The sequence below is a fragment of the Oncorhynchus gorbuscha genome, linkage group LG01 (assembly GCF_021184085.1).
Source record: "Oncorhynchus gorbuscha isolate QuinsamMale2020 ecotype Even-year linkage group LG01, OgorEven_v1.0, whole genome shotgun sequence".
Lineage (NCBI taxonomy): Eukaryota > Metazoa > Chordata > Actinopteri > Salmoniformes > Salmonidae > Oncorhynchus > Oncorhynchus gorbuscha.
In genome coordinates this window covers 92,900,756-93,029,755 of record NC_060173.1, presented here as the reverse complement: position 1 = coordinate 93,029,755, position 129,000 = coordinate 92,900,756, and the positions used below count along the sequence as shown (strand labels likewise).

Genomic DNA, 129,000 nt, shown 5'->3' with positions numbered 1-129,000 from the left:
GCTCTCTCCCTCCACTGAGACTGACCATCTAACCATTAGGATAGAAAACACTCTAAAGTTTCAGCCAAACGTGAAGAACTAACGGAGCTATTTCGCCTACAAAAATAATATTTTTGGAAAAAAGGAACATTGGCTATCTAACTGGGAGTCTTGTGAGTAAAAACATCCGAAGCTCATCAAAGGTACTTTAATTACTTCCGGCGCCGACTGAGATGGCCGCCTCGCTTCGCGTTCCTAGGAAACTATGTAGTTTTTTTTTTTTTTACGTGTTATTTCTTACATTAGTACCCCAGGTCATCTTAGGTTTCATTACATACAGTCGAGAAGAACTACTGAATATAAGATCAGCGTCAACTCACCATCAGTACGACCAAGAATATGTTTTCCGCGACGCGGATCCTGGGTTCTGCCTTACAAACAGGACAACGGAATGGATCGCATGCAGCGACCCAAGGAAACGACTCCGAAAAAGAGGGAAATGAGGCGGTGTTCTGGTCAGACTCCGAAAAAGGGCACATCGCGCACCGCATCAACAAGGTTGACGAAATCCGAGCAAGGGTGGCATTCCAGAGGGACATCAGAGACTGCAACGTTCTCTGCTTCACGGAAACATGGCTTACTGGGAAGACGCTATCCGATGCGGTGCAGCCAACGGGTTTCTCCACGCACCGCGCCGACAGAAACAAACATCTCTCTGGTAAGAAGAGTGGCGGGCTTATGCCTCATGACTAACGGGACATGGTGTGATGAAGGACACATACAGGAACTCAAATCCTTCTGTTCACCTGATTTAGAATTCCTCACAATCAAATGTAGACCGCATTATCTTCCAAGAGAATTCTCTTCGATTATAATCACAGCTGTATATATCCCCCCCCAAGCAGACACATCGATGGCTCTGAACGAACTTTATTTAACTCTTTACAAACTGGAAACCATTTATCCGGAGGCTGCATTCATTGTAGCTGGGGATTTTAACAAGGCTAATCTGAAAACAAGACTCCCTAAATTTTATCAGCATATCGATTGCGCAACCAGGGGTGGTAAAACCTCGGATCATTGTTACTCTAACTTCCGCGACGCATATAAGGCCCTGCCCCGCCCCCCTTTCGGAAAAGCTGACCACGACTCCATTTTGCTGATCCCTGCCTACAGGCAGAAGCTAAAACAAGAGGCTCCCACGCTGAGGTCTGTCCAACGCTGGTCAGACCAAGCTGACTCTACACTCCATGACTGCTTCCATCACGTGGACTGGGACATGTTTCGTATTGCGTCAGATGAAAATATTGACGAATACGCTGATTCGGTGTGCGAGTTCATTAGAACGTGCATTGAAGATGTCGTTCCCATAGCAACGATAAAAACATTCCCAAACCAGAAACCGTGGATTGATGGCAGCATTCGCGTGAAACTGAAAGCGCGAACCACTGCTTTTAATCAGGGCAAGGTGTCTGGTAACATGTCCGAATATAAACAATGCAGCTATTCCCTCCGCAAGGCTATTAAACAAGCTAAGCGTCAGTACAGAGACAAAGTGGAATCTCAATTCAATGGCTCAGACACAAGAGGCATGTGGCAGGGTCTTACAGTCAATCACGGACTACAAGAAGAAATCCAGCCGAGTCACAGACCAGGATGTCTTGCTCCCAGGCAGACTAAATAACTTTTTTGCCCGCTTTGAGGACAATACAGTGCCACTGACACGGCCTGCAACGAAAACATGCGGTCTCTCCTTCACTGCAGCAGAGGTGAGTAAGACATTTAAACGTGTTAACCCTCGCAAGGCTGCAGGCCCAGACGGCATCCCCAGCCGCGCCCTCAGAGCATGCGCAGACCAGCTGGCCGGTGTGTTTACGGACATATTCAATCAATCCCTATACCAGTCTGCTGTTCCCACATGCTTCAAGAGGGCCACCATTGTTCCTGTTCCCAAGAAAGCTAAGGTAACTGAGCTAAACGACTACCGCCCCGTAGCACTCGGAGTGTGGTGTCAGGAAAATAACCTCACACTCAACGTCAACAAAACTAAGGAGATGATTGTGGACTTCAGGAAACAGCAGAGGGAACACCCCCCTATGCACATCGATGGAACAGTAGTGGAGAGGGTAGCAAGTTTTAAGTTCCTCGGCATACACATCACAGACAAACTGAATTGGTCCACTCACACTGACAGCGTCGTGAAGAAGGCGCAGCAGCGCCTCTTCAACCTCAGGAGGCTGAAGAAATTTGGCTTGTCACCAAAAGCACTCACAAACTTCTACAGATGCACAATCGAGAGCATCCTGGTGGGCTGTATCACCGCCTGGTACGGCAACTGCTCCGCCCTCAACCGTAAGGCTCTCCAGAGGGTAGTGAGGTCTGCACAACGCATCACCGGGGGCAAACTACCTGCTCTCCAGGACACCTACACCACCCAATGTTACAGGAAGGCCATAAAGATCATCAAGGACATCAACCACCCGAACCACTGCCTGTTCACCCCACTATCATCCAGAAGGCGAGGTCAGTACAGGTGCATCAAAGCTGGGACCGAGAGACTGAAAAACAGCTTCTATCTCAAGGCCATCAGACTGTTAAACAGCCACCACTAACATTGAGTGGCTGCTGCCAACACACTGTCATTGACACTGACCCAACTCCAGCCACTTTAATAATGGGAATTGATGGGAAATTATGTAAATATATCACTAGCCACTTTAAACAATGCTACCTTATATAATGTTACTTACCCTACATTATTCATCTCATATGCATATGTATATACTGTACTCTACATCATCGACTGCATCCTTATGTAATACATGTATCACTAGCCACTTTAACTATGCCACTTTGTTTACTTTGTCTACATACTCATCTCATATGTATATACTGTACTCGATACCATCTACTGTATGTTGCTCTGTACCATCACTCATTCATATATCCTTATGTACATATTCCTTATCCCCTTACACTGTGTATAAGACAGTAGTTTTGGAATTGTTAGTTAGATTACTTGTTGGTTATCACTGCATTGTCGGAACTAGAAGCACAAGCATTTCGCTACACTCGCATTAACATCTGCTAACCATGTGTATGTGACAAATACAATTTGATTTGATTTGAAAACAATTTAACTTGATTGCTTTTCTGATTTTCGTGACCAAGTTACCTGCTGCTAGCTGGACATAATGCTATGCTATCGATAAACTTACACAAATGCTTGTCTTGCTTTGGCTGTAAAGCATATTTTGAAAAGCTGAGATGACAGGGTGATTAACAAAAGGCTAAGCTGTGTCTCAATATATTTCACTTGTGATTTTCATGAATAAGAATATTTTCTAGTAATATTGATGTCCGTTGCGTTATGCTAATTAGTGTCAGTCGATGATTACGCTCCCGGATCCGGGATGGGGTGTCACTAGAGGTTATTAATGTTGCACAGGCTTACATTTTTAAAAAATGCGCCACGCCAAATGCTAATCGCACTCGTTAAAACTCAAACTTTCATTAAAACACACATGCAAGGTACTCAATTAAAGCTACACTCGTTGTGAATCTAGCCAACAAGTCAGATTTTAAAAATGCATTTTGGCGAAAGCATGAGAAGCTATTATCTGATAGCATGCAACATCCCGAAATACCTGAAGGGACGTAAACAAAATAATTAGCGTAGCCGGCGCTACACAAAACGCAGAAATAAAATATAAAACATTCATTACCTTTGACGAGCTTCTTTGTTGGCACTCCTATATGTCCCATAAACATCACTATTGGGTCTTTTTTTCTCTCGATTAAATCGGTCCATATATACCCAAAATGTCCATTTATGAAGACTGTGTGATCCAGGAAAAAACACTGTTTCAAAACGCAACGTCATTTTTTTCAATTAAAAAAGTTGCCTATAAACTTTGACAAAACACTTCAAACTACTTTTGTAATCCAACTTTAGGTGTTAGTAAATATTAATAATCTATCAAATTGATCACGGGGCGATGTGTATTCAATAGCTCCACGTCTTCAAATGATGGTCGAAAATCTCTCTTCCAAAACATTCTGTCGTGTACCGGATGACATGGGGTGCCTCTTCTTCATTTGACCAAGGAACAACCTCAAGGCAATTGCCAAGACTGGCGACATCGTGTGGAAGCTGTAGGACTTGTAAACTGGGAGCTATATATTTTGCCTTGCCATAGACAATACAGGCAACTGGCGCATTGATATTTCTTTCCTTTTTTGTGATCAGTTTTCCTTGGGCTTTTTCACGAAACACACGTTCTGTTATAGTCACAGCCGTGATTTAACCAGTTTTAGAAACTTCAGAGTGTTTTCTATCCACACATATTAATCATATGCATATACTATATTCCTGGCATGAGTAGCAGGATGTTGAAATGTTGAGCGATTTTTAACAAAATGTTTGAAAAAGTAGGCCTAATGCTTAAGAGGATTTATTAACACTATCAACGTTTCCCTTTACTGTGGCAATTGTGATAGAATCAATGTAATATTAGCCACTTTCAATGCAACATACCAAAACAAAACTTTACATAGACCGATGTGGCATAGACCAACAGACCACTACCATATATGGATCTGTGCCATTTACTTTGAAATGGACTGTGTTAACAGCATGAGCAGTCATGAGTACTGTAGATGTGCTTGTTTTGAGATCAAAAGGAAGGCTGCATGTAGCCATGTGTGCACATTTTGTTCATATCCTTCGCTAGTTAGTCAGTTATTAGCCCAGTTTTAGATCATTTGTAGTCAGCAATAAGGGAGTGATTGTTTCCTACAAGAGCACAAAACATGTATATATCTAGACATCTTTGAAATGCAAGTCAGGTAAAGAGCTTTATGTCTTAAAGGGGAAATGTTGTATTTTGAGACAGGCTTGAATAAGCTAAGTGACCAATAGGCAGATGGTAGCAAAATTTGAATGATTCTCTATAATAATGGTATGGGAAAAACAATGCATTTTATTTTGTAAAGTGGTTTCTTGCAACAAACAACGTAACCACATTTTCAGTCACCGCCTTGTCTGAAGGATAAGTGGATAAAAAGGTTAATGACAAGCCCTGTATGTTTTTTTTTCAAAAGTCTCATGGAATGTAGGCCTACGTTGAACACCACACATTGTCTGCTACTGCAGGCTGAATGACAGAACAGCTATTTCCATGTTAAAATGTTATGGGATGCATTTTCTCTATTGTTTTTGATAGTAGGCAATCCTGGTAGGCCTACATTATGATCAAATAGCCACAGTAGCCTACATGGCCACTGTTAAAACTGTAATTTAAAGCCTAGCACTTCAGTGTTCACAGTAAACACGCGCTGGAAGTTGCACAGAACTTTCACAACATTTAAGTTTGTGCTCAGCAGACCTGAAATTTTCCCCAGTACCAGAAAAAATTTGAGGGAACTTTGGTTAGAATTGCTTTTAACATTAGAATTGTTTTTAAAACCTTTTAACTATTTTGATGACCATTACTATACACACATATGCTGCTAGCCACACCAACCTCTAACCCAGATGGGAGAGGATCCCCACAGAGACCTTGTGCATTAGGAGCACCGTGCCTCAGGAACTAATAATGAATATGGAATGATATTTGTGCAAATACAACCAGATGCAAAGGTGGGGAAAACCAGGAGCAGATGTTGGTTACGGGGACAAAATAAGGGGTCTGAAGTGAACTCTGAGGACTCAGAGGACCGAGCGTGCCCTCCAAACATGTGAAATCCAATCCGCCTCAGTGTATAATCATATCGCCCTCGTAATGAGGGAGGTATGGAGCAGAGTTCTGCAGCTGCTGGGGAAGGTTTAGGAGCTGGCCAGACACAACACCAACCAATTAGACATAGGTTTCAGACAGAGAGGAAACCACATGTCTGTCACACAGCTATTCATGTGTGTAAATATGGTAGAAGGATAGCGTAAACTAAAGCATAGCCTATACTGTGCCTACCCAATACACAAGAAAGACATGCAAAAGACAAAATACATTTAAAGGAATTTAAAAAATTGGGTTTTTACCAAATACACGGTTTTTGTTCATTATCAAATATATTAATTTTTACCACAGTCATAGGAATCATACAAAGAGCCTGTGTTTATTAAAACATTATCATTAAAGGGCTCAATTCTATTTTTTAACCATGAAATAACTTAATGGCTCAGAAATAATGATATTATTGCCTACAAACATTTGCTGTCTCCCCATTTCAAAGGGATAGACAAATTGACCTTTGGGTTGTACCGTGTCGGAGATCTTTGTGGGCTATACTCGGCCTTGTCTCAGGACGGTAAGTTGGTGGTTGTAGATTTCCCTCTAGTGGTGTGGGGGCTGTGCTTTGGCAAAGTGGGTGGGGTTATATCCTTCCTGTTTGGCCCTGTCCGGGGGTGTCCTCGGATGGGGCCACAGTGTCTCCTGACCCCTCCTGTCTCAGCCTCCAGTATTTATGCTGCAGTAGTTTATGTGTCGGGGGGCTAGGGTCAGTTTGTTTATCTGGAGTACTTCTCCTGTCCTATTCGGTGTCCTGTGTAAATCTAAGTGTGCGTTCTCTAATTCTCTCCTTCTCTCCTTCTTTCTCTCTCTCGGAGGACCTGAGCCCTAGAACCATGCCCCAGGACTACCTGACATGATGACTCCTTGCTGTCCCCAGTCCACCTGGCCATGCTGCTGCTCCAGTTTCAACTGGCCTGGGCCCTAGGACCATGTCCCAGGACTACCTGACATGAGGACTCCTTGCTGTCCCCAGTCCACCTGGCCATGCTCCTGCTCCAGTTTCAACTGTTCTGCCTTACTATTATTCAACCATGCTGGTCATTTATGAACATTTGAACATCTTGGCCACGTTCTGTTATAATCTCCACCCGGCACAGCCAGAAGAGGACTGGCCACCCCACATATGCTCTCTCTAATTCTCTCTTTCTTTCTCTCTCTCGGAGGACCTGAGCCCTAGGACCGTGCCCCAGGACTACCTGACATGATGGCTCCTTGCTGTCCCCAGTCCACCTGACTGTGCTGCTGCTCCAGTTTCAACTGTTCTGCCTTATTATTATTTGACCATGCTGGTCATTTATGAACATTTGAACATCTTGGTCATTTTCTGTTATAATCTCTACCCGGCACAGCCAGAAGAGGACTGGCCACCCCACATAGCCCGGTTCCTCTCTAGGTTTCTTCCTAGGTTTTGGCCTTTCTAGGGAGTTTTTCCTAGCCACCGTGCTTTTACACCTGCATTGTTTGCTGTTTGGGGTTTTAGGCTGGGTTTCTGTACAGCACTTTGAGATATCAGCTGATGTACGAAGGGCTATATAAATAAATTTGATTTGATTTGATTTGATTTGATTTGATTTGATTGAGCGTAGGTTAGCTTTTCTGAACGATGACTGCGGATTCTCTGTTTTAAGTATACTGGGATTGAGTCTTCATGCCTTTGTGATCAAGCACATGGTTTGAAAATGGAGTATAGACCAGAGATCCGGGAATGATTACACCACAGGGCGTAGAATGTCCCTCGAGGAGGCAAGAAAGAGATTTTGAATGGGAAAAGTGGAATATTTTCAGAAGGAGTCGGGTAATTGGTTAAGGGAGGTGGATTGGAGGGAAAGAGAGGTGAGGTTGAAAAGACTGAGGAAGGCAGAGGATGGGTGTGAATCTGTTGAAGCTAGCAATAACAAGGGAGAGGGTGTTTTGAGCAATATTGGTGTCAAGTTCAAACAGAGTGAGCCGGACACCAGTTCGAGTTCTGGAGGTAAAATGAGGCGGAAGGTGAGGTGAGGAGCTCGGAGCCTGAGCCTTGCATTGATGGACATGGTTATAATAGAGATAACTTTAGTCCAGTGGGAGTGAGATTTTTAAAGAGGGTGGATCCAGGCCTTTTGGCTGATCCACGGGTGGTTTTAGGTTGGGTGGAAAACCCAGCTTGGGTGGGTCCTGTTCAGTCGGTAAAGGTAACCTGAAGTGAACTTGTGATTTTTGTTTGTGTTTCTTTAGATCAGAGAGAGCAGGCACTCGGAACGACGCAAATTGGGGAAAGATCTTTGTCTTGCTTTGCGCTTAGGTGCAGGGTACCATTGAAGGGAGTCATTTCTAGGGTAACATTAGGTGTGGAGGTGGAGCAATTGAAATGTAAGATTCCTGTGAAGCAGGTCGTTTGGTGCGACACAGACCCAGTGGAGGGAGTGGTGAAACGGAGGTGACACATTGTTATTTTCAGATTTATTTTTATTTTTATGGAAAAACATTTTTTTAAAGACTTTACCTGACAAAGTAATGTTAGGATAAATGAGTTATACTGTTAGAGCTTTTGTGCCAATTCCACTGCGATGTTATAGGTGTCATGTTTATGGGCATGTCACAGCAGTGTGTACGAGGGAGATTCCAAGATGTGGGAAGTTTGCAGGACATGGGACAGAGGAAGGTGTCGTTTCGGTGAAAAAGTTGTGTGTTTCAACTGTAGGAGTATCTATGTCGCTATGGATCGGAGGTGTCCGGTGCGAGAGAGACAGGTTGAGGTGGCAAGGGTCAGAGTAGTGCAGAAGTTATCGAGGCTGAGGCAGTGAAGAAAGTAGAAGATGGTGGATCAAGGGTGAGGGATTCTGAGAGGATCCCTGTGAATAGTAGATCTGTGCCAAAACAGAGGGATTGGCCAATGTTTCAGTAAGGTTGACTTCTTAGCGTTCATAGCAATGGTTATTAACTGTACCACAGAGATGGAATGTAAGTGGTGGAAAAAGTACCCAATTGTCATTCTTGAGTAAAAGTATAGATACTTTAATAGAAAATAACTTAAGTAAAAGTCACCTAGGAAAATACTTATTGAGTAAGTCTAAAATTATTTGGTTTTAAATACACTTAAGTATCAAAGCCAATTGCTAAAATATATTATCAAAACTAAAAGTAAAAGTATAAATAATTTCAAATTCCTTATATTAAGCAAAGCAGACAGCACCATTTTCTTGTTTTTAAAATAGTCAAATAGCCAGGGGCACACTCCAACATTCAGACACTATTTACAGAAGATGCATGTGTGTTTGGTAAATCCACTAGAACATAGGCAATTGGAATGACCACGTTTTCTCTTCACAATTTTCCTGCATGGTTAGCAGATGTTAATGCGCGTGTAGCAAAATGCTTATGCTTCTAGTTCCGACATTGCAGTAATATCTAACAAGTAATCTAACAAATTCACAACAACTACCTTATACACACAAGTGTAAAGGGATTAATAAGTACATATATATATATATATACATATACATATATACATATATATGTACATATAAATATATGGATGAGCGATGGCCGAACGGCATAGGCAAGATGCAGTAGATGGTATATAATACAGTATATACGGTACATGGGGCGGCAGGGTAGCCTAGTGGTTAGAGCGTTGGACTAGTAACCGAAAGGAGAGATTATGTCAGTATGTTGGCAGCAGCCTCTATGTTAGTGATGGCTGTTTATCAGTCTGATGGCCTTGAGATAGAATAATAAGCTGTTTTCAGTCTCTCGGTCCCAGCTGTGATGCACCTGTACTGACCTCGCCTTCTGGATGATAGCGGGGTGAACAGGCAGTGGTTCGGGTGATTGTTGTCCTTGATGATCTTTTTGCTACACCTGGCTGTCAGCGAAGCCTTGTCTGGCTGCAAAACAGTTAATTCAGCCTCATTTACTGCCTTTAAAAAACATAGCTGATATGGCTGACTTGCTTAAAGAAATGTGGCCTCTGCTGACAATTGAGATGTACAAACTACGGCATAAGGGGACGACAAGCGGATAAGAGGCAATCCGTAACACAGGAGAGTCAATGAGGAAGAGGATGATTTTCTCCTCATGATCCCCCTGCATAACCATGGCCAAGGAGATGGGGGCCTCCCTGATTAGCCCGGACCCTAATGGTTGACTATCCAGAGCGTGAACCGGGGTCTAACTACAGGAAAAATGGGGATCCCTAAACGAATGGCTAACGCTCTGTCGATAAAATTCCCAGCTGCGCCTGAATCGACGGGCGCCTTAGTGGGGAAAACTCAGGGAAACGAACAGCCACAAACAGTTGATCAACAGAGGACTCTGGATGAGTGTGGTGCGAACTCACCTGGGGTGACGCCAGAGTGCCCTGCCTGTTGCCTCGACTGCCAGAGGAACCAACACGGCACCAACCAGCAGTGTGTCCTCTGAGGCCACAGATGGTGCACGTGATGGCTCCTCCTCCAGTCTCCCTTTGAGCAGCTCCCCCCTAACTCCATGGGTACCGGAGTAGGGGTGCTGGAAGATGGCTCCTCCTCCAGTCTCCCTTTGAGCAGCTCCCCCCTAACTCCATGGGTACCGGAGTAGGGGTGCTGGAAGATGGCGCCGACAGAGCCCCCTCTGGACGTCCTCGGGTGACCAGCAGGTTATCCAACCGGATGGACAAATCCACCAGTTGGTCAAAGGAGATGGTGGCATCCCTGCAGGCCAGCTCACGTCGGACGTCCTCTCATAGGCTGCATCGATAGTGGTCGATGAGGGCCCTGTTGTTCTAGCCTGCTCCAGCGGCCAAGGTCTGGAATTCCAGAGCGATTTCCTGGGCGCTCCTCGTCCCCTGTCTCAAATGGAAGAGCCTTTCCCCCGCCGCTCTACCTTCGGGTGGATGGTCGAAGACGGCCCGGAAGCAACAGGTGAACTCCTCGAAGTGGTCCAATGCAGCGTCCTCCTCTCTCCACATGGTGTTTTCCCACTCCAGCGCTCTTCCTGTGAGACAGGAAACGAGGGCAGCTACTCTCTCCCTTCCTGAGGGAGCTGGGTGCACAGTGGCAGAGACTCCCAGTCTCTCCCAGCGGTCCATGGTTTGAACATTGCGATCCATCATGGCACCAAGTTGACTTAACATTGCCGAATGTTCCTGGACTCCTCTGACCGGGGTAGCTGCTCCTGCTGATTCCATGGTTTGGGGTGTAATTCTGTCAAATGTATGTACGGGAGGCAAAGTCAGGTGCAGGAGAGCAGAGTACACAGCACATAAAAACAATAACGTGCAAAAACACGGAACATGACATAAGTAATGCACCCAACACTAACCCACAATACCAAACAAACAATTACACACAAAGACATGATGAGGAAACAGAGGGCTAAATACATGTAGAATGATTAGGGAATGAAAACCAGGTGTGTATGGGACAAGACAAAACAAATAGATATATGAAAAAGGGAGCGGCGATGGCTAGAAAGTCGGTGACATCGATCGCCGAACGACGCCCGAACAAGGAGAGGAGCCGACTTCGGCGGAAGTCGTGACAGTTGAATCATGATGAGGTCAGTGATCTTCAGGTCGTAGCTCTAGAAAGGTCTGAGTTCCCGATTTACAATTCTGAGTTGGACGAAAGTTCAAAATGTATTTTTCCAGTTGTAGCTCATTTTTCTCAAGTTCCCAGTTGTCTTGAACTCACAGTTAGCCATTGATTACTTCCAAACCACTCATTATTGAATTTGTGATTTCCAACTTTTTCAACTCTTTTTCAACTCATTGTCCAATGGCCGATGAGCACCGATATGTTTTATTTTTAAATTCTCTTAATTTTTCTCTTCATATGACAAGGATTAAAAAGGATTTGCCATTAGATTGTCGACTTGATTCATGATGATGACTGCTAGCTAAGATTTTTCAAGTATGGTGTTGACATGATCAGTCTGTATATTTAACATAATTTGGCGTCATTATACTGTGGCCAATGGCCTTGAGCGTTCTTGGATGGGCACTTCTAATGTAACTCTATGGCAGCAGACAAGGGGCTCGAATTTTAAAAGTCTACTCTTACATGCGGACCAAACCAAAGCCATCGCGCTCATGTTGATTTTGTACCCCCACACCAGACACGATCAGGACACGCAGGTTGAAATATCAAAATGCTATTAATTTGGGGACAGGTCGAAAAGCATTAAACATTTATAGCAATGTATCTAGCTAGCTTGTTGTTGCTTGCTAATTTGTCTTGGGCTATAGATATTAGGTTGTTATTTTACCTGAAATGCACAAGGTCCTCTATTCTGACAATTCATCCACGGATAAAACGGTAAACCTCGTCATATCTCTTCCTTCCTCAGGCTTCTTTTTTACTTCTTTGGACTTTATATGGCGGTTGACAACCAACTTTACAGTGTATTTCTACAACTGACTGGAGTGTTGATGTCAGTTCATCTTTCAATCACCCACGTGGGTATATGCTCCTAAACACCAATGAGGAGATGGCACATGGGTATATGATCTTAAAAACCAATAAGGAGATGGGAGAGGCCAGCACGTTGAGCATCACAAAAATGTATATTTTAGCCTGACCATGCAGATGCTCGCTGAGGCGCAGGAGCAGTGTGGGTGCAATGATTGAATAATATGTATGAGTACATTTATTTTGCAATGTGAGTGGTGTGGTCAGCATCTTTGACTTGGTGGTGATGTAGTTTACTCAACAAAACAAAAAAGAGACCATGTTTGTAAGCAGCTTTATTAACTCAATGATATACACTACAACACCTACTCATTCAAGGGTTTTTCTTTATTTTTACTATTTTCTACATTGTATAGAAAATAGTGAAGACATCAAAACCATGAAATAACACATATGGAATCATGTAGTAACCAAAGAAGTGTTAAACAAATCTAAATATAGTTCGCCCAAGCAAGTCTCTTCTTATTATTGGTGTCCTTTAGTAGTGGTTTCTTTGCAGCAATTCGGCCATGAAGGCCTGATTCACATAGTCTCCTCTGAGCAGTTGATGTTGAAACATTTATTTGGGCTGACATTTCTGAGGCTGGTAACGAATGAACTTATCCTCTGCAACTCTGGGTCTTCCATTCCTGTGGCGGTCCTCATGAGAGCCAAGTTTCATCATAGCGCTTGATGGTTTTTGCAACTGCACTTGAAGAAACTTTCAAAGTTCTTGAAATGTTCCATATTGCCTGACCTTCATGATTTAAAGTAATGGACTGTCGTTTCTCTTTGCCTATTTTGAGCTGTTCTTGCCATAATATGGACTAGGTCTTTAACCAAATAAATAAAATAAAATGTTATTAGTAACATAAGCCGAATACAACAGGTGTAGGTAGACCTTATAGTGAAATGCTTACTTACGAGCCCCTAACCAACAATGCAGTTTAAAAAAATTACAAATAAGAATAAGAAATAAAAGCAACAATTAATTAAAAAGCAGCAGTAAAATAACAATAGCGAGACTATATACAGGGAGGTACTGGTACAGAGTCAATGTGCGGGGCACTGGTTAGTTGAGGTAATATGTACATGTAGGTAGTGTTATTAAAGTGGCTATGCACAGATGATAACAACAGAGTAGAGGTCGACCGATTATGATTTTTCAACGGCGATACCGATTAATGGAGGACCAAAAAAAGCCAATACCAATTAATCGTCCGATAAAAAATGTATTGGTAATAATGACAATTACTGAATAAACACTTATTTTAACTTAACATAATACATAAATAAAATCAATTTAGCCTCAAAAAAATAATGAAACATGTTCAATTTGGTTTAAATAATGCAAAAACAAAGTGTTGGAGAAGAAAGTAAAAGTGCAATATGTGCCATGTAAAAAAGCTAACGTTTAAGTTCCTTGCTCAGAACATGAGAACATATGAAAGCTCGTGGTTCCTTTTAACATGAGTCTTCAATATTCCCAGGTAAGAAGTTTTAGGTTGTAGTTATTATAGGACTATTTCTCTTTATACCATTTGTATTTCATATACTTTTGACCATTGGATGTTCTTATAGGCACTATAGTATTGCCAGTGTAACAGTATAGCTTCCGTCCCTCTCCTCACCCCTACCTGGGCTCGAACCAGGAACACATCGACAACAGCCACCCTCGAAGGATTGTTACCCATGGGGGCGGCAGGGTAGCCTAGTGGTTAGAGCATTCGACTAGTAACCGGAAGGTTGCAAGTTCAAACCCAGGTTAGCAGGAAACATTGTACAAATCTGTCGTTCTGCCCCTGAACAGGCAGTTAACCCACTATTTCTCGGCCGTCATTGAAAATAAGAATTTGTTCTTAACTGACTTGCCTAGTTAAATAAAAAAATAGCTCCACAAAAGCCGAGCAAGGGGAACAATTTCTTCAAGCTCTCAGAGCGAGTTACGTCACTGACTGAAACGCTATTAGTGCACACCCCGCTAACTAGCTATACATTTAACAGCGGTTACACCAGCCTAATCTCAGGAGTTGATAGTCTTGAAGTCAAAAACAGCTCAATGCTTGAAGCACAGCGAAGAGCTGCTGGCAAACGCAAGAAAGTGCTGTTTGAATGAATGCTTATGAGCCTGATGCTGCCTAAGACTGCTCTATCAAATATCAAATCATAGACTTAATTATAGCATAATAACACACAGAAATATGAGCCTCAGGTCATTAATATGGTCAAATCCAGAAACCATCATTTCGAAAACAAAACGTTTATTCTTTCAGTGAAATACGGAACCGTTACGTATTTTATCTAACAGGTGGCATCCACAAGTCTAAATATTCCTGTTACATTGCACAACCTTCAATGTTATGTCATAATTACGTACAATTCTGGCAAATTCGTTCGCAACGAGCCAGGCGGCCCAAACTGTTGCATATACCCTGACTCTGCGTGCAATGAACGCAAGAGAAGTGACACAATTTCCCTAGTTTAATATTTCCTGCTAACCTGGATTCTTTTTAACTAAATATGCATGTTTAAAAATATATACTTCTGTGTATTGATTTTAAGGCATTGATTGATGTTTATGGTTAGGAACATTCGTGCAACGATTGTGCTTTTTTCACAAATGCGCTTTTGTTATGTCATCCCCCATTTGGCGAAGTTGGTCTTCACACAGTTGGCAACGAGCCAGGCGGCCCAAACTGCTGCATACAACCTGACTTTGTTCAATAGTAAATTAACAGGCAAAGCATCTAGTATATGAAACACAGGACAAGCTAGATAAACTAGTAATATCGTCAACCATGTGTAGTTAACTAGTGATTATTTTAAGATTAATTGTTTTTTATAAGATAGGTTTAATGTTAGCTAGCACCTTACCTTGGCTCCTTGCCTCACTCGCATAACAGGTAGTCAGCCTGCCACGCAGTCTCCTCGTGGAGTGCAATGTAATCGGCCATGATCGGTGTCCAAAAATGCAGATTACCGATTGTTATGAAAACTTGAAATCAGCCCTAATTAATCAGACATTCCGAATAATCGGTCAAACTCTACAACAGAGAGTAGCGGCAGTGTAAAAGAGAGGGGGCGCAATGCAAAGGCAAATGCTAGTTTTTTTAAACAGAAATTTGCATCCTGTAGCACAAATTTCCAAAAGTTTTGGGACACTGTAAAGTCCATGGAGAATAAGAGTACCTCCTCCCAGCTGCCCACTGCACTGAGGCTAGGAAACACTGTCACCACCGATAAATCCACGATAATCGAGAATTTCAATAAGCGTTTTTCTACGGCTGGTCATGCTTTCCACCTGACTACCCCCAACCCGGACAACAGCTCTGCACTCCCTGCAGCAGCGTACCCAAGCCCCCCCACCCCGCTTCTCCTTCACCCAAATCTAGTTCGCTGATGTTCTGAAAGAACTGCAAAATCTGGACCAATACAAATCAGCTGGGCTAGACAATCTGGACCCTCTCTTTCTAAAATTATCTGCCACAATTGTTGCAACTCTTATTTATAGCCTGTTCAACCTCTCTTTCGTATCATCTGAGATCCCTAAATATTGGAAAGCTGCCGCGGTCATCCCCCTCCTCAAAGGTGGAACCACTCTAAACCCAAACTGTTATAAACCTTTATCCACCCTACCCTGCCTTTCTAAAGTCTTCAAAAGCCAAGTTAACAAGCAGATCACCGACCATTTCGAATCCCACCATACCTTCTCCACTTTGCAACCTGGTTTCTGAGCTGGTCACGGGTGCACCTCAGCCACGCTCAAGGTCCTAAACGATATCTTAGCCGCCATCAATAAAAGACAGTACTGCGCAGCCATCTTCATCAACATGGCCAAGCCTTTCGACTCTGTCAATCCCCGCATTCTTATCGGCAGACTCAACAGCCTTGGTTTCTCAAATGACTGCCTCGCCTGGTTCAGCAACTACTTCTCAGATAGAGTTCAGTGTGTCAAAACTGTAAATAACAAGTCTTAAGATAAACTTTTGTTATTGACCAAATACTTATTTTCCACCATAATTTGCAAATTAATTCATTAAATAGCCTATAATGTGATTTTCTGTATTTTTTAAAATTCATTTTGTCTGTCATAGTTGAAGTGTACCTATGATGAAAATTACAGGCCTCTCATCTTTTTAAGTGGGATAACTTGCACATTCGGTGGCTGACTAAATACTTTTTTGCCCCACTGTATATTTTGAAACCTCCTGCTTTGGGATGGATGTGTCAATGTGTAGCTTAGTTCATACATGCATAATTATGAGCAGAATTATTCTCGTACCTCAAGTAGCCATGAAATCCTTAGTTTGAAACATCATGGACTTTAGGTTGAGTATATTCATTAATTGCCCTATTTATTTTAACCTGTCAGAAAAGCCCACTAATTCTCAGCAGTCCCCTCCATACAGGATAATTAGGTATGTCACAGTCCTGCTAGGCCCATGAATGCTTTGCACATTAGCCATTTGTCCAAATTTCATTTTTTGACATACCTAAACTGAATTACAGAATAAGTCTGTCTCTGTAATATGTCCATCTTAATACCAAGGGAGCCTTACACGTTTCCCAATCCCATGTCTTACACTGTGGAGATCCAGAGGTTGGACAGAAGGTCTGACACTTTTAATTAAAATTTACCAAGTATCTGGTATCGCACTTTTGGGTCAAGCTCAAGGCAACAGATGCTGCCTGTGCAGGAGGAAATTACTGGACTCTTCAGAGAAAGAGAGAGGGATGGAGAGAGACAGCTGACAGTGGTTGGCCCTGGCCTGAGTGTTACCATAATTATAGATTGAATAATTGATGAAGTGTGTGAAGGTTATTTTTGCTGTGTTGTGACTTATGTGCTTATTGTATTATTAGTTCCACTTTCGTTTTCCAGTCTGTGGAGTCAAATTAAACAACTACATCATTAAGTCATTGAGGGAGGAAATCTTTTTATAGAGAAATTCTAAACCCTCCTTATTTAATGCAAGGGCCTATTAATGTTACCAAATGCTATTGGAAAGGACCTCATTTGTCCAATGTCTTGGTTTGTACACGTTGTGCCCAACAAAACTGTAGCTGTATAAGGTTAGCTAGGCCTGTGCTGTAGCTGTATTAGGTTAGCTAGGCCTGTGCTGTAGCTGTAGAAGGTTAGCTAGGCCTGGGCTGTATCAGGTTAGCTAGGCCTGGGCTGTATATGTACCAGGTAAACTAGGCCTGGGCTGTATCAGGTTAGCTAGGGCTGTATCAGGTTAGCTAGGCCTGGGCTGTAGTTGTATAAGGTTAGCTAGGCCTGGGCTGTATCAGGTTAGCTAGACCTGGGCTGTAGCTGTATCTGGTTAGCTAGGCCTGGACTGTAGCTGTATAAGGTTAGCTAGGCCTGGGCCATAGTTGTGGCGGGTTAGCTATGCCTGGGTCGTACCTGTAGTGCGTTAGCTAGGCCTGGGCCGTAGCGATATTGAGTTTGTTAGACCAGGGCTCTAGTTCTGGCAATATTGGGTAGGCATACGGTTAAGCCTGAGCTCAGACTTTAGCTATAGCTTTGTATCGCGGTAGTCTTGGGCCTAGGCTTTAGCTGTAGCTGTAGATATATATTGTGGTAGTCCTGGGCCTAGGCTTTAGCAGTAGCTGTCTGTATATTGGGGCAGTCCTGGGCCCGGGCTTTAGCAGTTGCTGTAGATATATATTGGGGTAGTCCTGGGCCCATGCTTTAGCAGTAGCTGTCTGTATTTTGGGGCAGTCCTGGGCCGGGCTTTAGCAGTAGCTGTAGATATATATTGGGGTAGTCCTGGGCCCATGCTTTAGCCGTAGCTGTAGATATATATTGTGGCAGTGCTGGGCCTGGGCGTTAGCAGTAGCTGTCTGTATATTGGGGCAGTCCTGGGCCTGGGCGTTAGCAGTAGCTCTCAATATATATTGGGGTAGTCCTGGGCCTAGGCTTTAGCAGTAGCTGTATATATACAGTTGAAGTCGGAAGTTTACATACACCATAGCCAAATACATTTAAATTCAGTTTCACAATATGTGAAATTTAATCCTAGTAAAAATGCCCTGTCTTAGGTCAGTTAGGATCACCACTTTATTTTAAGAATGTGAAATGTCAGAATAATAGAAGAGTGATTTATTTCAGCTTTTATTTCTTTCATCACATTCACAGTGGGTCAGAAGTTTACATACACTCAATTAGTATTTGGTAGCATTGCCTATAAATTTCTGAACTTGGGTCAAATGTTTCTGGTAGCTTCCCACAATAAGTTTGGTGAATATTGGCCCATTCCTCCTGGCAGAGCTGGTATAACTGAGTCAGGTTAGTAGGCCTCCTTGCTTCAATACTTGACCTTACTTCAATACCTTGACTTTGTTGTCCTTAAGCCATTTTGCCACAACTTTGGAAGTATGCTTGGGATCATTGTCCATTTGGAAGACCCATTTGCGACCAAGCTTTAACTTCCTGACTGATGTCTTGAGATGTTGCTTCAATATATCCACATAATTTTCCATCCCCATGATGCCATCTATTTTGTGAAGTGCACCAGTCACTCCTGCAGCAAAGCACCCCCAAAACTTGATGCTGCCACCCCCGTGCTTCAAGGTTAGGATGGAGTTTTTCAGCTGGCAAGCCACCACCTTTTTCCTCCAAACATAATGATGGTCATTATGGCCAAACAGTTCTATTTTTGTTTCATCTGACCAGAGGACATTTCTCCAAAAAGTACGATCTTTGTCCCCATGTGCAGTTGCAAACCGTAGTCTGGCTTTTTTATGGTGGTTTTGGAGCAGTGGCTTCTTCCTTGCTGAGCAGCCTTTCAGGTTATGTCGATATTGGACTCGTTTTACTATGGATATAGATACTTTTGTTCCATCTTCACAAGGACCTTTGCTGTTGTTCTGGGATTGATTTGCACTTTTCGCACCAAAGTACGTTCATCTCTAGGAGACAGAACGCGTCTCCTTCCTGAGGCTGTGTGGTCCCCATAGTCTTTATACTTGCGTACTATTGTTTGTACAGATGAACGTGGTACCTTCAGCCGTTTGTAAATTGTTTCCAAGGATGAACCAGACTTGTGGAGGTTTACAATTATTGTTCTGAGGTCTTGGCTGATTCCTTTTGATTTTTCCATGATGCCAAGCAAAGAGGCACTGAGTTTGAAGCTAGGCCTTACATCCACAGGTACACCTCCAATTGAGAAATTATGTAAATTAGTCTATCAGAGTCTTCTTAAAGCCATGACATACTTTTCTGGAATTTTCCAAGCTGTTTAAAGGCACAGTCAACTTAGTGTATGTAAACTTCTGACCCACTGGAATTGTGATACAGTGAAATAATCTGTAAACAATTGTTGGAAAAATTACTTGTGTCATGCACAAAGTAGATGTCCTAACCAACTTGCCAAAACTATAGTTTGTTAACAAAAATTTGTGGAGTGGTTGAAAATGAGTTTTAATGACACAACCTAAGTGTGTGTAAACTAACGACTTCAACTGTATTTTGGGGTAGTCCTGGGCCTGGGCTTTAGTCGTAGCTATAGATATATATTGGGGTAGTCCTGGGCCTGCGCTTTAGCAGTATAGCTCTGTATTGGGTTAGCTAGGCCCGGGCTGGGCTGCCTCCTGGTTATTTTTGGAGTGCTCTCGGTCTGTCTGCAGGGAGTACTGTTTTTGAAGGGCCTCCAGTCCCATTAATCAGACAGGGGACCCCACGGCGTGAGCGGGCCCTGTTCCCTGGCTCGCCACACTGCCACGTTCTGTTCCTACCCCCCCCTCCCCATCCCCGCACAGTGTGACGCACAGAGGAACCTCATCAATCTCACCTGTCTCACACGTCAACCACAGATTTAATCAAACGCTCCGTTTGGGCCCCCCGCTCCTGCATCCATACCAGTCACACCAACTTTTCAGAGAAAAATAAACTCTCTCTCTCGCTCACCCTGACCTACTCACTCTTTCTTCCCCTCTAGTTTCTCCATTGCTCTCTTTCATTTTGCCCCTGTGTTTTCTCTGTGGTCATTCACACTTTGTTTCAAGCTGGGGTGTGATCTGAAACAGGCTACCTACACACACACACACACACACACACACACACACACACACACACACACACCTCCATCACCCTCTAAAAGGGAGGATGTACATTAAACACCATTTCCTGCTCAATAGCTCACTGAAGTGGGGTTCTGTTGATCGCCTGCCTTAACAGGTCCCGATGCGTGATAGAGAGAAAGAGGGATGGAGGGGGAGATGAGGAAGGCAGTAGTGATAGAGCAGAAGCGGCTAGACCAAGGCCTGTTCTGGGGTTGGTTCAGCATGGTGTCTGTGTTTTAATGGGGTGTGCGGGTTTGAGGGGGAACACTGGAACCTGTGTGTGTGTATGTCTCAGTTGGAGAGAAAGAGAGAGAGAGAGTGAGATAGAGAGAGAGACCCAGGCGGACAGAGACAAGAAACAGAGAGGGCCTAATCCCCTCTGCTTAGGCCCAGCTCAGTGCTCCCCATGCTGAGTCTGATCTGGATAGCTTCCCTGGGCTCACGAGAGGCTGATGGTACCCTGCAAGGGTGGCCGGTGCCCCCGGTGGCGACTCTGAGAAGTGTTGAAATTGGCATACTGGAGTGGTGGCCACTGCAGCGGCTGGTCTTCTGGAAGCCCTGTGAGGGGGATGTCAGTGAGCCACTCTGATATGATGTATGAGGAGAAAATCCCTGAGAAGAGAAACGGCCTCTTGCCCAATCCAATGTTTCAGGTGATTTATGGTGTTGGCTGGCTGGACAGCAGCCAGTCAACTCAAATGACATTGGAAGTCTAGATCTTGCAATTTAGGCCTACACAACATGCTTGGAAAACTGTTAAGAAAGCAGACATATTTTGTGGTAACTTAAGAGCACAAGATTCATCATTCAGTAGCTAGGTTTCCAACCAACTGACGACCAGAATTTAATGCGATTATTCTCAAATCTGCATAAAAACAATACGTACATTTTCCCATCAGTGAAGTGTTTCCATCAAATTGACAAAAAGGCTGTGCATAATGATGTAGTGCACATAAAAAATACCTTTTGCGGTTAAATTCCCATGTACACAATCAAAAATACAAGTTAAATGGGTTTCTATCGCATTTTTAACTCAAAAAATAAATTGCGTTATATAGCGAGTGTGTCCATTCTGGTATTGGCACATGTGCTCTAGCCAATAGTTTGCGGATACAATTCTGGTATTGTCTACATGATGAGATTATTATGGACAAAAGAGCAAGATTATTTTACTTTGTCAAACTGCAACCGTCGATGATCATGTCACCAAAATAAGACCCAAAATATTTATTGGAAAAGGAGCATCATCACCGTGCACTTTTACCACCCTGTGAATTCATCATAACTTATTTCCTCTGTAGCCTAATAAACTGCTTTCCAGACGAGTCCTGTTTGGAGGATTGCACATGTCATTCTGTCAATATGATGGTTATATCAATATTTGTACATGAAAGCGTTACCACCGACATTTCTCACATAATTAATTTTACAGACACAAAAAGATCCCACCTTGTCTAGCGTAATTTGTTTTGTCAACATTTGGTAAGTTTACCAACACATTTTCGGTTTCCATCAGGCATGTCATTACATTTCTTTTTATCCGACATGTACTTTACTCGCATAAAAAGTTGGATGGAAACCTGGTTAGTGAGAAATATTTTCACTCTCTGTCCTTGCAGATCCTCCCATTGTATAGCAATATATTTGACATCTTTACACATTCTAGTGGAAAGATGTCACATCACTTTACTTTGCACTGAAGCTTAAGATTTCTGGCATTTCTCTTCATCCATATGCTATGATCCACATGTGTTTCAAAGATCTGGGAGAGAAGAGACTTGTGCTCCTTCATGGAATTTCGGCCTGAGGACTTCTCATAATAAAAATACACTGTTGTTTTCCCAACTAACTGAATCAGTTTCAAAATGTCCAATCAACGATTGTTTGTTTTTAAGCAGCTCTGTAGAAGAGCGTCTGCTAATTGACCATTATTTTTTAAATGTATGCTTAGTAGAAGCCTTGCGTTACATTCCTGTGTAATGTCATTAGTGCTGTTTTGATGTCAGATGTGATTGGCTTTTTCCACCTGTGATGAGCACTGTCATTCCTGCTTCACTCAGGTTGATCAGACACACACACACACACACACGCAATACCCTCCTACACGTAAGGACACATACAGAGGGGCAAAAAAGTATTTAATCAGCCACCAATTGTGCAAGTTCTCCCACTTAAAAAGATGAGAGGCCTGTAATTTTAATCATAGGTACACTTCAACTATGACAGACAAAATGATTTTTTTTCCTCCAGAAAATCACAGGATTTTTAAGGAATTTATTTGCAAATTATGGTGGAAAATAAGTATTTGGTCAATAACAAAAGTTTCTCAATACTTTTTATATACCCTTTGTTGGCAATGACAGAGGTCAAACGTTTTCTGTAAGTCTTCAAAGTTTTCACACACTGTTGCTGTTATTTTGGCCCATTCCTCCATGCAGATCTCCTCTAGAGCAGTGATGTTTTGGGGTTGTTGCTGGGCAACACGGACTTTCAACTTCCTCCAAAGATTTTCTATGGGGTTGAGATCTGGATACTGGCGAGGCCACTCCAGGACCTTGAAATGCTTCTTACGAAGCCACTCCTTCGTTGCCCGGGCGGTGTGTTTGGGATCATTGTCATGCTGAAAGACCCAGCCACGTTTCATCTTCAATGCCCTTGCTGATGGAAGGAGGTTTTCACTCAAAATCTCACGATACATGGCCCCATTCATTCTTTCCTTTACACGGATCAGTCGTCCTGGTCCCCTTGCAGAAAAACAGCCCTAAAGCATGATGTTTCCACCCCCATGCTTCACAGTAGGTATGGTGTTCTTTGGATGCAACTCAGCATTCTTTGTCCTCCAAACACGACGAGTTGAGTTTTTACCAAAAAGTTATATTTTGGTTTCATCTGACCATATGACATTCTCCCAATCTTCTTCTGGATCATCCAAATGCTCTCTAGCAAACTTCAGACGGGCCTGGACAGGGGGACACGTCTGGCAGTGTGGCGTAGTGTGTTACTGATGGTAGGCTTTGTTACTTCGGTCCCAGCTCTCTGCAGGTCATTCACTAGGTCCCCCTGTGTGGTTCTGGGAATTTTGCTCACCGTTCTTGTGATCATTTTGACCCCACGGGGTGAGTTCTTGCGTGGAGCCCCAGATCGAGGGAGATTATCAGTGGTCTTGTATGTCTTCCATTTCCTAATAATTGCTCCCACAGTTGATTTCTTCAAACCAAGCTGCTTACCTATTGCAGATTCAGTCTTCCCAGCCTGGTGCAGGTCTACAATTTTGTTTCTGGTGTTCTTCGACAGCTCTTTGGTCTTGGCCATAGTGGAGTTTGGAGTGTGACTGTTTGAGGTTGTGGACAGGTGTCTTTTATACTGATAACAAGTTCAAACAGGTGCCATTAATACAGCTAATGAGTGGAGGACAGAGGAGCCTCTTAAAGAAGAAGTTACAGGTCTGTGAGAACCAGAAATCTTGCTTGTTTGTAGGTGACCAAATACTTATTTTCCACCATAATTTGCAAATAAATTCATTAAAAATCCTACAATGTGATTTTCTAGATTTCTTTTTTCATTTTGTCTGTCATAGTTGAAGTGTGCCTATGATGAAAATTACAGGCCTTTTTCATCTTTTTAAGTGGGAGAACTTGCACAATTGGTTGCTGACTAAATACTTTTTTTGCCCCACTGTATAACATGTGTGTATATACAGTGCCTTGCGAAAGTATTCGGCCCCCTTGAACTTTGCAACCTTTTGCCACATTTCAGGCTTCAAACATAAAGATATAAAACTGTATTTTTTGTGAAGAATCAACAACAAGTGGGACAAAATCATGAAGTGCAACGACATTTATTGGATATTTCAAACTTTTTTAACAAATCAAAAACTGAAAAATTGGGCGTGCAAAATTATTCAGCCCCTTTACTTTCAGTGCAGCAAACTCTCTCCAGATGTTCAGTGAGGATCTCTGAATGATCCAATGTTGACCTAAATGACTAATGATGATAAGTACAATCCACCTGTGTGTAATCAAGTCTCCGTATAAATGCACCTGCACTGTGATAGTCTCAGAGGTCCGTTAAAAGCGCAGAGAGCATCATGAAGAACAAGGAACACACCAGGCAGGTCCGAGATACTGTTGTGAAGAAGATTTAAGGCCGGATTTGGATACAAAAAGATTTCCCAAGCTTTAAACATCCCAAGGAGCACTGTGCAAGCGATAATATTGAAATGGAAGGAGTATCAGACCACTGCAAATCTACCAAGACCTGGCCGTCCCTCTAAACTTTCAGCTCATACAAGGAGAAGACTGATCAGAGATGCATCCAAGAGGCCCATGATCACTCTGGATGAACTGCAGAGATCTACAGCTGAGGTGGGAGACTCTGTCCATAGGACAACAATCAGTCGTATATTGCACAAATCTGGCCTTTATGGAAGAGTGGCAAGAAGAAAGCCATTTCTTAAAGATATCCATAAAAAGTGTTGTTTAAAGTTTGCCACAAGCCACCTGGGAGACACATCAAACATGTGGAAGAAGGTGCTCTGGTCAGATGAAACCAAAATTGAACTTTTTGGCAACAATGCAAAACGTTATGTTTGGCGTAAAAGCAACACAGCTCATCACCCTGAACCTACCATCCCCACTGTCAAAAATTGTGGTGGCAGCATCATGGTTTGGGCCTGCTTTTCTTCAGCAGGGACAGGGAAGATGGTTAAAATTGATGGGAAGATGGATGGAGCCAAATACAGGACCATTCTGGAAGAAAACCTGATGGAGTCTGCAAAAGACCTGAGACTGGGACAGAGATTTGTCTTCCAACAAGACAATGATCCAAAACATAAAGCAAAATCTACAATGGAATTGTTCAAAAATAAACATATCCAGGTGTTAGAATGGCCAAGTCAAAGTCCAGACCTGAATCCAATCGAGAATCTGTGGAAAGAACTAAAAACTGCTGTTCACAAATGCTCTCCATCCAACCTCACTGAGCTCGAGCTGTTTTGCAAGGAGGAATGGGAAAACATTTCAGTTTCTCGATGTGCAAAACTGATAGAGACATACCCCAAGCGACTTACAGCTGTAATCGCAGCAAAAGGTGGCGCTACAAAGTATTAACTTAAGGGGGCTGAATAATTTTGCACGCCCAATTTTTCAGTTTTTGATTTGTTAAAATTTTTTGAAATATCCAATAAATGTCGTTCCACTTCATGATTGTGTCCCAGTTGTTGTTGATTCTTCACAAAACAAATACAGTTTCATATCTTTATTGTTTGAAGCCTGAAATGTGGCAAAAGGTCGCAAAGTTCAAGGGGGCCGAATACTTTCGCAAGGCACTGTATATGAACACACATTCCCGGAAAGTGTCTGCAAGTGTGAAAACATGTCCTGAAAGTGTACGTAACCCTTCTAGCTGTTGGCGTTAATGTCGCACTCGCACACAGTGTGTAATGTATTCACCATATGCTAGATGTGGATGAAGAAACCTTTCGTCACCTAGGCTACACTGTGGTAGGACCGCGATGCACCTGTCAGAGTAAAATATGAGGAGAGAACACCCAAAGTTACCGCTGCTGCTACGTGTCATCAACAGGCCCACATTTGGTGGGAGAGATGGAGTAAGGGAAAATGGAGAGACACAAATGAGTAAGGAGAGAGTGCAGGAAGAGCGAGTGGGGGAGTGAGAAACAGTTGGACAGGTTGAGGGGGTTTGGTCATGAATGGAAGAGTTTCTGCATCGTCTTTATCTTTTCTTTTCAGTTAATGGCAACGGCGAACCCTCAAATAACGCCGCATTCACATTCTGTTTGCCTTAAAATTACACCAATACTGTCGTGCTGCCAACATTTATCAGATTTTCCAAATGCTCTGTCTCTATCCTCATAACTGTAGTGGCACAAGTTAAAAATACATTTATTTTCTCTGACCAAATGCAACACAGAGCAGATGTGTCAGGCAGGCGCTGTGACGTGTGATAGCCTGATTACCCAGTGGCTAGTTAAGAGTTAGCACTGACTCAGTTTGTCTGTTATTGTCTCAAATGACACCATTACCATGTCTGCATGGCTAAAAGCCTCCCCCGGGGCAAGGGGGGAACATGCTTTTGGCGTGTCAACACGAGGTGAGAACACACATGAGCCAGATTCAGGCCGTCCGCACCCAAATCACTCCTGACACCTCTTAAGGGGCCCTCAGCATCAATGGCTCTCTGCTACAATTACCCCCTCAGTAATAATGACATAAGCACCCAGTTCCTTCCTGCCATCACCTTTTACTGACCTGAAATCTGATACCAGAGGGTAGTTATCTGATCCTTTAAGCCCAAAACACTGAGACAGACAGGACTGTTCTCAGAACAGTGGTTATCTGATCCCAGAGGCCATAGAAGGCTGTTGGTTCCTCAGATAAACTGATTGTGATTCAGAGTACTATTGCTGTTTGTCAAATCTACAAGAGCGAGAGTATCCTCTGCGTGTTTTCTAATTAGTTATGAATAACCTAAAAAAGAAAATACTGTACAATTTCCTGCACAAACTTTGAGATTAAGTTTCTAAAGATTTGTAAAGATAAAGAATTTCAAAGATGGCAGCCCAAGTTACACAGCAGGGATTTCAACATGATTTTCTTGGTTGCAAGCAGGGCTCTAAATGAACACTTTTCATTGGTAGCACTGCTGCTCCCAACTTAAAAGTTACAAACACAACCTAAAATGTAGGAGCACACGAAAATATGTTTTTTGAATTGATTGTGATATAGCCTATATTGGGCCTAGCCTATATGAATTATAGCTATTTTTGAAGCACATGTTGTGCACTAGAAACCTAAACCCAAATATTTAATAGTGTAAAGACATTTGTTTATTATAAAAAGCTAAAATATTGATACAAAAACCTGTATTACAAAGTTATTTGTCGAAATATTAAGTTTCTACATTGTGTAAAAGCAGTATCTACTGAGATGCATTACATTGGAAATTGTACACGGTTTCTTTAAGAGCATCAGGTTTGTGAGTGAAGACATGCAAGAGATCGTCCCACCTTCAAGACAACTCGGAAACTTGCATATGTCCGACTTGGAAACTTGTAGAAGGGGTAGGAGTTTCCCACTTGGAAAATATCCAAATCAACCAATAGAAAATTCTATGCAAAAAAAGTATGTACATGTTACCTCTGAGTTTCTGAGTTGTCTTGTACGTGGCACCACTGGCGTAGCACACACTCTTACAACCCCTTCAAGGTGGGGGGCCCACGAGTTTTGGGAGCCCCGAACCCATTAAAAAAATATAATAATCACAATTGGTATTATTTTTTTTAAATTGGGGTTGGGCCCCCCAGATAGCATATGAACACGTCAAAAGCCATGAAAATATATTTTGAATAACAGGGAATTAGCTTTAAAACATTTTCTCTCAGCCTCATGGCAAAATGTGCAGAATAGCAGGAAATTAGCTCAGAGATTCATGAGTTGGGACAATCCTTGTCCGGCAAGGAAACTTCTATTTTGTTGCATTATTTGAGTTTACAAGTTATGTTGTTGGTAATTTAAAGGAAAATATTTGGAGACAATATTTGTTTTAGGAATTTTCTAAATGTTTTAAATATGATTCATTTAATAGGCTCTATGCCTGGACATGCCCTTGTCCGGAGCAAAGGATCGAAATTTCAAACTCTCCAAAAAATGACAATAATGGATATATGAAAAATTATATTATGTAGTTTCTTGCAATAGGCCTGCAGTCATCCCCCTCATCAAAGTGTGAGACACCCTGGACCCAAACTGTTACAGACCTATATCCATCCTGCCCTGCCTATCTAATGTCGTCGAAAGCCAAGTCAACAAACGGGTCACTAACCATCTCGAATCCCACCATACCTTCTCCGCTGTGTAATCTGGTTTCCGAGCCGGTCACGGGTGCACCTCAGCCACGCTCAAGGTACTAAACGATATCATAACCGCCATCGATAAAAGACAGTACTGTGCAGCCGTCTTCATCGACCTTGCCAAGGCTTTCGACTCTGTCAATCACCATATTCTTATCGGCAGACTCAGTAGCCTCGGTTTTTCTGATGACTGTCTTGCCTGGTTCACCAACTACTTTGCAGACAGAGTTCAGTGTGTCAAATCGGAGGGCATGCTGTCCGGTCCTCTGGCAGTCTCGATGGGGGTTCCACGCGGTTCAATTCTCGGGCCGACTCTTTCCTCTGTATATATCAATGATGTTGCTCTTGCTGCAAGCGATTCCCTGATCCACCTCTACGCAGACGACACCATTCTGTATACTTCCGGCCCATCCTTGGACACTGTGCTATCTAACCTCCAAACGAGCTTCAATGCCATACAACACTCCTTCCATGGCCTCCAACTGCTCTTAAACGCTAGTAAAATCAAATGCATGCTTTTCAATCGTTCGCTGCCTGCACCCGCACGCCCGACTAGCATCACCACCCTGTATGGTTCCGACCTAGAATATGTGGACATCTATAAGTACCTAGGTGTCTGGCTAGACTGTAAACTCTCCTTCCAGACTCATATCAAACATCTCCAATCTAAAATCAAATCTAGAGTCGGCTTTCTATTCCACAACAAAGCCTCCTTCACTCACACCGCCAAACTTACCCTAGTAAAACTGACTATCCTACCGATCCTCGACTTCGGCGATGTCATCTACAAAATTGCTTCCAACACTCTACTCAGCAAACTGGACGCAGTTTATCACAGTGCCATCCATTTTGTCACTAAAGCACCTTATACCACCCACCACTGCGACCTGTATGCTCTAGTCGGCGTGCCCTCGCTACATATTCGTCGCCAGACCCACTGGCTCCAGGTCATCTACAAGTCCATGCTAGGTAAAGCTCCGCCTTATCTCAGTTCACTGGTCACAATGGCAACACCCACCCGTAGCACGCACTCCATCTCACTGATCATCCCTAAAGCAAACACCTCATTTGGCCGCCTTTCGTTCCAGTTCTCTGCTGCCTGTGACTGGAACGAATTGCAACAATCTCTATAGTTGGATACTTTTATCTCCCTCACCAACATCAAACATCTGCTATCTGAGCAGCTAACCGATCGCTGCAGCTGTACATTGTCTATCGGTAAATAGCCCACCCAATTTTACCTACCTCTTCCCCATACTGTTTTTATTTATTTACTTTTCTGCTCTTTTGCACACCAATATCTCTACCTGTACATGACCATCTGATCATTTATCACTCCAGTGTTAATCTGCAAAATTGTAATTATTCGCCTACCTCCTCATGCCTTTTGCACACAATGTTTATAGACTCCCTTTTTTCTTCTGTGTTATTGACTTGTTAATTGTTTACTCCATGTGTAAGTCTGTGTTGTTGTCTGTTCACACTGCTATGCTTTATCTTGGCCAGGTTGCAGTTGCAAATGAGAACTTGTTCTCAACTAGCCTACCTGGTTAAATGAAGGTGAAATAAAATTATTTATTTTTTTAAATGTTGGTGCTGTTGCTTGCATTTTTCCAAAGTTACTGACGATGATTTGGTGATTGAGAGTTGACTCCAAAATAATTGATTCCTCAACTCCTTGCATGTCCACTGCCTTTTCTGAGTGTCAACAGAGATACGTATATGATGACGAGATGCTCATGTCTCCGTTCTAACAATGGGAGTCGTCCTAAAGGAGAGAAGGCAGGTGACAAGGTTAGGTCCGAAACAAGTCCAAAGAAAAGCATTGGGCTTATTTTGGTGAGAGTGAAACCTCTCGCTTCTCCCCTTCCTCTCTGATGTCAGGATTAAATTCAAATCAAATCAAAGTTTGTCACGTGCGCCGAATACAACAGGACCTTACAGTGAAGTGCTTACTTACAGACTCTAACCAATAGTGCACAAAAGGTATTCGGTGAACAATAGGTAAGTAAAGAAAGAAAAACAACAGTAAAAAGACAGTGAAAAACATTAGCGAGAATATATTCAGTAATGAGGCTACATACAAACACCGGTTAGTCAGGCTGATTGGGGTAGTATGTACATGTAGATATGGTTATGCATATATGATGAACAGAGAGTAGCAGTAGCGTAAAGAGGGGTTGGCGGGTGGTGGGTGGTGGGACACAATACAGATACCCCAGTTAGCCAATGTGCGAGAGCACTGGTTGGTCGGGCCAATTGAGGTAGTATGTACATATGTACATTCCGCTAATAATTGCCTCCTAAGAGTCAGTATTTTTTAAACAGAGGAGATTTATTTAGTTGCCGTACTTCCGAGAACACAAGCACTCGCATCTTTCATAGTGAGCTAGCAAGGGACAGAGAGAGAGCGGAGGGGCACAGTAAGGGCAGGTTCGGCCACCAGGCAGACGGAGTCAAAACCGTGCACTAGGCCTATCTATCGGCAATCAAAAGCTGTATCTTACAATGGAATGTTGTATATTGCAATTTATTGGCTTGCAATGTCTCGCAATTTCTGTAAAGCAGGGCCTGTCAGCAATGAATAGGCTAGGATATTCTACACGCAACAGACTGAAGTCTGAACACGCTCACATCATTAGCGATGAGCAAGGGCAGGTGGGTAAGTGTGAGGGAGAGAGAAGAGGGGGCAGACAGAAAAAATGTCTTGGTAATCTGTATCGCAACGTCTTGTTTTGTATGCCTCGCAAAGTAGACTAAAGTTTGCCTTTTCTCTTGGTTTAATTTACAGTGCCTTGCGAAAGTATTCGGCCCCCTTGAACTTTGCGACCTTTTGCCACATTTCAGGCTTCAAACATAAAGATATAAAACTGTATTTTTTTGTGAAGAATCAACAACAAGTGGGACACAATCATGAAGTGGAATGACATTTATTGGATATTTCAAACTGTTTTAACAAATCAAAAACTGAAAAATTGGGCGTGCAAAAAAAAAAGCCTGAAGTGTGGCAAAAGATCGCAAAGTTCAAGGGGGCGAATACTTTCGCAAAGCACTGTAAATTACACAACTTTCCCCTGGCCTTTATAGCCTACCGTCTAAGTAGGCTATAACACGGAGAATAACATTTTGTTATAACTGCACTGTGATTTTAAATTTTGTTTTAAAAAACGGTTAGGGATTTTTCTTAATGTTAAGGATCCCAATTTTAAAAAGAGCCTATTCATCAACTCCCACCAAGGCTTTAAAATAAGGTCTTCATGTAATTGTTTCTGATAGCTGTGGTTTATGATGCTCTTGAGTATAGATTCTCACTCACACACACCCCACACACTTGATTTCTGCTCTGACTATATACCTAAACCTACATTTTTTTTCAACTCTTATTGATTTATTTTTCCCACTGCCCTGCTTTCATTGGCCATTTGTAGTTGTTGCTCTGGCCTCATTGGCTGGCTGGAGAGTGTTCTATATTTTTATTGGACATCTGGGGGTTACGTTCTCCCATTGACTGTTACAGAGGTTTTATTAAGGATCTCCATAACTGCAATACAACCATGACCACTGCCTCCCAATCTGCCAGTTGGCAGCATACAGTACAAACACCTCTGCAGGTGACTTCACTTTTTCTTTCTCTCCTTAATTTCTTATTTTCTTTCTCTTGATGTTGTCTTGAAATCTGTTACTTTTATTACTCTTGTTCAAATCATGTCAAACTTTATTTGTCACATGCACCGAATTAAACAAGTGTAGACCTTACCATGAAATGCTTACTTACAAGCCCTTAACCAACAGTGCTGTTCAAGAAGAGTTAAGAAAATATTTTTCAAATTTTCTAAAGTAAAAAATAAATTAAAATAAAAAGTAACACAATAACATAACAATAACGAGGCAATATATAGGGGGTACCATACCGATACCAGTGTGTGGGGCTACAGGTTAGCTGAGGTAATTTGTACATGTAGGTAGGAGTGAAGTGACTATGCATAGATAATAAACAGCGAGTAGCAGCAGTGTATATAACAAATGGAAGGGGGGGGTCAATGTAATTGTCCGGTGGCCATTTGCTTAATTGTTCAGCAGTCTTATGGCTTTGGGGTAGAAGCTGTTAAGGAGCCTTTTGGACCTAGACTTGGCACTCCGGTAACGCTTGCTGTGCGGTAGCAGAAAAACAGTCTATGACTTGGGTGACTGGAGTCTCTGACAATTTTATGGGTTTTCCTCTGACACCGCCTATTATATAGGTCCTGGATTGCAGGAAGCTTGGCCCCAGTGATGTACTGGGCCGTACACACAACCCTCTGCAGTGCCTTACGGTCAGATGCTGAGCAGTTGCCATACCAGGCGGTGATGCAACTGGTCAGGATGCTCTCGATGGTGCAGCTGTATAACTTTTGAGGATCTGGGGACCCATGCCAAATCTTTTCAGTCTCCTGAGGGGGAAAGGTTTCGTCTTGCCCTCTTCACCACTGTCTTGGTGTGTTTGGACTAGAGGTCGACCGATTAATCGGAATGGCCGATTACTTAGGGCCGATTTCAAGTTTTCATAACAATTTTACACCTTTATTTAATCTTTATTTAACTAGGCAAGTCAGTTAAGAACACATTCTTATTTTCAATGACGGCCTAGAAACAGTGGGTTAACCTCCTTGTTCAGGGGCAGAATGACAGATTTGCACCTTGTCAGCTCGGGGGATCCAATCTTGCAACCTTACAGTTAACTAGTCCAACGCAATAATGACCTGCCTCGCTCTCGTTGTACTCCACAAGGAGACTGCCTGTTACGCAAATGCAGTAAGCCAAGGTAAGTTGCTAGCTAGCATTAAACTTATCTTATAAAAAACAATCAATCATAATCACTAGTTAAGCAGACATGGTTGATGATATTACTAAATATTATCTAGCGTGTCCTACGTTGTATATAATCTGACTACGCATACAAGTATCTGACTGAGTGGTGGTAGGCAGAAGCAGGCCCGTAAACATTCATTCAAACAGCACTCTCATGCGTTTTGCCAGCAGCTCTTCGTTGTGCATCAAGCTTTTTGACTTCAAGCCTATCAACTCCCGAGATGAGGCTGGTGTAACCAAAGTGAAATGGCTAGCTAGTTAGCGAGCGCTACTCGCTCTGGGCCTTGGGGTGGTTGTTTCCCTTGCTCTGCATGGGTAACGCTGCTTCGATGTGGTGGCTGTTGTCGTTGTGTTGCTGGTTCGAGCCCAGGGAGGAGCGAGGAGAGGAACGGAAGCTATACTGTTACACTGGCAATACTAAAGTGCCTATAAGAACATCCAATAGTCAACGGTTAATTAAATACAAATGGTATAGAGGGAAATAGTCCTATAATAACTACAACCTAAAACTTCTTACCTGGGAATATTGAAGACTCATGTTAAAAGGAACCACCAGCTTTCATATGTTCTCATGTTCTGAGCAAGGAACTGAAACATTAGCTTTCTTACATGGCACATATTTTACATGGAACATATTGCACTTTTACTTTCTTCTCCAACACTTTGTTTTTGCATTATTTAAACCAAATTGAACATGTTTCATTATTTACTTGAGGCTAAATTTATTTTATTGATGTATTATATTAAGTTAAAATAAGTGTGCATTCAGTATTGTTGTAATTGTCATTATTACAAATACATTAAAAAATTTTTTTTTTAAATATATATATATATATTTTTTATATATTTAAATCGGCCGATTAATCGGTACCGGCTCGTTTGGTCCTCCAATAATCGGTATTGGTATCGGCGGTGAAAAATCATAATCGGTCTACCTCTAGTTTGGACCATGACAGTACTTTGATGATGTGGACACCAAGGAACTTGAAACTCTCGACCCGCTCCACTACAGCCCCGTTGATGTTAATGGGGGCCTGTTCGGCCTGCCTTTTCCTGTGGTCCACGATCAGCTCCTTTTGTCTTGCTCACATTGAGGGAAAGGTTGTTGTCCTGGTACCACTCTGCCAGTTCTCTGACCTCCTCCCTATAGGCAGTCTCATCGTTGTTGGTGATCAGGCCTACCACTGCTGTGTCGTCAACAAACTTAATGATGGTGTTGGAGTCGTGCTTGGCCACACAGTCGTGGGTGAACAGGGAGTACAGGAGGGGACTAAGTACACACCCCTGAGTTGTCCCGGTGTTGAGGATCAGCGTGGCAGACGTGTTGTTGCCTACCCTTACCACCTGTGGGCGGCCCATCAGGAAGTTTCTTCTCCTCTCAAGTTCCATCTCTTTTCAAACCCTTCTCTCTCCACCGCTTCTTAACAGGAGCCTCTAGGAGGTATGTGTTCTCTTGGATCTAGCCCACGTCTGTGCCCCACCTAGGGAATTACCTTGGGGCTCTGGAGAGCTGGGTGACCCTGCAGAGCCAGTACCCCTTAGTGCTCTACAGCATAGTGGACCTGCACTCCATCACCCAGTCTCAGGACCCTGCCCTTCTGCGGGTCAACATACTGGTCATGGTTGCCAGCCTGCTGGCCATTGACATCTATCCTCTTCCAGCAGTCACAGGTTAGTCAGACACACATGCAGGCAGGTACACACTCATGCATACACACACACACACACACACAATCACTGCTCTATTAAAAGAGTTTGAGCCTATTTTCTAATGTGGTGTTGCAAACAGTTGGAAAAGCTGAGAGTGTGTTTGTGACTTGGTGGTCTGAGCAGGCTGCTTTGGATCTGTTTCCCAGCATGTCATCAAGAAAGTCAGCTGAAGTGGTGGCCATATTGGAATGTTTATTTTATCATGGCAAGCTCTGAATGGTTACCTAATGCAGGCAATTTAAAACGCTTATTTTATCACTCCAATCCTTATCTTCACTGTGTGCTCTGCAAATTCACAGGGATTATGAAAACACATACCACCATTTACTTCAGAGGAAGCCACATGAAGGGGTGAAGGGGATAATAATTTTTTGGGGTAAACTCCTGAGTTAGGAAAGGAAGTGTAATCCGAATAGACATTTTCTTCTCACTGGACAATTTAAATGTGTGTTTGTATGTGTGTGTGTGTCAGACTATCTCAGCAAGTGACGTATTTGTTTTGTTAGTGTGGTCCATCTGTGATATTTCTCTCACACACGCACCAAGGCCTATTTTTATTCCCATTTAGCTTCATGCCACATATCTTGGCAGCGAAGGGGATCTCCTATTGAACAAACAAACCAGAGTCTGTTCCACATGTACAAATACCATTACCGCCCAAAGAAAACACTTGACTTCATTGAAAAAATGGTGACCAGTTGAAATCAAGTGTCTTAAGTGAAGGGCCTTCAGCTTGAAAAGATTGCGCGAGTGTGTGTGCGTGGGCATATGTGTGTCCGCGAGAAAGACCATAGTAAAGTTACACCAATGGAAGCTCCTCAGAGGAGGAAGGGGAAAACCATCCTACTCAGTGAACTTCATAAAATATTTTAAAAACAGTGAAACGTCTGTTATCCTTTTTAGATAAAACTATACTAAATATATTCACGTCACCAAATAATGAATTAAAACACAATGTTTCGCAATGAAGGTCTACAGTAGCCTCAACAGAGTGCTACCCTACAGGACAGCTATTTTCCGTCCTCTGGGTGCATTGACTTCAATACAAAACCTAGGAGGCTCATGGTTCTCACCCACTTCCATAGACTTACACAGTAATTATGACGACTTCCAGAGGACACCCTCCGACCCATCAGATCTCTTGCAGCATGAACTGACATGTTGTTCATCCAATCAAAGGATCAGAGCATGAATATAGTACTGAACACATGAGCTGCACTGCATAACATTTGGTGAGTAGTTGACTCAGAGAGAGAAAGACAATAGTTGAAGAGTTTTGAACAAATTCATTTCTTAATAAATGACTCACTAGTCACTTTAAACAATGCCACCTTTAATGCCACTTTAAGAAGAATGTTACATATCTTACATTAATTATATCACATGTATATACTGTATTGAGACCCAATCACTGGACACTTTAATAAATGGATCACTAGCCACTTTAAACAATGCCACTTTAATCATGTTTGCATATCTTACATTACTCATATCACATGTATATACTGTATTTTATACCATCTACTGCACCTTGCCTATGCTGCTCTGCCATCGCTCATCCATATACTTATATGTACATATTCTCATTTACCCCTTTAGATTTGTGTGTATTAGGTAGTTGTTGGGGAATTGTTAGATTACTTGTTAGATTTGTGTGTATTAGGTAGTTGTTGGGGAATTGTTAGTTTACTTGTTATATATTACTGCACTTTTGGAACTAGAAGCACAAGCATTTCGCTACACTCGCATAAACATCTGCTAACCAGGTGTATGTGACCAAAATGTTTTTATTTAATTTGATTTGGTAAGCTGCCTAAATGACTACCGCCCCATTGCACTCACATCGGTAGCCATGAAGTGCTTTGAAAGACTGGTGACGGCTCACAACACCATCATCCCGGAAACCCTAGACCAACTCCAATCCACATACCGCCCTAACAGATTCACAGATAACGCAATCTCAATCGCACTCCACACTGTCCTTTCCCACCTGGACAAAAGGAACACCTATGTGAGAATGCTGTTCATTGACTACTGCTCAGCGTTCAACACCATAGCGCCCACAAAGCTCCTCACTAAGCTAAGGACCTCTGCAACTGGATCCTGGACTTCCTGACGGGCCGCCCCCAGGTGGTAAGGGTAGGCAACACAACTGCCATGCTGATCCTCAACACAGTGGCCCCTCAGGTGTGTGTGCTTAGTCCCCTCCTGTACTACCTGTTCACCCACGACTGCGTGACCATCATTAAGTTTGACGACACAACGGTGGTAGACCTGATCACTGACAACGATGAGAAAGCCTATAGGGATGAAGTCAGAGACCTGGCAGTGTAGTGCCAGGACAACAACCTTCTTCCTCAAAGTGAGCAAGACAAACGAACACACCCCCATTCACGTGACAGGTGAAGGGGATAAAGAGTTCCTTGGTGTCCACAACACCAAACTATCATGGTCCAAACACACTGATAAAGTCGTGAAGAGGGCACAACCACACCTTTTCCCCTCAAGAGACTGAAAAGATTTGGCATGGGTCCCCAGATCCTCAAAATATTCTACAGCTGCACCATCGAGAGCATCCTGACCAGTTGCATCACCGTCTGGTATGGCAACTGCCCGGCATCCGACCGTAAGGTGCTACAGAGTAGTGGGTACAGCCCAGTACAACACTGGGGCGAAGATTCCTGCCATCCAGGACCTATATACAAGGAGGTGTCAGAGGAAGGCCTAAAAAATTGTCAGAGACTCCAGTTACCCAAGTCATAGACTGTTCTCTCAGCTACCGCACGGCAAGTGGTACCGGAGTGCCAAGTTTAGGTCCAAAAGGCTCCTTAAAACTTCTTAAAGTATAGGGGGCAGCATTTTCACTTTTGGATAAATAGCGTGCCCAATTTCAACTTCCTGCTACTCATGCCAAGAATATAGGATATGCATATTATTAGTAGATTTGGATAGAAAACACTGAAGTTTCTAAAACTGTTTGAATCATGTCTGTGAGTATAACAGAACTTAGCAAGCAAAACCCAGAGGACTAACCGTTCAGAATATTTTTTAAGGTCTCTGTCTGTTCAGTGAATTCTCATTGGGAAACGATATTTCTTCGGCACTTGTTTTCAGTTCCTACCGCTTCCACTGGATGTCACCAGTCTTTGGAATTTGGTTGAGGTTATTCCTTTGTGCAATGAAGAAGTACGGCCATCTTGGAAAAGGGTAACGCTGTTGAGAGTGCGCAAGACTTGAAAAGTAGTGTTAGTTTCCTCTCGTCCTCTATTGAAAACAGATAGATCCGTCTTCAATCTGATCGATTATTAACGTTTAAAAATACCTAAAGTTATATTACAAAAGTAGTTTGAATTGTTTTGGCAAAGATTACAGGCAACTTTTGAGATATTTTGTAGTGACTTTGAACAATTTGGAAGCTGTTTTTTTCTGGATGAAACGCACCAAATAAATGGACATTTTGGATATATATGGATGGAATTAATTGAACAAAAGGACCAATTGTGATGTTTATGGGACATATTGGAGTGCCAACAAAAGAAGCTCGTCAAAGGTAAGGCATGTTTTATATTTTATTTCTGCGTTCTGTGTAGCGCCTGCAGGGTTGAAATATGCTACTCTCTTTGTTTACTGTTGTGCTATCATCAGATAATAGCTTGTTATGCTTTTGCTATAAAGCCTTTTTAAAATCTGACATGTTGGCTGGATTCACAATGAGTGTAGCTTTAATTTAGTATCTTACATGTGTGATTTAATGAAAGTTTGATTTTTATATAATTTTATTTGAATTTGCAGCACTGCATTTTCCCTGGCTTTTGGCCAAGTGGGATGCAAGCGTCCCCTATACCATACGAAGTTAATTAACAGCTTCTACCCCAAAGCCATAAGACTGCTGAACAATTAAGCAAAAGGCCAGCCAGAAGATTTCCCCCCACCACCCTTTTTACACTACTGCTACTCGCTGTTTATTGTCTATGCATAGTCACTTTACCCCTACCTACATGTACAAATGACCTTGTTTAACCTGTACCCCCACACATTGGCTCAGTACCGGTACCCCCTCTACATAGCCTTAATATTGTAACTTTGTTATTTTTGTAAATATTTTCTTAACTCTATTTCTTGAACTGCATTGTTGGTTAAGGACTTGTTAGTAAGCATTTCACAGTGAGTTCTACACCTGTTGTATTTGGCGCATGTGACAATTACAATTTGATTTGATTGAGTATAAATATATGTGAGTGAGCAAATGATGGAGTGAGTGTTTGTATGTGTGTTGGAGTGACAGTGTGTGTGAGTGTGTAAGACCATCTGAGTGTGCATAACAACAGTGCAAAGATTGAAATAAAAGGTCAATAAAGATGCAAGGTTAACACAGATAGTCTGTGTAGCTGTTTTGGTAGTTACTTGGGGATAGAAGCTGTTTAAGAGCCTGTTGGTGTCAGACTTGATGACCGGTACATCTTGCCGTGCGGCACCGGTACCTCTTGCCTGCATCTAGCTGATCTGGGGAGTAATCATTAGTCTAAAATGTGTTTATTTTGGACAAATTCAGGTAGGTCCATCCAGAATCGGTAGAATGAATACACTCCTGATCACCAGTCACACACAGTTCACTTTCATAGCAGCCACGTACAGCATAATTTTTTATCGCATCTGCGCGCTCTCCTCCTCTCTCTTTCCCTTAGCTGTTGTGTTGTGCAGTGAAGTCCACAAACAATCTGTGACAAGGCACAAAAACCTCTCCAAGCCAAACATTCAAACCATAAATGCTAACCTCTACAGAGTCTCCATCGTTGTAACCATATCAGATCATGTTATACTCTACAAACTCAAAATCAAATGAAATTGTATTTGTCACATGTCCCGAATACAACAGGTGTAGACTTACAAGCCCTTAACCAACAATGCAGTTTAAGAAAAAGAAGAAATAAGTTATTTATAGAAATATTTACTAAAATAAACTGAAGTAAAACTAACGCTTTAGTAAACCCACGTGCACAATCAGGCATAACAGTGTACAGTAAGCAGTTTGCAATTACACCGGTGGCAATACATTTATAAAACCAAAAGCTTACCTTGACTTGGAAGAGATGCAGTGTTGGATGGCCTTAGCCAGCTAGCTAACAGCAATAGCATTCCTCTCTGTTTGAGTCAGGTTGTTGAGTAGGCTAAATTAGCTGCATTGGCTAAGTAAGTGAAAGGTAAAAAAAATATATATATATATATATAGCTAGCTCTCCCCCTCTGCTGCTTCTCCATATAATTAATATGACACATTGCGCATAAGCTGTTATTGACAAATGGACACACACCCCCAACCCTCGTCTTACCAGACGTAGATGTCCTGTCGATGCACCGAAAACCCAGCCAACTGTATATTATCTGTTTCGTTATTCAGCCACGACTCTGTGAAACATAAGATATTACAGTTTTTAATGTCCAGTTAGTAGTATAGTCTCGAATAGAGCTCCTCCAGTTTTATTCTCCAGTGATTGCACGTTACCTAATAGAACGTATGGTAGAGGCAGGTTAACCACTCGCAGACTAATTCTCACAAGACACCCTGATCTACACCCCCTGTATTTCCTAATTTTCTTCATGTGAATTACAGGGATTTGGGCCTTGCCTGGGAGCAATATCATATCCTTTGCGTCAGATTCATTATATCATTTTGTTTTGGCCAGTTCGAGGTGAGTAATCGCTGTTCTGATATCCAGAAGCTATTTTAGGTCAATAGAGATGGTAGCACCAATGTTATGCACAAAATAAGTGAGAAAAAAAACACACAAAATGGCACAACTGGTTAGGAGCCCGTAAAACAGCAGCCATCCCCTCCGGCGCCATTCTTCCATCTGACTCTACACTCTATACACATGCACACCCATTCACATACAAGCTGCTACTACTCTGTTTATCTTATATCCTGTTGCCTAGTCCCCTTACCCCAATCAATATATACCTCCATCACTCCAGTATCCCTGCACATGTAAATATGGTAGATAAATATTTTCTGAAATCAGTATGCTACTTACTTTGTGTGCAAGGCCCTATTGAATGTGTCACTGGCCGTGTCTGAAATCAGTTTTGCCTACTACTTACTTAAACTGCATACTGTCTACTAATTTTACTACATACTATTTAGCACGTACTGTTTAGAAAAAGAATGCAGTATGCCACGCCCGAAACGTCTTACTTTTGGTGCATTCAAGACAACTAGGAATTCGTCAACAAAATTAGCTCAGACCGTGTAAAATCAGGATGTCTGTGATCTTCAGGTCAAAGAAGTGTCTGAGTTTCTGACTATTGGGATGACCATTCAAAACTAATTTTCCCAGTCGGAGCAGGTTTTTTTCCAAGGTCCATCAGTGTCGGCTTCACATATGAACCGGAAAGTATGGTCTGTAGCCCAACCCAGTGACCTTTCATGTTATTGTTGTGGGCTAAGTAGCTAGCATTTGGAATGACGTATTTGGAGTGAACTTGAGTGTACTGTAGGCCTACACATGTATCAATGGCAGTCACCTGGAGTTTGAGAGGAGTGGGAAAAGCAGTAGAGGAATGCAGTGGTGAGGCAAAGGGCTCGTACTGAGGACAACTGGCTACTACTCTGAACTGTGTGCTGAGGTTTCTGGTGCCCAGAGCTGGGTAGGTGCCATACATCGTGAAGGATGCTAGTGGCTACATGACTCAAGCTATTCCTATACAAGATCGTCACCCATCTCCCTGACCACCTTCCTCTGATCAAGCCATGAGCTGTGCCTCTCCATCTTTGGAGGATGTATGCACTCAAAGACTTGGCCTCTATTGGTTGACCTAACTATAGCTAGGCTACTCATGATATTGCTTGTTTGTTTTTTGCTTTTGATGCGCTTTGAGATTGTTATGAAAAGCATTATAGAAATTCAATTTATTATTATACCAAAGCAACAGCAGTGTGCAGGGTTTCTTTTTACTTTGAACTTATCTAATTGTTACCATGTACCTGCAACAAGATAGCTCAGATGTGCGAGTGCATTTTTTTATGTTGAAAGTAAAACACACGAACAGTAAATGTACCGGTATCACATAAATAAAAAACATTACAAACAAGAAACACTTTCAATGAGAACAGAAATCCACTTTGGGTTTTAAAAAACTAACTTCACCAAAAACAGTAAAAAATGAATACATTAACAGCTATAAATCAAATGTATACAAAATACATAAAACTACTTTTAGTCATGGCCTCTAAAATGGCCATACGGAGTGCCTCACGGGCGGTCACCTCCTTCTCCCACCTCCCCATCTGGACCCTTTGGGGATAAAGAGGAGCCCACATTTATTTTTGCTTAAGCCTAAGGTTCTCCCACTTATTTTTCTCCCATGCAGGTGACAGCTTCCCCTCCAGCTCACACTCCTTTATCTAGATCCTGAAAAGACATGAGATTGAGTACATTAACCAAAACATGAGTAAAGTAAAGTTGTTTGAACTTTATGTAGCTAGATGGCCACATACTTTATAAAATTGGCGTGCCAAGGTGAAACAGTAATGAGTGCAGCTTACCATTACTTTTACCTTAACAAGGGTGTATATAAACATTTGCAAAACGTTTTGCAACAAAAACTAGCGTTTCTATTGGAAAGGTTCAGCAAACGAAAGAGGGAACCTGCCTGAATCTGTCCAATAGAAACACTAGTTTTCGTTGCAAAACAGAAGATTTTGCAACAGTTTGGGGTAATGATTCCACCCATATGTGCAATGAAACTAACCAGCTAGCTAACTAGGCTAAAGTTAAATATGAAGTTGACGGTGAACAGCAAGTAACCATGTAACTAGCAAACGTTACTGATCGAACAGTTATAACTTCTAGTCCTAGCTAACTACTAAAACACATAGCTAGTTAAAGGCACAGCAGGCAGCTACAAATCAGCTACAAAGCCAAAATGAGAATAACATCCTGGCATTTACAGCATACTCTATTTTAAAAAAGTTCAAAAGTTACATACTATAAAACATTATATTTTTGTACACTGAGAATGTGTCATGTGTGATTGTGTTGTTTCCCACTTTTGGTTCATTTCGGTAGTGCATCTCCATATCTAATTGACAGCTTATTATCAGCTCTTGTCAAAGGAGAAATCATTATGACATCTGGGCATCAAAAATATACTTGATTTTCGAAATGTCACATACTATAAAACATTTTTTTTTTTTGCATATGCCAACGGCCTACTATTTAGGACGCAAGTATGGGTATTCGGACACAACCACTGTCTGTCACCTTGATTACTCCAATTTGTCTCTCGATCTGTGCATCTACGTTATAAACTTTCATTTATAGGCTAGGTTGTAGCATGATGGGTATAGGTCAAATTGGAGTATCATGTAGTAGCCTAAACCGCATCGATGTTACATTGAGCTTGGTGAATGGAATATGAATGACAGTCCTGCCAATATGCTGTAATAGAAATTAGGCCATGCACATAACAACTAGTCTTCCCTAGTATTAAAACGCCACCGACCGCCAATGAGTTGCTCCATTTCTTACTGGAATAACAGCAGCAGATCCACAAAGCTCTGAGGTTTATAGGAATATTTTGGCTTTCTCCTAAATAAATAAAAAATGAGTCCTATAATCACATAATCCATAACATTACTAGTAGTGTGTTTGTTTCAGATGCTACGAAGAAAGATCACATTCAATATGAATGGAGTTGATGTTCATTATAAAATGTATTTTATTTCACCTAGATCTATATCAGTGTCTCCTTCCTCACTCTGCTGACATCAACATCTGTCCTATTTCACGTTCATAGTCTGTCTGTAACAAATCCCCCCCTCTCTAGCTACAAGTATTCAGTGTAAAATGTTTGTTTATGTCCGTGCTGTCTTGAGTTTACGTCACACTCTTTAGAATCCGTTTTAAGCGGAGCGGGATGGCAGTCACTTCGCCAGCACCCATAAACTCTAAGTCTCTGAAGCAGAAAGATTTTGCGCCTTTTTTTTCATGTTGGCAAGGCCCAAAGGTTTTAGAGAGAACCATGATGAGAGAGAGAAAGAAGTATGGGATGGCTGTAGTGTGATGCAGAGAGGGAGTCGTTAAATCCAGCCCTGCTAATGTCCAGGAGATTGGAGTTATTTAATGGCTCTAATGCCTTGTCACTGATGTAGTATAATGGAGTATGGCTATTGGCTATGCATCTGGGCAACATAGCACCTGGTTGTTAGGAACTATACTGGATCTTCACTGTGCCCTATCTCTGCCACATGGTGGGGCTGAAGAGTCCCACCATGTGAGGATCTGGAAGGTTTTTACTTATGTTCATTTGAGGTGGTGGAGAAGATACTTGATGTTTAATTTTACACGTGGGCTTAGTTTAAAACCAATAATAATATTTAGGCTTGGACCATGTTGAGTGACTGGTTGTGGTGTCTTCCTCCCTTCCACAGGTCTCTGAACACTGAACTGTCCTGGATCCTGGGCTGCCTCGCCAGTATTCCCCCGACTCAGACACCTGCCTCAGTGAAAGGTACATAACAGCTTGGGAATACTGTAGGATTTGAAATGCAGTGATACAACCACTGAATGAGTTTACATGGGGACGAATCCTGACTTTTTGTGTAAATTATTATATTTTGTGTAAATTAATATCAATGGCTGCACAATTGAGTTGATGAACAGTTAAATTGTTAGTCAAGTTACAAATGGTTGAAAGTTCAATGGTATCCTTCCATTTTCCTCTATTTCCTTTCTCATGTTCAGCATCCTGACTATTGTTAGTCCTGTTTGTTTCTCATAGCAGCACCTCACCTGCCAGATCTGTTTAAATGTTCTCATAATGACAGTGATTTCCTTGGCCACATGCAGTTTTACTAGGAGGCCAGAGGGAAGGAAAGGACAGCCAGCAGTGTTCTGGTTCTACACTGAAAACACCTTTTGTTTACTCAACAGCTGACTTCACGTCAAACGTGGTGGAAAATGTCCTGTGATTCAGCCATGTTGAGTTTGTATGAGCGAGTGCTCTTCACTCGTAAAGAGAACAGGCCGCCTTAAAGAGAAGCTAACCTGTTTTCTTTTTCTTCTTTTTGTCTTTCATTTTCTACTTTTCTCTCCTTGCAATGTTTCTTTTTCTTTCTTCTTGCTACACCCCTCTCCCCTATTTCTCTTGCTCTCTCTCCAGATGAAAAGTAAACAGGAGAATGAGGGGAGTGTGGGGCTGTAGTCTGTCCCCGTCCTGCAAGCTGCGGATATTCTCCTTTACAAGTGAGCTCAGTCTCAATTAAGTGTGGGTGTGCAGCAGCAAATAAATTAAATTAATATTTTTTTAAAGAAATTCTATGTTGTATGTTGTTACGGGTCCACTCACATCCCAGTAGGATAAGATCAGGTCCAACATCTGGACTTGGCTCAGGACCTAGCCCGCATCTTCAAGAACACATATGGAGACTTATTCCCTGAGCCACGTGTTCTGCTCAGTAAGTTACTGTGTACCACACAGGGGTTACATCTATGGATGCAGGCAGTGTAGTACATTTTCTCTTACTCAGACACTCACTCATATGTAAACATACTCAAAATCCAACTCTCTCTTTCTCATTTTCTCTCTCTCATACACTACACATAGATCCCGTATGGATACATACATCCAGATGCACATGCACAAAGACACATGGCCAGCATGTCCTACTGATGGATACTTAACCCCACTCTGGTACACTCCGTTTATGCTCCTTCATTATCGCCATCATGAAAGCACAAGATGTAACCAGCCATGCGTGCAATGGAGCTTTGATTAAAGGACCGTTCCCTTCCTCATATATCTGAGAAATAAAGTGATAATAGATTTGGGGAGGCGGGAGGGGGTATGTCCTCAAGACGACTTCAGAGATGTGTGTGTGCGCCCGCGTGTTGAGATGGATAGATAAGTGTGTGTGTATTACAGGGGCGGGTTAGGGACAGTGGTTGGCTCAGGCTGATTGATGCTGTCTTTTTGTGCCGTCTTTGGATGTTTACCGATGGACGTTTTGTGGGAAAGAGACCAGAGCAACAGCTTCTGGCAGACCTGCCAGTCATCCCCCACCACTTTGAATCCCAATCAAAGATGTCCTCTTAAATCACCCTGAAACAAAGAGCTCATCAGGAAAGAGACCTTCCCCCATTCATCCTCCAGTGCCACCCCCCATGCACCCCTGACTTCTCTGCTGACAGCATACTGCCAGGACCTGGTTCTTTTTATCGGGATATGATTAACTGATGTAATGATATCCCATGCATACATTCACCTTAATAACAATAATAGCCATATCGCTGCCAAACACAACCCAGCCTTAACAAGGCCTATTCTCTTTTCATCCCAATCAAGCTCCACACGGAAGGTCAAATCCCTCCGCGACCCCTCCAAGATGTCCAAGTCAGACCCCCAGAAGATGACGACCATCAACCTCCTTGACTCGCCCGACGACATCGTCCTCAAAATCCGCAGTACCGTCAGACTTCACCTTCGTGGTGACCTTTGACCCTGCGGCACACCTGGGTGTGTCCAACCTGGTGCTGATGCACGCAGAAGGTTGCACGGTGGAGGAGGTGGTGGGGCTAGACACAGGGATGTACAAACAGGGCCAGGGAACTGGCTGCACCCATCCTCAAGGAGGTCAGCCACAGAGTAGACTTTTACTGAAGGAGGGGGGGACTTGTTAAACTGTTTAAAGAAGTAGAGACTTGCACTCTGTGTATGGGGAATGGACGATTCTACTGGTGCTTGACTACGTTTGCTTGAGTTACGTATATTGTCGCCATTTATTCATCTCTATGCCTTGCTTCAAATTAATGTCAATATATTTTTTACTTAAACAATAAATATATGCATAGGATATGGTATGGGTTTTCTGTGGAAAGTCCAATGAGAACTCTCAAGCTCTAATACAATAAACAGACACACACGCACGTCATCAGATACAGTCTGTGGGTAGTGAGTAATGAGTAGGCCAATGCCCTGTCAATAGTAGGCATTCTGCCTGTTCAGTTCTGGGCTCTTGTCTGCAGATGGAACATAAAGAAGAGCTCAGCCTCACTGTGATACTTGGATAGACTAACCTGGGATCCTGACTGCTTAGGATAATATTTTCACCCTCTTTGCTCCCACCATCCTGGTGATGGAGCAGATCATCTGTGGGAGCTGGACTCTGATGTAGTTTTCCAGATCCATATTTACCTGGGAACTAACTTGTCAGATCACATCCAACTGCAGTTTATTTCAACTTTAGTATTTGCAGTGGCATAAGCAGCAGACTGAAAATACAGCCTATTCATATGAGCCAATAATAGCTTACAATGACTAAGGACTAGTCATTTAATTTAATTCTAGACTCAGCGAAATGATGTTGGCACGAGCAGCACCGCAGATATTGAAATGAGCGAGATGCAACACTTTGTTCTGACGCAGTATCTGTGCAGAGATTCGCTTCACGCTGTTACAGCATGGTAGCCACAGGACTTTCATTTGCATTTCTTTTTTTGTCAACGATATACACAAAACCCTCTTAACATCTCTGGGATATGTGGGACCCTGGCCAAAAGCCAGGGGAAATGCAGAGCGCCAAATTCAAAATAAATTACTATAAAAATCTATAAATCATTAAATCACACATGCAAGATAGCAAATTAAAGCTACACTTGTTGTGAATCCAGCCAACTTGTTAGATTTCAAAAAGGCTTTTCGGCGAAAGCAAACGATGCTATTATCTGAGGATAGCACCTCCGTAAACAAAGAGAGAAAAGCATATTTCAACCCTGCAGGCGTGACACAAAACACAGAAATAAAAAGATAATTCATGCCTTACCTTTGACGAGCTTCTTTTGTTGGCACTCCAATATGTCCCATAAACATCACAAATGGTCCTTTTGTTCGATTAATTCCGTCGATATGTGTCCAAAATGTCCATTTATTTGGCGCGTTTGATCCAGAAAAACACCGGTTCCAACTTGTGCATCGTGACTACAAAATATCTCAAAAGTTACCTGTAAACTTTGCCAAAACATTTCAAACTACTTTTGTAATACAACTTTAGGTATTATTTTACATAAATAATCAATAAAATTGAAGACGGGATGATCTGTGTTCAATACAGGAGGAAAATAAACTGTAGCTAGCTTTCTGGACATGCGCCTCTAATAGTACACTACAAGTGACCCTCGTTCTGAACAGGGCTACTTCTTCACTACACAAAGGAAAAAACCTCAACCAATTTCTAAAGACTTGACATCCAGTAGAAGCGATAGGAATTGCAAGAAGGTCCCTTAGAAATCTGGATTCCCAATGAAAACCCATTGAAAAGAGAGTGACCTCAAAAACAAATCTGAATGGTTTGTCCTCGGGGTTTCGCCTGCTAAATAAGTTCTGTTATACTCACAGACATGATTCAAACAGGTTTAGAAACTTTGAGTATTTTCAATCAAAATCTAATAATATGCATATCTTATCTTCTGGGGATGAGTAGCAGGTAGTTGAATTGGACATGCATTTCATCCGGATGTGAAAATACTGCCCCCTGTCACCAAGAAGTTAATGTCAAAAATGGAAGAAAATTGTAACATTTCTTTTTTTTAAAGATGAAAAATAAAACGGGAATATCATGATTTATATAAGTTGGCCTATTCAACACCCTGGGTCAATAAATGTTGGAATCACCTTAGGCAGTGATTACAGCTGTGAGTCTTTCTGGCTGAGTGTAAGAGTTGTGGTTGTTGATCATTGCTAAACAAACATTTTACATTTACATTTAAGTCATTTAGCAGACGCTCTTATCCAGAGCGACTTACAAATTGGTGCATTCACCTTATGACATCCAGTGGAACAGCCACTTTACAATAGTGCATCTAAATATTTTAAGGGGGGTGAGAAGGATTACTTTATCCTATCCTAAGTATTCCTTAAAGAGGTGGGGTTTCAGGTGTCTCCGGAAGGTGGTGATTGACTCCGCTGTCCTGGCGTCGTGAGTGAGTTTGTTCCACCATTGGGGAGCCAGAGCAGCGAACAGTTTTGACTGGGCTGAGCGGGAACTGTACTTCCTCAGTGGTAGGGAGGCGAGCAGGCCAGAGGTGGATGAACGCAGTGCCCTTATTTGGGTGTAGGGCCTGATCAGAGCCTGGAGGTACTGAGGTGCCGTTCCCCTCACAGCTCCGTAGGCAAGCACCATGGTCTTGTAGCGGATGCGAGCTTCAACTGGAAGCCAGTGGAGAGAGCGGAGGAGCGGGGTGACGTGAGAGAACTTGGGAAGGTTGAACACTAGACGGGCTGCGGCGTTCTGGATGAGTTGTAGGGGTTTAATGGCACAGGCAGGGATCATTTTCAGATCTTGCCATAGATTTTCAAGCAGATTTAACTCCAAACTGTAACTAGGCCACTCAGGAACATTCAATGTCATCTTGGTAAGCAACTCCAGTGTATATTTGGCCTTGTGTTTTTGTCCTGCTGAAAGGTGAATTTGTCTCCCAGTGTCTGTTGGAAAGCAGACTGAACCAGGTTTTCCTGTAGGATTTGGCCTGTGCTTAGCTCTATTCCGTTTCTTTTTACCCTAAAAAAAACTCCCTAGTCCTTGCCGATGACAAGCATACCCATAACATGATACAGCCACCACCATGCTTGAAAATATGATGAGTGGTACTCAGCAATGTATTGAAATTTGCCCTAAACATAACACTTTGTATTCAGGAAAACAACTGAATTGCCGTGCCACATTCTTTGCAGTTTTACTTCAGTGCATTTCTCCTTTTCACGGTTAATTAGGTGAGTATTGTGGAGTAATGTTGTTGATCCATCGTCAGTTTTCCCCTATCACAGCCAATAAACTCTAACTGTTTTAAAGTCAACAGTGGCATGAACGGGCTCCCAAGTGGCGCAGCAGTCTAAGTCACTGCATCTCAGTGCAAGAGGCGTTTACTGCCGGACATGATTGAGTGTCCCATAGGGCGGTGCACATTTGGCCCAGCATTGGCCGGGGTAGGCCGTCATTGTAAATAAGGATTTATTTTTAACTGACTTGCCTAGTTAAATAAATTATGAAATTATAGTGAAATCCCTGAGTGATTTCCTTTCTCTCCGGCAACTGAGTTAGGAAGGACACCTGTATATTTTTAGTGACTGGGTGTACTGATACACCAGCCAAAGTGTAGTTTAACTTCACCATGATCAAAGGGATATTCGATGTCTGCTTTTTTTTTTTACCAATCTACTAAAAAGGTGATTTTCTTTGTGAGGCACTGGAAAACCTCTGGTCTTTGTGGTTGAATCTGTGTTTGAAATTCACTGCCCGACTGAGGGGCCTTACAGATAATTGTATGTGTGGCGTACAGAGATGAGTTAAACACAATTATTGCAACTTATGTGACTTGATACATTTTTACTTACTCCTGAACTTTTTTTGGCTTACCATAACAAAGGCTGTGTCTAGACTTGACAGTTCATGCAGTTTTAGTATTCTGATCATAGAGTTCTGATCATGGAATTCCGTACACGTCATGTGTCTACCCCTACATTTAAATGTGTCTACCTTGTCCACAGTGTGTCCGGATTCTCTTTTCCCGCTCTATATTCAAATGTCAGTATGCATTCTACAAACAGTGGAATAGGCTAAATATGACAACACAACAACTGATGACAGTAGCTAACTACTGTAGCTAATTAGCCAGCTTACCTCTGTAGCCTGCTAAAGGGATTGCAAATGGGTTAGCATAACTCGAGCCTAAGAAACATTGTTTTTCTTCTCAATATTTGCTAGGTGGCTAGCATTTATGAGGCCAGCAAACACGTTCCTCACAAGCTAGGAATGTATTTCCTCCAACGCTAGTGACAACAAAATCTCAAAGTAATCCATTTCAAATTCAGGCTGTAACAACAGTGGAAAAGGGGTGTGAATACTTTCTGAAGGCACTGTAATATTTTACTAAATTAATCATTTCAAACCTTGCTTACATTTGTATATGTCTCTGATGTGTGTGGGAATACTTGTGAAACGATTTTCAAAATGTAAATCAATTGGGGCTGATTTCCTTGTGTTTAGTATTTTATGTCCAACAATGAAAAAATATATAATACTGATGATAATAAAAAAAAATGCTCAGAACTTGGGGAGCCAAATAAGACCACCTGCGGGCCAAATTCAGCACGTGGGCCGCTAATTGAGGAAACCTGATCTCAATCACATGGCTGACTCTACCTACAGTATGATATGCTATTTTTATAGAATATTAACTTGCAGGATCTCTCCGTAGGCTATAAAACCTTTCATATATGTCAAGGTAATTTGAATATAAATGTAGTGCTAATGGAATCGAGCTTAGTTGAGTACACATATAAAGGTCTCGATTCGAATTTCTAACGTTTTTACGCAGGTCGACTTGATTTATTTTAAAACATATAGGCCTGTTTCGTTTTTGTTGCCTGCCTCGGCTGAATCTCTCTCCTCTCGGTCTTATATTATGACCAGACTTCATATGTAGCCGAAATGTGTCCGGTTTATAGGAATATGTATAATACACTGAATAGGAGTGTATGCCCAATTTGCCCACCTGAAAAGCTATACATGTATCTCAATGGAGGCTATATTCCATCAGAGCATAGGCCAAAACTTGGAAAAAGCCTGCACCCTCAGATCCGCTGAAGTACTCTGACTGGACTATAAGGCACTTTCATTCGCAACACATGTAGCCGGACTCAGATACTTTATGAAGTGTTAGATTCATTTCATTTAAATTGAAAACGTAACGGAGGCAAATGCATTTTTATTTCACCTTTATTTAACCAGGTAGGCTAGTTGAGAACAGGTACTCATTTACAACTGCGACCTGGACAAGATAAAGCAAAGCAGTGCGACAAAAAACAACAACAGTGTTACACATGGGATAAACAAACGTACAGTCAATGACACAATAGAAAAAGTATATGTACAGTGTGTGCAAGTGTAGTAAGATTAGGGAGGTAAGGCAATAAATAGGCCATAGAGGCGAAATAATTACAATTTAGCATGAACACTGGAGTGATAGATTTGCAAATGATGATGTGCAAGTAGAATACAACGTTTAGGAAATGTAGCCTATTTAAGTGTACATTTTCATTTGACGTTAGTCAAAAAAAACATTGAGGGTTTTATATGCATGTTTTAATTTGTGTTTGACTTTTGTACTGTAGTCCGATTGGTAATATATTTATTGATTTACTCAGAAGTTTGAAATAACATAAACCTGAAATAACCCACTGGGCAAAAACTGTTTGAATCAACGTGGTTTCCACGTCATTTCAACCCCCCCCAAAACGATGACATTGAATCAACGTGGGAAACGAACTGCATTTGCAAAAAGTCAAAGGTAAGGGCTTTTTTTTAGTTTGATTAACTTTTAACCTAAATCCAATTACATGGTGAACTTGTTAGTTGTATTTCACGTTAGTTGACGACTCAATCAAAGTAAATCAAAACCAGATATGTAACTGACATCCGTGCAATTACATTTTCTTTCCAAACGGAAATATTTGTCAGAGCAAACAATCACGTTCAGAAAATAAACGGATTATTTCCACGCTCCTTAAAATTCCCATGTATGGTCAACTCAAAATAGTATTTGTATAGGCCATTCTGCTGTGTTATCTGAAGGCATAGGTCGAAACCAGATAATAGCATTGAACTCCTCCCGATCGGGTTTTCATGTGTTATACCCTGCAGCAGCTCACTGTGTAAACACCGAATCCACTGAAGAGATCTGCGTGATTTCTAGGATTTGGCCCTTAATTCAGAATTTTGCGTTCAGTGTTTGGAAATACCTGACCTGTCAGTTGACGGAGAGGAGACCGGGTCGCCTATAGCCTGAACTGCCAGTTCATTTGGAAGTTTTATAAACAGCCGATGTGTCGTCATTTTAGATGGTTTACTGCGCCCGGACATGTTTCCTCTGTTGCATGGTTTACTTCCCCGAGGTCACGGGGTCAAACGACTTCTTGCACATATTGAATGTGAACGGTGGGTGTTGAAGTCTTTAGCCACTTCATAATCAACAAAATTATATCCAGCTACAGTGAAAACTGAAAAGTAACCCATATCTTATTCCGCTGATTAGCTCAAGTAGGGCCGTTATGAAAAACTCTCATGATCATCTGAAATGGAAATCCTGCATACTTTCTAGTGAGACATTTTTACATTTTCCAGTAACAGAAATTGGGATCTAAATGGTTTTAGAATGGGCGACAGTGCTCGAGTATTTTGATATTATAGGCCCAATTCTTCCCTGGGGCCCTGAGGGATTTACACTCTTTGTCCTGGAATATTGGACATTATGCACTCATTTGCCTTGTGCAATTTTAGGGCTATAGGTGTGAAATACCCTACATGGCCACCGTAGGGCGGGAGACACTAAAAATCCAGGCATGATGGCAACATGCTTACCACATTTTAGGTATAAGCGTTTGCACATTGCCAAATGTTGCTAATAGTCCTATCTTAAAGTTTGTTTGATGGTATCGTTTCAATATTGTTTTCCTATATGACCATGTTGGTGCTGCTACACCCACCGCTTTGTTATACTCCTATTACAAACCTTTCCTCGCAGATATTAGGCTAGCTATTATTTACTTAACCTCGTTCCCGTTTTTAATTATGGTTGACAAATAATTTTAATTTCACGTGTAGCTCTGTAGGGCTGTAGCCTATGCGATAAATTCATATTTCAATGAGAAAGGACCACGACGATTGACTGTTTTTATGGTATTTTTGTTCATTTTGTATTTTAATATTTTCAAAGTTAATGGATTATGAACTTCAAGTTCTACATTGATAGGCATTCAGCAATCACATCTTGAATTACAATGATCTTCGTTTACTACTTTTATTTTCTAATGAATTTCAGGATGAATTAACATTTCCATCTTGTTGTCGTTAATGATAATTTAGACTGCTTATTCATTATTATTTAGTCTGAATTAATAGCTATATTCATGCATCAATAATGTGTCAAGCTCAGGTGGTGATTGAAATTCAGTTTATTTAGCCTGACACAAGTAGTCCGGTTTGTTTCGTTGATGCACCAGGTTTGCATTTACGCTGGGATGATTTCCATAACTCGAAGACTGTTGTTAACATTTTGACATAGACTACGTTGTAGAATAATTAATTTAATTTCTACAGCACTTTTCATTACAGAGTCATCTCAATAGGCTACTATATGCAGAAAAATGCAAAATACATAGTCCTACATTCATTATAATAATAAAATAAAGGTTATGCTTGTTTGAAATGAATGGTTTACCAAGCGACTTTGTATTTTCTGTAGTGCGGACTTGGCTCAGGGAACGCTCGTTTGGTTCAAGTCAAGGGGTCTAATACTACAACTTTCCCAATAAAAAACAGTCATCTAAACGTGTTAATTCATGGTCAATTTTGTGCGCTTTGGTTTTATTTCATACTTCACGTTTGTACAAATGCTGTATAGCGTAGACCTACATCTAGAGAAAGATACTGTATATCACTTCTTAGTTCAACATTGTATTTAGATCATGGCCTATGTATATCATAGGACATATATGTTTCGGTGTTTGCCCAGTCTCTCTTTTTTCTAAAGAGGCACACTTCTGAAAAATCCTGACTTTATTAATGTCATGATTAATAGAAAAGATGATTAGGTCTACCATAAAAACCATGTATAACTCAATAATTCCATTTTATATTCCGTTTTGTTACATCTTCTCCACTTTGAAAGATATGATAAGAAAATATTGTCTATCCTTCGTTTTAAACGTGTGAGTGTGTAAACGTTATTCATTAGATAAGCTATTTAGGTTGCTTTACTGAACTGGTTCTAATATTTAGGCTACCAGCGATTGCGCACTGACCGCACCAGCAACATGCACGCGTTAGGATTAAAACAACCGAGGCAAATAAAACTATGAACAAAACATTGTTTTCAGTGTCTTCTGCAATTTAGTGCACAGTGCACAACTAGAGGCTACATATAACCGGTTTCAATTACCTAATAAAGATCATTATTGTCATCTATATTTTTCCCTCAGTCAAATAGGCTACTATTGGTTCCGACCAGGCCACCTGTCACGGTCTTTGAGCTCGCTCTGTTTTTCAGCTGTTCATGAAGCTGTAATGTAACTTAATTCAATCTGGTAATATTGAAATCAATAAAGCCCTATTTATGCATTAGAGTAGACTATGATACGTGGTGATGAAAAGTAAGTGGACAGTGTTCCGACATTGTATGGATCCTAATACAAATTCGGAAACATAGCCAACCTTTGTATAATACCGCATTATAAATGTGGTTAGTTGGAAACATCACTTGTTCTTGGCCCTTTATACATGTCTTCGCACATTCAGTAGCTGTGCATGGAGGCTTTCAGTGACAGTTTATCATTGCACAATGATTTCATACAGGTAATTCAAGTAAATCTTAGTAACATATTTGTAGAGGGGGGGTAGGAGGTTCGGATGGGGGGGCAGGTGGGGGACATGGGAGCAGGTAGCTGACCATAATATTTATAAAATACGTTTAGTTCTATTTTTCCCCCATAAAGCCCTGACGATGTTAATTCGGTGTTGGATGGTCAGTTACAAGGGTCGGGTTTAGGATTCTTGCTTCAGGAGTTGGTGTTTCTCTCATTTGCTATTGGTTAACAGATTTTGGTTCTCTCTCTTTCCAAACTTCTCATTGGACGTGTGCGATTTGACAGTGAGCGAAAGGGTTGCCCTTAACGCTTCAAAAAAAAGTTATCCAGAAGTGAGTATCAATCAGAGAGAGGGGAGAAGGACAGAAAGGGGAAGAGAAAGAGGCAGGAGAGCAGGACGGAGAGACAAAAAGCGGTAGATAGCCAGGAATATATTTAATGCTAACTTTCGAGCAATTAAATGCGCCGTGGGGATGGCGTATCATATCTTTAGAGGTTTGAAACACAATTTCTAGTCATAGTTTTTGGATTACTTTCGTCATTGGCGACTTTTGCACCGTTTTAAACATTTGACGTGTGCATTTTCCTTGTGCTCGCTGCGTGGACGGAGTTTTTGTTTTCCCTCTGGTGGATTTGCCTTGAGAGAAATGAGTGACAGAAGGCGATCTGCTGCTGCTCTGAGCTCAAGAGCGCACGCCTTTTCGGTGGAAGCCCTGATCGGGTCAAATAAGAAGAGAAAGCTCCGGGGCTGGGAGGAAAAGGATCTGGAGTTGTCTATGGAGAGCCTCGCCAACAACGGACAATTAGGAGACGGCGACGACCCTGTGCATTGTCTGGATATCGACCCCGGTCAGTGCATAACCACCATCACTTCATATTTGTTTTTTTTTTGTTGAATATTGTTATGCTTCCAAAACAAAACTACGGATTGGTCTATCTCACGGAAAAGAGGAATACAGAAAAGGCTACTATTTCATCACCATTTCAAAGATAACTAGTTATAACCTTTTCCTCAGATAGGCCTACTAATGTGAAATAATAACATCTGTAGGCTAATAATGTCCATAATTGATATGTATGTAGTTTAAAAAAGTGTAACTATTATACCGTAATAGTGGTGTTTTAACTTTGCATAAATTATCAAAGGAGTTAACCCACCCCAAATGATTGATTTTGTATAAATGCCATCACTTTAACAAATTAATAGGCCTGTCACACTTCGGTCAGATCGACAGGGACAATGCATCAATGGGGCATAATAAATTCTGCAGTCAAACTTTATTCATAAATACAAATCGTTTACTGGATATGTGTGCAACAAAAGTTCAACATTCACCTTTTGCTGCTATACTAAACAAAAAAATATTAACGCAACATGCAAGAATTTCAAAGATTTTACTAAATTGCAGTTCATATGAGGAAGTCAGTCAATTGAAATAAATTCATTAGGCTCTAATCTGTGGATTTCACAGACTGGTCACAGATAATAAAACAAAACATTAGCTTCACAATGGTCCTCAGGATCTCATCACAGTATTGTTTGTGCATTCAAATTGCCATCAATAAAATGCAATTGTGTTCATTGTTCGGATTCACAACGTTGACATCAGCAAACGTGGTCTGCGGTTGTGAGCACAATTAGACATACTGCCAAATTCTCTAAAACGATGTTGTAGGTGGCTTATGCTAGATAAATTAACATTAAATTATCTGACAACAGCTCTATTGGACATTCCTGTAGTCAGCATGCCAATTGCATGCTCCCTCAACTTGAGACATCTATGGCATTGTGTTGTGTGACAAAACTGCACATGTTAGTGGCATTTTATTGTACCCAGCACAAGGTGAACCTGTGTAATGATCATGCTGTTATAATCAGCTTTTTGATATGCCAAACCTATCAGGTGGATGGATTATCTTGGCATGGGGGAAATGCTTACTAATAGGGATGTAAACACATTTGTGCGCACAATCTGAGAGAAATAAGCTTTTTGTGCATATGGACAATTTCTGGGATATTTTATTTCGGCTCATGAAACATGGGACCAACACTACATGTTGCGTTCATATTTTTGTTCAGTGTACTTCTGTCACATCTACGCATGCAATTTGATCCATATTTGGATAAATGGAACTGAATGTTCTTCTGGTGTATCAGAATGCAAGGTCACTGTCGGTCTGATCGAGGCGTCACTAAGCCATGACGCACCCAGAAAAACGCAGTAGCCTATTGCAGCAGAGCACGGTTAATTTTATTTTTGCTCAGTTATATTCCTTAATTTTTAATTTATTTTAATGTATCCTTTATTTAACTCGGCAAGTCAGTCAAGAACATATTCTTATTTACAATGACGGCCTACCCCGGCCAAACCTGGACGACGCTGGGCCAATTGTGCTCCGCCTTATGGGACTCCCAATCACGGCCGGATGTGATACAGCCTATGATCATAAATATCATAAGCGGTTACGTTAAAAGGTATATTACCATTGTTTCACAAATTACTACACATTGGTACAAAATTATGTTTGAATGTGGGGCCATTGTCCCTTCTCCATTTACAGAAGCCTAGCTGCATAAAATTGCCCCGTCTCTCTTTCACGCGTGCCTCTCTTGATACAATACAATTAGCCATGCCAGTGACTTAAGTGAAGACATGGTCAGTTGTAATTCATATTCACTTAAGATGGTTTTGAATTGGGAGAAATGTTTTGCTGAGATTATGAAGGCCTACATTGGTTTCTGTGATTCAATGGAAATTATGCATTTTTGGCGCATGGCACAATATATAGAAATTAGCCATCACAAGCCACACCTGGGTTACTTATACCTGTTTTTGTATGAGTCCAAATATAATATGAGACAATGCGTGTGTTTTCGTGTGAAGAGAGTTTGTTTGAATGTAGGCCTGGTGTGTGCTTGTTCTTTTCACTTGGTTAGCCTCTGTGCCCTGTATTTTCTATACTAATTTCGTGAAGCATATCTATAGGCCTATAGGCTAACTCCATCCTTTTTCCTATGTGGGAAACAATAGGCCAATAAAAAGTAGACCTACGTTTAAACTATTTTTATTATTATGTTTTAGTACTTTACTTTTCCAATAATATAGGCTAAACTATTTATCTATATGAAATGGAATGGACACGCAACCTCTGCCATAAGGCTAAGGAAAATATAAACTCAGCTTTCAGTCAATTCTTGACAATTTAAGCAATCACCTATAAGGATAGTCTTAAGTAAAATTTGATATCAATGTTTATTTAATTAAAATTGCTCATATTAATTTTGTAAATCTAAAATCGCAAAATCAAAAGGTTCAGGCTAATCTTTAAAGCCTATGCATCACGCAGGCTTTTTATTACTGTCAAAACACTTGATATTCCTAAATGGCAATTATATTTAGGTAAACCATTTGTTTTCGCTTTTCTTTGTTGCAAATGTTGTAATAATAAGTAGCCTGGGTTATCCCGATTTTCAATAGGCCAAAGTTATTGCATGCCTATTGACGCAAGTCACATTAGATTCAAGATGGGCATATGCTATAATTTTTAATTCTAGATTTTTCCAAATTATTTACAAAGACGTCTATGACTTAATTTTTATACACATTTAAAACGAACTAATAAGTTATTTAATATGTCACAAAATCAATTGACTATTGTCTTTTCTAAGTCTTGGGGGATTTGGGTAGGTTTGAATTTAAGATAATTGAACTCATCGAAGAGAGACTGATGTCAAAAGCTAGCATGAATGACTCAATCTCGAAGCTTTGAGTTTGAATATCCTTACTTTATTAAATACATCAATGAATGATGATGGATATATTCTATATCCCATTCTAACCCTCCCAGGACGCAAATATGAATCATAACCCTAATATGAATTGATATCTCCTCTCAGCTCAGTATAGCCTACATTGAATTTCAACAGACACGTAAACCAACATCTCAATATTACAATCCCCATTACAATTGGATTCACAATAGGCCTAGTAGCGAAGTCCCACCTGCTTTTTATCAAATAGGCTATAGGCCTACATTTTTTTTGTATCTAAAAGGATCTCAAACTAATAGCCTACCCGCATTATAGACTATATGCCTATATATAGAAAATATATATCTTATTTGGTTCATTAGAACCTAATTTAGCGTCACGTGCATGGCTTAATGATCTTGGCCTACACATTTATTTTCTAATTGTACAGTTCATTTTAGAACGGCAAAGCTTTGTGGTTTGCCTTCAGCAACATGACTTGAACCTCATGCACATAGGCTCTTGTCTGACGCGTGAAGTGCAGCTGCAAGTGTTGTGCGTTTGGGGGATGCCTCACAAATGCGGAGGACCGAACTAAATTTGTTCACAGCAGAGATGCAGGGTTTCAGTACTACCATCGACTGCGATTCAGTCAGTTAGGGAAATGTTATATATCATCCACGGTTTTACATTAAGTTAGAGTCGTTGATTGAAAAGGAACGTTGTCTCGCGAGCTCCAAGTAATTTAGGAGCCATATTCCTGGCAGAGTCGCAAGTAGTTTGAGTATCCAATCTTGACTAGCCTCCAGTTGACACGTATAGACCAGCCATCAGCTGACAAGGTACAAATCTGTCGTTCTGCCCCTGAACAGGCAGTTAACCCACTGTTCCCAGGCCGTCATTGAAAATAAGAATGTGTTCTTAACTGACTTGCCTGGTTAAATAAAGGTAAAATAAAAAATACAATAAAAATCACTGATAACAGCTAGTCTTTGTGGTCAGTTTGTGCGGTTTAGATTTTTTACATAATGATTTTGCCTCCATGTGAGGCTTTCAAACCGACATGGTCAAACAACATTCTCATTGCAAGACACGTCATGGGAAAAAAATATCAAGTGTAAGAAAACCACCACTACTCAATAGTTTAAATTGGATTAATAACAATCCCGTTTCCCAGAGAGCCAGCATGTATGACACATTACCTTTGTTTCAGACAAGCACATGTAGGCCTATCTGCAGAATTAACCCCTCTAATATTAAATTGCCTGCCTTAAATGTAAACATCAGCACTGTCAGCAGTTTGCGTGTGTGCGCGCGCTTGCTTGTGTCAGAGAGAGAGAGAGAGAGAGAGAGAGACTGCTTTTCTTGTATGGATTTACAAATCAATGTATATATCCAGACTGTGAAATATATCACTACAGATGATCTTTAATCTCACTCTTAAACCTATTACTGGCCTATATAAGGCTTGGACAGTAGTCTGTCTCACTAAGAATCTGTAATTATATTATGGATAACCATGTAGACTGTTTTATGTTTTTAAGTCTATGGAGTGACACTGATTTTTAAGTGACAGAATGTTTAATCTTATTCTGTCCGTACGTCATATAGCTCTGAAGTTTCAATATTGTTAACCTATTCTATATAATAATATATGATATAGCCTAATATATGATATATAAATTGTCACTTGGTACTTCTGGGGTGATTATTCCTCTTTCACAAAATGCTAATTGCTGCTGATCATCTCTAAATCATTTTGTATCTTAGAAACCCAACTTTTAAAATGATGCCTCTGAGAAAAGCTTAACTCCAAGCCAACAGATGTACTATTAAAAGGGTTTCATCCTTATTTTATTGCCTCTCCCTAACATGGGCCTGAATTAATTACAGGCGGAAACAGGTGGTTCTGATTCTTGTGGATTGGGTTACTCTGCAATTTCAAGGTTGGTAGATTGCTACTTACCCACTCTGTTACAACTCTATTAAATGCATTTTCTATTCATAAACTTGTTTCCATTGAAAGGTCTTTGCGATTTTATTCGTAACATTTTGGTCCAAATTAGATAATCACATAGTGAATAAGTTTGTGTATGAATAATTAGCTGAAATCCATCATCTTTGCACCTACAAGCCGTTATTATTCACATTCAACTAGCTCGATTTCTTGTGTGAACCCACGCTTTGACAAACAGAAGATCGCATTATTGTTATTTTTTTTTAGACTTGGTAGGTATATCAGTTGAGGAGATCCATGTTCTCCATTGAGGCTCACCGCAAGTTGATTTCTCTGTGCACAACCACAAGATGGTTAATTTGGGTTTTGAAAAAGTGGTTGCTGCTCTCCACAGTTTAGCAGAGGTTGGCTACTGTCTATGATTGGCTAGTTAGTCAGCATTAGTCATGCACTTAAGGTTAGTACCAGATTTCTGACTCTGCTTCCACCTTTCTATCTGTAAGCTGCCATGAGGTGCTACTTCCTTCAATATATGTATTTATTTGTCGCTCACTCCATCTCTCTCATTGTTTCCCCTTCTCTCGAGACATGCGTCTCTCTACCCAGCAATATCCTGTGTAATGTGGGACAGATGTGTGTAGTTCTTCTCACACTTTTGTAGCTCTGCTCTGTTCCTGCTGGGTATAGTGGGTGTGACTGAGAGCAGGCTGTCCGTGTGGAGGGGGACAGGGGGATAGCGGTGGAGGACAGGGACTAGTCTGGAGACATGTAAGGGGACAGACAGCATGGTGACTCTGAGTGCTAGTGGATGGACGTGGTGTAGCTTGATGACAGTAAAGCGCCGAGACAACAGCAGCAGCAGCAGCCATGATGGCTCTGAGCAGGCCCAGATCTCTGGCCTGGCCCGCTGTGTGGCTGATGGCTGCTGGATGCATGATGGCTGTATGGGCCAATCAACAGTTGCACTGTCTTACCATGTTCCTTGGCTCACACAGAGAGAGTCATCACTGCCATCATACTGAAAGGATCTCTCAAGAGGATGATGAAAATGATTTTTTCTCCTCTCACTCTTTCGCTCCCCTTCTATGGACCTCTCTCATCTTCCTCTCTGTCTCTGTGGTAGAGCTGTCCTGCCTGCAGTGTCTTCATGTCTCCACTCCATGCTCTTGTCTCTTGTTTTGGGGTCGTGATCACTTGGTGGTTAGTCCTGGGCCACACTCCAGTCTCTCAGCAGTCCTGAATCTGCATAAACGCCTGTTTGCATGGTGTGTCCTGCCAAAGCAACCTACTTATGTCAGGGCCCTCAATAAATCATATAATATTACATATTGGCACATAATAACAGAGACATTAATAAGAAATTGAAATATACAATTCATAACATTACTGTGTGCTGTATAGAATAAAACTATATATATTTATGAGATGATACATGGCAAAATGTTTTTTTTTTCACTACATAGTGTTGTCAATGTCGAACATAAAATGCTGAAGCCAGTAGTAATGTAAGCCTATAGGTTTATTTGGAAGCTAAGATCTGGAACAGTTATTCTGGAAAAAATCCTTGAATATTCAAGTTCTATATGCAGGTTATACATTTATTTTGCTATTGTAGTTGCTCTTATTGTGTTGCCAGAGATTCCATTGGGGAAAATATAACTTACTAACTTTTCCTAACTTTGTTGTGGGCCCTTTTCATAGCCTATGTGACATCGTAATATATGACATTTGTAGACATAGTGATATGAATGATAGTAGTTTGTAGTTGGCATGACAATCATTTGGGCTAAATATAGCTTTTAGAATTTTTGTTGGTGAGCGTTTTTTCATGTAAAATGCACATTTCATTTGATGCAAGCGTTACTATTGTGGACAATTTATGACATTTCAAACGTAAATGGAATAGTTTCAGAGTCAGATTTATTTTTTATTATTTGAAATCCAACCAAACCCATATTATTTGAGTGAGTTAGATTCGGTGCTTTCTCGGAGTTCATGCTACAGATGATTTGGCCTCAACGGTCAATACTTAACTAATTTTCCTGAGGTTCCAGTTTTACCGGGGCTACATTTTTTCCTAATCCTGTAAATCTCCACAGATTCGGAGGCGAGCCCGGGTTCAGATGGCGAGGGTCTGGCGGAGAGGACGTCGTGCTCCTTCGGCTCCCCTGAGGACCTAGCCCCGGCGGCCTGCGAGCTGTCTCCCGCTGCCTCAATGGAGGAGATTCAGGTGGAGCTGCAGTGCGCGGACCTCTGGAAGCGCTTCCATGAAATTGGCACGGAGATGATCATCACTAAAGCCGGGAGGTAAAGCAGCTGCTGCATATTTATGATTTAAAGGACTCCGTGATTAATATATGTTCTTCTTGCACCTACCATGCACTCTTAGAAAAAAGGGTTCCAAAGGGCTCATTCGGCCGTCCCCATAGGATAACTATTTTTGGCTCATGGTGGAACCATTTTTAGTTCCTCTGTGGAAAGGTTTCTACATGAATCCCAAAAGAGTTCTACCTCGAACCAAAAGGGTTCTACCTGTAAAAAGGGTTATTCAAAGGGTTCTACCTGTAAAAAGGGTTATTCAAAGGGTTCTACCTGTAAAAAGGGTTATTCAAAGGGTTCTCCTATGGGGACAGCCGAATAACCCATTTAGGTTTGATATCACCTTTTTTCACATGTTGCCTACTTTTGCGCAAAAGATCCCCGTGCGCTATGCATTACCCCTGTAGCACGCATGTTTTTGAGGGGTGCTAATGTGTTGCACATGGGGGCAAGGGCTCCGGACGCGAGAGGGCCGCTCTGTAATCACAGGACATAAATGACGTATGAGGGTATTCCATGGCTGATGTCAGAGAATAGCCGGGGAAGAAAGAAACTGTTTCTAATTAATCTCTTTGAAACATGTTTTCGGTTCTTGCTCTTTTGGGCAGTGTTACGTACTGGGGAACGTAACAGGCAGCAATTACAACCCAAACCGAGCATATAACTTAACCTACACTGTTCTCATGAAGACTTTTCCCCCTAGCCAGGAACACCAGGTATTTCCCGTCCATTTTGAATTTAACGATCAAGCAATAGGCGGACGACGAATTTATGTAGTCGACTGATTCACGAAGTAGGCCTAGCAATAAAGCGGTCAAGGTTATGACTTTTTCCTCCATAAAACAAACGAAAAACAATGTGAAAGCATATGGTCTTCTGTAGGCCTATAGTTTATAATGCGTAATTTGTTTATTTCAAAACTAGGTTTAATATAGGTGAAGGTGTTCATCTTAAATCTAACCTAACAGGTTTTAGTTTCAAAGGCCACTTTATTTTACTCTGGATTGTGAAACGCGATTTAGCCAGTTGCCCATTTCAAAATAGTTGTAATTAATTAGGAATATTAGGTATGTTTCAGGCTCCCATTTTATGTCAATCAGCATCAAGCCTTTTGATTTTTCCACATTTGTAACCGTGTATGGTCCTGTATTGCTTAGTTGATAGATTATCTCGCTTGCACCACCAGGGCCGCGAGTTCGATTCCCGGGCCCACCCATACGTAAAATGTATGTACGCATGACTGTAAGTCGTTTTGGACAAATGCGTCTGCTAAATGACATATATTGTTATTATTATTATTATTATTATTATTATTATTATTACTTTTAGGCTAATATAGGCCTACTACCTTTAATAACAGAACATATTATGAAGTTTAACAACAGAAAATAGTATGACATTAATCACATTTAACAAACATAGGCCTATTATGATTCCTCTGTATATGTGTCATGCATTAGAAGGGAGTGAGGGCAGAGCAGTATAGGCTATATGTGGCCTTACACGGGGATGCGGCATATTTCTCTTAGTCTTCTAATCCAATTTGTAAGTCGCTTTGGATAAGAGCGTCTGCTAAATGACTTAAATGTAAATGTAAATGTAATTTGACAAGCATGCTTACCATTTCCTTAGACTAGATTGGCTATCCACTGATTATTTTCGTCAATGTATCTTAATTTATTTGAAGCTGACCAATTAGTCGACATGTTTTTATGGAGAAATGGCAAAGGCCAAGTTGTTTGCGTGTTTAATTTTCTTTTGGTAGGCCTCTATCAAATTACATAACAAGATTTTAAAGTTGTATTGTAAAGTAGTAGGTTTGTATTTTCGCGTTTGTTCTTCTGTTTTAATAACACATGTACACCAACTTTACAGTTAACCTATACATCTGACTTACCTAAACAATATATGATCAACGTTGTTTTCCTGATATTCAAGAATCAGATTTACGTTGTTAATAGCCCCATATATAAAATCCGTGTCTGTTTAAAGGCAGTATAGTTTAAACGACTAGCTGTGTGTATTTCATGCCTCTGCTAATAATAACCCTATAAATTCAGAGGAGAAAGAAAGTAAGAAAACAGAACTTATTTGTCATTATGAGGGCAAAGATTTATGACGTTTAAATGAAAAGAAAAATGCAGCTTTTGAAGTGTAAAACGAGGAATTATCTTGAAAATGTCTCTGTGTATGTAGTCTTACTTTTAATATGACTTTTTTTGTTTTTCCTGGTTTGGTTTGCATCGAATTACCAAAAAAACATCTTATGATTGTGTGCATATTTTCAAGGAAGAGTGAGTTTGTTGCCAGCTCGTGCATTAAAACAGTTTTAATCTTCTTTGAGGATGAAATGCCCTACTTTATTTCAACTGAATAATATTTATTTAATGAAGATGTGGAATGTTGATACAGACATTTTAAGGAATTATCATAAAATTATGTTTCTAGGCGCTGTTATGGGTGGATGAGGGGTGGAAATTAGCTATATGACTGGCAAGACATTGGTCAAACTTTAAACCATGCCCAATGGCGCACTAGATTATATTTCTAGTGGCATGAGTGGAATTATACTTAATGTCTACATGGTGCAGGGTTCCATTTGTAATGCTGATACTCATAATATAATATTAAACTTAAGCTATATTGCTAATCTCTCTCTCGCTCCCTCTCAGGCGGATGTTCCCTGCAATGAGAGTAAAGATCGTGGGTCTGGACCCCCATCAGCAGTATTACATAGCCATGGATATTGTTCCTGTGGACAATAAGAGATACAGGTATGCTCCTATCTTCCTAAGGTATGCTCACACTTATTAGCGCTTCCTAACATTTCCTAACTTCCCGTTACTCATTCAGATGGGTGTGTACTATCGTGTGCACGGTGATGTACAAATATATACACAACATGTGCTATTGGAACATTACACTATCCATGTCTGAGATTGATGTTCTTATTCAGTCAAACCAAAATAGGCTCTACCCCCAATTTGGACAACATAGCTGATAAATAGATGTTGTGTATTTTAAGATGGAGAGTCGTCCCCATGAACCCCAAACAACATACACAGATCATTGCAAAATTCAAATGGTATGCTGATATGCACATAAATCTGATTGGAACCTGAAACAATGACGTTTACAGTTGTCCATCTTGGGGATAGGTTTTTATGATGGATATCTCCTGCCAAAGTATCTGAATGAATTTCTGGCATAGAGCACAAGGTCTGGAGAGAAAGAGACCATAGGAGAGGAGAATTAAAATTATTTATCATATGTGTGTATGGTTAGAGTGAGACCATAATATTGATAGCTTTATTCACTATGGAAATGGCAAAACATCTTTCTACCCTAAGCCTGGTTCTTTGACCATGGCGGAATACAAGTTTTATGCCGTAAGGTATTGTTTTAATGTACTACCTCAGCTGAAGGACGCAGTTCAATGTGTCATACATTGGTGACGTGGCAGAGCGACAGACAAGTGGCAAAGTGTCATAGTTGCATTAATGTTATAGCATTGCTACAGATGGGTTATTTGTTACATTTATTTTTATTCTAATTTTACAGTGTACATCTTCAGTTTATATATCAATAACATGCATTAATGTTATATTATTGTTACAGATTTTTTACTATGTTTTACATTTTATTTGAGAAACAGGACTTTGCTTTCTTGAATGGAACACTGAGGAACCACTTTAACAATGCATTCATATTATTTCCCCCAGTTGCTTAATTATGTAAATGTGTCATTGAAGGATCGTAGAACCCTGGCTCTCTCACTGACTGAAGTGTTTGTCTACGAGGGGATGGTCTAGAGAACCAACATATTATGGAGGATTTTGAGAAGCCAAAAGATCTTGTAAAATTAAATAGGATTTTCTTCCTGGCTGGGGACTTTACCACAGGGCTTTGCAAACTGAGCTCCGAGCTGTCACTGGAATGTCTCATAGTTCTCATAGAGTTGGGGTCTGGAAATAGTCTTTATTGAAATGTACTTGCTTTACTTAGGCTCTCTGCCTCTCTTCAGGAGTGTCTCGTTTATACTGGGCTCGTTAAATCTCCATATTTTACTTGTCTTTTATGTGGACAGTTGGTATGTTCTAAATTTGAATCACAAACGAAAATTGCAGACACCAGCACTGTCTAGCTCTTCAAATTGACTTTGTCCTCTATATTTGAAAACACACACACACACACACACACACACACACACACACACACACACACACACACACACACACACACACACACACACACACACACACACACACACACACACACACACACACACACACACACACACACACACACACACACACACACACACACACACACACACACACACACACACACGAAAACACGTTCACATACAAGGACTTTACTTAATGATGTAAACTCTGAACATACACCAGTCAACCCTGTAGGGCAGGAATGATCAACTAGATTCAATCATGGGTCGTTTTGTTTTGAGCGGATGGTCGGGGGGCCAGAACATAATCATAAATCATTTTAGACTGCAAATTGACTGCAAGCCCAAACAGATATAACATTTGACTAAAATATTATAATTTCAAACCTTGCTTACATTTGTAAACAAGCTCGTGTCTCGCTATTATGCAAGGGAATATTTGGGTATATTCCAAACATTAAAATCACTTGGAGGTGATTACCTGGTGTTTTTACATTCTTTTATGTCCCCCCCAAAATAAAAATAATAATACTTATTTATGCTCAGAAAACTTGGGGGGCCAAATAAAACCATGTGTGGGCAAAATTTGGCCTGCAGACCACCAGTTGGGGAATCTTGCAGTAGGGAAATGTAATAGTGATACTTACTCTGTCAGTTAAGGTAACCCAATATACAGTACAGCCTGGGTTTGGCAAGTGTGTGTGAGTGTTTTAACGTGTCTGTCTGAATTTCTTGTCCATAAAAGTATCTGTTTGATGAGTTGTGTGTGTGTGTGTGTGTGTGTGTGTGTGTGTGTGTGTGTGTGTGTGTGTGTGTGTGTGTGTGTGTGTGTGTGTGTGTGTGTGTGTGTGTGTGTGTGTGTGTGTGTGTGTGTGGGTGGGTGGGTGGGTGGGTGGGTGTGTAAAGTGTGTGGTGTTGGGTGAGCGGGCTAGGCTACCCCCATCTGTCCGAATGGTGTCACATAAAGTCAGATCTTTATTGATTGTGCTGGAGCCAGATGGCAGATTTATGGAAGATGAAAGGGGGCTAATCAAATTTCCAGTCCTGTTTGGGGCTAAGGTCTCTCTCTTCTTCAACACTTTCCCTGTTACTCAGAACTTAACCCTAAACAGCAATCCAAACAGGAAATTACACAAAGGCCTGGCATTCTGTGAGTTTGTTTGGTCTGGTGTGTGTTGTGTGTGTGTTTGTGTGCTAAAGAGGTGAGAGAGTGTGCTTGTGTCTTCAGGGTGCACAAGGTTCTGTGTGTGAGAGAGAGAGAGAGAGACCGAGAGGGTGGTGTAACGCTGCTAGACAATAACAAAGAGGCCAAATTAGAGTTTTGTCCATGTTTTACCACTGAGTGATGACTATGGAAGAGATGTTGCAGCTAAGCACTTTCAACTGTGCGCATGGCCAGAACTAAAGGCAAACAGCTGTGCTTGGGGCTACAGTGGATTGGAGTCCCTCTCTTGCTTTAGTCAGTCAGTGAGGGGAATGTTCTGTGCTGGGCGGGGCAGTCATATTGTACCCTAACTCGCAATGCAACATAAAATGTTATGACTGAGCTTAGTTGTGAATATGTCGTTAAAAGCATATGTAGTATGTGTGGGGACATTTGATGTCTCTATTGTGAGCAGCTCTGCATCTGCAACACATGAACTCCCTGACTTCAATGCTTCACAATAACATGTGCAAAAAAAACAGAGAACCAAATGTGAAATAAGGTTTGGTGCTGATACGTCTGTCACTGTGTGTCTGTCCTCCAGGTATGTGTACCACAGCTCCAAGTGGATGGTGGCGGGGAACGCGGACTCCCCCGTGCCCCCGCGGGTCTACATCCACCCAGACTCCCTGGCCTCTGGAGACACCTGGATGAGGCAGGTGGTCAGCTTCGACAAACTCAAACTCACCAACAATGAGCTGGACGATCAGGGCCATGTGAGTGAGCCGGTGAGCCGGCTTAACTTGACATACCATATTCTTGCCTCCCTCCTACACCTGTACACTGTTACACCTGTACACCTTTACACTAATACAAAGACATACAGTGCCTTGCAAAAGTATTCGGCCTCCTTGAACTTTGCGACCTTTTGCCACATTTCAGGCTTCAAATATAAAGATATAAAACTGTATTTGTTTGTGAAGAACCAACAACAAGTGGGACACAATCATGAAGTGGAATGACATTTATTGGATATTTCAAACTTTTTTAACAAATCAAAAACTGAAAAATTGGGCGTGAAATTATTCAGCCCCCTTAAGTTAATACTTTGTAGCGCCACCTTTTGCTGCGATTACAGATGTAAGTCGCTTGGGGTATGTCTCTATCAGTTTTGCACATCGAGAGACTGACATTTTTTCCCATTCCACCTTGCAAAACAGCTCGAGCTCAGTGAGGTTGGATGGAGAGCATTTGTGAACAGCAGTTTTCGGTTCTTTCCACAGATTCTCGATTGGATTCAGGTCCGGACTTTGACTTGGCCATTCTAACACCTGGATATGTTTATTTTTGAACCATTCCATTGTAGATTTTGCTTTATGTTTTGGATCATTGTCTTGTTGGAAGACAAATCTCTGTCCCAGTCTCAGGTCTTTTGCAGACTCCATCAGGTTTTCTTCCAGAATGGTCCTGTATTTGGCTCCATCCATCTTCCCATCAATTTTAACCATCTTCCCTGTCCCTGCTAAAGAAAATCAGGCCCAAACCATGATGCTGCCACCACCATGTTTGACAGTGGGGATGGTGTGTTCAGGGTGATGGGCTGTGTTGCTTTTATGCCAAACATAACGTTTTGCATTGTTCCCAAAAAGTTCAATTTTGGTTTCATCTTACCAGAGCACCTTCTTCCACATGTTTGGTGTGTCTTCCAGGTGGCTTGTGGCAAACTTTAAACAACACTTTTTATGGATATCTCTAATTAAGAAATGGCTTTCTTGATGCCACTCTTCCATAAAGGCCAGATTTGTGCAATATACGACTGATTGTTGTCCTATGGACAGAGTCTCCCACCTCAGCTGTAGATCTCTGCAGTTCATCCAGAGTGATCATGGGCCTCTTGGCTGCATCGCTGATTAGTCTTCTCCTTGTATGAGCTGAAAGTTTAGAGGGACGGCCAGGTCTTGGTAGATTTGCAGTGGTCTGATACTCCTTCCATTTCAATATTATCACTTGCACAATGCTCCTTGGGATGTTTAAAGCTTGGGAATGTAACAACGTTCGTCTGTTGAATGAAGAGAGTCAGACCGAAATGCAGCGTGTAGGTTACTCATGACTTTAATGAAAGTATTGCAGTACATGAAATAACTGATATAAGAAAACAACAAACGAAACGTAAAACTAATTACAGCCTATCTGGTGACTACAACACAGAGACAGGAACAAATACCCACAAAATACAAAGCGAAACTCAGGCTGCCTAAATACGGTTCCCAATCAGAGACAACGAAAAGCACCTGACTCCAATTGAGAATCGCCTCAGGCAGCCAAGCCTAACTAGACACACCCCTAATCATACACAATCCCAATAAATACAAACCCCAATACGAAACACAACATATAAACCCATGTCACACCCTGGCCTACCCAAACATATACCAAAAACACAAAATACAATGACCAAGGCGTGACAGGGAAATCTTTTTGTATCCAAATCCGGCTTTAAACTTCTTCACAACAGTGTCTCGGACCTGCCTGGCGTGTTCCTTGTTCTTCATGATGCTCTCTGCGCTTTTAACGGACCTCTGAGACTATCACAGTGCAGGTGCATTTATACGGAGACTTGATTACACACAGGTGGATTGTATTTATCATCATTAGTCATTTAGGTCAACATTGGATCATTCAGAGATCCTCACTGAACGTCTGGAGAGAGTTTGCTGCACTGAAAGTAAAGGGGCTGAATAATTTTGCACGCCCAATTTTTCAGTTTTTGATTTGTTAAAAAAGTTTGAAATATCCAATAAATGTCGTTCCACTTCATGATTGTGTCCCACTTGTTGTTGATTCTTCACAAAATAATACAGTTTTATATCTTTATGTTTGAAGCCTGAAATGTGGCAAAAGGTCGCAAAGTTCAAGGGGGCCGAATACTTTCGCAAGGCACTGTATAAGTAATTGTACTGTTTCAGTATTTCTCAAAGTGTTTTACATTGTAATATGGGAATTTACTTCACCCCACCCATGTGTAGATAAGACTATTCTTATAGAAGAAGACTGCGGCCTTTATTGACTGATGCTGAAATAGTTGATTGGCATTGATGTAGTTATGGCACAAGATGGATCTCCTCATGACATGAAGTCCGTGCTGTTACAGGCCAGATTGCTTTTATTACGGGGCCTTGACGTTGTTGAAACAGTCAGAAGAGCCAGTGCAAATCCATTTCTCCATAGAGGTCCTGATGTAGGGATGCCAGGTAATGTAATTACTCAAGATGGACCCAACCTCCCTAGCCATGATGGAGAGATACATACGTTTTTAGAATCTTCTCTCAAAATGGATGCCAGTGGCTTCATGTAGCTTAGTGAGGCAATGATGGGCCGGCACATTCTGGTCCTCCTATGGGCCTGTTTTCCAACCAGCCAGCTGATGCTAGCACAGCTCCGTTCTTCTGACAAACGTAATAACAGATGGGTGTTAGATGCAGCAGTGGGTACATATTTTTGGGGGGAGTCAGGCAAGGCCCCTTTCTCTCCCACAGCCGCGTTATAAGGCCTTTGTTCCGCTGAAGGCATCGAGGCGAGAGGAAATTAACTTTGGAACTTCATGTGTGGGAAACCTCACCGCAAATAGGCGGGTATCTGTCCCATCACTCTTCTCTTCTTCCTCCGTCTTGCCATAGTATCAAACCTCTCCATTAACAGTGGTTGCTATAATAAAGGGAAAGGGAAAGGGGTATACCTAATCAATTGTGCAGCTGAATGCATTCAACTGAAATGTGTCTTACGCATTTAACCCAACCCCTCTGAATCACATAAGCAGGGCTATTGGTTCTTAAAAAACTCTAAAAGTCTAAGCCGTTGGAGGGGCTGACATATGGAATTGTTTTAAGATGGTCATACCATGGATCATTTAGCTTTTTGATTTAGAACTTTAGGACCTCTTTAGGTATACATTATTTGGGGATAAAATATTGAATATGGCCTTTACTGCTATAGCCCATAGAAACACATTGAATAACATGTTAATAAATGTCAAAAAAGACAGACAAAAAATGTATCATAAGGTTTTGAAGTGTCTGTTCTATGTCTCTAAGAGATATAAGAAAGCTCACGAATTTCTTTAGTTTAACCCCTTATTTTTGTTGTCGCAAAACTACCTCCATACTTCCATTAATTTGTATGGGTTACCTTCAGACGAGTCCCGTGAAACTTGTGGGGGTTGTAGACCAAAACGGAGAGAGTCTCCCCTTTCCATATAGTGGACACAATAGTATAGATGTTTTCGTGAGAAGACCAATTTTCGGGGTGACTCATGGTCTGACAAACACCGCTGTAGCTCAGCCACCTTCCACTGCAGATGCAGAAGGCCGACATGGGCGAATGCTGTGAATTGAGACCAGCCCATGCAAAAATATATCTCTAGTTTAAACTGACGGATTTTTTTATTATGTTACTTAGATTGACGCACAGGTGATTAACCAAGCTGATTGGCTTTTGCTTGTTATTCATATAAATAAGTAATAAATATGTAACTGAAATCACTTTATTGCTACAGTAGGCCTCTTATTTTAAGGACACTACTAGATGTATTGTTTTGATAATAGATCCGTCCGATAAGTCCCTTGTCTGCTCTGTGTTGTTGTGAGCTCAGTGTGTGTATGTGTGACTGGGGAGGGTTTGACCTGACCCAGAACCCTGGCCCTGACTTGGGGTCCCCTGGGCTGAGCAGGGGGAAAGGTGAAGAGGATGGGGGGCTGGAATATTACATTTTCTGTCAATGTTATTCGTTAATGTTTCACCAATCTGTTTGAAATGACCCCCTTAGTTGTTTGTGGCTCCAGGGAGGCTTCTCACTCGGGCTGTAATCAAGAGCAGACAGAGAGCCGGAGGGAAGGCTGGGCCGCCATAGCCTGAAGCCTCGGCTCTGCTCTCTGGTGTTAAATACTTACCTTACCACCTCTCTTATCATAAATGTGGACTTGTGTTCCTCTTAATCATACAGCCCTGATATGAACTCAGACTTGCTTAGACACGCATAGGCACATGCACACACATGCACTCACAATGTAACCATTACGATCTCTCTGTCGTTTCAGATCATCCTCCACTCCATGCATAAGTACCAGCCTCGTGTCCATGTGATCAGGAAGGACTTCAGCAGTGACCTGTCCCCCACAAAGCCTGTTCCCAGCGGAGAGGGAGTGAAGACCTGTAGCTTCCCTGAGACTGTCTTCACCACAGTAACCGCCTACCAGAACCAACAGGTCTGAGGCCAGACACTTTTATCTTTGTTGCTACGATGCTGTTGCCACTCAATTGGTTTATCTGCACCAGGCATAGGGTCAATTCAAGTTTAATTGGAGTCAATTCTGGAAGTGAACTTAATGCAGAACTGACACCGTTTTAACTACTTTGCAGATATGAATGAAATAAACAGACAATCATAATATCAGTCCAAAATATCAAATTCACAGTTTATGCCTTAAAACATACTTTGTAAGAGGTTTTTAAAAAAGGGGTATATTTGACTCAAAATTCCATTACATATAGTCAGGTATTGTTTGCAGAATAGATGGATGCAATCAATGCATGATTAATATACAGTTGAAGTGGGAAGTTTACATACACTTAGGTCATTAAAACTCATTATTCAAACACTCTACAAATGTCTTGTTAACAAACTATAGTTTTGGCAAGTCGGTTAGGACATGTACTTTTTGGATGACACAAGTAATTTTTCCAACAATTATTTACAGACAGATTATTTCACTTATAATTCACTGTATTACAATTCCAGTGGGTCAGAAGTTTACATACACAAAGTTGACTGTGCCTTTAACAGCTTGGAAAAGTCCAGAAAATGATGTCATGGCTTTAGCAGCTTCTGATAGGCTAATTGACATAATTTGAGTCAATTGGAGGTGTACCCGTGGATGTATTTCAAGGTCTACCTTCAAACACAGTGCCTCTTTGCTTGACATCATGGGAAAATCAAAGGAAATCAGCCAAGACCTAAAAAAATATTTATAGACCTCCACAAGTCTGGTTCATCCTTGGAAGCAATTTCCAAACATCTGAAGGTACCACGTTCATCTGTACAAACAATAGTACGCAAGTATAAACACCATGGGACCACGCAGCCATCATACCGCTCAGGAAGGAGATGCGTTCTGTCTCCTAGAGATTAACGTACTTTGGTGCAAAAAGTGCAAATCAATCCCAGAACAACAGCAAAGGACCTTGTGTAGATGCTGGAGGAAACAGGTACAAAGTATCTATATCCACAGTAAAACGAGTCCTATATCGACATAATCTGAAAGGCCGCTCAGCAAGGAAGAAGCCACTGCTCCAAAACTGCCATAAAAAAGCCAGACTACGGTTTGGCTTGCAAGCCGAAGTACTCCATCCCAACCGTGAAGCACGGGGGTGGCAGCATCATGTTGTGGGGGTGCTTTGCTGCAGGAGGGACTGGTGCACTTCACAAAATAGATGGCATCCTGAGGATGGAAATTATGTGGATATATTGTAGTAACATCTCCCGACATCAGTCAGGAAGTTAAAGCTTGGTCGCAAATGGGTCTTCTAAATGGACAATGACCCCAAGTATACTTCCAAAGTTGTTGCAAAATGGCTTAAGGACAACACTGTCAAGATATTGGAGTGGCCATCACAAAACCCTGACCTCAATCCTATAGAACATTTGTGGGCAGAACTGTTAAAGCGTATGCGAGCAAGGAGGCCTACAAATCTGATTCAGTTATACCAGCTCTGTCAGGAGGAATGGGCCAAAATTCACCCAACTTATTGTGGGAAGCTTGTGGAAGGCTACCCGAAACATTTGACCCAAGTGCAACAATTTAATGGCAATGTTTCCAAATACTAATGGAGTGTATGTCAACTTCTGACCCACTGGGAATGTGATGAAAGATATAAATGCTGAAATAAATAATTCTCAATACTATTATTATGACATTTCACATTCTTAAAATAAAGTGGTGATCCTAACTGACCTAAGACAGGGAATTTTTACTAGGATTAAAGGTCAGGAATTATGAAAACGGAGTTGAAATGTATTTGGCTAATGTGTATGTAAACTTCCGACTTCAACTGTAATAGCTTAATATAGATTGCTATCAGGTTGTAAATCACAGATCATGTATTGTTTGGATCCTGAAGCCATTTGGTTGATGCAAAAAGGTTGAAAGTTAGGTGGATATCTCAACACAATCAAACTATCATGGGCAATGACCATACGTCATAACGTGGCTATATAATGTGGCTAATATTTAGCAAGCTAAAAACACAGAAGCTTTGATGTAGCTAGCTAGCTGCTGGGAGGATGTAATGTCATCATTCGGACGAGTGGGTAAATGGCAGACTTTTCCCCAAAATTTTTTTTTAGCAGCTTAGGTGGCTACAGCTAAGTTGCAGGTGTCATTTGGTTAGCTAGCTAACAAGAAATGTGACTCGCTTTTGAACTTGAACAACTGTTAACCACAGGAAACTATTATTTGTCAATTAAATGGATCTGTCATCGATCAAATTGGCAGGCACGCAAGCAAGCTAGTAAATCCAATTCAGTTGTCAAAAACATAGGTTATGGGACATAAGCAGGTATTGGAAGGCAGGAAGGCAGGCTGGGCAAGCGAGCAGGGCAAGCAAGCAGGCTACTATTCCCCATCCTCTCAGTCCAACTACATGCTGAAACATTTGACAGTTTATCCAAAGATACTGGTTTCCCCTTTTGTCTGTACATTTATCCCTCACTAGATTTCATGTTAGCTCATCTGGCTCTTTCTAAAGTCGTTGTAGCTGCCTATAAACATACAGTTAAAAGTGAATGGCATATCCCCAGTATGGCAATGAATTATTTGCCTATACGCCAACTGTAGCTCTGATTGGTTATGGTGCACTGGTCTGTGTAGAGTCTGGGCCTGGACAAGACATATGTTTTTATTTGTTTTTATTTTCTATTAATTGCCCAAATGCATGGCAGCTTTCCCACTCATATTACTGTAGCATTTTCACAAATTCCCAAATATTCTATGAATGTATCAAAAAGTTTTTAAAAATCACCATATTCTCCCCAAGGGTGTACAGTATATAAACATATTTTAAGGAAATGTATGGTGCTAAAACGGTGTGAGTTCCTCTTTAAATTCAGTTTATGAATGGAAAATGACCAATTATTATTACATTAAAAAATATTTTCATGAATTGCTTTATTCATACATTCCTTCATTTCCCCTTTGATTTCTTTGAAATCTTTATATTGATACATTTGTTTTGATTGTCATGTTTTTCTTTCCCACAGATAACTAGACTAAAGATTGATCGCAACCCATTTGCTAAAGGATTTCGGGATTCAGGTAGAAACAGGTATACATTCCTCCACTAACCCGAGGTCCGTGTAATGCAACCTGTCTCAGCATTCGCCAGGCTGTGTGCCGCAAATCTGTCCTTTTGTCCAACGTGGCCTTTAATATGGAAATAATCCCCTGGAGATACCTCCTAATCCCATATGCTGCTCCATATAAAATTAGTCACTCTCTCCCCAGCCAAGAAAACCCCACTAGATCTGAGATAGAAACACAGGTTCTGGGAAGGGGAGAGCTCTCTCTCTTTCTCGCTCTCTCTCTCAGTCCGGATTATCATATGTAACGGGGGAAACACTGAACCAGACCCTCAGCACATGAAAGCTCCCCTCCCATCTGGAGCGCATTATCGGCACAGTTATTTGAGACATATTTTTTCATTTTTCAAACAATACAGTGCATGATTTATGAACTAGCGTTAGAATTTCATTGCAAAAAACTACAGATGAAAAGATTATGTAGAAATAAGATATTTATAGACAGAAAATGTATTTATCCTCACACATATCCCCCTAACTACTCATACCAATGCATTATAGTAATTTACTACATCACTGTTAAGCTGTCAGTTATTCCACATTATGGCGAACTGAAATGAATTAAAACGAGGACATATGACACAAGCTAATTCGTTAATTAACTACTGAGTTGTTTCCCCTCTATGGATTTATATCTTAATATAGAGCTCTCTCAGGCATTAAATTATGATTGTCATCAATCAGATTTTTTGACTGGTGACATTTGACTTTATGAGGTAAAACAGGGCAGAGCTCATTTGTTGGGTTTTGGTTCCGAGCTCTATGAATGAGCGCACTGATGGCCAGGGCCAGTGTGATTAGCGTAGCACGCAAATGAGCTGGAATGGCCCTGGAGTTACTGGCCCTAAAATAACATGGTCGGGACAGGCCCTCGTTTCCCTGGGACAGGGCCCAGCGGCGCACACGGGAGTAAATCATGCAGTAAGGAGAACCGTGTACAGATTCTAGATGAAACGTCACTCAGATTTATGATCACAGTAAAAACCTGCACATTTTAATGGCTCCAGTTTCCTCCCAGTCTGACTCTACTTCTCTTCCTCCCTCTTCTCTCATTCTCACTTACACTCCTTCCTTTCTCTATGTCCCTCTCTCTCTCTCTGACTATCTGTTTTGCCATCACAACTCTTCCTTCCTCTTTCTCCTACCCCGCCTTTGTTATGTTTTATGTATCCGTCCCTCACACTGACCCTTTCTTTTTTTCTCCACTGTTTCAGTCTCTCGTTCTCTCTCTCACACAGGACTGGTCTAGAGGCGATCATGGAGACCTATGCATTCTGGAGACCGCCTGTGAGGACACTCACGTTTGAGGACTTCACCAACATGCAGAAACAGCAAGGTGTGTACAACTGTCTCTAAACTATGGCCTAATCTCTACAATCTTCTACAATATACACTATTTCACTGTCACTTCATATCTTTCCTTTACCTCACAACACATAAATTCTCTTCACCAGTCTGGTCATCACCACCTGTTTTGGCACCTAACTTGGAATCTGCTGAACTTTTTATTAAATTAACCCTGTTGCTTTTGGACGGCTTTGTTACACGAGTGGAATCAGTGAAAGCTCAGCGTCTTGGTCATGGCTCGTATCACAGGCCCCGATGCTTTAAAGCAAGCCAATTTCTTCAGCGCTCCTTCCTCAGAGGTTATGATGACGTTACACCACTCAGTATTTTGTCTGTGCCGACATCTGTTTGTTATCACAAACTCCTCCAAACCTATTAGACATTTATTAGAGTCCTCACGCCGCTGATGAACTTTGGGCGCTCCGTAAGTGCTCGGAGCTAGAGCGTGTGTCGTCCCCCCACCTCCACTCCTGTCCCCCCCAGCGGCACCAGATGCCCTTCCAGCGGGGTAATCAACAGCCCTTTCAGCGGGGTAATCAACAGCCCTTTCAGCGGGGTAATCAACAGCCCTTCCAGCGGGGTAATCAACAGCCCTTTCAGCGGGGTAATCAACAGCCCTTTCAGCATGGTAATCAACAGCCCTTCCAGCGGGGTAATCGACAGCCCTTCCAGCGGGGTAATCAACAGCCCTTCCAGCATGGTAATCAACAGCCCTTCCAGCGGGGTAATCAACAGCCCTTTCAGCGGGGTAATCAACAGCCCTTCCAGCATGGTAATCAACAGCCCTTCCAGCGGGGTAATCAACAGCCCTTCCAGCGGGGTAATCAACAGCCCTTCCAGCATGGTAATCAACAGCCCTTCCAGCGGGGTAATCAACAGCCCTTCCAGCATGGTAATCAACAGCCCTTCCAGCGGGGTAATCAACAGCCCTTCCAGCATGGTAATCAACAGCCCTTCCAGCATGGTAATCAACAGCCCTTCCAGCATGGTAATCAACAGCCCTTCCAGCGGGGTAATCAACAGCCCTTCCAGCGGGGTAATCAACAGCCCTTCCAGCATGGTAATCAACAGCCCTTCCAGCGGGGTAATCAACAGCCCTTCCAGCATGGTAATCAACAGCCCTTCCAGCATGGTAATCAACAGCCCTTCCAGCATGGTAATCAACAGCCCTTCCAGCGGGGTAATCAACAGCCCTTCCAGCGGGGTAATCAACAGCCCTTCCAGCATGGTAATCAACAGCCCTTCCAGCGGGGTAATCAACAGCCCTTCCAGCATGGTAATCAACAGCCCTTCCAGCATGGTAATCAACAGCCCTTCCAGCATGGTAATCAACAGCCCTTCCAGCGGGGTAATCAACAGCCCTTCCAGCGGGGTAATCAACAGCCCTTCCAGCATGGTAATCAACAGCCCTTCCAGCGGGGTAATCAACAGCCCTTCCAGCATGGTAATCAACAGCCCTTCCAGCATGGTAATCAACAGCCCTTCCAGCATGGTAATCAACAGCCCTTCCAGCGGGGTAATCAACAGCCCTTCCAGCGGGGTAATCAACAGCCCTTCCAGCATGGTAATCAACAGCCCTTCCAGCGGGGTAATCAACAGCCCTTCCAGCATGGTAATCAACAGCCCTTCCAGCTGGGTAATCAACAGCCCTTCCAGCATGGTAATCAACAGCCCTTCCAGCATGGTAATCAACAGCCCTTCCAGCGGGGTAATCAACAGCCCTTCCAGCGGGGTAATCAACAGCCCTTCCAGCGGGGTAATCAACAGCCCTTCCAGCGGGGTAATCAACAGCCCTTCCAGCAGGGTAATCAACAGCCCTTCCAGCAGGGTAATCAACAGCCCTTCCAGCAGGGTAATCAACAGCCCTTCCAGCGGGGTAATCAACAGCCCTTCCAGCGGGGTAATCAACAGCCCTTCCAGTGGGGTAATAAACAGCCCTTCCAGCGGGGTAATCAACAGTTCCCCTCAGCAACGCTGAAGCTGCTCTGACCCCTGACTGACCAGAGAGGAAAACATGACATCACTATGATATCCCCCTCTCCTGGCCAACAGAACCCTGCAGAACTGAGCTGAACATTATCGAAGGCATATGGTGCAGTCAGAATCAGAACTCTGGCCAAGAGAGAGTCATGAAGTTTTTCTTTTCTTTAGCTGGTTTCAAACTGAATTTCTCTAACATTAAAATTAATGCGGACCAAATTCTCATCAATAAAGAAATATTTGAGTGATATCCCACAGCTATCCGTCAATTCCAAAAGCTTGACTTATTGCATGTAAACCTGTGCCAAGATAAAAAACATATTTTTACGTCAATACATGTCTAAATTATGAATGCATGGTTCTTTGAGAAAAGGGGCAAGCTCGGAGCTCTGTTGACCAGACATGTACTGTATCAAACTGAAGCCACATTTATGCTCAGAAACAAGTACTGTTATTTTAGGGTTTAGGATCCAATAAATACTACTATTTCAAAGAAGTAATGATGTCATGCAATTAGTCCTTAAAATCAGATGTTGAGCATATGAAAGTGGTAAAGTCAGCTGAAATTGACCAGTAAGTGTAATATCAAATTCTTTAATACATGTGAATTAAGTGGCTTATGTACCAGCCTTAAACAGGGCTCTCATATTTGACCGGTTAAGATCAAACGGCAGCAGTCACTGGAATAAGACATTCTGGCAGCGAAAGGTCGAATGGCTGAAATGAGAGATACTCTGAGTGTGATTGTTGGCCAATGCTTCTGTTGTTGTTTCACTCTGTAACATTGGCTCTGTCTCACTGTCTTTGCATTGAGTGTGTGTGTGTCCCTGTGTGTTTTTCAGGAGGAAGTACGGGCACCTCTCCCACCACCTCCAGCACAGGAGCCCCCTCCCCTTCTGGCACGGCCCACCTCCTGTCCCCCTCCTGCTCCCCGCCCACCTTCCACCTGGCCCCCAACACCTTCAACGTGGGTTGCAGGGAGAGCCAGCTGTGCAGCATGGGCCTGTCTGAGTATCCGGCCTGCGCTCGCAGCAACATGGCGGCTCTGCAGGGCTACGGGGGTCTGGCCGACAGCTCCTATGGACGCCTCCAAGCAGCAGGAAGCGCTGTGGCCTCCGCCCAGCAGTCTGAATCCTTCCTGCCCCAGAGGACGTCCTCCCTGATTGCTGCAGGCATGCAAGGGGGTGGTCATGGTCCTCTGTCTGGAAGCAGCGGTGGCGGGAAGATGGATGCCTACGGAGGTCAGCTGACCTCGTTTCCGGCATCCCAGCTGCAGTATGTGATGCAGGGTGGAGCTAGCTCTACCTCTGGCTCCTCCTCCTCATCAGGCTCCTCCCCCTCTTCTGCCCACATGTTCAGCGGGGGCCACCACCATGTGCAGCAGGGATCCTACAACGCCTTCTCACTCCACAACCCCTACAACCTGTATGGATACAACTTCCCCACTTCCCCTCGCCTGGCTTCCAGCCCTGAGAAGACCCAGGGCGGCCTCCTGTGCTCCTCCTCCTCTGCCGGGGTGTTTGCCGAGCGCCAGTACCTGTCCAACGGTGGCATGGACAGCATGCACATGATCGGCAATCCCTCCGCTGGCCAGCAGGGGGCTGGCTCCTGTGATGGCCGTCAGTATGGCTCCTCCTCTCAGATGTCAATGCACATGGTGTAAAAACTGTCCTGTTATTTCAAGTTCTGTCTCTTCTACTAAGATATGCTATTGATGAGTCATTTTACATTTAGCGTTGTTTGTAATACTGAGGTTCAAAGTGAACCTTTCAAAAAACAGACTTTTCATCTCATTGTGTTTAAAAATAATAATAATTGACCTCACATGCTTTACACAAGGAGGTGGAACTGTTATTTAATTACCACAATAGTGTTAAAAAGGGAAAGTGGAACCATATACCGTGCTCTCAGTGCACATGTGGCTGTTTAGAACACTAACCCCAACCATGGGGACATACAGGGGGATACGTGAAAGAGAGGAGACCACATACTCTTACTGTCGAGGGATTCTCAGGAGTGAACCCATTATGGTGCAATAGTAATGACAGTCTACAGTAACTCAGCCTTGTTGCTATGGACTCTATCCAGTCCCGGACAGGATGTGACAGATGCTCTATGTGATCCAGAAACTTCACCTCCACTTCTCTAGTTTTAACAAGACATTTATGCAACATTATGCCATAACGTTGTGGCAACATTGGGAGAGAACTGAAAAGGTTGTGGCAGTGCCAGATCAATATGAAGGACTTCAATATGAAGGTTTCCCCCTCTGGCCACTCAGCGGAGATGATGGGAGGATGATGGATGAGGCACAGAGGGTGAATATAATATAATACAGCACATGCTGGAAGGATGAAGTCACTAAAACTAAAGGTCAGGGTGAGGGAGGAGCTATGTGTGTCTGACAGTGGGGTCCAGTTGTTGACCCTGCACCTCTCAGTGGATACGCTGGACAAGAAGCTCTGTTCAAGTGGACACTGGACATATAGTGAAATACAGTGAAATCCCCACAATCTTATCAACACCTTTCCTCACAGACTGGAATGGCTTCACTATTTTTGAGTGGATTACCTTTTTAAAAGCATATATAAGATGGCGAATGCAAGCAAAAACCATAAGCTTTACAGTTGTTGTGTGAAAGGTTATAAAGATAGAATAGGAAAGAGTAATTATAGTATGTTTTGGTGTGTTGTAGATAATTGTATTTAAGTGCCAAGCAATAATACAATTATATGGGCCAATCTATCATGAAAACAAATGTGAGAAAAAATGGAAATAGCAAAATTATTATTTTGAAAGGCCTTTTAAAAAACTGTAAATACAGGTGCCAAGCACACAAAAGTTCAATAAACATTTTAATTCATTTACATGTTTTTGATTCATTTACAGCTGTCACACTGTAAAATGTGCCTATATTCAAAAAAGTGGACCACTAACAAAAACACAAGCAATAGAGTAAATGCATCCCCTGACATTTTCCCATGCAAATAGAACTTGATTACTATGATATTCTACCATAAATCTATATATATGGTATACAGTGCCTCCACATGCTGTTGTGTTACAGCCTGAATTTAAAAAATTTATTAAATATATATTTTTCTCACCCATCTACGCATAATGCCCCATAATGACAAAGCAAAAACATGTTTTTATTATTTGTATTCCAAATGATTGAAAATTAAATACAAAAATACAGTATCTCATTTAAATAAGTATTCACATTTGACAGCAATTACAGCTGTGAGTCCTTCTGGTGTAAGTCTCTAAGAGCTTTGCACACCTGTACAAAATTTGCACATTATTCTTTTTTTTGTATTCTTCAAGCTCTGTCAAGTTGGTTGTTGACCATTGCTAAACAGACATTTTTTATTCTTGCCATAGATTTTCAAGCCGATTTAAGTTAAAACTGTAACTAGGTCACCCAGGAACATTCAACATAGTCTTGGTAAGCAACTCCAGTGTATATTTGGCCTTGTGTTTTAGGTTATTTTCTTGCTGGAAGGTGAATTTGAAATTCCAGGGTCTGTTGGAAAGCAGACTGAACCAGGTTTTCCTATAGGATTTTGCCTGTGTTTAGCTCTATTCCGTTTATTTTTATCCCGAAAATCCCCCTAGTCTCCTCTTGCCAATGATAAGCATACCCATAACATGATGCAGCCACCACCATGCTAAAAAATATGAAGAGTGGTACTCAGTGATTTGTTGTGTTGGATTTGCCCCAAACATAAAGGACATAAAGTTAATTTATTTGCCACATTTTTGCAGTTTTACTTTGGTGCCTTATTGCAAACAGGATGCATGTTTTGGATTTTTTAAAATTCTATACAGGCGTCCTTCTTTTCACTCTGTCATGTAAGTTAATAGTGTGGAGTAACTACAATGTTGTTGTTCCATCCTCGGTTTCTCTTATCACAGCCATTAAACTCTGTAACTGTTTTAAAGTCACCATTGGCCTAATGGTGAAATCCCTGAGTGGTTTCCTTCCTCTACGGGCAACTGAGTTAGGAATAATGTCTTTATATTTGTAGTGACTGGGTGTATTGACACAGTACACCATCCAAAGTGTAATTAATAACTTCACCATGCTCAAAGGGATATTCATTGTCTACTCTCTTTTTTTGTATCCATCTACCAATAGGGGGCCTTCTTTGTGAGGCATTGGAAAACCTCCCTGGCCTTTGGGGTTGAATTTGTGTTTGAAATTCACTGCCCGACTGAGGGATTTTACAGATAATTGTAAGTGTGGGGTATCTTAGATGAGGTAGTCATTCATAAATCGTGTTAAACAATATTATTGCACACAGAGTGAGTCCATGCAACTTATGTGACTTGTTGACCAAAATTGTACTCCTGAACTTATTTAGGCTTGTCATAACAAAGGGCTTGAATACTTATTGACTCGAGACATTTCAGCTGTTAATTTTTAATTAATTTGTAAAAATGTCTTAAACGTAATTCCACTTTTAAATGATGGGGTATTGTGTGTAGGCCAGTGACGCAAAATCTCAATTTATTATATTTTAAATTCAGGCTGTAACACAACAAAATGTGGAAAAAGTCAAGGGGTACATTCTGAAGGCACTGAATATACAGCATGATATATGATTCAAAATCAAGCAGGTTTATTTCATTAGTTGAAATAACAGGACATCTTACTAACTGTGGCTTTAACATAGGAAATCTGCAATACTATATAACTATTCAAGTATGGAACAGTAAAGATAGAGAAAATTATTAACCAGTATATCATGTATTTAAGAAACAGTATTCAAGAATGATCTTATTCTCACAAGCTTAAGGCCCTGTAAACAGACATCTGCTCTCGTTGGTTTTAATCAATGACTCAACAACACATCTATCAAACTGAAAAAACACAGCCCAGTCCTGCTGGTTCTGTTTGCCTGAGAAAAGTAGCTCGTAATCATTTGAACATTTGAGAGAGAGAGAGAGAGAGAGAGAGAGAGAGAGAAGGAAACCCTACAGTATTTATGATGATTCTATTCTAGATCTGTGCTGTCCCTCATTAGAGCCTTACAGACCACAGTGATTTAGCAGGCCAATCAGCATCCATTACATAGATGTCCTCAGAGGAGAACGTTCCTGCCCAATCACTTCCTATCATGAGTACGGTTCTACCCATGAAATATCATATCTGAACCATCATCAGAAAATGAAGGGGGTCTGGGACCGTGGAGACAGGGCTCTATTGGAAACACCTGTTTTCCAACCGTGACCACAGTAATGAGTAGATGTACTGGAGAGAAGAGCAGCAATGATTTCATAATTTGGCATAACTTCATGTATCTGAATATTTTTTACAATAATTATTCATGTTATTTGTCTGATATCCCCCTACTCGGTTCCAGGAGCATTTAAAATCAACTTCTCTTCACCGCAAACTTACCTTAGCTTCACAGAGGAAAGGCACGTACATGGTAAGAAGAACACAGAGTAGAAATCTACAAAGCATAGGATATTATACACTGCAGTCTGTTATAGCACAGCACTACCATATCAAAACATTGTCTTCCAAAGTCAGATCAGTTCTGAAGTGGAAAAGAATGGCTTGAATAACAACCCCCTCACATCCTTTCATCTAGGCTTCTTTCATTAGCAGTAGAATATGCAAACAATCTGATTGATTGATTAATAGATGTATGCCTGCCATATAGTAAAATATGAAACTGGAACAATTTAAGATTCCAAAACCACTTCTGACAGGCTGGATATTTTACGAGACACTCTAGCAAAGTTGAGAGGGTTCCAGTGCCTGCTGGGCTTTGAGGCCCTTTTTGAGTGACAGCACACTGACTGGAAGGTATCCCATAATGCTCTCTGCAGTCATTGATCTTTCTCTCAGAGCAGATTTCAGAAGTTTTACATACTCCCAAAACGTGCAATCTGTCCCCAGGGAACCCTACTGGGCAAGTCTGGCTGAAGACCATTATTGAAACTGAAAAAAAAAATGGTTTAAAAAAAACGTCGCTTTGATTGGGGACACTAGGATAGTTTTTCTTTTTTATCGTCCGGACTGCTGGTTGGGTATATAAGACAGTATGCTAAGATTTCTGGTAAACTATTGCCCTCTTGTGTTTATTCTCCTCTTTGCTGTGGATTGTTAAGTATTACTGGCCCATCATGAGTCACTAACTGTCAGCAGATTCACTATCTCAATGTGTTACTGTACAACTGACAAGTGTATTACAAAACTAAATCACCTATATGTCACAACTGAGATTCCAATGCCTTCAAATACCTTGTATACCTTATTTATTTTACATATTGACTGTATTTTGAGAGTAACACCTCAAGATGCAGATCTTAGCACTGAGTGTCCAACTAAAGCAACACGTTGATTTATTGCCAACTGCGACACATTAAATGCTTTAAATACTTTTAAAAAATCTCATTTCATTAAGGAATGTAAAGTTGCAGCCAGCTATCAAATTTGACCTACGAACTTTACTGGAAGTATGAGAAAATAATTCCTCTCTGTTTCTAATTTTTAGTCCATATTCAGGGAGGAGAGGAGGAGGGGGAGGAAAGGAGATGAGAGGGGGAGGAGAAGAGGAGAGGAGAAGGATGACAGAATGTGTTCTGGATCCAACTGGTTGGTGATTCATGGTTTCCCTTTGCTCTGTGTGAGAAAAACAGCATAGAGCAGCTCATATGTCTATGAGGTAACACACACACGCACACACGCACACACGCACACACGCACACACGCACACACACACACACACACACACACACACACACACACACACACACACACACACACACACACACACACACACACACACACACACACACACACACACACACACACACACACACACACACACACACACAACCCTTCTCTGAAATGTGGATGCACAGGTCAACAGGAAATTCTTTAAATTATTATTTTTCTCTTCTGGAGGGAACAGAGATGTTTGAGATACCATCACCCCAGAGGCAGGTGTTTCTGATCAACCTGAGGGCCTAGATGGAAGCGGCCGGAGGTCTCATGTGGCGGGTGGCCTGCTGAGTACATAGACGTCCCACCGGGTCACCTCCCTGGCTTAATGGAAGAGGTCCGGTCCGGAGCGGCCTGGACGGCTGACCCGGAACTGACCTGGACGGCTGACCTGGATACTGAACTCCAATAAGGGCCAGACTGAGCTGTGTGGGAATAGGAATGGCCAGGGTTTGAGAAAAGGTATGAACGCAGAGGGGAGAGCGAAGCGATGTTGAGCGATTCAAAGTTATGGGTTTCAAATTGCCTTCAGAGCTGAGCAAAACCTGCACTTGAGTAAGAGACCTGGTTGAGAAAAAGGCCTGGTGTTGGGGGGGTTTGGGTGGTGGTGGTGGAATAGCACACATATGTGGATTCGTTGGTGGGGTGGGAGGTACGGTGTGCTGGGAAGGCGAGGTTGGTGCGTGCCCAGATACAGCAAAACAGGTGTCCCTGTGCCTCCACCAGGAGAAAATAAAATTAGGAATGGCAGCTCATTTTGTCTAGAGCCTGCGCAGCTCAAACATGATCTGAATACGATGATTGGTGGCAATAAAATTAGAGATTTCTTAGGGATATCCTTTAATGCCATCACTGATCTCCTTAGGATTGTGATGACAATGTGTGAGTATGGTAGTAGACAGTGTTACTGCACAGGTGTAAATAGCAACTTCATGTAAAGTGTTATCTAGGACACTGAGTCTACATTGAGAAATCTCAAGGGTGATCATGGGGTAAATAATACAAGTGGTTATTGATGTATAACCAGCATTATAGGGGTATAGCAAAGTTCTGTGCCATAAATAAAAAAGACCGTAAAACAACACAATGCTTTTAATTGGCACATTTCCCAGCTCTGGCACGGAATGCATCTCTTGTCCTTGACTGGCCTTCAGAATAGGTATTCTGAGTCGCCATTCGCTGCGCTCGTTATTTTCAGATGAAGTTTGTTTAACAGTCGATAGATGGACGCGGTGGACAACCATCATTCAAGCATTTGAAAATGCCCAGCTAATCCTCCCATCTAAATATTCTGGAAAATATTCTGCCAACACACATGCATACTGTAAATCACCTTTATAATGCTTGTCACATAAAATGTTACTAGGACTGTGGGCTTAAGAGCGTGTCTGTTGTGTTAAGACCAACATGGCTGGCTGGGGCTGATTTTGGGACTGTCATGCGGCGCTCGCTCGGCTCCCCCAGCATCAATCTATCTATGGAGGCTGCATATGCCATGGGTGCGTGTCTGAATGCAGGTTTGTGGCTGGCAGCTGCATTCCATCATGACCCTCACCTGGATCTATTGGACAGAAACGAGACAAAGATGGTTTCATAGAAATTTCACGGTGACCTTTCCCTAACAGCTCTTCAGCAAAGCACAGGTCTGACTGATAACTTGGATAAACTGCGTTCTATTCTGGTAGCGATAGCGCTATTAAACAACACAGACATAATCCCCGGTAACAGGACCACTGAAGGCTGTCTCGCCACCCGTGCTCATCATGCTTGTCGGAGGGCTTGGCCCGGGTCACATTGCGACGTGTGTCGATTTCGGAAAACAGGAAGCTGGGTTAGCTCGCTCCTTCCCCTGATGGAATTTGGCATTGCTGCACACGGTCAGTAAGTGCCTGAAACCCACATCTTTCTGAGGACTGTGACCCTGACCAACTGCTTTCCCTCAACCAAAGCCCATTTTAAGTCCCTGACATGCAGATAGTTGGAAAACAAAGGTTGTCTGTGCATGTGTGTGAGTGTCAGTACTTAGTTACTGATACTGATACACACACCAGTCCGAGGCCGAGCATGTGAAAGGATGTGTATTTGTGTGTTTGTTTTCTTTTGTGTGTGTGTGTGTGGTGACATGCCAAAGGCAGTGATAGTGTGAAAGAGAATAGGGAGGCTTGGATTCTCGGATTCTCAATATCTTACTGAGGCTTTTGTTTCACAGCCATCAGGCTTTTAAAGGAAACAAGAGGTTACAACAGGCTTAGGCTGTTCACAAGCAACACTTGTCTTCTCAGTATAGATGGCAGGTGCTGAGAGGGATGAAGGAGCAGGGAGTCAGGTGGGAGAGGTGTGGCAGGTGGGGCTCCAGCATAACACACAACCAGCGCTACACAGAGCAAAGAGGAATGGACTATTTTTAGAGAAAGGATTCAATTAATATGGGTGAAGGATAATGTTTGCTCTTTGAACTCTTGTCCTTGTCACATTGCTCTCTTCCTGTGTGATGTATGTTTCATGCATTCCTTTCAAAGCAATGCCTCTAGAAGAAAATAAGAGGACCTTACTTTGTAGGAAAAAACAGGCTTAACATAGGATAGACACAAAGTTTAAATTCAGATGTCGTACAACCCTGCAGTCTTGTTTTTTACACATCCTTGCCAATTCCCCATCCCCCTCTCTCCTCAGACCAAGCAGTTTGCTTCGTAATCCCCAACACCTGCTTCACAAAAGAATGCCAAGTTAAATTTACAACAGCAAGGAAGGAGAGACACACTGGAAAGCGGAGGTGTCATGCCCATAGGGGACACAGGGGCACATGCCCCCTCAATATACACATTTTTTAAAACATTGAATTAAGTATAATGATTATGGCTCTAAATTGCAGGGAAAAGCTGTTTCAAAAAGCTGTTCCAGCCATCCTCACATACTTTGTGCCCCCTCAGATTTCTGGGGGGCATGACGCCCCTGCTAGAAAGAGCCTGTTGATAAACAGGGTTCTCTAATCAATAAAGTAAGCTGTATTTAACTTGATGAGAGGAAATTGCATGCAGTCAGAGGCCTTAGGCTTCTGGGTTGATTTAATGTTAATAGAGAAATAAACAGGGCTCAATGTTGAAGACATCATTCAGCCCAGTTCAGTGTTGAGGTCAATGTAGTTTTCAATTCACTTAATTTAGGAAGTTAATACAAATGTAATTAAGTAATTAAAAAATCCCTAAAGAAAACAAATCTTCAATTCACTTCCTGAATTGACTGAATTGAAATCTTAATTGACCCCAACCCATGCCTTAGTAATAGCTAGGTGCCGACTGCTGACTGAGGCCTAAACGGTCTCAGTAGCACCTCTTGTCTCCTAGAGCAATGTCCCCAAACTGGCGGCCAGCGGGTTACATTTAGTTTTATTTGTCCCCTCCCAAGTTTTCTGAGCAAATTATTCTTTTTTATTTTTTGTTGGACAAAAGATTGTAAAAATACCAGGAAATCGGCACCAAGTTAATTTTGGAAATCTGTTCCCAAGTATTCCCAACCATAACAGAGAGACACATGATGGTATACAAATGTAAGTAAGGTTTAAAATGATTATGTTTTAGTCAAATATTATATCTGTTTGGGCTTCTTGCGGTCAATTTGCAGTCTACAAATTATTTGTAATTATGTTGCGGCCCCCCGACCATCCGCTCAAGAAGAAATCGACCAGTGACTGAATTTAGCTGATGATCCCTCTCCTAGGGGCTAGTTCCCCCAGACCTCATACTCATTCACCACAGCACAGATCATCCCAGCTCAGTCCAGTCCAGCCAAGGCAGCAGGCTGTGTAGCTGTCTCACTCTCCAGGCCAGAGCAGCTCTGCCTGCCATGCCTCTGGCCTAATCCACTTAAAGCCAATTACAAGGCTATTACTGTGATCGCCCTCCTGAAAATGACAATGGGAGCCAGTTGGGGAGCACGAGAACAATCACAGCTACTCAGGCCCTTTTTCTATTGCCTTTGGAAATCCCTTGGCGCTGGTATCTCTATCACAAAGAGCGACGATTGACACAATTAGTGTTTGGGCAAGAGGTGTCGACTGACGGGTCCTGGGGCTGGAGAGGCAGTTCAGTGCTTTAGATGGTGTTTTTGGAGCTGTTTTGGGGTCATGGGACCAAGGGCCAGACAAACATCCGTACTATACACACACACGGCCTCTCACACTTTAATTGGCATACATTTTCAGATTGGAAGCTAGGCCGTTTGGTATGTGCAGTAGTCCTACCTTAATCAACGTAAATATTTATGTAAAGCATATTTCAGGTGCCGCTGCCTGTTCATATAGACTAAACTATTCATGTAATTACAATGTGACTGTTTGAAATGACAAACAGTGGTCGGATATTTTCCATTACCAGTCCACTCAAAATGCATTATCATGCATGATTATTCTGTGGTCAGAGCTTATTCTCTCCTCTTGGCTGAATCTACTGGCTCCAGTCAAGTCTTTATTAAGTTTTCCTCATTCATTATTTCTTGAAGGCCATAATATAATAAAGGCCTATCCATAACGGGGAAAGCAGCCACCCACACTAAATTCAGCCAGTGTTAAAGCAGCTCACTGCCATGACTGGTAAAGCCCTTTTCCTCCCCAAATGCGGTCAAGTGCCATTTATAAAACCAGACTGGAGCTGGAGCTCTGCCTTCAGCCCTCAGCCTTCCCTATTAAGAGATCAGGAAACTGCTTTATGTTCATTCATACAAACACATTCATGCATGTGTGGAGGCGAGAGAGAGAAAGTGTGTGTGCATGTGTGTATGTGTGTATCATACATACATATGGTGCACACACACAACTGCAGGCATTCAAAGCATCACACGCAGCACGTTTCTTTAATTATACAGGAAGTTGGCCTTCTACATTCTTCCTCTTATTTATGACCTGTGGCGGCCATCACTCCATCCAAACAGCCCGACAGGGGGACGCCCCCAGTTTGTTAGCTACACATTTATTCAGAGTCATAATTCTTTGTAACATTATTGTTCAACTAGATATTGAACCTGGCGCAATTAGTGAGGAATTTCAACCACTTGTAGGTGGGTGTAAAACAGTGATTCACTGTGAAGTCTGAACCATAGAAATAAAAGATAATAGTTCTGATGGATTTTTATTCTCAGTCGTTTGTTTATGATGTTTTACCAACTGGTTGTCAATTAACCAAGTTGGGCTCTTTTTTTACAATCAACATCACTCCATCAAGGGAAATATAGTATTCTTTCTAACAAAGATAACTACACATATTTCAGGATGTTGTGCATCCCTGGAAATAATAAGATTTCATTACAGTTTTGAAAACTTAGCTTTTCCAAAAAAAAACTTGTCTCTTGGCACAACTTATTCCGGGTATGGAAAAATTTGAGCCACAGGACCGGGTACGTTAAGCCGCCTACAAATGTATATTCTGAATGAAATACAGTGCCTTCAGAAAGCATTCACACCCCTTGACTTATTCCACATTTTTCTCCGGGATGCTGGCCTTGAGGCAGAGTTGCAAAGAAAAAGCCAGACTGTCCAATAAAAAGAAAATATTAAGGTGGGCAAAAGAACACAGACACTGGACAGGGGAACTCTGCCAAGAAGGCCAGCATCCCGGAGTCGCCTCTTCACTGTTGACGTTGAGACTGGTGTTTTGCGGGTACTATTTAATGAAGCTGCCAGTTGAGGACTTATGAGGCGTCTGTTTCTCAAACTAGACACTCTAATGGTACTTGTCCTCTTGATCAGTTGTGCACCGGGGCCTCCCACTCCTCTTTCTATTCTGGTTAGAGCCAGTTTGCGCTGTTCTGTGAAGGGAGTAGTACACAGCGTTGTACGAGATCTTCAGTTTCTTGCCAATTTCTCGCATGGAATAGCCTTCATTTCTCAGAACAAGAATAGACTGACGAGTTTCAGAAGAAAGTTATTTGTTTCTGGCCATTTTGAGCCTCTAATCAAACCCACAAATGCTGATGCTCCAGATACTCAACTAGTCTAAAGAAGATATGGTAGATATTGTAGATATTGTAGATACAAATTTTATAAAATCAGCTCTTTTCCAGCTACAATAGTCATTTACAACATTAACAATGTCTACACTGTATTTCAGATCAATTTGATGTTATTTTAATGGACAAAAAGGTTTGACGCCAAACTGTTGAACGATAGTGTAAGTATTCACACCTCTGAGTCAATACTTTGTAGAAGCAGCTTTGGCAGTGATTAAAAATTCTTAAAGATCCATCAAATTGGTTGTTGATCATTGCTAGACAACCATATTCAGGTCTTGCCATAGATTTTCAAGTAGATTTAAGGCAAAACTGTAACTTGGCCACTCAGGAACATTCACTCTCTTCTTGATAAGCAACTCCAGTGTGGATTTGGTTTTAAGTTACTGTCCTGCTGAAAGGTGAATGCATCTCCCAGTGTCTGGTGGAAAGCAGACTGAACCAGGCTTTCCTCTAGGAATTTGCTTGTGCTTAGCTCCAACCCGTTTCTTTTTTTATTATGAAATAATCTCCAGTCCTTAAAGGATACCCATAACATGATGCAGCCACCACAGTGCTTAAAACTTCTTACGGCTGAAATCCCGTTAACGGGATCGATATGACGATCAGTGAAAGCCAGTGAAAGTGCAGGGTGCCATATTCAAACAACAGAAATCTCATAATTAAAATTCCTCAAACATACAAGTATTATACACCATTTTAAAGATAAACTTGTTGTTAATCCCACCACAGTGTCCGATTTCAAAAAGGCTTTAAGACGAAAGCATACCATGCGATTATGTTAAGTCAGCACCTAGTCACAGAAAAACACAGCCATTTTTCCATCCAAAGAGAGGAGTCACATAAAGCAGAAATAGAGATAAAATTAATCACTAACCTTTGATGATCTTCATTCATCAGATGGCATTCATAGGACTTCATGTTACACAATACATGTATGTTTTGTTGGATAAAGTTCATATTTATATCCAAAAATCTCAGTTTACATTGGCGCGTTATGTTCAGAAATGCATTGTCTCAAACAAACATCCGGTGAAACAAACACGGTCAGGTGTCCCCAGTCCACCTGACCGTGCTGCTGCTCCAGTTTCAACTGTTCTGCCTTATTATTATTCGACCATGCTGGTCATTTATGAACATTTGAACATCTTGGCCATGTTCTGTTATAATCTCCACCCGGCACAGCCAGAAGAGGACTAGCCTGGTTTTGGCCTTCCTAGGGAGATTTTCCTAGCCACCGTGCTTCTACACCTGCATTGCTTGCTGTTTGGGGTTTTAGGCTGGGTTTCTGTACAACACTTTGAGATATCAGCTGATGTATGAAGGGCTATATAAATACATTTGATTTGATTTGAATATGAGGAGTGCAGTGGTGCAAAGTACTTAAGTAAAACATACTTTAAAGTACTACTTAAGTAGTAGTTCTACTTTTGAGATATCTGTACTTTACCATTTATGTTTTTGACTTACTTTACTTCACTGCATTTCTAATTTTGTACTTTTTACTCCATACATTTTCCCTGAGCCCCAAAAGTACTTGTTACATTTTGACAGGAAAATGGTCCAATTTCCGCACATATCAAGAGAACACCCCTGTTCATTCCTACTGCCTCTGATCTGGCGGACTCACTAAACACATGCTTTGTTTGTAAATTAATGTCAGAGTGTTGTAATGTGTCCCTGGCTATCCGCAAATAAAAAATAAAAAAATAATTGTGCTGTCTGGTTTGCATAGTATAATGAATTTGAAATGAATAATACTTTTACTTTTGATACTTAAGGACATTTGAGCAATTCCAGTTACTTTTCATAAAGTAAAATCAAATACCTTTAGACTTTTACACAAGTAATATTTTACTGGGTGACTTTCACTTTTAGTTGAGTCATTTTCTATTGAGGTATTTTTACTTTCACTCAAGTATGACTTTCGAGCACGTTTTCCACCAGTGGAGGAGTGATACTCATTAATTTGTTGTATTGGATAACACTTTTGTATTGAGGACAAACAGTGAATAGCTTTGAAGTATTACTTTAGTGTCTTGTTGCAAACAGGATGGATGTTTTGGAATATTTTTTTCTGTACAGGTTTCCTTTTTTTTCACTCTGTCAATTAGGTTAGTATTGTGAAGCAACTGCAATGTTGATAATCCATCCTCAGTTTTCTCCTATATATACTGTATATATGTCACAGCCATTAAACCCTGTAACTGTTTTAAAGTCACCATTGGCCCCATGGTGAAATCCCTGAGCGGTTTCCTTCCTCTATGGCAACTGAGTTAGGAAGGATGGCTATATTTTTGTAGTGACTGGGTGTATTGATACACCATCCAAAGTGTAATTAATAACCTCGCCATGCATAAAGGGATATTCAATGTCTGCTTTTGATATTTTTACCCATCAACCAATATGTGCTCTTCTTTGCGAGGCATTGGAAAACGTCCCTGGTCTTTGTGGTTGAATCTGTGTTTGAAATTCGTTGCTCGACTGAGGGACTTTACAGATCATTGTATGTATGGGGTACAGAGATGGGGTAGTCATTCAAAATCATGTTAAGCACTGTTATTGAACACGGAATAAGTCCATGCAACCTATTACGTGACTTGTTTTTACTCCTAAACTTATTTAGGCTTGCCATAACAAAGAGGTTGAATACTTGTTGACTCAAGACATTTCAGCTGTTCCTTTTTAATGAATTCCACTTTGACATGGGGTTTTGCGTTTTGGCCAGTGACAAAAAAAAATCTCAACTTAATCCATTTTGAAATTCAGACTGTAACACAACAAAATGTGAAAAAAGTCCAGGGGTATGAATACTTTCTTAAGGCACTATAGTACCACTACCTGTCACGCCCTGGTCGAAGTATTTTGTGTTTATCTTCATTTATTTGGTCAGGCCAGGGTGTGACATGGGTTTTTGTATGTGGTGTGTATGTATTGGGATTGTAGCTTAGTGGGGTGTTCTAGTTAAGTCTATGGCTGTCTGAAGTGGTTCTCAATCAGAGGCAGGTGTTTATCGTTGTCTCTGATTGGGAACCATATTTAGGCAGCCATATTCTTTGTGTGTTTCGTGGGTGATTGTCCTTAGTGTCTTTGTTCCTGTCGCTGTGTTAGTTGACACAAGTATAGGCTGTTTCGGTTTTCGTTTTGTTATTTACGTTCTTTGTTTTGTAGTGTTTGTGTTAATTCGTGTTTACGTTGTTCATTAAACATGGATCGCAATCTACACGCTGCATTTTGGTCCGACTCTCCTTCACATTCACGAGAACCGTTACACTACCTTTTTAAAACCATGTCTATATTTATCTCCCAAGCAGAATTCAACACAATCACGACTGCTTTTTTTGTCTTTAATAATTTTAAGCATATTTTAGCACAGGCTTAACACCTAACAAACACTTTGTACCTTTAAATAAAAAGCTTTTAACATAGGCCAAGCCATTTTGTTACCTCATATTCTAGCAATAATAATTTATATTATGCCTGCGAACAAAACACTTCAATTTGCTCAACTTGCGTTTGACTCAACCGTTGGCTGAACTGTTTGATTATATTAGCCCACACAGCTACTAGGACAGACTTTCATTATAGGTTTATGACCTCATATTGAAGCTTATAGAGACTCCAACTGATGTATAGAACAATCTTTAAATGATCTATTTTTGTTTAGATACAAGCATTATGAAACCTCTAACACAATCAATTAATTTGACTTGGTGAAAATCTGTTTTTTGGACCTAACCTGCTTACAACTTTTTCCATGTGGTTTCTCCATCTTCACAGACTCCATGAGATGATGACCTCTTCCTAAATATGATGTATTCACAATTTACCTGGTAACTATTATACTAGTATACATGAACTATTACATAATGACTTCTCTTTAGACTCTTTGGAATTCTAGATCAAGTGTCACTATTTGCCATTTTCAAAAATCCACTTTTAATGGAATAGTTTTGTCTTTCAGAGAAGTCGGCAGTGCTGATTTTAATGACCTGGGGATATATAAACGCTATAGAGAATACTTTGCATTAGTTCCGGTGTATTTTGTGTTATAGACTGGTATAGTGCTCATCTTGCACTTAAACCTCTAAGTAAACACTACAATTTTGGAACATTGAGACATGCTCTCAGGATGCTTGGACGTCTCTGTGTCATTTTATATCTATTTTTTTCTACAACGACTGAGTTGCCAGCTTGAGTAGTATGCTTTACAGACCAGACACGCTGAGGCCTATTTAGTTACAACTGCGCGCAAACTTTTGTGTATGGTGTGTTGTGTGTGTGTGTATGTGTATTCATGAGTTAGGCGCTTTAGTTGAGTGGAAAATGGCCTCTAAAGCTCCTCTACTCACCTTTCACAGTAGCAACATTTAGCAAGGTGCACCCCTCTCCACCTCCTCCTACCACTCACCACCCTTCTGCCGTCCCCTCACCCCACATTCACCCCTATTTCCATATTAATTTTTCACGACCTGTTTTAGGAACGATAGAAGGATAAAGTGATTTTACATGAGGAATTCCCCTTGAACAGATGGTCAGACACGAAGGAGAATGGGGTTGGGGGAGCGGGCGGTGGGGCGGTGGGTGGGGTAGGGGATGGAGGAGGGGATCTGGGAGGGGGGGGGGTGAATGTGACAAAATGCAAAGTGGAATTCGCCAGCCACTCCATTCCAGAATTGGCTCACAGAAAGAGCATGCGAGATGTGCGATGGCATGTCCTTGGCGGTCCAGGCGAGCTTGGGTGACAGCTGCGATGTTCATAGGCCGGCTTCGATGACAGTCAGGAGGGGATGGCTCTGCTCTTTTCAGACAGGAATGAGGTTTTGTCATTAGATTCTAAAATCTGTCTGATTTATGATATTTCCACTGCTGTCCCCCCCCAGAGAACCCTTGCTGGGGGGGCCATGACATTTACCGGAGTTGTTGTTGTTTGTTTACTTCTAACTTTCACCAGAAAGATAATCTGCTCCCATCAGAACACTCAGTTGTTATCTCAGGGTGCAGAAATGTGAGATAGAAGCGGTGATATGTTGCTTGATTTAAACACTAAATCCAGTGTTTATATATATATAGTCCCACCCCACTCTATTATCCCTACCCTGATAGTGCTCACAAAGCTCATCACTGAGCTAAGGACCCTGGAACTGAACACCTCCCTCTGCAACTGGATCCTGGACTTCCTGACGGGCCGCCCCCAGGTGGTAAGGGAAGGCAACAACACATCTGCCATGCTGATCCCTCAGGGATACATGCTTAGTCTCCTCCTGTAGTCCCTGTTCACCCACGACTGCATGTCCTAGCACGACTCCAACACCATCATTAAGTTTGCTGATGACACAACAGTGTTAGGCCTGATCACCGACAACGATGAGACAGCCTATAGGGAGGAGGTCAGAGACCTGGCAGTGTGCTGCCAGGACAACAACCTCTCCCTCAGTGTGAACAAGACAAAGGAGCTGATCCTGGACTACAGGAAAAGGAGGGTCGAACAGGCCCCCCTTAACATTGACAAGGCTGCAGTGGAGAGGGTAGAGAGTTTCAAGTTAATTGGTGTCCAAATCACCAACAAACTGTGATGGCCCAAACACACCAAGACATTCATGAAGAGGGCACAACAACACCTTTTTCCCCTCAGGAGACTGAAAAGATTGGGTATGGGTCACCAGATATTCAAACGGAGTGTACAGCCAAGCTTCCTGCCACCCAGGACCTACAAGTCGGAAGTTTACATACACTTAGGTTGGAGTCATTAAAACTTGTTTTTCAACCACTCAACACATTTCTTGTTAACAAACTATAGTTTTGGCAAGACGTTTAGGACATCTCCTTTGTGCATGACACAAGTAATTTTCCCAACATTTGTTTACAGAGATTATTTCACTTATAATTCACTGTATCACAATTCCAGTGGGTCTGAAGTTTACATACAAGAAGTTGACTGTGCCTTTAACAGCTTGGAAAATTCCAGAAAATGATGTCATGGCTTTAGCAGATTCTAACAGGCTAATTGACATAGTTTGAGTCAATTGGAGGTGTACCTGTGGATGTACTTCAAGGCCTACATTCAAACTCAGTGCCTCTTTGCTTGACATCATGGGAAAATACAAAGAAATAAGCCAAGACCTCAGGAAAAAATAGTAGACCTCAAGTCTGATTCATCCTTGGGAGCAATTTCCAAACGCGTTCATTTGTACAAACAATAGTACGCAAGTATAAACGCCATGGGACCACGCAGCCATCATACCGCTCAGAAAAGAGACACGTTCTGTCTCCTAGAGATGAACGTACTTTGGTGCAAAAAGTGCAAATCAATCCCAGAACAACAGCAAAGGACCCTGTGAAGATGCAGGAGGAAACGGGTACAAAAGTATCTATATCCACGGTTAAACAAGTCCTATTTTGACATTACCTGAAAGGCGTCTCAGAAAGGAAGAAGCAACTGCTCCAATATCGCCATAAAAAAGCCAGACTGGTTTGCAACTTCACATGGGGACAAAGATTGTACTTTTTGGAGAAATGTCCTCTGGTCTGATGAAACAAAAATAGAACTGTTTGGCCATAATGACCATCATTATGTTTGGAGGAAAAAGGGGGAGGCTTGCAAGCCGAAGAACACCATCCCAACCATGAGGCACGGGGGTGGCAGCATCATGTTGTGGGGGTGCTTTGCTGCAGGAGGGACTGGTGTACTTCAGAAAATAGATGGCATCATGAGGCTGGAAAATTATGTGGATATATTGAAGCAACATGGTTTCTCAAATGACTGCCTCGCCTGGTTCACCAACTACTTCTCAGACAGAGTTCAGTGTGTCAAATCGGAGGGCCTGTTGTCCGGACCTCTGGCAGTCTCTATGGGGGTGCCACAGGGTACAATCCTCGGGCCGACTCTTTTCTCTTTATACATCAATGACGTCGCTCTTGCTGCTGGTGATTCTCTGATCCACCTCTACGCAGACGACACCATTATGCATACGTCTGGCCCTTCTTTGGACACTGTGTTAACCAACCTCCAGACGAGCTTCAATGCCATACAACTCCCCTCTCGTGGCCTCCAACTGCTCATAAATGCATATCAAATTAAATGCATGCTCTTCAACCGATCGCTGCCCACACCTGCCCGCACGTCCAGCATCCCTACTCTGGATGGTTCTGACTTAGAATATGTGGACAACTGCAAATACCTAGGTGTTTGGTTAGACTGTAAACTCTCCTTCCAGACTCACATTAAGCATTTCCAATCCAAAATGACATCTAGAATCGGCTTCCTATTTCGCAACAGATCCTCCTTCACTCATGCTGCCAAACATACCCTTGTAAAACTGACTAGCCTACCGATCCTTGACTTCGGGGATGTAATTTACAAAATTGCCTCCAAAATTGCCTCCAACACTCAGTGCCATCCATTTTGTCATCAAAGCCCCATATACTACCCACTACTGCGACCTGTATACTCTCGTTGGCTGGCCCTTGCTTCATATTCGTTGCCAATCCCACTGGCTCCAGGTCTTCTATAAGTCTTTGCTAGCTAAAGCCCCGCCTTATCTCAGCTCACTGGTCACCATAGCAGGCACCCACCCGTAGCATGCGCTCCAGCAGGTATATTTCACTCGTCACCCCCAAAGCCAATATCTCATTTGGCCACCTTTCCTTCCAGTCCTCTGCTGCCAATGACTGGAGCGAACTGCAAAAATCACAGAAGCTGGAGACATATATCTCCCTCACTAGCTTTAAGCACCAGCTGTCAGAGCAGCTCACAGATCACTGCACCTGTACAGTGAGGGAAAAAATTCTGATCCCCTGCTGATTTTGTATGTTTGCCCACTGACAAAGAAATTATCATTCTATAATTTTAATGGTAGGTTTATTTGAACAGTGAGAGACAAAATAACAACACAAACTGTCATGTTTTGTCATTTATTATCATGTCTTGTCTCTGTGCTTCCCTTCTCTTCGTTTGGGTCCTCATTCACCTGCATAACACAAACATCCTGAAAAACGCATGTAAAAAAATGTTAGAAATTGATTTGCATTTTAATGAAAGTATTTGACCCCCTCTCAATCAGAAAAAATTCTGACTCCCAGGTGTCTTTTATACAGGTAACGAGCTGTACATAGACCATCTGTAAATAGCCCATCCAACTACCTCATCCCCATACTGTTATTTATTTGATTTATTTTTCTCCTTTTCACCCCAGTATCTCTACTTGCACATTCATCTTCATTCATCTATTACTCCAGTGTTTAATTGCTATATTGTAATTATTTCGCCACTATGGCCTATTTTGTCATGTTTTGTCATTGATTATCATGTCTTGTCCCTGTGCTTCCCATTCTATTCGTTTCCCTCTGCTGGTCTTATTAGGTTCTTTCCCTCTTTCTATCCCTCTCTCTCCCCCTCCCTCTCTCACTCTCTCGCTCTCTCTTCTCTCTATCGTTCCGTTCCTGCTCCCAGCTGTTCCTATTCCCCTAATCATCATTTAGTCTTCCCACACCTGTTCCCGATCCTTTTCCCTGATTAGAGTCCCTATTTCTCCCCTTGTTATTCGTTTCTGCCCTGTCGGTTCCTCGTCTAGAATTCACCGTGCTGTGTTTGTGTATCGCCCTGTCGTGTCGTGTTTTCCTCAGATGCTGCGTGGTGAGCAGGTGTCTGAGTCTGTCTGGTTCAAGTGCCTTCCCGAGGCAACCTGCTGTTCACCTGCTGTTCAAGATCGAGTCTCCAGTTTGTCCTCGTCATTTCGAGTGAAAGTTGTGTTTTTTTGATTGTATTTACTTTACTGGATTAAAGACTCTGTTTTCGCCAAGTCGCTTTTGGGTCCTCTTTCACCTGCATGACAGAAGGAACCGACCAAGGAATGGACCCAGCGACTTCAGACGCTCGTTACACTGCCGTCGAGATCCAAGGAGCCATGCTCGGCAGACACGAGCAGGAATTGTCTGCTGCTCGCCATGCCGTGGAGAACCTGGCCGCTCAGGTTTCCGACCTCTCTGGACAGTTCCAGAGTCTACGTCTCGTGCCACCTGTTACTTCCTGGACTGCCGAGCCTCCAGAACCTAGGGTTAATAACCCACCTTGCTACTCCGGGCAGCCCACTGAGTGCCGCTCCTTTCTCACGCAGTGTGAGATTGTGTTCTCTCTCCAACCCAACACATACTCTAGAGAGAGAGCTCGGGTTGCTTACGTCATTTCACTCCTTACTGGCCGGGCTCGAGAATGGGGCACAGCTATCTGGGAGGCAAGGGCTGATTGCTCTAACAAGTTCCAGAACTTTAAAGAGGAGATGATTCGGGTTTTTGACCGTTCAGTTTTTGGTAGGGAGGCTTCTAGGGCCCTGGCTTCCTTATGCCAAGGTGAACGGTCCATAACGGATTATTCTATTGAGTTTCGCACTCTTGCTGCCTCTAGTGAGTGGAACGAGCCGGCGCTGCTCGCTCGTTTTCTGGAGGGACTCCACGCAGTGGTTAAGGATGAGATTCTCTCCCGGGAGGTTCCTTCAGATGTGGACTCTTTGATTGCTCTCGCCATCCGCATAGAACGACGGGTAGATCTTCGTCACCGGGCTCGTGGAAGAGAGCTCGCATCAACGGTGTTTCCCTGCTCCGCATCGCAACCATCTCCCTCCTCTGGCTCAGAGACTGAGCCCATGCAGCTGGGAGGGATTCGCATCTCGACTAAGGAGAGGGAACGGAGGATCACCAACCGCCTGTGCCTCTATTGCGGAGTTGCTGGACATTTTGTTAATTCATGTCCAGTAAAAGCCAGAGCTCATCTGTAAGCGGAGGGCTACAGGTGAGCGCAACTACTCAAGTCTCTCCATCAAAGTCCTGTACTACTTTGTCGGTCCATCTACGCTGGACCGGTTCGGGTGCTACATGTAGTGCCTTGATAGACTCTGGGGCTGAGGGTTGTTTCATGGACGAAGCATGGGTTCGGAAACATGACATTCCTTTCAGAGAGTTAGATAAGCCTACGCCCATGTTCGCCTTAGATGGTAGTCATCTTCCCAGTATCAGATTTGAGACACTACCTTTAACCCTCACAGTATCTGGTAACCACAGTGAGACTATTTCTTTTTTGATTTTTTTCCGTTCACCGTTTACACCTGTTGTTTTGGGTCATCCCTGGCTAGTATGTCATAATCCTTCTATTAATTGGTCTAGTAATTCTATCCTATCCTGGAACGTTTCTTGTCATGTGAAGTGTTTAATGTCTGCCATCCCTCCCGTTTCTTCTGTCCCTACTTCTCAGGAGGAACCTGGCGATTTGACAGGAGTGCCGGAGGAATATCATGATCTGCGCACGGTCTTCAGTCGGTCCCGAGCCAACTCCCTTCCTCCTCACCGGTCGTATGATTGTAGTATTGATCTCCTTCCGGGGACCACTCCTCCTCGGGGTAGACTATACTCTCTGTCGGCTCCCGAACGTAAGGCTCTCGAGGATTATTTGTCTGTGTCTCTTGACGCCGGTACCATAGTGCCTTCTTCCTCTCCGGCCGGGGCGGGGTTCTTTTTGTTAAGAAGAAGGACGGTACTCTGCGCCCCTGCGTGGATTATCGAGGGCTGAATGACATAACGGTTAAGAATCGTTATCCGCTTCCCCTTATGTCATCAGCCTTCGAGATTCTGCAGGGAGCCAGGTGCTTTACTAAGTTGGACCTTCGTAACGCTTACCATCTCGTGCGCATCAGAGAGGGGGACGAGTGGAAAACGGCGTTTAACACTCCGTTAGGGCATTTTGAGTACCGGGTTCTGCCGTTCGGTCTCGCCAATGCGCCAGCTGTTTTTCAGGCATTAGTTAATGATGTTCTGAGAGACATGCTGAACATCTTTGTTTTTGTCTATCTTGACGATATCCTGATTTTTTCTCCGTCACTCGAGATTCATGTTCAGCACGTTCGACGTGTTCTACAGCGCCTTTTAGAGAATTGTCTCTACGTAAAGGCTGAGAAGTGCTCTTTTCATGTCTCCTCCGTTACTTTTCTCGGTTCCGTTATTTCCGCTGAAGGCATTCAGATGGATTCCGCTAAGGTCCAAGCTGTCAGTGATTGGCCCGTTCCAAGGTCACGTGTCGAGTTGCAGCGCTTTTTAGGTTTCGCTAATTTCTATCGGCGTTTCATTCGTAATTTCGGTCAAGTTGCTGCCCCTCTCACAGCTCTTACTTCTGTCAAGACGTGTTTTAAGTGGTCCGGTTCCGCCCAGGGAGCTTTTGATCTTCTAAAAGAACGTTTTACGTCCGCTCCTATCCTCGTTACTCCTCACGTCACTAGACAATTCATTGTCGAGGTTGACGCTTCAGAGGTAGGCGTGGGAGCCATTCTATCCCAGCGCTTCCAGTCTGACGATAAGGTTCATCCTTGCGCTTATTTTTCTCATCGCCTGTCGCCATCTGAGCGCAACTATGATGTGGGTGTCCTCGTCATTTCGAGTGAAAGTTGTGTTTTTTTGATTGTATTTACTTTACTGGATTAAAGACTCTGTTTTCGCCAAGTCGCTTTTGGGTCCTCTTTCACCTGCATGACATATTTATTGCCTTACATCCCTTATCCTACCTCATTTGCACACACTGTTTATAGACTTTTTTCTATTGTATTATTGACTGTATGTTTGTTTATTCCATGTGTAACTCTGTGTTGTTGTTTGTGTCGCACTGCTTTGCTTTATCTTGGCCAGGTCGCAGATGTAAATGAGAACTTGTTCTCAACTAGACTACCTGGTTAAATAAAGGTGAAATAAAATAAATAAAACCTGACTCAGTTACACCAGCTCTGTCAGGAGGAATGGAACAAAATTCACCCAACTTATTGTGGGAAGCTTGTGCAAGGCTACCCGAAATGTTTGACCCAATGCTAACAAATACTAATTGAGTGTATGTAAACTTCTGACCCACTGGGAATGTGATGAAAGAAATAAAAGCTGAAATAAATAATTCTCTCTACTATTATTCTGACATTTCACATTCTTAAAATAAAGCGGTGTTCTATCAGACCCAAAACAGGGAAATTTTACTAGGATTAAATGTCAGGAATTGTGATAAACTGAGTTTAAATGTATTTGGCTAAGGTGTATGTAAACTTCCGACTTCAACTGTAGAGAGCATGACGAAAACTTTCCCCCCTCAGGAGACTGAAAAGATCTGGCATAGGTCCCCAGATCCTCAAAAGGTTCTACAGCTGCACCATCGAGAGCATCCTGACCAGTTGCATCACCGCCTGGTATGGCAACTGCTCGGCATCTGACCATAAGGCACTACAGAGGATAGTGCGAATGGCCCAGTACATCACTGGGGCCAAACTTCCTGCCACCCAGGACCTATAAAATAGGCGGTGTCAGAGGAAAACCAATAAAATTGTCAGAGACTCCAGTCACCCAAGGTATAGACTGTTTTCTCTGCTACCGCAAGTCTAGGACCAAAAGGCTCCTCAACAGTTTCTACCCCCAAGCCATTAGACTGCTGAACAATTCATTCACCGAACGATTCACCGAACCCCCCCTCCCGTTTGGGCACTGCTGCTACTCACTATTTGTTTGTTACCTGTGCATAGTCACTTCGCCCCCACCTACATGTACAGATGACCTCGACTAGTCTGTACGCCCGCACACTGATTCAGTACCGGTGCCCCCTGTATATAGCCTCGTTATTGTTATTCTTATTGTGTTACATTTTCCAAGCCGCACTGCTTCTTAACACAGCGCACATCCAACCCGGAAGCCAGCCGCACCAATGTCTTGGAGGAAACACCTTGCACCTGGCAACCTGGTTAGTGAGCACTGCGACCGGCCCGCCACAGGAGTCGCTGGTGTGTGATGAGACAAGGATATCCCTACCGGCCAACCCCTCCCTAACCCAGGAGACGCTAGGCCAATTGTGCGTCGCAGCCGGTTACGACAGAGCCTGGGTGCAAAACCAGAGTCTCTGGTGGCACAGCTGGCGCTGCAGTACAGCGCCCTTAACCACTGCGCCACCCGGGAGGCCCTCATAAAGGATTCTTGTACATTACTTATACCCATGAGAGATTCTCCAAAGTTGAAAAAATTCCAGCTCTTATGCAGATTCTAGATTTACTGAATCTCAAAATCTGTTATAAAGATTATTCCTGTTTTTCCAGCATTCTCATAGTTTCCCATTATTTCTCCCCATTCTCATTGCTGAAACTCCTGTACAGACTCAGTAGGCAAAGGTCAAGAAACACAACCCAACCAAGTCAAGTCACACTGCTTCTTGACACAACGGAAATATCATACACCAGCATGCACAGCCCACCACAGGAGTCACTAGTGCACAATGAGACAAGGATATCCATGCCAGCCAAGCCCTCCCTAACCCAGGGTCAATTGTGTATCGCCCCATGAGCCTCTCGCTCACGGCAGAGCCTGGGCTCTAACCTAGAATCTCTGGTGGCAAAGCTAGCACTGCACCACCCAGGAGGCCCTTAAAAATGTAATTAAAACAATCTAGGTATTCAAATTAAACCAGTGCTTGAGTTGTAGTGGTTCTCTACTGTGACTGAAAACTTGACACATTACATTTCTGAAATTTGATTTTGTCGAAGTGTGTGGAGGTACTTTTCTTCAGTGATCAGCTTCCACAGCTTAAGGTAACCTTTTTCTCCACTGTGTAAAATATTGCTATGTTTAGTCAGGTTTAGTAATGTAGTTTTACTGATAGGCATAAGGGAAAAAGGAAAAGTGAAGGCAATAGAACCCAAGAGTCAATGTCAATCATTGGTTTAACCAGCAGGACAGATGGACACAGGTTCTGCTGCCTCCATAAAAGTGTACGCAGCACATCAGGTATTGTTGTATTTCAAAAAGAAATCAAGCCCAGTGGAATTTCCTCACATCTTAAAAGAATGACACCCAGCTATGCGACACTTCCCCTCTCCTTATTGGAGGAATTTATACGCTCCTCTCCAGACCAGGTGCAACAGCCTAGTCTCTCTCTCTCTCTCTCTCTCTCTCTCTCTCTCTCTCTCTCTCTCTCTCTCTCTCTCTCTCTCTCTCTCTCTCTCTCTCTCTCTCTCTCTCTCTCTCTCTCTCTCTCTCTCTCTCACTCACACACAAATTCTTGTTTCCTACTCCTGCAGGACAGATCCATTGTTTCTGTGTGCCCCCAACCCCCCACACACACCCTAAGTTCTGCTGTTAACTGAGAGTATTTCACAAGCTGTAAATTCAGAGCAGATATATAAATCACAAAGGGCACAGTGGGCTTAGGGGGTTCAGTAACGGGATCTGCAGACTTTCGCCCCGGGGGTAGCCGGTGCTATTCCAAACCTGGCCATGTGGATGGAAGAGGGAGCACCACTCATATGGACTGGGGGTCAACGCTTTGCCCCCATATGGACCACTACTTTGGGGAGACGGGGACTTGTGATGTGTGGTTAGATATATAGTACCAGTCAAAAAGTCTGGACACACATACTCATTCAAGGGTTTTTCTTTATTTTTATTATTTTCTACATTGTGGAATAATAGTGAAGACATCAAAACTATGCAATAACACAAAAAAAGTGATCAACAAATCAAAAAAGATTTTAGATTTTAGATTCTTCAAAGTAGCCACCCTTTGCCATGATGACAGCTTTGCACACTCTTGGCATTCACTCAACCTGCTTCACTTGGAATGCTTTTCCAACAGTCTTGAAGGAGTTCCCACATATGCTGAGCACTTGGCTGATTTTTCTTCACTCTGTGGTCCAACACATCCCAAACCATCTCAATTGGGTTGAGGTCGAATAATTGTGGAGGCCAGATCATCTGATGCAGCACCCCATCACTCTCCTTCTTGGTCAAATACACCTTACACAGCCTGGAGGGGTGTTTTTGGTCATTGTCCTGTTGAAAAACAAATGATGGTCCACTAAGCTCAAACCAGATGTAATGGCCTATCACTGCAGAATGCTGTGGTAGCCATGCTGGCTAAGTGTGCCTTGAATTCTAAATAAATCCATGACAGTGTCACTAGCAAAGCACCCCCACACCATCACACCTCCTCCTCTTTTCTGCATGGTGGGAACCACACATGCGGAGATCATCTGTTCATCTACTCTGCATCTCACAAAGACACAGCGGTTGGAACCAGATTTCCACCAGTCTAATGTCCATTGCTCATGTTTCTTGGCTCAAGTAAGTCTCTTCTTATTATTTGTGTCCTTTAGTAGTGGTTTCTTTGCAGCAATTCGATCATGAAGGCCTGATTCACACAGTCTCCTCTGAACAGTTGATGTTGAATTATGTCTATTACTTGAACTCTGTGAAGCATTTATTTGGACTGTAATCTGAGGTGCAGCGAACTAATGAACTTATTCTCTGCAGCATAGGTAACTCTGGGTCTTCCCTTCCTGTGGCGCTCCTCATGAGAGCCAGTTTCATCATAGTGCTTGATGGTTTTTGCGACTGCACTTGAATAAACTTTTTTAAGTTCTTGAAATGTGCCATATTGACTGACCTTCATGTCTTTAAAGTAATGATGGACTGTCATTTCTCTTTGCTTATTTGAGCTGTTCTTGCCATAATATGGACTTGATCTTTTACCAATTAGGGATATCATCTGTATCCACCCCTACCTTGTCACAACACAAATGATTGGCTCAAACACATTAAGAAGGAAAGAGATTCCACAAATTAACTTTTAACAAGGAACACCTGTTAATTGAAATGCATTCCAGGTGACTACCTCATGAAGCTGGTTGAGAGAATGCCAAGAGTGTGCAAAGCTGTCATCAAGGCAAAGGGTGGCTACTTTGAAGAATCTCAAATATAACATTTATTTTGTTTAACATTTGTTTGGTTACTACATGATTCCATGTGTTATCTCATGGTTTTGATGTCTTCACTATTATTCTACAATGTAGAAAATAGTAAAAATAAAGAAAAACCCTTGAATGAGTAGGTGTGTCCAAACGTTTTACTGGTACTGTGTATTGTGGTGGAATCATTGGTTTATAGTCCATGGCTGTGCTGGATGTCAGCCATATTGTTATTGTAAATAACGCCAAAGGGCACCTGCAAATGGGATATTTAGTGTAAAATGGGCATGACACATTGGAAACCAAGTGTGCATGGAAACTAAGCTTATTATCTGGATCTCATGATTAGAAACATTATGATTAGAAACATTATTTGTAAAACCATGTAAAACCATGTATAGACAAGGTGTTACTCATTGTTGACAGGAACATTGTGGCCTAAGTTAGGACATTTAGATTTGTAGGTATGCATTGGGGCATTGTGGACTTTAATTAACTTCTCAACTCTGACAGACAGATCTGAGGTCAGTGATTTTCCAGACATGATTCACTGTTGCAACAGGTCTCATGTCAGGCAAAATGTTTTCCCCCCAAAACCCCAGTGTTGCATTAAGCTGCCCGATCCCCCCTCCCTTGCTCCACTTCTCCCCTTGTCCCCTGTCACACCCTCTCCTCTGCCCTGCCTCCATGCTTCTCTCTATCCCACTGATCCATCATGGGATGACAGTCTGTGTCAGTAGCTGAATTTCTGCTCCACAAATAGCTCTGCCAGACGAGCCTCTCTTTTTGGTCCCTCCCGCAATGGTCTGCTATCCCTGTCATGCATTCCGTGTGCTGGCCTGTGAACACACATCTCCAGCAGCCAGCACGACCCCTGAGCAGCCCTGACCGTCCCCACGCCAGGTTTATTTTAGACTTTCTCTCTCTCTCTCGCTCTCTCTCTCTGCAGTCAACCATCATCAATCACAGGCCTGTTGGAGGTGAAAAAAACTAACAATACCCCTTGAAGACATGAGGGTCGATTTTCGAGTGGTGGCAACAACTTTGCAACTTTTCACAAATATTCCGTCCTCAGCAGGGTTTCAGCCCAATGAATCTGCCAGCCGATTAATGTTTGCACTCAGCGGAGACTGTCAGTAACCCACCCCAATCTGCACGAGAGACATTCACACCAACAATTAGTACTTAATAAATCACAGTCTTGTTTTAACACCTTTATTCTTCACACCAAGGGGTGCCTCAGGACAATGGGGATGTCTTGGAGCTAGACACTATCCTCTCATCAACAGCACCATGTTTATTGACTGGCATCCTAATGGAAAGGTGGTTATCAAAGTGATATTACCTTTTAGGGAGGACTTACATTAGTAAAATATGTGTAGTAAGATCTATCTCTCTTTAACATCAGATTTGCAATTTGTCTGTTTACACTATCCTTACTTTAGCCTTGGATGTGATGTGGCCAAAGCCATATGCATGCTTCATGTGTGAGTGCAGTTATTAGCATACTGCAAATATAGTATATAGACAAACAAAATAAGGATAACAATTCAAACTATACAGGAGCTCCTCATCTAAACCATATTGCACACTTGATTAATGCAACAATTCACAAATGCATGGATATTTTCAATTTGGCTAACAGAGCAAAAATGCAGTCTACTGGTATTAAAGTAACTGTCCAGTGTTCCCAGGTTTCTATGAAATATGACCGATAAGTAATTACAGTATGAGTAAAAAACTATATAAAAAATAATTGAGTATGTTAAAAAGCAGCTTTTCTGTGTTGGAATGGTGTGGACATACCTCAACAAAAGAATGGTGTGGGCGTATACTGATCATAAAAAATATTATTGCGAGTAGACAGCTGATTGGCCAGCTCCGTCAATGAGCCAACATGACACCATGTTCTATGAGGAAACAGCAAGCATTTTTTAAACGGTCTGTTTGAGATACAGGTGGGGTTTTGAGGTGTTTTTTATCCAATATATGATTTGGCCACAAATATGAGTATTTAAAAAAAAACTTATTTCACCTTTATTTAACCAGGTAGACCAGTTGAGAACAAGTTCTCATTTACAACTGCGACCTGGCCAAGATAAAGCAAAGCAGTGCGACACAAACAACAGAGTTACACATGGGATAAACAAACGTACAGTCAATAACACAATAGAAAAATCTATATACAGTGTGTGCAAATGAAGTAAGATTAGGGAGGTAAGGCAATAAATAGGCCATAGTGGTGAAATAATTACAATTTAGCAAGGCAATAAATAGGCCATAGTGGTGAAATAATTACAATTAAAGAGTGATAGATGTGCAGAAGATGAATGTGCAAGTAGAGATACCGGGGTGCAAAGGAGCAGAAAAATAAATAACAATATGGGGATGAGGTAGTTGGGTGGGCTATTTACAGATGGGCAATGTACAGGTTCAAGCTGAGTCTCCAGCTTCAGTGATTTTTGCTATTTGTTCCAGTCATTGGCAGCAGAGAACTGTAAGGAAAGGCGGCCAAAGAGGAGTTGGCTTTGGGGGTGACCAGTGAAATATACCTGCTGGAGCATGTGCTATGGGTGGGTGCTGCTATGGTGACCAGTGAGCTGAGATAAGGCGGGGCTTTACATAGCAAAGACTTATAGATGACCTGGAGCCAGTGGGGTTGGCGACGAATATGAAGTGAGGGCCAGCCAACTAGAGCATACAGGCTAGTATATGGGGCTTTGGTGACAAAATGGATGGCACTGTGATAGACTGCATCCAATTTGCTGAGTGTAGGACTAGTCAACAACATTATTTGGGTACGAGCTAACAGAATATGAACTTTCAAAAGTATGGTTTTCACTGGACAGTTACTTGTAATTAAGGTAATTCTTGCAGGGACATGTGGTGTGGGAAAGCTGTTGTCTTTACACTATACCACTCAGAGGGGGGTATGTGGTGTAAATGTCTCCCACACTACCTATGTAGGTAAGACTAAGATCTCTTCGGCAAAAACGTCAACAATAATTACATATTTCTTGAGTTATCTGAGATGAGTTCTGACTATTTAAGGGAGTATGCGAGCACACTCGGTCGGTTACCGAGTTCGGCTAGACGCCAGCGAACTGAAGCATGCTGACGCCTTTACACTACAAAAGTATATTTCCTGGGACTAGTGTCGTCAAAGTAGTGTAGTGTAAAGAGGCCCTTAGCATAGTTGATGTGCATGTCCTGAGTGCCTGGCTAAAAGTTTAATCAGGTCTGTGCTATGGTAAATTATAATATACTTTGTATACTACACTGATAAGATAATTACCATTATTAACTAGGCAAGTCCGTTAAGAACAAATTCTTATTTACAATGACGGCCTACCAGGGAACAGTGGGTTAACTGCCTTGTTCAGAACAAGATATTTTATGTTGTCAGCTCAGGGATTCAACCCAGCAAACTTTACATTTACCAGCCCAACGTTCTAACCACTAGGCTACCTGTCGCCCCCATATTTACAAAGCTGAGAGACATTTGTGTACTAACTAGAGGCCTGGCCCTTGATCATGACTCTCAGTTCCATTACATTGCACATGAGAGTCATTGGATGAAGGCGTCCTCTGTACGGGGGAATTTTGATAAGAGCCCCGATGCTCGGTCTGAACATTAACACGCATCGCCTAAGGTACGGTTTTGAAAGCACCTTATCTTTCACATCAGCGTCAAAATAATTTTCAAAAACAAAACGTTAAGTTGAAATAGGGCTATTGGGTTAGGGTTGGTGTTTCCACACGGCCATATTTCCAAGTTACAGTACCTGTTTACGGGAGACAAATGAAAGACAGAGGGTCCACCTGTGCTAATTAGCAATCTAGAATCCTGTCTAACGGAAGAAGGCAGCAAGAAATATGTTGTCACTGAAAAATGCTGTTGGTTGCAACTATGATAAGGCCGGTTAAAACACTCTACAATAAGTGTGTATTTTGCATTTGTAAAATTATTTTGATGTGATATGAAAAGGCTTTATTTTTCCTGGAACCATATTGCGATTGAAAATCGATTCACGTTTAGATGGAGTATTTGGCTGTTTTGGCTGCCAGAGCCAGTCTACCTCTAACTATAACATATAAGGTCCTTGGACCTTAAGGAGGAACGGTAACGTTAGGTTCTTTAAGAGTATATCTTGGGCTAGAGGTGTGCCTGTAGCTATATCATACATGGTTGTTGTTTAGGTAGCCCAATGTAAGTATTCTCATGGAACATTTTAACAAAACAGGCTGCATTTTCATATGTAACAGACAGTGTTGCTCTGCAACGGCTGCCTTCTATCATATAATTTTCAGTTAATGTAATGAACCGTGTAACCTAAACAGTCCCCTTGGCCTCACTTGGTATCCTCTGGATGGTCAAGTGGAACATTCCCGGAGATTTTATGTCAGTCAGTTGGCTCAGAGCTTTTTTAATCACATAAACCAGTAGATAACATTACCAGAAGAGGTCACAATGTTCTCTTGGGCTGTGTATTCTCCAATGAAACCAAAACAAGACATCATTATGGGTTTAAAGACCCATTCCAAGGCCCCTGATAGAAACATAAATCTGACCATTTCTTTCATTGGGTTAATGTAGTGTAAGGTCCGTTGATCAGTCTCACTCTCTCTCTCTCTCTCTCTCTGTCTGGGTGCCTGGTTCTGTCATGGTGCCACATTCCTGATAGTTTACAATCATCATGTCACCATGTCGTTACGTTTATTTCGGACGGCTCCAGTCTGATGGCATTGTCCAGTCTGATGACATTGTGTTAATTAGTGCAATTCATTCTAAATATCACACCAAATCTACCCATCAGCAAGAGAGTTTCATCGATGGTTTTATGATTATTAAAAGCAAATTATTCGTCTTCATCATTTGACAATGTACCATTGGGCCTGATCAAGGTGTCTGATGTATACCAATATAACTCTATGGGACTTTCAGACAGGTATTATGCAAATTCTTTATTCAAAACTATTTAGATTACAATCTTTTTTAGAATCAGATCAGAAACTAATTGTGTAATGGATATTCATTATCGTAGATTCATTCTATGAGAGATATTCTTATTTTCTAAATCAATGTTGTGTAGTTCTACCATATAGTGAAACAGTTGTCTGGAATTGTAACTGTAATTAATGATCTACCTAGCAACTACTTTGCTGTATTCTGATTGGTTAGATGTTAGTATTTGTTGGAAGAGAACAGGAAGTATTTGATGAGGGGGTTTGATTCATTTTGACCGAGTGCCCATGTAGGCGTGTTTTGGTTGGCTGAAAGTTGAGTGCATTTGATTTGGATCCGGACTGCCTCCCGGGCGTGAGCCAGGTGCCCCGTTCAAAGCCCACAGCAAAGTCGGATCACAACAAAATTACATAATTAAGGATGTGTACTAATTAGTAAGATTCTGTGTTTTCCCATGCAAAAGTGCCTTGTTGACAAAATCACAGAGCGGCTTAAACTACTGTTCGATTTGAGAATGGTTCTCCTCCCTCCCTGCTTTCACCCATGTGGTTAGTTTGTGACATAGAGCTAGATAGGACTCATTTTTGTATCTGTGCCATCATAGTGTCTGTGACAGCCTCAATGTCACTGTGCATGCTATCTCCATTTTAGTAGCATTCAAGTAGTACATTTTCATTTTCTTCATTACCTGACTCATAGGAATCCCCACCCAGTTGACTGCTTTAAAATGGTGAAAGCCCTCAATGGCAATGGCCATGCTAAAATGGGTTATAACCATGATGAGACCTCTAACTATAAGGTTAATGATTACATCAGCAACAGCGTAATCGGTCTCTCCATCCAGTATTTGCCTACAAATAAAGTAATCCATCCACCATCTGAAGAACACTCAAACTACGGTATGCTATATTTTAACCTATTGCTTTATTTTAACCTATTGCATGGGAGTGAAGACAGAGACCCATGCAAATGTATCCACTTGATGTTGATTTGAGTAACTGAACATGATTAAAAATAAAGGTTCATGGAGCAGTGTGATGGCATGTTGTTCAGTATGCTAGAGTAACAGTGTGTAGCAGTGTGATGGGATGTTGTTCAGTATGCTAGAGTAACAGTGTGTAGCAGTGTGATGGGATGTTGTTCAGTATGCTAGAGTAACAGTGTGTAGCAGTGTGATGGGATGTTGTTCAGTATGCTGGCGTAACAGTGTGTAGCAGTGTGTAGCAGTGTGATGGGATGTTGTTCAGTATGCTGGCGTAACAGTGTGTAGCAGTGTGATGGGATGTTGTTCAGTATGCTCTAGTAACCGTGTGTAGCAGTGTGATGGGATGTTGCTCAGTATGCTAGAGTAACAGTTTGTAGCAGTGTGATGGGATGTTGTTCAGTATGCCAGAGTAACAGTTTGTAGCAGTGTGATGGGATGTTGTTCAGTATGCTGGCATAACAGTGTGTAGCAGTGTGATGGGATGTTGTTCAGTATGTTCGAGTAACAGTGTGTAGCAGTGTGATGGGATGTTGTTCAGTATGCTGGCGTAACAGTGTGTAGCAGTGTGATGGGATGTTGTTCAGTATGCTAGAGTAACAGTGTGTAGCAGTGTGATGGGATGTTGTTCAGTATGCTAGAGTAACAGTGTGTAGCAGTGTGTAGCAGTGTGATGGGATGTTGTTCAGTATGCTGGCGTAACAGTGTGTAGCAGTGTGATGGGATGTTGTTCAGTATGCTAGAGTAACAGTTTGTAGCAGTGTGATCTGATGTTGTTCAGTATGCTGGCGTAACAGTGTGTAGCAGTGTGATGGGATGTTGTTCAGTATGCTAGAGTAGCAGTGTGTAGCAGTGTGATGAGATGTTGTTCAGTATGCTAGAGTAACAGTGTGTAGCAGTGTGATGGGATGTTGTTCAGTATGCTGGCGTAACAGTGTGTAGCAGTGTGATGGGATGTTGTTCAGTATGCTGGCGTAACAGTGTGTAGCAGTGTGATGGGATGTTGTTCAGTATGCTCTAGTAACAGTGTGTAGCAGTGTGATGGGATGTTGTTCAGTATGCTAGAGTAACGGTGTGTAGCAGTGTGATGGGATGTTGTTCAGTATGCTGGCGTAACAGTGTGTGGCAGTGTGATGGGATGTTGTTCAGTATGCTAGAGTAACAGTGTGTAGCAGTGTGATGGGATGTTGTTCAGTATGCTAGAGTAACAGTGTGTAGCAGTGTGATGGGATGTTGTTCAGTATGCTGGCATAACAGTGTGTAGCAGTGTGATGGGATGTTGTTCAGTATGCTGGCGTAACAGTGTGTAGCAGTGTGATGGGATGTTGTTCAGTATGCTCTAGTAACAGTGTGTAGCAGTGTAATGGGATGTTGTTCAGTATGCTAGAGTAACAGTTTGTAGCAGTGTGATGGGATGTTGTTCAGTATGCTAGAGTAACAGTGTGTAGCAGTGTGATGGGATGTTGTTCAGTATGCTGGCGTAACAGTGTGTAGCAGTGTGATGGGATGTTGTTCAGTATGCTGGCGTAACAGTGTGTAGCAGTGTGATGGGATGTTGTTCAGTATGCTCTAGTAACAGTGTGTAGCAGTGTGATGGGATGTTGTTCAGTATGCTAGAGTAACAGTGTGTAGCAGTGTGATGGGATGTTGTTCAGTATGCTGGCGTAACAGTGTGTAGCAGTGTGATGGGATGTTGTTCAGTATGCTAGAGTAACAGTGTGTAGCAGTGTGATGGGATGTTGTTCAGTATGCTGGCATAACAGTGTGTAGCAGTGTGATGGGATGTTGTTCAGTATGCTAGAGTAACAGTGTGTAGCAGTGTGATGGGATGTTGTTCAGTATGCTAGAGTAGCAGTGTGTAGCAGTGTAATGGGATGTTGTTCAGTATGCTGGCGTAACAGTGTGTAGCAGTGTGATGGGATGTTGTTCAGTATGCTAGAGTAACAGTGTGTAGCAGTGTGATGGAATGTTGTTCAGTATGCTAGAGTAACAGTGTGTAGCAGTGTGTAGCAGTGTGATGGGATGTTGTTCAGTATGCTGGCGTAACAGTGTGTAGCAGTGTAATGGGATGTTGTTCAGTATGCTGGCGTAACAGTGTGTAGCAGTGTGATGGGATGTTGTTCAGTATGCTAGAGTAACAGTGTGTAGCAGTGTGATGGGATGTTGTTCAGTATGCTAGAGTAACAGTGTGTAGCAGTGTGTAGCAGTGTGATGGGATGTTGTTCAGTATGCTGGCGTAACAGTGTGTAGCAGTGTGATGGGATGTTGTTCAGTATGCTCTAGTAACAGTGTGTAGCAGTGTAATGGGATGTTGTTCAGTATGCTAGAGTAACAGTTTGTAGCAGTGTGATGGGATGTTGTTCAGTATGCTGGCGTAACAGTGTGTAGCAGTGTGATGGGATGTTGTTCAGTATGCTAGAGTAGCAGTGTGTAGCAGTGTGATGAGATGTTGTTCAGTATGCTAGAGTAACAGTGTGTAGCAGTGTGATGGGATGTTGTTCAGTATGCTGGCGTAACAGTGTGTAGCAGTGTGATGGGATGTTGTTCAGTATGCTCTAGTAACAGTGTGTAGCAGTGTGATGGGATGTTGTTCAGTATGCTGGAGTAACAGTGTGTAGCAGTGTGATGGGATGTTGTTCAGTATGCTAGAGTAACAGTGTGTAGCAGTGTGTAGCAGTGTGATGGGATGTTGTTCAGTATGCTAGAGTAACAGTGTGTAGCAGTGTGTAGCAGTGTGATGGGATGTTGTTCAGTATGCCGGTGTAACAGTGTGTAGCAGTGTGATGGGATGTTGTTCAGTATGCTGGAGTAACAGTGTGTAGCAGTGTGATGGGATGTTGTTCCGTATGCTGGCATAACAGTGTGTAGCAGTGTGATGGGATGTTGTTCAGTATGCTGGCATAACAGTGTGTAGCAGTGTGATGGGATGTTGTTCAGTATGCTGGCGTAACAGTGTGTAGCAGTGTGATGGGATGTTGTTCAGTATGCTCTAGTAACAGTGTGTAGCAGTGTAATGGGATGTTGTTCAGTATGCTAGAGTAACTGTTTGTAGCAGTGTGATGGGATGTTGTTCAGTATGCTAGAGTAACAGTGTGTAGCAGTGTGATGGGATGTTGTTCAGTATGCTGGCGTAACAGTGTGTAGCAGTGTGATGGGATGTTGTTCAGTATGCTGGCGTAACAGTGTGTAGCAGTGTGATGGGATGTTGTTCAGTATGCTCTAGTAACAGTGTGTAGCAGTGTGATGGGATGTTGTTCAGTATGCTAGAGTAACAGTGTGTAGCAGTGTGATGGGATGTTGTTCAGTATGCTGGCGTAACAGTGTGTAGCAGTGTGATGGGATGTTGTTCAGTATGCTAGAGTAACAGTGTGTAGCAGTGTGATGGGATGTTGTTCAGTATGCTAGAGTAGCAGTGTGTAGCAGTGTAATGGGATGTTGTTCAGTATGCTGGCGTAACAGTGTGTAGCAGTGTGATGGGATGTTGTTCAGTATGCTAGAGTAACAGTGTGTAGCAGTGTGATGGAATGTTGTTCAGTATGCTAGAGTAACAGTGTGTAGCAGTGTGTAGCAGTGTGATGGGATGTTGTTCAGTATGCTGGCGTAACAGTGTGTAGCAGTGTAATGGGATGTTGTTCAGTATGCTGGCGTAACAGTGTGTAGCAGTGTGATGGGATGTTGTTCAGTATGCTAGAGTAACAGTGTGTAGCAGTGTGATGGGATGTTGTTCAGTATGCTAGAGTAACAGTGTGTAGCAGTGTGTAGCAGTGTGATGGGATGTTGTTCAGTATGCTGGCGTAACAGTGTGTAGCAGTGTGATGGGATGTTGTTCAGTATGCTCTAGTAACAGTGTGTAGCAGTGTAATGGGATGTTGTTCAGTATGCTAGAGTAACAGTTTGTAGCAGTGTGATGGGATGTTGCTCAGTATGCTAGAGTAACAGTGTGTAGCAGTGTGATGGGATGTTGTTCAGTATGCTAGAGTAGCAGTGTGTAGCAGTGTGATGAGATGTTGTTCAGTATGCTAGAGTAACAGTGTGTAGCAGTGTGATGGGATGTTGTTCAGTATGCTGGCGTAACAGTGTGTAGCAGTGTGATGGGATGTTGTTCAGTATGCTCTAGTAACAGTGTGTAGCAGTGTGATGGGATGTTGTTCAGTATGCTGGAGTAACAGTGTGTAGCAGTGTGATGGGATGTTGTTCAGTATGCTAGAGTAACAGTGTGTAGCAGTGTGTAGCAGTGTGATGGGATGTTGTTCAGTATGCTAGAGTAACAGTGTGTAGCAGTGTGTAGCAGTGTGATGGGATGTTGTTCAGTATGCCGGTGTAACAGTGTGTAGCAGTGTGATGGGATGTTGTTCAGTATGCTGGAGTAACAGTGTGTAGCAGTGTGATGGGATGTTGTTCAGTATGCTAGAGTAACAGTGTGTAGCAGTGTGATGGGATGTTGTTCAGTATGCTAGAGTAACAGTGTGTAGCAGTGTGATGGGATGTTGTTCAGTATGCTAGAGTAACAGTGTGTAGCAGTGTGATGGGATGTTGTTCAGTATGCTGGCATAACAGTGTGTAGCAGTGTGTAGCAGTGTGATGGGATGTTGTTCAGTATGCTGGCGTAACAGTGTGTAGCAGTGTGATGGGATGTTGTTCAGTATGCTCTAGTAACCGTGTGTAGCAGTGTGATGGGATGTTGCTCAGTATGCTAGAGTAACAGTTTGTAACAGTGTGATGGGATGTTGTTCAGTATGCCAGAGTAACAGTTTGTAGCAGTGTGATGGGATGTTGTTCAGTATGCTGGCATAACAGTGTGTAGCAGTGTGATGGGATGTTGTTCAGTATGCTAGAGTAACAGTGTGTAGCAGTGTGATGGGATGTTGTTCAGTATGCTGGCGTAACAGTGTGTAGCAGTGTGATGGGATGTTGTTCAGTATGCTAGAGTAACAGTGTGTAGCAGTGTGATGGGATGTTGTTCAGTATGCTAGAGTAACAGTGTGTAGCAGTGTGTAGCAGTGTGATGGGATGTTGTTCAGTATGCTGGCGTAACAGTGTGTAGCAGTGTGATGGGATGTTGTTCAGTATGCTAGAGTAACAGTTTGTAGCAGTGTGATCTGATGTTGTTCAGTATGCTGGCGTAACAGTGTGTAGCAGTGTGATGGGATGTTGTTCAGTATGCTAGAGTAGCAGTGTGTAGCAGTGTGATGAGATGTTGTTCAGTATGCTAGAGTAACAGTGTGTAGCAGTGTGATGGGATGTTGTTCAGTATGCTGGCGTAACAGTGTGTAGCAGTGTGATGGGATGTTGTTCAGTATGCTGGCGTAACAGTGTGTAGCAGTGTGATGGGATGTTGTTCAGTATGCTCTAGTAACAGTGTGTAGCAGTGTGATGGGATGTTGTTCAGTATGCTAGAGTAACGGTGTGTAGCAGTGTGATGGGATGTTGTTCAGTATGCTGGCGTAACAGTGTGTAGCAGTGTGATGGGATGTTGTTCAGTATGCTAGAGTAACAGTGTGTAGCAGTGTGATGGGATGTTGTTCAGTATGCTAGAGTAACAGTGTGTAGCAGTGTGATGGGATGTTGTTCAGTATGCTGGCATAACAGTGTGTAGCAGTGTGATGGGATGTTGTTCAGTATGCTGGCGTAACAGTGTGTAGCAGTGTGATGGGATGTTGTTCAGTATGCTCTAGTAACAGTGTGTAGCAGTGTAATGGGATGTTGTTCAGTATGCTAGAGTAACAGTTTGTAGCAGTGTGATGGGATGTTGTTCAGTATGCTAGAGTAACAGTGTGTAGCAGTGTGATGGGATGTTGTTCAGTATGCTGGCGTAACAGTGTGTAGCAGTGTGATGGGATGTTGTTCAGTATGCTGGCGTAACAGTGTGTAGCAGTGTGATGGGATGTTGTTCAGTATGCTCTAGTAACAGTGTGTAGCAGTGTGATGGGATGTTGTTCAGTATGCTAGAGTAACAGTGTGTAGCAGTGTGATGGGATGTTGTTCAGTATGCTGGCGTAACAGTGTGTAGCAGTGTGATGGGATGTTGTTCAGTATGCTAGAGTAACAGTGTGTAGCAGTGTGATGGAATGTTGTTCAGTATGCTAGAGTAACAGTGTGTAGCAGTGTGTAGCAGTGTGATGGGATGTTGTTCAGTATGCTGGCGTAACAGTGTGTAGCAGTGTAATGGGATGTTGTTCAGTATGCTGGCGTAACAGTGTGTAGCAGTGTGATGGGATGTTGTTCAGTATGCTAGAGTAACAGTGTGTAGCAGTGTGATGGGATGTTGTTCAGTATGCTAGAGTAACAGTGTGTAGCAGTGTGTAGCAGTGTGATGGGATGTTGTTCAGTATGCTGGCGTAACAGTGTGTAGCAGTGTGATGGGATGTTGTTCAGTATGCTCTAGTAACAGTGTGTAGCAGTGTAATGGGATGTTGTTCAGTATGCTAGAGTAACAGTTTGTAGCAGTGTGATGGGATGTTGTTCAGTATGCTGGCGTAACAGTGTGTAGCAGTGTGATGGGATGTTGTTCAGTATGCTAGAGTAGCAGTGTGTAGCAGTGTGATGAGATGTTGTTCAGTATGCTAGAGTAACAGTGTGTAGCAGTGTGATGGGATGTTGTTCAGTATGCTGGCGTAACAGTGTGTAGCAGTGTGATGGGATGTTGTTCAGTATGCTCTAGTAACAGTGTGTAGCAGTGTGATGGGATGTTGTTCAGTATGCTGGAGTAACAGTGTGTAGCAGTGTGATGGGATGTTGTTCAGTATGCTAGAGTAACAGTGTGTAGCAGTGTGATGGGATGTTGTTCAGTATGCTAGAGTAACAGTGTGTAGCAGTGTGTAGCAGTGTGATGGGATGTTGTTCAGTATGCCGGTGTAACAGTGTGTAGCAGTGTGATGGGATGTTGTTCAGTATGCTGGAGTAACAGTGTGTAGCAGTGTGATGAGATGTTGGTCAGTATGCTAGAGAAACAGTGTGTAGCAGTGTGATGGGATGTTGTTCAGTATGCTAGAGTAACAATATGTAGCAGTGAGATGGATGAGTAGAAGTCGAAAATAACTTGGTATGCTCTTCTCAGAATACCTGATTTGAACCTATGATTAATGATGCGTGCTGTAATTTTAATAGATGTAAATTGATGAAGGCATGTGGTGTTTTCAAACCCTCCTCTGTATCAAATACTACACAGTCAATATGCAAACCGTACACTGAGTTGAAACAATGTAATGAGGGGAAGAATCCAATGAAAAATATCACTCCATTTACAACACATTCACTAAACCCCTGTGACATTTCACAACAAACCCCCTTGTCCTGTCCCCTCCACCCCTCCACCCCTCCACACACACACATGTTTTGTCTTTGAATCACCTCAAAGTTTTAGCAGACCACAAATTACAGTGGCGGGGTCTTTTCACATTAAAAGTCTGGGTGAGTGGAAATCTAAAAGCAGGACCTCGAGACTCTCCAGGCATGCTTGTGGGCCGCCGCTGCATATGTGTGTTCCAGATATCGTCACATCACATGAAGATTCCACACCGCACACATCAATCTCTCCTCAGGCTGCTTTACAGCCACCCTCGCCACAGGGAGTGGACCCGGCTAGTGTGTGCGTGTGTGTTTGTGCTAGATGGCATAGCGGCGGGGGGTATGGTATGTGTGTGTATACAGTAAGTACTTGTGTGTGTTGGGGGGTGAGGGGGGTGTTGAAGGAGAGGCAGAGTGTGATGGGGAGGGGGTACATTTGGAGTTAGGTTCTGTTTGGTTGGTGAGGACATCTGTAAGTATGTCAAATCAATCAATCAAATGTATTTATAAAGCCCTTCTTACATTAGCTGATGTCACAAAGTGCTGTACAGAAACCCAGCTTAAAACCCCAAAACGCAAGCAATGCAGGTGTAGAAGCACGGTGGCTAGGAAAACACCCCTAGAAATGATGATAATGAATAGGCATTGTCTGTGTCAGAAATGGTTGGTTGGTTCTTTACATCTCAGGAGTAGTCAGTGGGCTTGTACGACATTGCATCCGACATTGCAGGTGACTGCACTGACCCATAATACATTACGGTTTTGATCCTCTTGAACACGGCTGGTGTGTTTTTGTCAGCCATTTTGAACTAGTGGATCTCCATGAGTGACATGGAGCTGTTGAGGTGTGAATCCGCTGCCCTCGAGGACTGTCAACATTTTGACAGATAATGTCCACTAATATCGTGTATGAATTCGGTTTTCTCTCTCCTCAGAGTCAAAAACATCTCGTTCCCTATGAGCGTTTTCAAGCCGAGAAATGTGGAAGCTAAATAAAAGTGTTGAAGAGAAAGAATGTAAAAGTGGTACCAGAGTTCAGCCTTTTTTGGCCAAAGATACACTCTGAGACATCCACCGCCAGAGATTACATCTTCTTAAAGTAAATCAAGTGAATTGTGTGTTTTTCTTGGCTGGCCACGTTGTTTATAAAAAGCAGAGAGAGCAGTCCGTTCACACTTTAGGTGATAACTACACTGGGTCTTTGTGAAGTCCAAGGGCTGGCCAAAGAACCATGGTTTACTTTGGAGGCTAAAAGTGAGCTCAACTTTGTGTGCAAAGTTGTCAGGATTTGTACCTTGTTTGCAGAGCATAACCCATTTGTGTGCTTGCCTGTGTGTGTGAATGTATATGAACATGTATGTCAGTGCTTGAATATGTGTATATACATTTACATTACACCTTATGAGAATATATATCTATGCTAATCTTTTTCCAGAATGTTAACACGTTTGCCAAAGCCAACATTACAGGCCACAGGTTTATGAGTAAAGCATGTCGGCCAAATGCTTGTATTATATTTCAGGGAATATTTAGGAAGCTTTTAGCATTGATGTAAACACAAGCATTGGGCTATTTTTCCTATTTTTGGAGATTGAATCTCTGGATAGCATCTCAGGCTCACCTTGGATTTCTGATAAGAACTGACAGGTCAATAAAAACAGAAATATCATCTGCTCTGTCATTAACCACTGTCCCAGCACCTGCCAAAATATCCCCCAATGCTCTGGCTGGTTCCAGTCCAGACATTCACCATCTTTCCGGAAAGGTGCTAATTTTATGACATTGGAAGGCTTGAACCCGCAGATATGCTAAAAGTTTTCTGCGCCAATTCTGTGTCCAATCAGCAACAACACTGTGTAATTTTTCCCACTCTATTTACATTTTAGTCATTTAGCAGACATTCTTATCCAGAGACACTTAAAGGAGCAATTAGGGTTAAGTGCCCTGCTCAAGGGCACATTGACAGATTTTTCACCTAGTCAGCTCAGGGATTTGAACTAGCTAACTTCTGTTTACTGGCCCAATGCGCTTAACCACTATGCTGCCCACGGGCAGCCATTCCAGCTGAAGGAAACAGAGAGAGAGAAAGATAAAAGAGAGACATATTGTATGTCAACTGTATACTCCTGTACATCTCTCAACACCTTAATACATTACGCCAAGGTGTTTACGGACAGCCTCCACAGTGTTTTATACTGGTGCAGTCTATCATAGCCACACCTTCACAACTATGTTTTAGTCTGCTCCTACTTCCTGGATGTATTTAGTGCAGCTGTTGTTTACACTAGGACTTGCCTCTATTGTTTACATGACATAACTGACTACCTGATTACCAGTGGGGTGAAATACATTTTAAGAATATAATAATAATTACAAAGCAAGCACATCCAATACGAGCACAGGTGCATGGGAGCAGGGAAAATATTGGATAATTTCTTTCTCCATTTTTTGTATGTATTTTTTGTTGAACCAAACATAGGAGCAGCGTTGCTTTGATCTTTGTACAGTAACTCATCTCACATGACAAAGGGACACACACAACCTCTGTGTTGGTTGTAACTGTCGGCTGGCTCATAGCTGGTAGCAGGAGGGTGATTTGCTGTTTGAGATAAGCGTTTGATGTTCTATTTCAGCGTAGACTTAAAAGACCCCATCCGTCACATTAATCAATGTCGCTGTGCCTACCATTCTACATATTCTGTCAATCCCGCGCCTCACATACGATTTATTGGGAAAAAAGGTGCTATATTTGTACCGTAACCTTTCCCCGGAGGGTCCGGATCCATCAGCTGATGTCAGTTAATTATTTGTCCCCCTGAATTGAATACATTTTCCCTCTGCCAAGTCATTTCAGTAGGCTCACAGTGAACTGGCACATGGAGATCTAAGACCATCCTGCCCTCCAAACCCCCTCCCTGCCGCCTCCCCCCAACATGCCTTCTCATACTGTCGGTCACTGCGGAAAATCAGAGGGCCCATCTATGGTAAAGGTCTATGGTAAAGTTCTCCCCATAAGAAGTTGTCAATCAAACTGAATGGGCGTAACTTTTTTCTCTCTCACTAGACCGCATTCAATATTTGATTCTCTCTCGTTGCGGCGGTATTGCTGCCATGCCAAGTTAACAGTATTTATCGGTTTACAACCTTTCCTTACTAAATTTAGATTATGATTAAAAATGTGTGCCCTTGGCTCCTCCAATAACAAGGCTGTAACGCAGAACTTGACGTGACTAAATGCACAAACACATGCCCAGGGGTCAGATGCCAACCAAATGAGCTTCTCTGAATCCTACCCCAAAGTCAGAATACCATTCTGCACCAGTAGGTCGATGCTAAGTACCACCTGGCGCAGTAATGAAACAATAAAACTGTTACATTAGCATGTAAGGTGTAAAGGTTGTACGCCATGCCAGGTAACTACATCTGTTTGGAGATAATGTGTAATTGAAGCGTTGCGAGTCGAGAGTGAAACTCCAGAAAAACTCGATAAACCACAGAAAGCCTCCATAACCCTGAGTAATGCCCAAATGAAGTGTGAGAAACTGAGAAAATAACTTTGTCAAATCTTTAACGACACAGTTTACTCTAGGATAAGTGTCATGTTTCATCGGAAATATTGCTCAATATGAAATGCATGCAGAATTTGTCACATTTTCCACGCTGACTTACACCGTATTAAACTGGAAATACTCATGCTTGAATTTCAAGCTGTTGCATTGTTGTAATGGCCTTTCCCACCTTTCAAGACATCTGTGACCTTTATTGTTTACTCTATTTGACTGTTATTCTTATCGTCTGGTATTTTCAAATGAAAAGGATTCAATTAATGTGATATTAAGTTGTGTAGTTCACTATTTATTTGAAAATACAAAAATGTCAAAGATGCATTCTCAAGTACTGAAATTCATATATATTTTTTTAACCCTGTCCATACTCTGATGTGCCTTCATCTAGTGGTGTGTACAGTATTGATAAATGTTTTTGTGTATTTAAAGGTAGCCACAAGCAACACTGCAGGATATTGAGTTGAGAAAGATGCAAGACTTCGCTCTCACACAGTATCTGCACATGTGCACAGGTTCGCTTCATACTGTTACAGCGCGATAGCTACGGGACCAAGTGGAGAAGTTGAGCCTCGCGCTTATTGCGGAAAATTGACCCACTATGTTGCTTACTTTCAGCATCTATGTCATATCACTGAGTCTACCTTTAAACACAAATACATGTTAAGTGTATTTTTGAGAACAAATGTAAGCTGTCACAAAATGCTTATGTGAGCTTAATAAAGGCCTTAGGTAAATTCTCCTCAACAACAGGAGATGCCATTTGAACATGAAGAACACTGGGAACCATCACTTACTGGTGAGGGGAAGATTGACATTCTAATAACAATAATCAAATAATCCAAGGGTTGAGATTTACTAAAATTACATCAAACGTTATTTTTGGTTTTGTGCTGTTACCTCCCCTAGCTTAGGGCAGTAGAATAATAACAGGTGGCTAAATCAAGATGAGGTCGAAGGCTTTGTGGGAAGGCTCTGGTGACCAATCACAGCGTTGGGAACAGGTCTGTACGTTAGTTAGTCCAGAGGGGAACTGCTGACCCATAAAATCACGACCTTGCTCTTGGATTAAACAACCAGGCAAAGCATGAAGGGCTGTAAGGGGATGTCATGGAAAAGTTGCCAGTGTTCCCTTCCTGCTATAGACGGCATGCCTGGTGGAGTAATGGCCCCCTTCCTTCTCCCTGTGACCTCATCAGTCAGCACAGATCAGATTCCAATCTAGATCTACAATCGTCAAGTGTTCTATAAAACTCATCATTAAAAGCGATGGGAAGCAGGTGGGTCTGTCTGTATGTGCCACATTTGGAATGCTGAGGGAACCGAGGAGGACTGAGGCTCAGTGGGGGCTTAGTGATGCTCTGGCATGGTGGAGGAGACCGCCAAGGGGTTGCCCTTTAAGTCTGCCTCCCTCAGCCATTGAGAAAGAAGTTGCTTTAAGTCTCTACATGTGAACCTGCCACTCCAACCATTGGGGGGGGTAGGGGGGGAGTGGATTTAGTCCATTAGTTTCGGGCCGCACTCGCAGTCACACACTCACGTGTGTGTGGAGTTAGAGGTCTTTCTGCTAATTATAGATTGAAATCTGACTGAGAAAAATGTGAGGGAAAGGGGACAGCTGCAAGGCCCTGAACCAAGGGGGAAGAGCCAGGGGAGAGAGAGGGGTTTATTCCTCCCTAAATCCTCAAACCCTCCATCGACGGGAAAACAAAATTAAATCTTGGTGACCTTCTCGCTCCCCCCTGCTCCCCCACTCTCAGTCAGAGGTCAGAGGTCAGTCCCAGATGGGATCCCCTTCAGCTTCGCGGGACGTCCCGTCTTTTCCTTGAACACATACCATTTCCTAGTGGGACTGAGACCTTACCTGTGCGAATGTGAGCACAGCTTAATAAACCCTTCATCTCATCCCCCTGTGAGACTGACACACGCTACAATACAGTGCATCAGGAACAATGATTACTGTTGTTGATGAAGAGGGGACATGATTTCTTTTATGATGACATTAAGATTGCAGTAGTGAGACACATTTCAGTTAGCTAGTATGTCTTACATTGATCAGTGTTGAGACATTGAACTCAACACGCTGACCTGAATTGGATGATGACTTTTCCAGACCTGCAACAAACAAGTTGTCACCAAGGGCAGTAAGCAATAGCTCTGCTGCGAATATTTCTCTCCATTGGCTGTGAACATTAATTCCAACACACACACACACACACACACACACACACACACACACACACACACACACACACACACACACACACACACACACACACACACACACACACACACACACACACACACACACACACACACACACACACACACACACACACACACACACACACACACACACACACACACACACACGTACGTCCTCGTAATGTAGTATTGCAGCATGTTACACATTCACCCTTCATAATGGGCTAGTGTGCAATATGTTTCTCAATGTTGGTGTATTAATGTAAGATCATTATCTTGTTACATGGGTTCCGTGAGAATATCATGAGTTAGCCTTGTGCTGGCTTATCCGTCTTACAGAAGAGGCACTGTAGCCAAGTCAGGATATTCTCCCTCTCCAGGCTGATTGACAGGTGTCCAACAATCCCTGTGGCATTGCGCCAGAGATCCGAGGAGGCCGCATGGAGCCCTATGCAATCAAAATTGACCTTGTCGAGCCCATAAATTGCATTCACTGCTATCTGGCTGTGACAGGTGCACCGAATCTCTGCCTCCCTGAGCTTAAATCCAGTCAAATTTATTGGTCTCTCATTATCCCCAGCTCCTCAAGCATTGGATGAGACGCTGAACTGAACAGTTCAAATTAAAGGCCTGGCATGGGGTTAATTAGCTGGGTCAGTATTATCAGCAGAACTAGACACTTACTGGTACTCTAGGCCCAGGGGTCAGGGGCCACTGGGAGTTGTGGCTACTCAGTCCTCACCCATGACAAGCTGTTATGTTGGGAGTTGTGACTACTCAGTCCTCACCCATGACAAGCTGTTATGTTGGGAGTTGTGACTACTCAGTCCTCACCCATGACAAGCTGTTATGTTGGGAGTTGTGACTACTCAGTCCTCACCCATGACAAGCTGTTATGTTGGGAGTTGTGACTACTCAGTCCTCACCCATGACAAGCTGTTATGTTGTGAGTTGTGACTACTCAGTCCTCACCCATGACAAGCTGTTATGTTGTGAGTTGTGACTACTCAGTCCTCACCCATGACAAGCTGTTATGTTGGGAGTTGTGACTACTCAGTCCTCACCCATGACAAGCTGTTATGTTGGGAGTTGTGACTACTCAGTCCTCACCCATGACAAGCTGTTATGTTGGGAGTTGTGACTACTCAGTCCTCACCCATGACAAGCTGTTATGTTGAGAGTTGTGACTACTCAGTCCTCACCCATGACAAGCTGTTATGTTGGGAGTTGTGACTACTCAGTCCTCACCCATTACAAGCTGTTATGTTGGGAATTGTGACTACTCAGTCCTCACCCATGACAAGCTGTTATGTTGGGAGTTGTGACT

The 129,000-nt window shown here is 42.2% G+C and overlaps 1 protein-coding gene and 1 pseudogene across 2 annotated transcripts; both read left to right on the top strand.

The window, feature by feature from the left end:
• Positions 1–10,312: 10,312 nt before the first annotated feature.
• Positions 10,313–46,351, top strand: LOC124048891 (annotated as a pseudogene).
• A 9,084-nt stretch (positions 46,352–55,435) lies between these two features.
• LOC124046039 (T-box transcription factor TBX15-like) lies at positions 55,436–83,049 on the top strand. Of its 2 annotated transcripts, none has more exons than XM_046365995.1 (8): positions 55,436–55,937; positions 62,896–63,103; positions 65,788–65,889; positions 69,050–69,221; positions 73,539–73,706; positions 76,757–76,821; positions 78,094–78,191; positions 81,025–83,049. In XM_046365995.1, exons 1-8 carry the CDS (start codon positions 55,736–55,738, stop codon positions 81,843–81,845), a joined length of 1,836 nt encoding a protein of 611 aa, XP_046221951.1. In that variant the 5' UTR covers positions 55,436–55,735; the 3' UTR covers positions 81,846–83,049. The 2 variants fall into 2 exon arrangements, with proteins under 2 accessions (XP_046221951.1, XP_046221944.1); XM_046365988.1 differs by having other exon boundaries at positions 69,050–69,233.
• Positions 83,050–129,000: the final 45,951 nt, after the last annotated feature.

Excerpts from the sequence above, each read along its gene's own strand:
- LOC124046039 (XM_046365988.1), top strand. The coding sequence starts at position 55,736 with ATGAGTGACAGAAGGCGATCTGCTGCTGCTCTGAGCTCAAGAGCGCAC. Across the intron at positions 55,938-62,895 it reads TTGTCTGGATATCGACCCCG|ATTCGGAGGCGAGCCCGGGT; the intron begins GTCAGTGCATAA and ends AAATCTCCACAG. Across the intron at positions 63,104-65,787 it reads ATCATCACTAAAGCCGGGAG|GCGGATGTTCCCTGCAATGA; the intron begins GTAAAGCAGCTG and ends GCTCCCTCTCAG.